This window comes from Callorhinus ursinus, unplaced genomic scaffold (assembly GCF_003265705.2).
Source record: "Callorhinus ursinus isolate GAN/ISIS: 27379988/994484 unplaced genomic scaffold, GSC_fseal_2.0 scaffold7, whole genome shotgun sequence".
NCBI lineage: Eukaryota > Metazoa > Chordata > Mammalia > Carnivora > Otariidae > Callorhinus > Callorhinus ursinus.
The window spans coordinates 8225553-8369731 of NW_027397069.1; the positions used below are offsets into that span (position 1 = coordinate 8225553).

Below are 144179 nucleotides of genomic sequence, written 5' to 3' on the forward strand. Positions count from 1 at the left end.
GGTGGATTGAAAAATAGATAACACATGGCCTCAGGGAGCTTAGATTTTAGTGATAGAGCCAGACATGTGAGGTCAATGGTACAATATACTGTAGTAAGAGCTATCCCGGGGCTGTGGGGACATGGGACAGACTTTGCCCCGAGCACCAAGAAATGTTTCATAAGTACTAAGACATTTAAGTTGGATCTTGAAGAATGAGCACAAGGAGGAGAGCATTCCAGGCAGAGAATAAAGCTTGTGCCGAGCTATGGGATCCTAAAGATCCTGACGTCCTCCAGGAATGAGACACTGCTCAGTGCGGTTGAGGAATAGGGTGCATGGGAAGAAGTAATGAGAAGACGGCATAGAGTGGGCCTGCAGAGAGCGTTGTGTGCACGTGGAGGAGCGTAGTCTGTTCTCTCCGCAATGAAAAGCTCTCGGAGGTTCTCCATGGGAGAGTGCAATGAGAAAATGTAGGTTTTGGAAAGCTTATTCTAAGCCTTCAGATAGAAAGAATTACAAATTTTGTAATAACTTGACATTTCCTATTAACTTTGAAATGCACATATCCCCTTAATCAGCACGTGTACAAAGATCTATAAAAATATATTTATGGTAGCATTATTTATAATAGTGAAACATAGAAAACAATCTATACGTCCACCAAGAGTGAACTGGTAAAAATAAAATACAGGTGATCGTTGAATAATGTAGAGATTAGGGACATCAACGCCCCCATACAGTCAAAAATCCACTGTAACTTTTGCTCCCCCAAAACTTTACTGATAGCTTACTGTTGACCAGAAGTCTTACTTGTAACATAAACCGGTGATCAACACGTATCTTGTATGTTACATGTTATATACTATATTCTGACAATAACACCTAACTTTTTCTTTTTTTCTTTTTTTTTTTTTTTTGTATTTCTAGGCTACGTGGTTTGTCTGCAAGTTTTTTTCAAATTGTCACAAATCTTCAGAAAGTTTTCCAATATATTTGTCGAAAAAAGTCTATGAGTAAGTGGACCCAAGCAGTTCAAACCCATGTTGTTCAAGGGTCAAATGTAAGGACACATGTCGACAATGGAATACTATGTGGCTCTTTTTTAATTTTTATTTTTTTAAGATTTTATTTTTAAGTAATCTCTACGCCCAGTGTGGGGCTCGAACTTAAACAACCCTGAGATCAGGAGTCACATGCCCTACTGACTGAGCCAGCCAGGTGCCCCACTCTGTGGCTTTTTAAAGGAAAAAATCTGGAAGGTTGGCCCAAATACGCTAAGATTTTTTTTTTAAGTTTTAGAATAGTATAAGTGGCATATTACCATTTCTGTAAAAATAAAAATATTAACCTTACACCTAAACTGTTGCATTTATGTATATGCACGTGGGTGCCTAAAACCTTAGTGGATCGATAGAAAGGAAACTGCTCTCAGTGCTACATTAATATTTTGCTTAGTATCTTTTTCTAATGTTGTCATTGTTTTTAACCAGGCCAAATATATCACATATGTAATATTTTAAAAAATAGCTTAACTTTAAAGGAACTTCCAACCTTTGAGTGGAACATGCTAGACACTAGCAGCCTTTGTAGGGATGGTATCATAGTCCTGGGACTCTGAGTGACCACACAGTAACAGGGCCGCATGGTGGTTTCGGTGGGGGCTCTGCAGGCCCACTGCCTGGCTTCCCATCCCCACCTCCACACCTTGCTGGAGCTGTCTGTCCTCAGGCCAATTACCTACTGACTTCATACTTGGGTTTACTCCCAGCGGCAAACAGAGCAGGCCATCCCTCCGGGGCGCTGAGATGATCCTGTGACAAAGCATCTGTAAAGTCTAAGAGGCGTGCCTGGCATACAGTAAATGCTCTGAACAATAGCTACTGCTTTTTGCAAATACAGCTAATTCTGTTTTTCCTTCTCAATATTTACGTCTCTTATTTTTTAGATTAATTTATTTATTTTGAGAGGGGGAGGGGGAGGGGCAGACGGCGAGGGAGAGAAAAACTTAAGCAGACTCCTCATTGAGCTTGGAGCCTGATGCGGGGCTTGATCTCAAGACCCTGAGATCGTGACCTGAGCTGAAACCCAGAGTTGGATGCTTAACCAACTGCGCCACCCAGGGCTCCCTATGTCTCTTATTTCTCTTTCTTTTCATATACTGCTCAGTGCTCCTGCTTCAGTTCCTTTTTCTTTGTTGGAAGAAACAGAGATTCACTTAAATGACTTTGATAAAAGTCGAGTTTATTATGAGGACACAGCTGAGTATCCAGTGTTTTACCTCCACAAGGGGGAAGGCTCTGCCTGAAAGGAGTTTCTGTGGCGCAGGCGGCTCCTGGTGACAGTGACACCAAGCCTCCTCAGGTAGGTGGATTCTCACTACACTTGGGCTGTGCCAATCAGAAAAAAGTTTTGGTTTTTAAGCCTGGGAGCTTGTAGGGAAGGCGGCTACTCAATGACGATGTGAAGCCATCTCTAACTTTACTTGGAATATTCAAGATTAGATGTTTGTCAAACTTTTCTGTGACATGTTTCTTTCGTTCCTTTTTTTTTTTTTTAAGATTTTATTTGTAAGTAATCTCTATACCTAACATGGGGCTTGAACTCACAACCCGAGATCAAGAGTCACATGCTCTACCAACTGAGCCAGCCGGACATCCCTGTGATGTGTTTCAGTATAAATATCTGTCTTCCTTGACTCAGGTGAAATAGTATTTATGACTGCTCAGATTCTTCCCATAGGAGTCAGAAGTTCCAGGTCCCCAGCGTTAGCGGAATGTTAGCCAAATGAAATCAAGTTGCTAGCAGATATCAAGAACTCTTGGCTGGGTTTCTGCTTCCAGGTAAGATGGTGCAAGCCCCACCATAGCCTCTCTCTGCCCTGATGAAAATGAAAGATTCTGGACAAAATGCAAAAAATAGCTACTGAGAATTATGATGGGTGACCAAATGCAGGCAGATTGGCAGGGGTGGGGGTGGCAGGGTGTCAAAACTTGGAGAAGTAGCCCACAAGGGAGTGCGTTTCTCAGATTTTTTTCCCTCCCTCTTTTCTCTTATGGCTTTGTCTTGAAGGTGGGCGCCGATCACAGAACTGCAAGGGCAAAACTCAAATGGAAACCCTTTATTTCTGGCCACAGAACTCAAGAAAAGGGGCCCCTGCGGTCTGAAGAGTGGGTAGGGGTGGAAGATGGGACCATAATTTTGTTTTTCTCTTTTCTCTCATGGCTTTGCCCCCAGGGCAGATATCAGCTGCAGAGCTGTGGGGCTGTGGTGGAACAGGCAGCTGAACCTCTGAGAGAAAACCCATGTTTCTGCCCAGAGGAATGGGGAAGGGGGTGCCTGTGAGCCCAAGAGTGTGGAAAAAACTTTGGGGAGAAGGGGGGGCAAAAGTGGTTCCCTAGGGGTTCCCTAGGGGTACCCTAGGGGTACCCAGCTAGCTCAGTCAGTAGAGCACGTGACTCTTGATCTCAGGGTGGTGAGTCTGAGCCCCATGGTGGGTGTAGAGATTTTTTTTTTTTTTAAAGATTTTATTTATTTATTTGAGAGAGAGAGAATGAGAGATAGAGAGCACGAGAGGGAAGAGGGTCAGAGGGAGAAGCAGACTCCCCGCTGAGCAGGGAGCCCGATGTGGGACTCGATCCCGGGACTCCAGGGTCATGACCTGAGCCGAAGGCAGTCGCTTAACCAACGGAGCCACCCAGGCACCCTGTAGAGATTATTTTTAAAAAAAGTGGTTCCTTAATCCTGTGTGAACCCACATAATTCTGGGGCTCACTTCTGACCTGTGCATGCATGAGACAGACCCAAAGCAGCATAATGAAGTCTTGGAAAATTAAATGGAGATTGGAACCACTATCCACAGAAAGCAAGATAGAACTTCTTTCTGAACCTAACTGGGTGGATTGCCTGCTAAAAAGGGAAAAGAAAAAAAACCCCAGCATTCTCAAGAAAATTTTAATTGAATTATATGAGGCCAGTATTACCTGATACCACAAGCAGGCAGACTTTACAAGGGAAGGAAAGAAAGGATTAACATCTTCATGAATATGAAGGCAAAAATCCTCAATAAAATGCTATCAGTCAGAATCCAGTGAAACAGACATGTGACTATGTGGGGTTTATCCTGAGAATGTAATGCCGTTTCAACATTTAAAAATAAATCTATGTAATTCACCAGATCAACAAATTAAAAAAAGGCCATATGATCATCTCAACAGTTGAAGAAAAAACTTTGGACAAAATTCAACACCATTCTCAGTTTTAAAAACTGAGAGAAATAGAAAGGGGCACTTTGTCAATCTGATAAAGAATATCTGCAAACACCTGCCCCTAACATCATACTTAACACAGATACTTTCCTCTCAGGACTAGGGACAGCAAGGATGTCTGCTCTCACTACTCCTATTGAACATTGTACTGGAGGTTCTAGCCAGTGCAATAAAGCAAGAAAAGGAAATAAAAAGAAAACAGTTTGGAAATGAATAATTCATTTTCTATTCACTGGTGATGTAAGTGTCTTTGTAGAAAATCTCAACAAATGTTAAAGGTCTACTAGAACCGTAAGTGAGTATGTCAGATTGCAGAACACACAATCAATACAGAAAAATTAATCGTATTTTTATGTACTAGTGTATTAGTTTTCTATTGTTATGTAACAAATGGCTACAAATTTAATGGGCTGACACAACAGCAACTTATCTCACAGTTTCCATGGGTTCGGAGTCTAAATACAGGTTAAATGCTCCACGCTCTGCTCCAAGCTCTGAACAGGCTGAAATGGAAGTTTTAGCTGGGGCTGCAATCTCATCTAAGGCTCAGGGTCCACTTCCAAGCTCCTTCAGGTTGGCACAGAATTTACTTCCTTGTGCAGAACCCTCAGCTCCTAGAGGCCTAGGCCCTTTCTGAGGCAGATCACCTCACTGCTTGTTTTCTCTTTCAGGGCTTGTAGGAAAGCATCTCTCTGACTTCTCCCATGCCTGGTCTGTAGACTCTCTTTGAAAGTGGCCACCTGATTAGATCAAGCTCACCCAGGATAATCTCCCTTTTGAGTAACTCAAAGTCAAGTGATCTTAATTAGGTCCACAAAAGGTCTTCACCTTTGCCTACTGATTGAAATGCTCTGCTAGCACTCAATAGGAGGGGATCACACAGAGGGTGGACGTCACAGGTTGGAATCCTGCCTCCAACAACTAGCAATAAACAACTGTAAATTGAACTAAAAAAAGCTCTACTTTCAAAATCACCAAAAACCATGAAATACTTAGATATAAATCTAACAATAAATGTGCAGGATTGCATGCCAAAAACTGCAAAACAATGAATATTGCTAAGATGGCACTTCTTTTCAAATTGATCTACAGATTCAATACAATGGAAAAAAAAAATCCCAGCAGGATTTTTTTGGTTTTGAAATTGACAAGATGGTTCTAAATTTTATATGGAAAAGCAAAGGAACAAGAATAAACAATTTTTAAAAAGAACAGATTTGGAAAACTCCCCTTACCTTATTTCAAGACTTGCTATATAGCTACCATTAACAAAACATTGTGGTATTGAGGAAAGCATAAATACATAGACCAATGGAACAGAGGGTTCAGAAACAAACTCACAGAAACATGGCAGATGGATTTTCAGCAAATGTGCAAAGGCAATCCAATGGAGAAAGGACAGTCTTTGCAGAATATAGTGCTGGAAAAATTGGACATCTCTACATAAAAAATAAACTTCAACCCATGCTTTGTACAATATATGAAAATTAACCCCAAACTGATCATAGATCTAAATATAAAACCTAAAATGGTAAAACTTCCAGAAGAAAACATAGGAAGAAATGTTTGTGACCTTGGGTTAGGCGATGATTTCTTTTCTATAACTCGAAAACAATTCTTTTTTAAAAATTGACAAGTTGGACTTCATTAAAATTAAGAATGTCTCCTTTTTGAAAGACACTGTTAAGCTAATGAAAAGACAAGACACAGACTGAGAGAAAGTACTTGCAAGTCACCTAATCAGCTTCACCAGTTATTGTATCCAGAATATATAAAGAGCCCTCAAAAAAACAACAACAACAACAACAACACACACACAGAACACTCAAAACTCAATAATAAGAAAAGAGTAACCCAATAACAAATTGGCAAAAAGATGTGAACAGACACTTCACCAAAGAAGATATACGGATGGAAAATATACAGATAAAAAGATGCTCAGTATCATTAAGCAATAGGGAGATGCAAATCAAAACCACAATGAGATGCCTCTACACCGTTGACATTAAACACAACAAAACAAAGCCTATAACACCAAGTGCTGATAAGGATGTGAAGCAATAAAACTCTCATAAGTTGCTGTGGGAATCCCAAACAGTAAGCCACTTTGGAAAAACAGTTTGGCAGTTTTGTTAAACATAGTCACGACCCAGCCATCACACTCCTCAGTATTTACCCAAGTGAAATGATAACTATGTTCACACATAGTTTTGTTCCTATGTTCACACATAGTTTTGTTCCTATGTTCACACATAGGTAAAAAAAATTTTACCCAAATCCTTAGTGGCTTTGTTTGTAATGGCTCCAAACTGATAACAGTCCAAAGGTCCATCCACGGTGAAATGGATAAATGAACTGTGGTACATCCATAAAACAGAATACTACTAAGCAATAAAAAAGAATAAGCTACTAATACATACAATCCCTTGAATGAACTGCAAAGGCATTATGCTGAACGAAAGAAGCCAGTCTCAAAAGGTTACATACCGCATGATTCCATTTGTATGTGACTCTTGAGAAGATAAAACCATAATGATGGAGAACATACCAGTGGTTGCCAAGGGTTAGATCTGGATGGGCAGCGTGACTATAAATGAACAGCATGATGGACGTGTGTGGTGATGGAACAGTTCTGTGCTCTTATTGTGGTGGCGGTTACCCAAATATGTGTCTGTGTTAAACACATGGAACTATACACTAAAAAAAGTCAAATGTACTGTGTAACCATTTAAATATTATCAAGAAAATTGTTGCTTCTGATGAGCAGGATTGATTGGAGGGGGGGGGCCAGGGCACTACTGATTTCATTACGGGACCATCTTTCCTCTAACCAGTAAGCTTGCATTACTTGATAAAAATAGAAAAGGGACCTAGGGGGAGCTATAGTTCCCGTGCTCAAGTCCCAGCTTCACCATGCCGTAGCTGTGTGACATTGGGTAAGTGTCTTAACTTCTCTGGGCTTCAATTTTCATCTCAAAAAGGGGGCAGTAAAAGTAACTCCTTTTTTTTTTTTTTTAAGATTTTTTATGTTTAGGTAATTTCTACACCCCACATGGGGCTCAAACTTACAACCCCAAGATCAAGAGTGGTGTGTTCTACCAACCGAGCCAGCCAGGGGCCCCAAAAGTAACTTTTCATGAGGATTAGATATGTTAAAACCCACACAGTGCTTAGAAAAGAACAGGCCACAAGTTAGCACTTAGTCTACTGGCTATTAGAAAATAATTAATTGTTACTATCCTAATTGTATTATTATAATAATTATAATTATAATTTGCTAAATATTAATGTATTAGCAAGCTGGCATCTTATTCTTTTAGGATAATTTCTTAATCTAACTGAAGTAGCACAATTCCCCTGATGCTTTGTAATGGTGCATTTTGGGATATATTTTTAGGTTTAGATCTATATTTCCCAATCCCAAAAGACATGAAATCGATCTTATAATCTGATGAATCACAGTCACAGTTGTTTGATAACAAACACTTAACACACTGGGCAGGTGTTCAGTAACAAGACTTACGAATGACTGTCCTTCCATAATTGCTTTCTATTTCTGATAATTTATTCTTAACAATTTTGTTTTTGAGAAAGAGAGAGAGCACATGTGAGGGCAGGGGTGGGAGAGGGAGAGAGAGAATCTCAAGGAGACTCCACACCCAGGTCGGGAGCCCCAAGTGAGGCTCCATCTCACCACCCTAAGACCATGACCTGAGCCGAAATGAAGAGTCAGATGCTTAACTGACTGAGCCACCCAGGCACTGCTATTCCTAATAATTTTCAACAGCAGTGTTCTCAGGGAAAAATCCATAAGACTACAGATCTTTATTTATTGTTACAGTTACCCATGACATTGACTTACTCTTTAGAATAGCCTATTTTTTTCCAGAAAACAGAAAAAAATAGATTTCTTTTTCTACTGGTGAGATATTTCCTAGCCTCTTAAGAATTGCATTTTCTGGGCGCCTGGGTGGCTCAGTCGGTTAAGCGTCTGTCTTCAGCTCAGGTCAGGATCCCAGGCTTCTAGGATCGAATCCCGCATCGGGTTCCCTGCTCCTCGGGGTGTCTGCTTCTCCCTCTACCCCTCCTCCCTGCTTGTGCTATCTCTCTTTCTCTCAAATAAATAAATAAAATCTTAAAAAAAAAAAAAAGAATTGCATTCTCCTACTTACAAGGATGATAACCATGCTGTCAAAGGGTCCAGCACTTCTCTCTGTGGCGTGCTCCTCCCCCTTCTCTTCACGTCCCACCCCGTGGTGGATGCCCAAAGCAGCACCGCTGACAACCAGCTCAAGCCACGGGCGGTTCTTGCTCATGGAGCTGAGGAGTCCTCCTCAAACCCACATGGGACCATGGCAGGCTAGATTGTAATTTGTGTCTGTCTCTTGCGGCGGTGAATACTTTTTCTCCTCTCTGTTCCAAGGAAGCAGGAGTCTGCCTCTCATTGCTTCAGGGGTTCATGAATGGTTTGGGGGGATGCTGAGGTAAAAGCAGAAATGCCAGGCATCCAGCAGAGAGTCGTCACCCCATTTTTGGGGGTGAATGCCCTAGGCTTTAAGAGGTGAGGAGCTGGACTGAGAAAGGCTTGAGAGGGGCAGAAGGAAGAGAGAGGGGCTTCGAGCTTCCCCTGAAACAGGCCAGGGTGGTGGGTGGTTTGGGGATTTGTGTATTTGGCAGACACCCCAGTAGCACCAGCACCTTGCAAGGGGTAGGGGTGTGTGAGTGGAGGTCGAGTGCGAATATGCAGAATGGGCGCAGAGCCCACCCTGCAGGGGAGCGGCAGTGAGAGCCCTTGGGGACGGCGCTGGGCGGAGAGTTGTGGTAAAAGCCACTAACCTAACTGCTGGCTCATCTCAGAGGACCCTGTGGATGCTCCGGCACCAGGGTGTGACCCCTTGTGGAGTGGGTTCCATCCTCTGAGATTTGAGTATTCTGATTTGTAACTCCTGGCAGGTTTCTTTAACAGGGCACTTGAAAACAAAAACAAAAACAAAAAAAAAAACCCCAGAGGAATTAGCTGGTAGGAGGCAAAGATACAGTGTAGCTTAACCATACACAGATTTATTAAATGTGTAATTTAAGCCTAGAAGCACAGCTAATCCGTGACTTTATATTACACAGGTGTGGTCCTATTTTTACTGCCAAGTCCCTCTCCTTGTGGAATTAATAGCTTTCTCACTTTCTTAATTCTTTTTCGTGTTTTTTTTTTAAAGTTTAATTCAATGGTTTATTGTTTTGGTTAACCCTTTGAAGAACTTATCATTGGTTTGACTTTTCTATTATTTTAAGTCTCCAGTTTGTTATGTGCTATTCCATTGAACGCTTGATTGCTTTGTTCCTTTTCTAACTCCTTCAGCTGAGATCATTTTATGTCTTCCTTTTGCCTTATTTTTATTTCATTTTTATTTTTTAATTTTTTATTCTAGAGAGAGAGAGCTCGAGCAGGGGTGGGAGGGGGGTGAGGAGCAGAAGGAGAAGGAGAGAGAATCTTAAGCAGGCTCCATGCCCAGTGCGGAGCCCCACATGGGACTCCATCCCACGACCCTGAGATCAGGACCTGAGCCGAAATCAAGAGTCGGACACTTAACTGACTGAGCCACCCAGTTGCCTTCCTTTTGCCTTCTTCTTAATATACTTATTCAGAGAAATCTATTTTCTTCTTTTTTTTATTTTAAAGATTTTTATTTATTTATCTGAGAGAGTGAGAATGAGAGAGAGAGAGAGCACATGAGAGGGGGGAGGGTCGGAGGGAGAAGCAGACTCCCCACCGAGCAGGGAGCCCGACGTGGGACTCGATCCCGGGACTCGATCCCGGGACTCCAGGATCATGACCTGAGCCGAAGGCAGTCGCTTAACCGACTGAGCCACCCAGGCGCCCGAAATCTATTTTCTTCTAAATAACATTTTGCATTGATGAATTTTGGTGCATGGAGTTTGTTTTTAAAATAAGATGTCAGCAATTTTTGTGGACTTTCTCTGTAACTCGACTGTTATGGTGGGGAGTGTTTTAAATTCTGTTGGGGGTATTAGTTAAGGCTCCTCTGGGTCCTGGGTAACTTAGGCAAAAGTGTAAAGTATTGGAAGGGTCCTGGGGCAGCTCTTAATAGTAAAGGAAGAGATGGGCACCTGGCCGGCTCAGTAGGTGGGGTATGAGACTCTTGATCTCAGGGTTGTGAGTTCGAGCCCCACATCGGGTGCAGAGATTATTTAAATAAATAAATATACTTAAAAAAAAAAAAAGGAATTGCTGATGAGCCAGCTCTGGGATGCAGATGCCTGGTAGCCCAGCCGGGGCTGAGTCCTCCAGAGTCCCCTTGCGTCAAGGGGACCGAGCTAGGAAATCAAGTCAAGCCTCTGGATCTCTCTTGGCAGGTTTCAGCTTCTGGGAGAGAAAATCTGTTGACCTGGCTGGGTCCAGGTGTCCAATTCCGGGTCCAGTGGGACGATACAAGACAGACATGACCCCTGAGGAGCCATGTCTGAGTGTCACTGGGGCTCCCAGGATGGGGAAGTGGGACCTGGACAGCTACCCCTGTGGCAGTGGGGTGGCTCTCACTTCCTAGCGAGGAAGTTGGCCAGTAACTTCTCTCTGTTCAGTTTTCTCATTTGTAAAATGAGGATCCTAATAATACTGACTTCATCAGGTTATGGTGAAAATTAAATAAGTTAATATTTGTAAACACACACACAACAGTGCCTGTCACGTAACAAACACCGTCCACGTTTGCTATTGTATTTCTAATTTTATCAACGTATGGCCTGTCTATTCTATTTACTTGAAACTTCTTCACCCAATATACGCTTATTTGGATTGTGAGATTCATATACATTTTTATTTTATTTATTTAATATTTTATTTATTTATTTGAGAGGGAGAGCGAGAAAGAGAGAGAGCATGAGAAGGGGGGCAGAGGGAGAGGGACAAGCAGAGCCCCCTGCTGAACTGGACACGGGGCTTGATCCCAGGACCCTGAGATCGTGACCTGAGCCGAAGGCAGACGCCCAACTGACTGAGCCACCCAGGCGCCCCTATATACATTTTTAAAAGGTAGATTCTCTAATTTTGCTTCTAGTTCTCTGAAAGCCTTTGTTAATTCTGCCTGACTGGTGATGCTGTTCAGCTCTGTGATGTTTTTTACCATCTTTTTGTTTATTTGATCTGCCATATTCTGAAAACAGGGTACTAAGGAATCCCGAGTTTTATTTGTTTATTTCTTGGATAACTGTCACCTTTTCATATATATATTTTGTTGTTACGAAACTGTGTGGTATTGCCATGTTTTCATTATTCATTCTTCACTGTGCCTTTTATCATTCTAATGTGCCAACGCTGATGTTTCCTTGGGCTTTTGTTTAAATTCTGTTTTGTCAGAGATCATGATTAAAACTCTTGCCTCTCGTCCATTTACACGGGCATTAATTTTAGTTTACCTTTTCTCTTTACTTTCAGTGCATCTTTGGACATAATCCAAAAGCCATCAAATCCTTGGTTTGGGTTTTCTTTTTTTCTCTTAAGATTTATTTATTTATTAGAGGCAGGGGAGGGGCAGAGGTAGAGAAAGAATCCGGAAGCAGATTCCCTGCTGAGCGGGGAGCCTGATGCAGGCTCCATCCCAGGACCCTGAGATCAGGACCTGAGCCGAAATCAAGAGTTGGATGCCTAACTGACTGAGCCACCCAGGTTGGGTTTGGTTTTTAAATTTTTAAATTCACTCAGTGACTCTTTTTAGAGAATTGGTCCACACTGTAAATGTCACATGGCACTATCTTTCCTCTTGGTGTAAGTTTTGCTTTGTTGAGATGGTCTTTCTGTAGCTCGGAGGTCAGCTGGCCCTTCGTCCACTTCGTCCTCGTTGCTGGCTCTGAGTTTGGCCAGCACCATCTGCATGCAGAACGCACCTTGCCTCTGATACACACCCCCACACACGTGTGCACACTCCCTAAGCTCCAGGCACACTGCCTCCCTTTCTACATCCCCGAATGCAGATTCTCTCCCCTCTGCCTGGAATACCTTTCCGCTTCTTCTCTGCCTGGCTAACTCTTCTGTATCCTTGAAATTTAGGGCGAGACGTCCCCCGAGAAGCCTTCTCTTTCTTAGTCTGGGGTAGATGTCCCTTCCTTGCTTCCCTTTATAGTTTGAATAGAGCCCCTTGACACCTGGTATAACTTTATTTGCTGATCCATCTTCCTTGCAAGCCTGTGAGCAACTTGAGGGCCAGGATGGTAAACCTGACCTCTGAAGGCCAACTCCTAGAATGTATCCTGGGTCACAGTAGGCACTCAATAAATGGTTGTTGAATAAATAAATGAATGAGACATTAATCTTGCTATTTATGGATTTTAAAACGGTTTGTGGGCACCTGGCTGGCTAGAGCATTATCTCCGGGTCATGAGTTCGAGTCCCACATTGAGCACAGAGATTACTTTAAAATAAAATAAAATAAAATAAAATAAAATGGTTTGGAGTTCTTTTTTTGGTGTCATTGTCTTCCTTATCTTTGTTAAATCCTTAATATTGTTGCTTTGAAATCTTTTTAGTTTCTTTTTAAGTACCTTGTTATTATATACTGTATTTTCCTTAAGACAAAAGATAATACTTTATGCCATCAAACTTTCCCATTAGTCATACTACCAAATTAATCTTTTCTGAGTCTATCTTTGAAATGCAAATTAAATTGTCCATTTTTAATGATCCTTGAAATGAATGCTTTTTAATGGTAGTCTTTTCTGTTCTTGTGGATTTACAAATGTTGCTCTTTTACTGTCAAAGCAGAATAAATTGACAGGGTAACTGACCTGGGATGGTAACGCTTGGTCCTAAATTGCTCCGTAAATGTCCTCCCTGATTTTTCACTTGTAAAATTGAGGCTTTCTTGTCTTCATATCTCTGAACAGCAGCTGCCTTACTCTGGTGCTTGTGGCAATTTAAAACAAATATTGTTTAGTTACAGAATGTAATGGAAGAGAAGACCCCACTTACAATAGAAACAAATAAGAGAAACTATTCAGGAATAAATTTAGGAAGATATTGCATCGCAAAGCGTGAAATTCTATGTGCTGCCTCGATAGCTTTGAGCCTCTTGGGGCCCCAAAGCCTTGGTGGTAAGTTCTGCTCTTGCTGGGTAAGCCCCCCACCCAGTGGGAAAGGCTCCCCATGTTTATTCAGACCAGCCAGTCATGTCCTCCCATGGAAACCATCATCACCCTCCTGTCACTACAAAGCCTGCCTCCCATCGCACCTGCTGGGTCACTCTGCTCCCAGGTGCAGCCCCTGTGTGACCCTGCATGGCTCGGGTGTCCTCCTGCCCTGGACTGTAAATGCATGGGACTAATGAACCTCTGTCCCTCTCATCATTTAGTGCTGGTGTTGTGTGGTCAGCGATCAAACACTATGTAGGGCGTAGAATCCTTCCTTCACCAGGGGGGTGAATAGGACATGATCAGAACTGACAACATGCAGAGATGGTATGAGAAAAGTTTTAGAATACTCCTGAAAGACACAAAAAATGGATTTCAGCAAAAAGGAAAATGTCCCCTATTCTTGGATAGGATGACTCAACATTTTAAAGATGTCTCTTCTCCTAAGCTAATTTACCAATTCAATGCAACCTTACCCAATAAGAATACAAACAAGCTATTTTATAGTTAGACAGTGTGACTATAGAGTTCTTATGGAATACAGCAGAAGATAAATACTATGAGGGCAGATTAGCCCCGGCAGACATGAAAATGCAGGATAAAGCCTCTATAATTAACAATGTGGTGCTGGCAGATGAATGGAGAAATGGACCATGGGAATAGAATGGAAAGACCAGATTAGACTCAAATATATGGGAAATTTAGTAGATGTCAAACGTGGCATCTCAGATCAGTGGATCAAAATGGACTTTTTAAATATATGGTGTTGGGAGCACGGTACAGACATTTGGGAAAAGATAAAATTAGATTCATATTTCACTCCACACACAAAGCAAATTCCAAATGGATCAGAACTCTGAAGGTAAAAAAAAAAACAACAAAAAAAATCCAAGTACTAGCAAATAAAATGGGAGTGAATTCCCCTTTAAACTTGGGGTAGGAAAGGCCTTTCTCAACTACGACAAGGTCCAGCGGCAATAAGGTTGATAAATTTGACTGCATAAAAAAATAAACAAAGTCAAAAGACGACTGACAGGGGCACCTGGGTGGCTCAGTCGTTAAGCGTCTGCCTTCAGCTTGGGTCATGATCCCAGGGTCCTGGGATCGAGCCCTGCATCGGGCTCCCTGCTCAGTGGGGAGCCTGCTTCTTCCTCTGCGCCTCCCCCTCAGCTCCTGCTCTCTATCGCTCTCTCTTTCTCTCCCTCTTGCAAAAATAAATAAAATTTATTTTTATTTATTTATTTATTATTTTTTATTTATTTTATTTTACTATTTTATTTATTTTTTTTAAAAAAAGACGACTGATGAACTAGGAGAAAATATTCACAACAGATTATACTGCAAAGGGCTTCTATCCCTAATGCACAGGGAATCTCTTAAAAATTGAGGGACAAAGGACTAAAAATACAGTAGAAAAATGGGAAAAAGGTATGTACAAACATTTCACAAAAAAAAACATAAAATTGCCCTCAAATGAATGAAATAATGTCCAAGCTCACTCAAAATATAAATCACACTAAGAAACCATTTCTCACTTCTCTGACTGGTATAAATGTTTAAATATGACAGTATATTCTGTCGTCGGGGTTGTGGGGAAACAAACTCTCATATGCTGCCGGTGGGCACGCGCCCTGCCACAATCTTTCCGCAGAAAAACTGGGCGGTGTCTAACAGTACTGTATATGCACTTTTCCTTTTCCTTTTTTTTTTAATAGGCTCGGTGCCCAGCGTGGAGCCCAGTGCGACGTTTGAACTCACAACCCTGAGATCAAGACCTGAGCTGAGATCAAGAGTCAGACGCTTAGCTGACTGAGCCATCCAGGCGCCCCTGCACTTTTACTTTTTGACCCAGCAAGTAGGCTTCTAGGACTCTGTGGCGTAGATATGCCTCCAACAATATGAAAATATACATATATGAGGGCTCCTGGGTGGCTCAGTTGGTTAAGCGACTGCCTTTGGCTCAGGTCATGATCCTGGAGTCCCAGGATCGAGTCCCACATCCGGCTCCCCGCTCAGCGGGGAGTCTGCTTCTCCCTCTGACCCTCCCCACCTCATGCTCTCTCTCTCTCTCATTCTCTCTCTCTAATAAATAAATAAATAAAATCTTTATAAAAAAAGAAAATATACATACATGAGATCGTTCATTGCACCATTGTTCGTATTGTGAAACCTTGGAAACACGTAACGTAAGTGCCTTTATTCAGGAGACTGGCTGAACCAACTCCGCTAAGTCCGTATCATGGAGTCCTGTACAGATGTAAGAAAGGATGAGGAAGAGCTCTATGAACGGGTATGGAGTGACTGCCGGGGCATATTATGAGGGGAGAAAAGCAAAGAACAAGAACTTATATGTAGGATGCTAAATTTCACGTGAGGAAGAAAAGAGCAGAAAAAAACCGTGAGGGCGCCGGGGTGGCTCAGTCAGTGAAACGTCCGACTCGATTTCGGCTCAGGCCATGATCTCAGGGTGGTGAAATCGAACCCCGTGTTGGGCTCCATGCTCAGTGGGGAGTCTGCTTGAGATTCTTTCCCTCTGCCCCTCCCCCCATTCTCTCTCTCTCAAATAAATAAATAAATCTTTAAAAAAATGCCCATGTATCTGCTCATTTGTCCAAAAGAAATAGAGCCAGGGTAAATCAGGAACTAAAGACACCAATTACTTATGGGGGAGAGGGATGGGAAGGAGGGAGAAAGAACGGTGAATGAAATCGGGGTATCAGGGACATGGAGAGAGTGACATTTCTCTGAGTATATCTTCTGTGTAGCTCTGACTCTTAGAATGACAGTAGTGTTTTACGTACCCTTCAAATACCTAAAATGAAACACAAACTCCGACAAATCAACCTTAGCTGTATCACACACGAATCACTCACAGCACCGAAGTGGGTAGGCAAGAAAAGAACTAACCTGGGTAGCTTTGGTAACCAATGTCTTTCCTGGATACCAACAGAATGGTAAATGCTATTGTCTTGTTAGTAAATATATGTCTGACAGGTGTATGGGTTAGCAATTCTGAAATTACTATGGCTGTATAAGAATTGAACAAATAAGTAAGGGTACTGTAGATAACGAAAGGTTTCTCCCCATAGGAGAAAGAAGTTCCAAATAAAGGCTAGAATGAACCCCAGAGCAGTGGATTCGAATCAGAGATATCAGTATAAATTCATGGTTTTAAATATATACACAGATAGGTAGATATAGAAATACACATGTGGGTGTGCCTGCGTGAATGTGCGGGTAAGTATGTACACATACATATGTTTCCTGGTTCTGTCTATTTAGAAGGCTGAGAAGCAATGGCACCTCCATAAAAATGGGAACACCTAGCACCCCAATCTTGGTTTCTAAATACCATCTTCCAATAAAAGGAACCAGGTTCCTTTTGGTTAGTTCTAGGGCCGGGTAGGGAAAACACAAGATGATCTTGGAACATCTTGCAGTGCCAGGAGTAAGGGAGCACTCACAAAAGAATGGGGGCTTGTTGAAAGATCACAGGACTCGGTCTGAAGGGGATCCTAATAGCCAAAGCTGCAACAATTTAATGTGGGAAGGAAGAGAGAGAGAGAGAGAGAGACAGAAGCAAGAAACAAAGAAAGAAAAAATTGGATCTCAGCCCATAGAATAAAATAATATCCACTCTTCCATATTGATAGAAGGAATCAAACAAATACATGAAGGGACAGCGCTTCCCTACGGAAGAATTCCAACTAATAAATGTAGAAGAAAAGAGAGAAGTAGAAAATCACCACTTGGCTAACACACAGTTGTTGTGGAAGAGATCCATTGAACAAAGGAACGCCAAGATTGGTGGGAGAAAGTGTGAGGGGGAACAGGGCATTGGTTTAGTCTGAAAGTCTCTCCCTGGGAAAAAGATAGTAACTTTGCAGTAAAGAAACCTGGCAGACATCACCTGAACCAAACAATCAAGGGTAACATCACCAATAAGAAGGTGTTCTGACATCACACATCTTTGTGTCTGCCACACCGAGGACACAAGAGTGGTAACATCATTCTAGTCACGAGAAAACATTAGACAAACCCAAACTGAGAGATAGTCCACCAAATAATTGGTCAGAACTCTTCAAACGTGTCAAGGTCATGAAAGACAAGGGAACAACAAGGAAGTGTCACAGCCCAAAGGAGACCAAGAAGAAACAACCACTAGTGAGCTCAGGTTGTGATCTCAGGGTCGTGAGATCGAGCCCTGTGTCAGGCTTTGGGCTCAGTGGGGAGTCTATTCCAGATTCTCTTACTCTGTTCCTACCACCACTCATGCTCTTTCTCTCTCAAATAAATAAATAAATCTTAAAAAAAATTAAAAGAAACAACCACTAAATGTGCCATGTGGAGTCCTGTGTAGGATGCTGGAATGGAAAAAGGTTGTTCATGGAAAAGCTAGGGACATTTGTTCTAGTTGAGTTAATAGTATTGTTCTAGTGTAAAATGTCTGGTTTTGATTATTGCACTATGGTTATGTAAAGATTATGTGAGGCTCACGGTACGGAAAGTTGGGGGAGGGCTTTATAGGAACTCTGAACTGTTTTTCCAACCTTTCTGCAAGCCTAAAATCAGTTCCGGGGGGACGGGTTAAACAGGTGATGGGGATTCAGGAGGGCACTTCTTGCGACCAGCACTGCGTTGGATGTAAGTGACGAATCTCTAAATTTTCCACATGAAACTCATTTTATGTTGCATATTAACTACTGGAATTTAACTTAAAACTTGGGGAAAAAAAGAAAAGGAGGGTTGTGCTTTGGGTAAAAGAAGGTATGAGGAAAGAAAATACATTTTTTTGAGGATAAAAAAGTCCTTTTGTCTTAAATTGAGGCTCGTTATTTAAAGAGGAAAAACTTAGGACAAAATCCGGGAAAACATGTGATATAGATTTATGAATCAAGACATCTTTAAAAGGATGTGGGCTCAGTTGGTTGAGTGACTGCCTTCGGCTCAGGGCATGATCCTGGAGTCCCGGGATCGAGTCCCGCGTCGGGCTCCCTGCTTGGCGGGGAGTCTGCTTCTCCCTCTGACCCTCCCCCCATCTCATGTGCTTTCTCTCTCTCTCATTCTTTCTCTCTCAAATAAATAAAATCTTTAAAAAAAAAAGGATGTGGTCAAACTGGCTTAGATTACAATAAATATATTTAATGAGTTTTAATATCAAAAGTAAGCTGATGCAAAATTAGAATTTGGTTTTCCTCTCTGTTAAAAAGAAAACATTATTGGTCTGCTTTTTACAAGGAATTGTAAACACAAGTTTTTCTTTACCTTTCACATCATCTACCTACAAAAACAAAGACTTTACATTTTGTCATTATCAGGTTTTTGATTACTGAGGGGGGAAAAACTGAGTCTACTCAATATTAAAAGAGCTAAGCCTTTTTAATACCTAGTTAACTTTCTGTATTTGCCTCTGGTGCCTTTAACAGCCACTTTGGTTAAATGGATAACTAAGTATTGTTTCATAATGATCAGTGATCCTATTTAGTAAAAAGTCCAGACCGTCCCAAAATCAAATTCTAAATAAAGTCTGGGGCGCCTGGGTGGCTCAGTTGGTTAAGCGTCTGCCTTGGGCTCAGGTCACGATCCCAGGGTCCTGGGATGGAGCCCCACATCGGGCTCCCTGCTCGGCGGGGAGCCTGCTTCTCCCTCTGCCCTTCCCTCCGCTCATGCTTGCACGCACTCTCCCTCTCTCTCTGAAATAAATAAATGAAATCTTAAAAAAAAAAGAAAAGAAAAGAAAAGAAAGTCTTGTGACTTCAAAAAGCCTCCGTTGAACAAGTCAAAGATTTGTTCCCCTCATAGAAGAGAGATAGTAAATAGATTTATTTGGTATGTTAAATCACATGGAAGCATTGTCAAATAAGGGATGCTAAACCTCCTGAAATTATATTTTTTACAAATAGACATTATTAAAAAAAGTGTTCTAGAAATTATATGAAATAAAATTAGTTCAAAATTAAAAGCTAAAAAACCTATGTAGGAACTAGACAGATAGATAGATGAACCATTTGGGGTTTTAAACAGTAACAATGGAAAACTATATGTTCAGGGATCCTTTATATAGTTGGCTACTAGAGAAGTTTCTCTGAACCTTTGGAACATTATAAAAACCACAACAACCCAAAAGTCACAATGGAGAAATCTCAAAGGGTCAGGTCTGCAGGGCCCCCTGAGGAGGGGACAGAATATCTTTCAGAAGGTCCCACCTGAGTGCGGGGAAGCTGAGCATTTGGCCATCGCTTTTTGTCCCCCACGGAGATCAAGGGGGGAATTCAGTCCCTCTGATGCCAGCTGTCCCATGCTCCAGTGGGGCGCTTCTCCACCCTTCACCTCCCCCACAGTGAGAAAGACCCGGGGCAGAACGTAGACTCAGCCACACAAAGAGACACCAGCACATTTCAAAACACCTCAGAGGTGTTGAGGGCCGCCATGCCAGCTCTCCAGGCCTCAGCAGAAAGAGATGGAAATCTCAGCGAGCAGAGTCACCGTGGAAGGCAGAAATGACCCACCGGCAAGGAGCCACTCTCGGCCACCAACCCCATGAGCTTGGAAGAGGCCCCTGAGTCTTCCATGAGACCCCCGGACTGCAGCCTCGTAAGACCCAGAGCCGAGGACCTAGCCACGCTGTGCCCGGACTCCTGTCCCCAAGAAACTGTGGGATAACAAATGGGTATGGTTTTCAGCCTCTAAGTTTGTGCTCATTTGTTATAGGACAGCAGAAATGAAGACAACCACCTCACAGGAATGTGACTGGTCCTTCACAACTTAAAACCAGGTCCAAGTAGCCACTGAAGTTAAACACACACCTACGCTGTGATTCCACAATTTCAGGAAAAATGAGTATGGCCACTAGCAGCCATGAATAAGGATGGGTGAAGCACCAGACCTGTCAGAATGGCGAATGTCAGAAAGATGAGAGACAACAGTGTTGGCAAACGTGTGGGGAAAAGGGAGCCTCACGCACTGTTGGGGCAAACGCAAATGGGTGCAGCCGCCATGGAAAACAGTATGGAGGTTCCTCCAAAAATTAAAAATAGAACTACCATGGAACCCAGCAATCCCACTTCTGGGTATATATTTGAAGGAAAGGAAATGGCCTTGAAGAGACATCTTCAAGAACATGCCCGCATGTTCACGGCAGCATTATTCACGATCGCTAAGACATGGAAACAACCTGAGTGTCCATCTACTGATAAATGGATGAAGCAAATGTGGTATGCATACATACCCACAATGGAATATTACCCAGCCAGAAAAAAAGAAGGAAATCCTGCTATTTAAGGTAACATGGATGAATGGCTCTTGAGGGCATTGTGCCAAGTAAAATAAGCCAGACAGAGAAAGACATACACTGTACGATCTCACTTATGTGTGGAATTTAAATAAATCCAAACTCACAGAAACAGAGAGTAGAATGGTGGTTGCCAGGGGCTGGGGGGTGGGGAAATGGGGAGATGTTGTTCAAGGAGGACAAACTTCCTGTCATAAAATGGTTTAAGTTCTGGGGATGTAACGCACAGCATGATGACTATGGTTAACAGTACTCTATTGTGTACTTGAAAGTTGCCAAGAGAGTAAATCTTAAATGTTCTCACCACGCATACACAAAAATTGTGATTATGTGAGGTGATGGATATACAGATGTTAACTAAACTTGTGGTAATCAGTTTGCAATCAATACTTATATCGAGCCATCATGTTGTACGTATTAAACTTACGCCATGTTGTATGTCAGTTGTATCTCAATAAAACTGAGAGGAAAAAAGAAAGCAAAAAAAAAAAAAAAAGAATGTGCAATGCAGTGTTCTTCTTTTTTCTCTTTTAAAAGTTGCAGCAAGGGGCACCTGGCTGGCTCGGTCGTTGGGCGTCTGCCTTTGGCTCAGGTCATGGTCCCGGGGTCCTGGGATCGGGCCCCAAGTCGGGCTCCCTGCTCGGCGGGAAGCCTGCTTCTCCCTCTGCCACTCCCCCTGCTTGTGTTCCCTCTCTCGCTGTGTCTCTCTCTGTCAAATAAATAAATAAAATCTTAAAAATAAAAGATTTTTACAAATAAAATGCGCTCAAACAGGTAGTTTCTCTCAATTCCCTCCTGTATTCACAAACTGTTTAAGAAGTCTATTATCTTCCAGGCTACATTAAATGGAGCCCTTCCCCATGACTGATGTAAAGTTTTCTAAGAGAAAAATGATGACCTTTGTGTTGGTAAAAACATATGATTTTTACGACGGGAGAAGCAAATATTTTGCAGAATGAAGCATGTAGTGTCTGGGATACTCTTTTAGCCCCCACCCCCCAAATTCTTAGTTCAATAGAAGTGTATTCTTAAGAACTAAAAGCCTTAAGATGTGAATGGCCTCATTCAATCCCCTTAGAGACTGAGAAATTCCTTCCATCATAGCACTTCATCAGCCTTAGGTTGGACATTAATAGTGATGACAATTCAGTTCTTCACAAGGTACCCATTCCTCTGTGGATCCCTTCTCTTTACTGGTAACTTCTTCCTTCTCTAGACACCAACTGGACTCAGAGCTTTCACCGACTGCTCTAGGCCCTGCGATCAAGAACCAGGCAGAGCGCTCTCAGTCCCTATTGTAGACAGCGAGGATCCCCTCCCTCCCAGGATCTTGAACTTACCACAGCTTTCCTCTGTGTGGCACAACCAGATTTTATGGCTCTGGTGGAAGTGGGGCTCTCTTTTCCCCAGAACTCAGTTCTTTAAGAGCTGACTACATCCTCAGAACACCACCTTCTCCCAAAACTGCTCTTAAGAATCAGCGGCAGTAAGGGGTGGGTGGGGCATTTGTGTCAAAATCCCAGAGGAAATGCAAAGCCTTAATTCCAACTATGAGACAAAATGTTACCTCTTATTAAGGAACTATCAAGCTTCAACAGGCACAAGAACATGGCTTATTTTTGTAGGGATGATGACGGGGAAGGAGAGGAGATTGATAATTTGGGCAGAAAGAGCCTTCCTAATTTTTCTGAAATCATGGTCTTTTATATAGACCCATTATCTATGAGGTGGTTTCCTGCTCCCCTAGCTTGGCATTGAGCCTTTTAGAGACAACTTGGGTGTATGGAGAATGCAGCCTGCTAAGCAGGATCCACCTGTGTGGATAGATAATGAATATTGCTGAGGACCTACTGAGTGCCCGGTTTCCAGCCCCATGCTGGTAAAATAGCACTAAACCCTATGCACAAAAGTTGTTTGTGGGCATGTTTCTTTCTTTCTTGAACTTTTCCAAAATGAAAATGACTTCACTGTTCCTTATGATAATACAGAAAATACATATCATATAGAAAATCAAAAACTACAAAGAAGGAGAAAAAGTGGTTACTTTTCTTAGCATCTTGAAAAAATGGAGGTAAGAACAACCACCTCACAATGAGAGACCACATGTGAAAATGTCTAGCACATAGTAGGTCCTCAAAAGCAGGGGTGGAGGGGTACCTGGGTAGCTCAGTTGGTTGAGTCGCCAACTCCTGATTTTGGCTCAGATCATGATCTTGAGGACGTGAGATCGAGCCCCACGTCAGGCTCTGCGCTCAGTGGGGAGTCTGCTTGAGATTCTCTCTCTCCCTCTCCCACTGCCCCCTCCCCCTGCTTGCTGTCTTTCTCTCTCTCTCTCTCTCTCTAAAACAAATAAGTCTTTAAAAGAAAAAGGCAGGGGTGGCGTTATACTACAGGAAATGGAGTTTTTTTTTTAAATGTTTTATTTATTTATTCATGAGAGTCAGAGAGAGAGAGAGAGAGAGAGAGGCAGAGGGAGAAGCAGGCTCCCCGCCTAGCAGGGAGCCCGATGCGGGACTGATCCCAGGACCCTGGGATCATGACCTGAGCCGAAGGCAGACGCTTAACCATCTGAGCCACCCAGGCGCCCCAGGAAATGGAGTTCAAGCTTCAGGTTTCTGTAGTAGCATGAGCGCCTTTCAAGGTCCCTAGAGATTTGTTCCCTTCGTCATCAATTTTTGTGAAAATTGTAAAAGTGATTTATTTTTGTATTCTTTTTTCAAGTGCCACAAAATCTGGAAGGTCTCCTGCTAAAAAACATTGTAGTTACTTTCCTTGCCTTGATCAATAGCGGAAGCACGTTTTCCATCCACCAGGAAAGAAAGGCCTGTGGGAGCATCTGAGGTCACCATGACTTGGCACCATTGCTCAGCCCCAGCACTATAGCTCATTTTACCTTTCCCTTGAGGATTAGAGACTCGTGCATCTCCATCTTCATTAGTGAATACCACTCATTCATTCTTCAGAGCAATCAAAATGGCTGGCACCTTCCTGGGACGCAGAACATCGCGTGGGCAGCCTGCTAAGCCGTGTGCTTCCTAAATTTAAGAAGAAAGTGTTTCCTGCCTTCTCCCTTGCCTGCAGACAACAATTGAAAACAGCCTCGGCTGTCAGTAAGTTGAATAAACAAAGTAAGGGATTATTTCTGCCTTTTTACTACCTGTGTGACTAACCTCTGAAACCAACAACTCTTATTACTAAATCTTATTTTGGAGGAAGCTGAGGGAAAATGATTGCATTTCAGTGCAGAAAAACAATCTCAGCTTGTTTTGTTATCTTCAAAAGATAGTTTTGGTCATTAAGGACCCATGAGAGGAGAGAGTCTGACTGCACAGCTAATTATCTTCAGCCCCTGGCTGCCTCTGTGGCTCAAGCCTGGCAGTAATGAGGCCTAGGTCCTGGGTTCGGGTCCCCAGCGCACAAATTAACTTGGCTCCTAACACAATTACAAAATGCATCTTGACTTCGGCCCTCTTAAAAATGCATGTCGCTCGTCCAAGAGGGCCCGAGAGAGACAGTATTCTCATCACACAATTGGAAGAACACTGTAAAAGTACACAACTCACTGATCTTGGGGTTTCTGTGCCTTCTTAGGGATGAAGAAGAGACTTAGAGGACTCTTAAGGAACTGACTGAAGAATAAGAACGCAGAGTAAGTATTGTAGGTTGAATGTAGGTCTTCTTTCAGCTTTAGTTAGAAGAGCAATATATGTCCATTAAAAATAATTAGTGACAGGGCGCCTGGGTGGCTCGGTTGGTTAAGCGACTGCCTTCGGCTCAGGTCATGATCCTAGAGTCCCGGGATCGAGTCCCGCATCGGGCTCCCTGCTCAGCAGGGAGTCTGCTTCTCCCTCTGACCCTCTTCCCTCTCGTGCTCTCTATCTCTCATTCTCTCTCTCTCAAATAAATAAATAAAATCTTTATAAAAAAATAATTAGTGATATACCAGTGCTTGGATCTATTTCTGTAGGAATTTCTGGAGACAACAAAGCAAGATGTAGAAGGAACATATAGTATAGTATAATCCCATTTTATAAGATAACTAAAAACCCTTGTATGCATCTATGTATATATGCATGAATGGCTTATCACTTCTAGAGAAACGCAGTGTTAACATTAGCTACTCTGGGGAGGACCCTGATAGGAAGATGTAGGGAGGAGGGGAAGAAAAGAAGTCAAGCCGAAACAGAAACACAGACTACGCCAAAAAACACAACCAACCAATGGAACAAAAAAAACAAAGAAAAAGAATATGTATGTGTATCAGGCTGGGTTCTTTCAAGAAACAGTATATATACATATAAACATATGTACATGTATAATAGGATGTATATATACATGTGTATATTCATACATTAATCAATATAAGTATATATATAGAGAGAGAGAGAGAGAGGGAGAGAGAGATTATGGGAGTTGACTCACAGGATTATGGAGTTCAAGGCCGCAATCTGTCATATGCACGCTAGAGAATCAAAGAGCTGGTGGTGGGGGACGTCTGGGTGGCTCAGTGAGCTAAGCATCTAATTCTTGGTTTTGGCTCAGGTTGTGATCTCAGGGTAGTGAGATTGAGACCTGTGTCTGGCTTCATGCTCAGTGCAGTCTGCTTAAAAACCTCTCTCCCTCTCTCTCTGTCCCTTCCCCTTTCGTGCATGCTCTCTTTCTCTCAAATAAATAAATAAATCTTAAAAAAAAGAAGAAGAAAAGAAGAAAAGGAAGAGGAAGAAGAAGAAAGAAGAAGAAGAAGAAGAAGAAGAAGAAGAAGAAGAAGAAGAAGAAGAAGAAGAAGAAGAAGAAGAAGAAGAGCTCGTGGTTTAATTCAGTTCACGTCCAAAGGTCTGAGAACCAGAAGCGCCAACGTTGGAGACTGCAGGAAAGGGTGGGCATCCCAGCTCAGGCAGAGAGCAAATTCACCCTTCTTTTGCCTTTCTGTTCTATTCAGGCCCTCAGCGAAGGGAATGATGCCCACCTGCATTGGTGAGGGCGGATCTTTTTTACTCAGTCTACCAATTCAAATGCTTCTCTCTCCTAGAGACACCCTCCCAAGGCACACCCAGAAATCATGTTCTACCTGCTGTCTGGGCGTCCCGAGCCCAGGCAAACTGACACATACAATTAACCATCACAGTATAGCATGATGACGTTTATGCATTTCATGCACTTTGGTGTAATGGCATGTATTGTGTAAGAGAACTTTAAAAATTGGATTCAAGTAAAATTCCCATAACATAAACTTAGACATTCTAAAGTGAAAAGTTCAGCAGCATTTAGTATATTCACAACATTGTGCAACCACACCTCTGTCTAGTTCCCAAACATTTCCATCCCTCCAAAATAAAATTCTGTATCCATTAAGCAGTGTCTTCCTATTCCTCCCTCCCCCCAGTTGCTAGCAACCACCAATCTGCATTCTGTCTCTATGGTTTTACCTATTCTAGACATTGCATAGAAATGGAATCATACAATATGTGGACTTTTGTGTCTGGCTTCGTTCGGTCAGCATGTTTTTGAAATTCATTCATGTTGTAGCATGTATCAATACTTTGTTCCTTAATAATATTCCATTATTTAGGGGTATGAATTATTAGGGTATGAATATACACCAATTGATGTATCCATTCATTCACTGATGGACATTTGGGATGTTTCCACCTTTTGGCAGTGAAAAGTGCTGCTTTGAACACGTATGTACATGTATTTGTTTGAGTACTTGCTTTCAATTCTTTGGGGTACGTACTTAGGAGTGGAATTGCTGGATCATATGGTAATTTTTTTTTTTTTAGTTTTAGTTTAATTTTGTTTTATTTAAATTCAATTAATTAACATATAATGTATTATTGGTTGCAGAGGTAGAGGTCAGTGATTCATCAGTCTTATACAATACCTGGTGCTCATTACATCATGCGCCCTCCTTAATGTCCAGGACCCAGTACCCCATCCCCCCACCCCCCCCTCCAGCAACCCTCAGTTTGTTTCCTATGATTAAGAGCCTTATGGTTTGTCTTCCTCTCCGATTTCATCTTGTTTTATTTTTTCCTCTCTTTCGATCATATGGCAATTCTACGTTTAATTTTTAAGGAACTATCCAACTGTTTTCCACAGTGGTTGAACCATTTTGCATTCCCATCAGGAATATAGGATGGCTCAACAGGATTTTTTTAATTAAAAAAAAAAAAGGAAAGGCACTAGAGAGGTCATAAACTCTCAGAGCTCATTAAGGGCAGTGTTCAGAGGGGGCACAGCAATATCAATGGGATGAAAATTACCTTTGGCCTTGGGCCAATTCCTTACTTCCATGGAGCCTCAGTTTCCTCATTGGTGAAACACAGAGACCATGGCATCACAGAATACTTGGGTATTAAATGAAAAAAACACGAGAAAGCATCCTTGCTGGCACAGTGTAGAAAAGAGTTAGCTGAATCTCAACGTCCTTTATGAATAGGAGCGTTCAGTGTAGCTGAAAAGATAGTGGAAACCATAATGGACATACAAATGATGATTCCCCTCCAAAAGGGAGAGTTTCCAAAGAAAACGTGTCTCTGCGAAGTATAATTTCAACAAGAAGAGGGCTCCCGTGGTGGGGGCAGTATGCCGCACGGTGGTAAAAAGCACAGCCTTTGAAAGCAGACAGTCCTAGGTTTTCAAACTAGCTTTGCTTCGAGGGAGTCAGAATTCCTTCCATTGCAAGTGACAAGAACCCAACTCAAACAGCCCATGCAAACAAAAGGAGACTTGCTGACGATGGCAAAACCTCCCGAACAGGGTGTTGTGCATGGGTTATAGGTGGGCGGTGGTAATCCTCCCCTCAGCCCTGGGGAGGTAGTGGGGTCTTCCAGGGCTGATGCCTTGACATAAGAACATGTGAAACTGGTCACTCTGCTTTCCCACTACACACCTGCTATCTCATGTGACCAGGGACCCTCATGGGCTCCTATCCTCACAGCCCAGGGCCGGAGAAGAAAGGAGGCTTACTCCCCCAGGCCACAGGTAGAAAAATCCCAGGGATAGTCTGATTAGCCAGGTTTGCAGCACGTGTTCATTTTTCCCACCAATTCGCATGACCAAGAGACTGGTATATCAACCAGCCCCGCTTGGGTCAGATATTCTATCCCTTGTAGCCATAAAGATGGGATCATTTAAGAAAATGGCAGCCCCCATATCTAGGGAAGGAGGGAGAAAGAATGTCTCCTCAAAAGGAGATGGACACACAAATTTTAATGAGATCTAATTTATTAAAAAATTTTTTTATGGTTTGCGCTTTTGGTGTCATGTCTAAGAACTGTTTGGCTAGCTCTAGGATCCAAAGATTTTTTTTTCCCTAAATTTTCTTCTGCAATTGTTAGAGATTTACATTTTGCATTTAAACTCATGATCCATTTTTGAATTAATTTTTGTATTCAGTGTGACTTTTAGGTTGAACTTCATTTTTTTTGTCTCTGGATGTTCAATTTTCTAGCATCGTTTGTTGAAACCACTGTCCTTCCTCCACTGAATTGATTTGTACCCTTCCTAAGAATTCAGTGGACATATTGCATTGATCTGTTTTGGGGTTCTCTTTCCTCTTCCACCAATCTATGTGTCTCTTCCTCTTCCAGTACTATGCAGTCTTGGTTACTAAGACTGTATACTAAGTCTTAACATCAGGTAGAGTATTTCCTCAAACTGAATTCTACTTTTTCAAAGTGATGTTGGCTATTCTAGCGCTTCTGTCATTCCATATAAATTTTAGAATTGGATTGTCTATATCTGCAAAAAAAATCTTGCTGAGATTTTTATAGGAACTATGTTGAATGTATAGACCATTTTGGGGCGAATTGATATCTTCCCTAAAGTGAGTCTTCCAATTCATTAGTACCTAATACCTCTCCATTTATTTAGATCTTCTTTTATTTATTTCGACCACGTGTTGTGATTCTCAGCATACAGATCCTATCCTGTTTTGCGCTGCAAACGACCCTGTTAAGAGGGTGAAAGATAAGCTCTTGGCAGGGAAAAGTATTTGCAAATCACATGTCTCACAAAGATCTTACGCCTGCAATATATAAAGAGCTCTCAAAACTTGACAGTAAAAGAAACCAGACAAATTAACGATCTAATTGTAAAATAGGCAAAACATATAAATGGATGTTTCACCAAATAGGAGTATGAATGGCAAATAAGCACATGAAAAAGATGTTCAACGTCATTAGCCACGTCTTAATTTAGTACACACAAGCTTTGATCACGCACAGACATTAATAAATTGAGCATTCATGTTGACGGCTTAGTGTGGGAGAATTAGATGCATTCATATTGGCCACTGATGACAAAGGACAGAATCAAAGAAATCCAGTATTATGTCAAAATGGTGTGTTTTTACCACATAGAAATGCCTTTGTTTTCTCTAGAGCCATATGCCAAATTTATAACAATGTAAAGGGTATTCGCCATATGGTACCTATATTCCTTTTCAAAAATGTGTTAAGTACATAGAGCTAGCTTAACCTGTATTTTAGGGTTAGCAGATGCTAGTTTTCAGATTTTCTAATATTTCTCCTCAATGATCCCCTTAATCCTACTATGCTGTTATTTTGATTGTAAAACTCTCATGGTTTCTCCAACTTCTTACTTACTTGTTTAACCGTATTGTACCAGGCCATAATTCTGATGGGAATGGGCAGAACCTGTGATTTAAACCTTACTTTAAAGGGCACCTGGTTGGCTCGGTCAGTTAAGCATCTGCCTTCAGCTCAGGTCGTGGTCCTGTGGTACAGGGTCCCAGGGTCCTGAGTCCACATCCGGCTTCCTGCTCAGCAGGGAGACTGCTTTCCCTCTCCCCCTCCCCCACTGCTCGTGCTGTCTCTCTCTCAAATAAATAAAATCTTTAAAAAAAACCACATTGCTTTAAAGAATGATGTCAGTACATTTTCCAAATCCCCCCACTTAATAAAGTGTGTGCACAATTCAAACGCAATGAATTACTTGCCATATATTTATTGAGGATCAAATAATTAGTTGGCATTTATCATGCCCTGACTATATGGAAAGGGTTTCTAAGAAATCCTCCACTGTGGAAGATTTTCAAAATAACTTTACATAAGGAACAGCTCAGGCCTCAAGCTTTACCAGATTTATGTTGTTAATCAGATTATTTGTCCCAACATGAAGGAGGATCCGAAAAGATGATACAATCGAAACACATTGACAATTAACTCAGGAGAGGATTATTCCACTTGAGAATCATCTGCCATCCTTTTTGCCCCACGGGCTCTAATTATTCACCATAGCTTGTATTTCTTGCCTATTTATGCTCTGAAAGTTGGCCATGGAAGGATGAAAGCAGAATTCTGACCAGGAACAGGAAATGGCAGCCACCTCAAACATATGATGACTGAAGAGAAGGCCTTGTGTTCAGGTATTTCAAATACAATTGGTATATTCTTTTTTTTCCAAAGATTTTATTCATTTATTTTATTTTAGAGAGAGAGAGAAAGGGAGAATGAGGGGAAGAAGCAGAGGGAGAAATGGACTTCCCACCAAGCAAGGAGCCCAACACGGGGTTCGATCCCAGGACCCTGAGATCACCACCTGAGCTCAAGGCAGACGCTTCGCCGACTGAGCTACTCAGGTGCCCCTAGAATTGGTAATTTCTTTAGAAACAGCTTCAAATATGTTAGTATTTCTTCCCCAAAATGATGCAACTCAGAAATCACTGTTCTTTAACTTTTGAAGTCATGATGTTCCTCTGCTGCCCCCTCAGGGTTCTCAGATTTTTCTCTAGAAAGACAAGTTTTTAAATAACCCAAAACACCACACAAAATAGAATATGAAAATCACCCATAAGCTGCTCATAAGGCAAACTGATAGTCTCAATTATTAAAAAACAGTAATATTATCTTCCACATACTTCGTGGGGTGGCTATTTACTTCCTACTAGCGTCTTTCAGGATGATGAATCTTTAAGATATATAATTAAAAGCTATATTTTGCATACATTTTAAGGTAAAAGAGCAAAACCTTTTTTCGGAATCTAATATTCTTAGGTTTGAGGATACCCACAGTATAAATGAGTCACAAATTCCATCCTGATTGTTGTTTCACTGTGTCTACCACCAACCTATCAACTCTGTTTTTGTTCTGAGATAAAAGAATTTTCCAGAATTGTACTAGGCATGAAGGGCCTGGGGGCGGGCAGGGCCCACTGTGCACCTATGACTTCCCAGCCCCCTGCACTCCTGACCTCACTTAGCTCTCACGGCAAGCCTGCCGTTGCCCAGTAAGCAAACTTGGCATCCACAAGCCAAGTACATTTTGCAAATCCCCCTGCTTAATAAACAGCGTATGTGCAATTCAGATGCCTTCAAAGTGCCCGCACTTTCCCACACGGCACACTAGTCTTTCTTACGAGAAAACACGCATTCGTTCCCTCTTTCACTCAGGCTCCGGCTTTCCATTCACCCCTCCATTCAAGCAGTTCATGGAGCACCTGCCCTTCCTGGGCCGCGAAGGTAAGAGTTGAAATCCCTCCGGTTTGGAAGGCAGATCCAATACCCAGACCAATGCTGCCCAACAATGTAAATGTACTTCACACTACTCGACTGCACCCTTAAAAATGGCTAAGACGGTACCTTTTACCTTACCTGTATTTACCACAATTTTAAAAATTCAATTAGAAAAAAATGAGACGGAGCAAATAAAAATCGGTTATGTAGAGATGTTGGAAGGCTGAAGCAGGAAGAAAGGGGATGCTTACATGCCGCTACGTTCAGAAATGAGCCATGATGCCTGGGGCGGAGGTAAGCGCGACGTCACTGCTCTGGGAAGCAGGAAGCAGCGGAGGGCCGGCCAGAACCGGAGCACAGAGGGGCTGGGGCCCGACTCCCGAGGCTGGGGCGGGAGCCTCTGCTGCTCAGGGGCGCTGCCCGGAGCTGGAAACGGGAGGATGCCTCTTCTCCTCTCCCTGTCACGTCTCCCACCAGGGCCTCCCATCCGTAGGATCCGAACAGAGGCCAGCGGGCCAGGGAGTCCTGCAAATGCCCTGGGCGAAGTCCCAGCCCCAGTGTGGGAGAACAGAGTGAGGTAAGCTTGGAGCCAAGGGACCGCACGTGAGTGACTAGCACAACTGGTGAATTTGCAGCCTGGATGTTCTATCAGGTAATCGGGTAGTAATGGGAAGTTTCCCGACAGTGCGCATACTGTGGTATTTAGGGATTTTTATTCTTTATTCTTAGGTGATGCATGCTGGAGTATTAAGGAACAAGGGGTTAGGATTCTGTAACTTTTGCTAAAGAAAAGATTGTTGATGACACTTGCTAAGGAAGGCAAGGCAGACTGTATTCAGGGTGACCATTGCGATAGGTGTAGGGCCCAGTGCAATGGGGCTCTGCAGGGTCAGAGACGGGGCTCAACTCTCACCCCAATAAGGATAAGTGGGGATTTCTAGCCCAGGGGCAGGGTGGAGCTTGGCGCATGGGAAACTGGGAAGAGGTGACGTCGGGGGTACTGGGGTTCTGGCTGAACTAACCTGGCAGGACCCTTGCTGCCTCACCAGGGGAATGGGGTGGTGCACGGGGAACCCGACTGGACTTGGAGGGCGCTCCCCTGACAGCATGATTCTTGCCACATTGGACAAGGCAGGGAGGACCACGGAAGTCCGAGAGCTCAGAGGAGCCGATCAGAGCTTGGTCAAGGAGGCAATCTTCCTCTCCCTCAAGGGATTCTGGAGGTAACTGTTGAAGGTGGCGAATCTGGAGAAAGGCTTTATGGGAGTTCTTTTGTGCTATTTCTTACACTTACCTATGAATTTGAAATTGTTTTGAAATAAAAAATAAAACCCCCCAAACCTGTACAGTTCTTTAGTTTTTGTTTCATGCATCCGAGTGTCTGTTGGCCAAGCCATAATCTTGCCAAGTTTTGTTCGTCTAACCTGACAGAATTATCGGTGCACCGCACTTCTCATCACTAAGAACAAAACTTGTTGATCTTGTAGGACTGCATTGCGAAACTTGGTCAAGAAAAAGTATCTCATAGACTAGACTTCAAACATGAGTACCATCTGCATGATTTTTGCTGTACCCTCACAGCAACTGTGCCTCTGTTTACATTATAATTCTTAAAAATCAACTCACTGGGGCGCCTGGGTGGCTCAGTCGGTTAAGTGTCTGCCTTCGGCTCAGGTCATGATCCTGGGGTCCTGGGATAGAGCCCTGTATCAGCTGGGAGTCTGCTTTCTCTCTCCCTTTGCCTCTCCCCCAGCTTGTGCTCTCTCTTTCTCGCTCACTCTCTCTCTCAAAATAATCTTAAAAAAAAATCACTTTTTTTAAAGCACTTTAAAATTTTAAATGGTTACCCCAAATGAAAAACTGGTATCATTTGCTTTAAATAGCAGGCAACCACAAAAATAAACACATCAAAAACAGAACTCTGATATTAAATTTTTAAAAATAAAATGAAATGCTAGTAAAGATAATTATTTTATGAAAATGCATACTTGAAAATATGCTCCCTAATGAGAGTGAGACTTTCTCTGCTGATTTAGTTATAAAAGGATATTTAGCCTGATGCCACTTGGTTTAAAACGAAAAAAGGTTCTAAATCAATATGATGATCTAGTTTTAACATTTTGATAACTGGTACTGAGCATATCAATTTAAAAGGCAAAAGATGTTTAACCTCTATCTTTAATAGAGCTGGTTATTAATAATTCCTAGCCAAAATGATGTTAATTTTTATTCCCAAAATCCATTTGAATATTTATCACCCTGGAAGGATACATACAAATAGATCATTTTCCTTCTGTGGAAGATGTTTAAAAAATCCTTTCAGACAATTTAGTATGTTGGAAATTTTAGTATAAATTTATTGCAGGAACACAGACCTTGAGCAGGCCAATTTCAAAGATTTCTTTCATAGCAGAGGTATTTAGAGACAAAAAAATTAGGTTAGAAGGTTGATCACTGTTGGCTTATTAAAAACAAACACCCTCCCCCCAATATCTGGTTAGGGTTTAGGTTGGGTTAACTAGGCAGGTGGGTAGTTTCTCAGAACAGTTATATTTTTTTAGAAATACATTTAAAAAACTTTTTTTTGGTACTCTCTACAGCCAGTGTGGAACTCAAACTCAACCCTGAGATGAAGAGTTGCACGCTCTACTCACTGAGCCAGCCCGTCCCCCCTCTTAGAACAGTTTTTACCCCAACTCCTGTCCATCAGAAAGACACAGAGGCTTTTCATCAGGAATGCTAACTTCCTTCCAGAAGGTTATGAATTACACAGAGCAAGAATGTTCTGTTGGGACCAAGTCTATGAGTTTTTCTTTCACAAGGAGAGCTGAGAGGGGCTAGCCAAGGCACGAGAGTGAAGAGAGACTTTTCCCTGAATGTTTTATAAATCTTGAATTTTGAACCAGGTAGAGGTGGCCCTTTGTGTAAAAAGTTAATTAAAAAAGAATTAAGACCCGGCAGAATGTGAGCCTCTTCTCAAAAATACTCATATACGAACTGAAGAAGAGAGCGTTCCTTACTTATCCATTGCCATCTGTTGCAGAAAATATGTCAAGGATCTTTTCATAAATAAAGTATTTACAGTGAAATGTTCGGATGAGTTCCGGAGCAGAAAGCTCAGATTATCAGGAGGTTTTCAATCTTGGTTTGGGAATGTTTGACTGACTGGGGGCTGTTCCCCGGGGGCCCGGGCAGAGAGGTCCCAGTGAGGCCGCTACCCTGAACCCCCTGGGCACTTTGATTACATCATTCCACCAAACTGTCACCAGCACTCTCCACCACAAATCAGAGGAAGCCTTTGGAGCATCCAAGAGAAACTACTTGGAAATAATGTCATCTATTCTAGTTAGCTCAGATAAAGGCCAGGATGGGATGTTTGCAAAGAAAACAGGCCCAGGCAAGAAACAAATGGTCTGGCACAACAAAGCGGAGTGGGGATGAAGGGAAACAGCCCCTGACCTGCACGTCTAAGCAGTTTTCAAAACAGCAGGAAGCCTGTGGGGCCAGGGCTCCCTCCCAGGAGGGAAGGGAGTTGGGGCTGCTGGGGACTTGGGGAGGCAGGGCTGTGGACCAGAGTCATGTGGCAGGGTGGAACCAGGCCCACTGGCCAGCCCCCAGCCTCTCAGGCCTCTGGGAATGACTTCTGGGAACGGGCCTCTGCACTGGGAAAGCAAGCTGTTTTGGGGTGAGTGGAATCTTTGAAGGCAGGTACGGGGCCTCACACTGTCTCTGGTGACAGACCTGGAGGCTTCCATCTCAGAAGGCGAGCAAGGGGTGATCTCCATTGCGATTCAGAAAGGCCCCTTAGTGTCTCCAAACGCAATCTTCATTGACCTCAGAATCCTTCCTACTGCTATCCAGGAGTCATTGCTCTTCAAAGAAACGGTTTCAAGTTCAATCCATTGTAATGTCTCCACATTAGTGTTGCTATTTTATATTCTTACTCTCTATTCATTATTTAAGATTTTATTTGACAGAGTACAAGCAGGGGGAGCAGCAGAGGGAGAGGGAGAAGCAGGCAGCCTGATGTGGGACTCGATCCCAGGACCCTGGGATCATGACCTGAGCCGAAGGCTGATGCTTAACTGAGCCACCCAGGTGCCCCTTTACTCTTCTTTATAAACACCAGCCACAATGTAAGCTTCTGGTTATGGCTTATTGACCATTTATAGTAGTGGTAACCCTTTTTCTTTTGAGACCCAATTCAAGAACACTAAAAATTATGTTTTCTTAAAGTATCTTTTAGGACCCTTAAATAGTAAACTTGAAGTATATTTTTTAAGATTTTTAAAAAAATTTATTGAGGGAGCGTGTGTGAGAGCACAAGCTGGGGGAAGGTCAGAGGGAGAGCGGGGAGTCTCCTCCCCCCCTCCGCTTGCTTGTCCTCTCACTGGCACTAATGAAATCTTTAAAAAAATTTTTGTGTTATGCATAAAAACCATACTACTGCACTGCTTTCGGATTCATTTTTTATAAAGTTAACAATTGAGCTATAATTTATCTTCAGTGTTCTTTTCAAATAAATAGAATATGTAGAACAAGGTCAAATACTGTCAATGGCTGGCAGGATTATAGAGCTGTATATATAAAAAAAAAAAAGGTGGGGGGCAGTCTAGTCCAGGATGGTCTTAGAGTTACCCCTGCCCCTGTGCTTCAGAAGTTCAAGTGTTGGAAATAAAAAGCTAAGCCTACTCCTTGCAGGTAATTCACTCTCTTCTTCAACAGTGGTACTCATAACGTTTGCAGTGAAGGAAATGAAAGATGGAGATTTTGGCCATCACTCCTTTGAGGCAAAGAGGGATGCGAGGTGGCGAAGTGATTTCTATGGGGCAAGATGAGAGCCAAAAAACTGATACGACATTCATAGGCAGAATGAGGCCATACTACGTAAAATATTTAGCTACCCCCTTAGTTTTTCAAACTGCTTAAAATCCCAAATAGGCAATCATTCAAGATTAGATCATAAAACTATAATGCTCACACCACTATAAATATGCACCCCCCTTATTTATTATGAGACCAGGTGCATCAAGAATGTTTATTTGCTTATGTATTTAGTGATGGTTCTGTTAGTCAAACTACAACGCCAGAGTCATGATGAAGTTGCCTTCCCATTACAGAAGTGTCAAATTAGCTTTAAGACAATTTACTTTTCTTTAAATTTACAGCATTAAAAAAATACTCCAAATGAGTTCTGCTACAAATTTCTAACACTTGTGCACGTAACTTAATCCTTTGTTACAAAATACCCAGAAAATGTAAGAGCCACACACATTATTTCCTCCCAGAAATAGCTTGGATTCATAAATATATCATTACTGGCTGACACACAAGGCCACTAGGCAACTAAATTTGATACAAAAGGAAAAAACATGAATTTTCATCTTGTGTAGACAAAATGAGGTATTAAAAATGTTTCCCCAGATAATCCAAAGAATTGTTAGTTCAGGAACATATTACAATGAGCTCTGAGTCCTGGATTTCAGGATCACGTCACATTAACAGCCTTTAATACCAACATTCCCCGATGAATTCAATTTCAATGACATGTCTGTTTCTCTACATCTACCCAGAGGATGGATTTGCACCCTTTTACTTCCTTCAGGGATCTTACCGACTCTTCACTCGTCCATTAATGTTTAAACCAGAAGCTATGAGCGTCGTACCTGAAAGTGCTTACAACAAAGCCCCGCAGACACTAGATTCTCCAAAAACATGCAGCCATCCTCCGACCACACGTCCACCTCAACTTAGGCAATGTGTGCCACATTTTTAACATGTTTTCTTTCAAGTGTAGTAATAATTTAAAAACAAAAGTGAAATCTTTCAAGTGTAGTAATAATTTAAAAACAAAAGTGAAATCTGCGGGTGGCATCAGTACACGAACTGGCTTTTCAAACTCTATTCTACGTAAGAAAGCACAAAGGAGTTGTCTTGACACATTTTACTCCAACTGGAATGCAGGGTATAAAGGAGCTCCAGACACTGCCCCCCCCCATTACAAAACAGTCCCCACGTCGGTACCCACTGAAAGCAATTGCCTGTGCTGGTGAAGTCATTCAGTGCTGTTCTGCCAGAGACTGAAGCTGCTGGGCTAACAATGTTGTGCTGAAAGCGGAAAATATATTTGAAGGGTATCCGCTACCAACTGAACCATCTTAAGATAATTCGTTCTTTCTATTCCATTTCAGATTTAATTTTAATAAAGTAATGCAAATCACTTAAAGAAAAAATCTTTAATTTTAAATTCTGATCTATGCATAAAATTCATTTTTTTCATCACGGTTAAATTTAGTACAAACTATAAAAATGTTAACACTGAAGCTTCAACAGAAATCTATTAAGATCCCTTAGAAGAATTATGTAAAGAAACAACAGCAAGTCGTTTACTGGTATGAGGTTAACACACAAAGGAAAAAAATTCACACATTTTACTGAATTTACCAGTAAATAATTTTAGGCATAATATTTATCATAAAATTAAAAGTTTGAAAGTTGTGTGTGGCTCCGTGTCAATTACAATTTGCAGTGAAAATTCTAAGCCAAATCTTTTTTTATCTACCAGAACACTCCTAATTTAAAAAAACTATTGGTTGAAATTTGCAAACCTTAAAAGGATACCAGTTGTGAAGGACTAGGTATATAACTTAGCTTAAATTAAAGTGGAAGATGGTAAAAACTAGATGCTTTAATGTTCAAACTGCACAAGGAAAATATTAGGGGAAAAAGAAAACATTCAAAGCCACAGTTACTAACGCTAAAAAAATATTAGCTTATTCTTATATTAAAAACATTAAATGAATCAAAGCCAGACGGTACTGAATTTTTACACGAACTTTTGTATTTCAATGTTGTTTATTGAGGAGTGAATGAGAGACTACTGCCAGACATGCCAACGACACTTCACATTCAAGGGCTGGAAGCTGAAAAGCTTTCCAAATTGAGTCACTGCATAAGCCTTTTGGGAAAAAACCGGAAGTGACATCAAATATGACATCTTCATGCTTGTTTTTGTCTTCAGCTTTTTTTTTCTTTTTTCAAATTTTAGATCTACTAGTTTGTTGGGCAGAAGGTTTCTCTCTACCCTACAAAAAGACTCACACTCCAATTAATAAAATTAACACTAGGTGTATAGCAAATTGTTTTAACACACATCTATGCTGAATAACTGATCTTAAAGCTGTTTTGTCATAAATTTCCTTATCTCTAATGAGAAAACTTAATTTCACTTCCCTTTCACTTTCACGTGGGTGGCTTATACCAATAGAAAAATACTCTTCAGTGCTACTGTAGGGCTTACGGGGAACCTCTTCTGTGGTGCGAGGGAATCCTTTCAAACACCACTCTGAAACCCAGTGCTTCTCTTCCCGCTGCTGTGGCTTTGCAGGAGAATGGCCTACACGACACAACTCTACCGTTTTCTTGTACTCAAAAACAAAACAGAGAAACCTAAACAAAAGGGTAAACGTTTATTTGGAGTTAGCTTTCTGGTGGAGATATTAAGGCCCTTCAAGCAGAGTTCAGGAGCTCCTGTACGGCCGCCTGCTGCTCGGGACTCAGCTGTGCCATGCACTCGGCCCACAGTCCTCCAGAAGTCTAGGAAGAAACAGTTTCAGGCATTTAGATTCAGTGCAGCGGTCATTTAGAGGCACTGTACTAATCATTCGGTAGACTATAAGAATGCCCAATTCTTTCTTTTGAGGTAGTTTCATGAGTATCATTATAAAAGCAAGAAAACTGTTCATATCTTTAAAGTTCATTTCATTTACACTAAGTTTTCTTCATTCAGTCTGACCTGATAAAACTATACCAGGTAGAGGACATAGTCAAGGAAACACCACATAAGAATTCAGGGAGCCTAAGTCACTTAAAAAACTTCGGCAGCTGACAGCTTATTTACTATTAAAATCTCATCTTTATTTTTCTTCAGACAATGTAAAAAAAAAAAAAACCTACACAAGTATATGCTAAGCACCAACTGGAAGGTTCAAAATGCCTCAAGTTTAGGACAAATGTTTTAGCGCTAATAAAAAAAAAAAAAAAAGACCATATAGACAGATTATATGTTAAGTAATTTGAGCCTTGGAGACAAGAGAATATAAAAATGAAATTGGGTATCTTTTTCTTTTTTCTATGGGGCGCCTGGGTGGCTCAGTTTGTTAAGCGTCTGCCTTTGGCTCAGGTCATGATCTCAGGGTCCTGGGATCGAGCCCCACATTGGGCTCCCTGCTCAGTGGGGAGCCTGCTTCTCCCTCTGCCGCTCCCCCTGCTTGGGCTCTCTTTCTCTCTGACAAATAAATAAATAAAAATCTTAAAAAAAAAAAAAAAAAAAGTGTGGCTTTCTTTCTTCTAATGTAGAAGAAAAAAAAAAAACCCCAAAACAAAACCAAAACACCTCCCAAAAAACTACTTTATTTCCCCTGTCCCAATTTAAGAACAGCTTACCTGTACTTGACGAACTACATTAGCCAGACGTTTGGCACAAGGATCTTCATGTTTAATTGCCTCGTGCATTTCTCCTTCTGCAATTATACTGAATATTTTGGGCAGATTGGTATTGTTTGGGCCAAGAACGATGGGGTGATTACTGACCAAAAAGAAGAAAGCCATTATAAATGAAAATTGTAAGGAGAAATCACTCAAGCACTCATACTTTCCTACATCCTTCCTCCAACATAGAATTTTGTTATGATTATGCATTCACTAAAATCAAATTCAGTGGAAGGAAAACCAGCTAATTGTATTTATTAGCTCTTCAGGGTCTTCCCATGTAAATTAGGATAAATACTTGGCTAATCTCTCAGGTTTAAGGGCCAAGGAAAGAATATTCTAAGTGCTTTATAATTTGTGACTTATTTAAAGAAAAAAAAAGAGCTATTACTAAGAATTTATATATGGCAAAATGGTTTCCAAATAAATTTGAAGTTCAAAAGGATTTAGGGGCATTTCAAGAGTAAGCTGGGAAATAAACTTTAGGCAAGTTTAATGGAAAGAAACGTAACAGTGAATTTAACTAGAATTCTAGTCTTTCATTAAGAGACTTTTGGAATAGTTATTTCCAAGGAAGATGATCAAACAGCATGATGGAGAAGTGGTGCCTTCAGAGGCAGGAGCAGATAAAGAGTGTATAGTCTCCAGGATGGCTATCACATCCCTAAATGATAGTTCTCTGTGGGAATACTCAAACACAACATTTGTGTGAACCTGAACTTAAACAGGCATGAAGGAATATGCCCACTGGCCTATTTCTACAAATTCCAGGAAAGGAGTGGTTGTAGCCCTTAGAGTACTCATGAATAAAAGCAGTAATTAACAGCGACAGAGCCTAGATCTGATTAATATTTAGAAGAACTTGGACTTAGAAAAACAGACACCAAAGAACACGCCTTGGGATTTGGGATTTGATAGCTTCTATAGCCTCCCGGTTGTTTCAATTCTTAGATATACTCATGGACACAAAATAGCATGAATAATGCCAGGGCCCAGAGCCAGATCTTGATTACCTGTCCGGAATACTTTCCTTATACCACTGATTCTTGAATCCAAAGAAAAATACCAGAATTCTAGAGGGTCAAATAATGGCACTACCAACATTCTTCAATCTCATTCTACTAGTAAGTGATAGATGTCAATTACACCTCAGTAAAGCTGAAATTAAAAAAAAAAAATCTAAAGTGGGGCACCTGGGTGGCATCTGCCTCCAACTCAGGTCATGATCCCAGGGTCCTGGGATCGAGCCCCGCATTGGGCTCCTTGCTCAGCGGGGAGCCTGCTTCTCCCTCTGCTTGTGCTCTTTCTGTCAAATAAATATCTTAAAAAAAAAAAAAAAAAAACTAAAGCCAAATAAACGAAAAACAGATAAATGGGGTGGGTGACAATATTAAAAGGGAACCTTCTTAAAACATGTTCTACAATCCCTCAACTGTTGAATCTAATTCCATAAAGAGTAAGTCAAAATTAGATCCAACTGTAAGGCTGCGTTAACTGTGATATGATTTAGCATGATTTCTAAAGACAACATTATTAGAAACCTATACATCTGAGGGCTGTGCACAGGAAACACTGTTTTACAGAAAGAGGAAGAAATAAGGTCTATTTGTCCTTTTTTTTTTTTTTTTACCTTTCAATCAAGTCACACAGATAATTGAAAGTCTGAACAGCTTCTTCTTTATCTTCATGCAGTGGAAGCCAAGACAACCAGTGTGGCAGGACTTCTTCAACGTTCACACAGTCAGGCTTGAACTTCATAATTTTCCCTACTGCTGAGATGCAGTTCTCTGTAGCATTGACATTTTCTTTGGTCTTAGAATCGGCTGACTGAATAACTCTTACCAGCAGTGGAAGTGCTTCTAAAATAGGCAATTGCAAGAAGGTCAGTTAAAACCTCACATTTTCATTGCAATATTCCTTTTTTTATCTTTGGCCCAGTTATTGATTATAGTGAAGAATGAGTAAAGTCTAAGGCATGTTTTGTCTTCTTGGCTGCAGAACCAGAAGTAAGAAAGGCAGGCTGCCCCAACATGGCCAGGAGCACCAGCACTCACTCTACCGAGATCCCATGAGGTCAAGGTCGGGAGCCTCCAGATTTATACTCCTGACCACCTCAGGGTATTTCAGCTTTTCAAAGCCTACACCAGCTATATTCCTGTGCTAATCCTACAGGGACCCCAGTATGTTTGAAAAGTTCTATGCTAGGGGCGCCTGGGTGGCTCAGTCAGTTAAGTGTCTGACTTCGGCTCAGATCATGATCTCAGGGTCCTGGGATCGAGCCCCCTCATGGGCTCTACGCTCAGTGGCTCTGCTTCTCCCTCTCCCCCTGCCCCTCCCCCTGCTCGTGTGTGCTCTCACTCCCTCACTCTCTCAAAAAAAAAGGTCCTTTGCTATAGCCAGGGTGTAACCCCCAAACCCGAAAGAACTGTACTCTGGAGGACAGGGTGGGGAGGCTCAGATTCCACTCAGACTTCATTTCCATTTCTAGGACAGTAAAGAGGTCAATACGTAGGCACTATAGGTGAGATGTTTGAGAAAGGGAAGGTGAATATAGCAAAAATAGCTATATAATGTTTGGGGGTGTGGAAAAGATAACAAGGAAGCGATAAAAGGAATGCCTGGAACCAAACAAACTGAGGTACCTGTACAAAAAGGACGATAGTTATCTCCACCATACTGTGCCATGACTCCCAAGCCATACGCAGCTGCTTGCCTGACTTCTGGGCTGTTGTCACATACATACTGGAGCATTGGCCTTAAGAAATATTCTGCGTATTTAAATGAGGCTGGACTACAGTGTTCTATGACATCATCAAAGATGCACAATCCCCATTGTCTGTCTGGCCATGGTCTATGTGGACACTATAAAAGAGAGAATCTTTTAAGCTTTGAATACTGGAGTACATAAAGAATGTAAAAAAAAAAAAAATTTCACTATAAACTATCAGCTTACATGGATATTCCTGAAACAAGCAATGAAAAACAACACAGTAATAATCACTTCCTGTGAATAACAATCTTCAACTTACAACAGAGATTTAATAAACTACAAGTTCAAAAGACTCTGCATGATTTTCTATAGAATCCCACAATCTGACTTTACCATATACCAGGAAGAACCAGCTGCAGCAGCAACATATGTACATTTGCTTCAAAAAAAGGTAATAATGCCATCTTTAAGAAACGACAAGAAAAGCTGTGAACAGGTTTTAGCTTTATATATCCACTCAACAGGCTAAGTCACATGGGCCTAAACGTTTTAAAAAATGTGCTGCACTATTAAACACAATGCAAAATTAAAAGCCAAAGCAAGACAAACTTCTATTGATTGCTTTTCATGCGTATTTTAAAAAACTGAATACATGGGGCGCCTGGGTGGCTCAGCTGGTTAAGCGACTGCCTTCGGCTCAGGTCATGATCCTGGAGTCCCGGGATCGAGTCCCACATCGGGCTCCCTGCTCAGCAGGGAGTCTGCTTCTCCCTCTGACCCTCTTCCCTCTCGTGCTCTCTATCTCTCATTCTCTCTCAAATAAATAAATAAAATCTTTAAAAAAAAAAAAAAAAACTGAATACATAAGGCCATCATCCACAATGTATGATTGCTGGTTGTATGTAACAAGGATTTTAACTGAATCCTCTAGGGTCCACCAAAAAAAGTAATCATTTTGTTAATTTAGCAGGGCACACATAAACTCAAATAATGAAAAGTCATTTGTAGGTCTCTGGAATGCATTGTAATTTAATTGAACTATGGAAAACCTAATTAGCAAACCTTAAATGAGAAAATATCAAGGGCAATGCAATAAACCTGATAAAATTAAAGATGTACTCTGGAAGGTCTTTATGATTTCTAAGGTCCATTTTAACCTGAAAGTGTGTTTTCAAGTGCTGCACTGAAAACATTCCAGGCAACTCTCTAAAATAACTGTCAAAGAGAGGCAACACTTACAATTAGGTTGACAATTAACGGAAGCAGCTGTTCAAACCATGGTAACACCTTTTCCTTGTAGCTACTGAATATTGAGTGTAAAATGTCTGACACTTTGGTCAGAATATAAACATCATTATCATCCTAAAAACAAAAACAAAAAAACACACAACACCCGTATGTATTAAAAAGTATCTCCACTATGACGAACAGTTACATTTACTTAAAAAAATCTTAAGATTTTCTTAAGGGCATAGCAAGCATCTGGAGACTGTGGTTACCTCGATGATTGGGGGTGGCATCTCCTACCTGCCTACAGACAGATAAAGGTGTGGGCAAGTATTGTACTTATTCCAAAGAGTTTTCTTGAAAGTTTCGAAGTTCTGAGACAGAAGTGTTTTTACTTTAGTACTACTTTTTTGTTTTTTGCAAGAATGTTTCTAATCTTGGAGCAGACTGGTGGACAGCAGAGGGGCGGAGAATCTGCTCCTGTCAGCATGTGAGCAACCTGTGCAGAAATGAGCTGACCTGGGTCCACCAGGATGGCTACATGCCACACTTTGGGCCCTGAACACACAGCAGAAATAGAATTCATGGCGTCAAGTGATTCGATGAGGAGAGAACTGAGTAACAAGGTAAAGAAGACTTATATCAGCCACTCTATGTGTATTATTTATAAGGAAATCTGTATTATATTCTGTGGTCTGGGAGAAAAACAGCTGATGTTACAAAAAGATCTGGCCTTAAGCCCCAGATTGTCAACAGTGTGTGGCGTTAGACAGTCACTCAACATCTGAATTTGAGTTCACTTATTTTTAAAATGCTGAAAGTACCACCAAATAAAAAGTTGTTCAGGAGTATGTAAAAAAAATACTAGGTGAACCTACAAGCGCTGTTATGTGTGAGGTACTGCAACAAGAACTCACACACAGCATCCAAACCACAAATCAGCTAATTTCAATTACTTATTCTCTAAATTTGTAAATGCAACACATGTCAGATTCTTCTGCTAAAAATTACTGATCATTACCATCAGAATGACAAGTCAGATGAATTAGAAACTTAAGCATTTAAAAATCTTCCAGATGCAAATGATCATATAAATTAAGTTCTGAAGGGAATAATTTACCTCATCTTGTAGTGACTCTTCCACCTGCTCATCATAGTCTTCATCTTGTCTTTTAACTAAAACACACCCAAATAAATTTCTTTTTAAATGTCGCCAAAATGGTCAAGGATTACTTTCAGAAAGAGAAGCGTGGAAAACTTACCTTGCCGCAATTCTTGATTTTTAAAATGTTCTTCGAGTTTAGCTTTCAATATTCCTCCCAATTCTTCAAAATGTTCATTATTAAGGCATCCATCTCCCATAACTTCAATGCACTGCAATGAAATTGAGGAAAGCAAGCAAGCCATGGGATTTAAGGGTTTTAGAGTCCAAAAGTTAAATTCCATTAAGAATCACATGGAAGCATGAGAAAAATTCACTAAGCTGGTATCCTGGAAGACTAATGACTGAATGGGTAGATAATGCTTGGTGTGTTACAATGACAGTACTTCAAAGAAAAAAATTTAAGCGGTATTTTTATATGAAACAGATCCTGAGCATATCTTAAATGCCAGGCATTACTGGTAGGTGCTGAAGTCTTGAAGATGGAGCAGAGCACCCAGGTTCTAGGGAGCTCAATCACCACACAGATTTCTACACGGACCCAGCTGGAGAAAGGGCAAGTGTGTGCTGGGAGGGCATTGCAGCTGGGGGAGATGATATGTGCAAAGGCCCAGCAGCAGGCATTCTTTGGAAAAATAGAAGAAAATTCAAACTGCAGGAGTGTAAATTGGGACAAATAATTAGGTGATGAAGAACTTTTAAAATGAACTATGGGGCACGCCATGGAGCTGAACAAGAATATGGGAAGAGGAGTGGCAAGTAACAAGCAAGTTCATGCCTGAGAAAAGGAGAATGAACTGAGAGGGAGAGAAAGGACAGAGAGTTCTGGAACAGACCAAGGAAGGCTAGCTCAGCACAAAGACATAGGCAATGTGAAGAGCAGAGGGATACAGGAGAGAGTAGGACAAACTAGGTGTGGGCTGGAAATGAGCCAAGATTCTGCAGCTGGATTATTAGGGAAATGATGGTGGAAACTAATCAAGACTGGACTATAAGAGCAGCAACTCTGGAAAAAAAACAAACACAAAACAAAAAAAAAATGACAACACCAAAACGTTAAACTAAAAAAAAATTAAACAATTCCAGTAAGAAAATTATGTTATAGCACAAAAAGATTCAATTTATTTAGCAAGACTAATAAAATGAACACATACCTTATACATATTTTTAAGAGAAAAATATTTACCTTCGCAAAAGAATGCATTATTTCTGAAAGGACATCTGAATCTGGTTCTGTGCCAATGGCCTTGATTAGAGCATCACACATAAAATGCCACATCTGTGTGAGATACTCAGGACCACGAACTCTCGCACATTCCAGGAGAAGAGGCATGGATTCTGCAGCTGCCACTCGAACACGTTTTATTGTTAAGGAAACAATCACTATTCTTAGATACACTTAGTGTAATCACTATCCTCAAAAGATCATTCTATCACTTTCTTTGCTTATGTAAACATTAAAGTGCTCACTGAGCACCAGGAACCTCTGTTTATCCGAGATTGCTACCCAGGAGCTTGTGGTAAGTAGAATATGGGTACAAAGACATCTCCCTACCCATGTGCCTGATTTCCTGTCTTTTCTGTCACCTGTAATACAACAGCAATGAGTCTCAAATGTGAAAGGATCTGGGATCCTCAGAGCACATCTCAAGATGTTCCTATCCCAAAACTTTAGGCAATATATTAATAAATGCAACCAAAGCTATGATTCTCCTGGGAAAACTAATGAGGATCTCCTCCTGTCAGAGCCTTTTCAGTTTTCAATGAAGATCAAGTTGTCCCTCCCTATCTAGTATCATTTGTAAAATAAGGTCCTGTGGCATCATGTTAAGTTTCTGTTGGGCAAAAGCTGTCTTCTGTTAAGGATGCCATTACAGAATACTGCATGAAGAACTACAACAAAGGGGCTCTGGAGTCAGGCAGATCTCGGTTTGGGTCTGGACTCCAACACTGTTGCGCTGTCCTTTTTTCAAAATCCATCTATGAAATAGCACGTGTGTGTGTGTGTGTGGGAAGGCATAAAAATGTTTCTGTATGTATTAATTACTATCATCACGTTAAGAAGAAAACCTTTAACACGCAGATTTATCAAGAAATGTTTCTCCCCAATGTAGAACCACAGAAAATTATCAGTGGGTCTCTAACCCATTAAGAAAGATCTTAGTTTCCTAACATCACCAAAAGATCCTTGAGAAAAATAGCTATTATATGTAACTGCAAACATTTGCTAATAAAATATCAATCCTTAAAATCCTTCAGAGGTTCACAGAAAAAGCTGTCAACTAGTAGTTAGGTAACATTTTCTTTTTCATATTTTTGGCACAAGCAAAAACCATAAAACTAAAACACATGCAAAAAATGAAGCTTAGTGCAAACAGTAACAGTGATTTAGGCTTCAGTTAACACGAAGTCTAATACTTGAACAAGCTATAATTTAACTAATTCTAGAAATGTTTTGCGTTCAAAAGTTGTAGGATATCATCGTGGAAATAAAATTTCAGTAGAGGGACCATCAGTTTGACAACCTGCTCGGTATATTCCACAAAGCCTTCCTTCAACTCTTTAGCATAGCAAACCTGAAAACAAAATATTAGAAAAGACATCAAGATCCACATTAGTTTTTAGGTATTAATATTTACCAACAAATAGCAGAATCGTAAGGACCACATAACGCTGCATCCTGACTAGAAATACATTTAAAGCTGCATGCAGGGGGGCATGTGGGTGGCTCAGTTCATTAAGCATCCCACCCATGATTTTGGCTCTGGTCATGATCTCAGGGTCGTGAAAACAGGCCCTGTGTCGGGCTCTGTGTTCAGCACGGAGTCTCCTTGAGAGTCCCTCTGCCCCTCCCCCTGCTTGCACACACTCTGTCTCTGTGTCTCAAATAAAATCTTAAGAAAAAAAAAAAGCTGCATGCAGTACTGTGAAAGGTGTTTGGGAAACACAAATATAAATGTAAAAAGAACTGTAAAATGGGAAACGGCCATGGCGTTGACTGCAATATACACTGTCCTTTAAAGGCTCACACACCACACATCTTAATTCTTGTGCATGGGAGAATTTTGCAAGTTTTAGCACTCTTGAGAAACCTTAAACAAAATATATCGATTAAGGAAAATAATTTAAAAAGACAAGGGGCACCTAGGTGGCTCAGTTGGTTAAGCAGCTGCTTTCAGCTTAGGTCATGATCTCAGGGGCCTAAGATCGAGCCCCACATTGGGCAACCTACTTGGTGGGGAGTCTGCTTCTCCCTCTCCCACTGCCCCTCCCCCTGGCTTGTGCACACGCTCTCTCTTTCAACTAAAATCTTAAAGAAAAAAAAAGATATAGGGGTTCCTGGGTGGCTCAGTTGGTTAAGTGTCCAACTCTTGATTTTGGCTCACATCATGATCTCAGGGTCGTGAGATCGATCCCTGTGTCAGGCTATGCTCTGAGCATGGAGCCTCTCCCTCCATGCTCATCCTCTTGCTTTCAAAAAAAAAAAAAATTTAAATATGTAATTGTAGCATATCACTTAGACTCTGTAAATCTGCAAATAGGCTTATGTTATCTTGTATTTTTTTTTTTTTAAATCATTTCAGGGGTGACTGGGTGACTCATTCAGTTGAGCTTCCAGCTCTTGGTTTCAGCTCAGGTCATGATCTCAGGATCCTGGGATCTAGCCCCACTTCGGGCTCCGTGCTCAGTGGGGATCTGCTTGAGGATTCTCTCTCCCCCTCAAATAAGTCTTTTTTTTTTGTTTTTAAAGATTTTATTTATTTATTTGACAGAGAGACACAGGAAGAGAGGGAACACAAGCAGGGAGAGGGGGAGAGGGAGAAGCAGGCTTCCCGCTGAGCAGGGAGCCCGAAGCAGGGCTGGATCCCAGGACCCTGGGACCATGACTTGAGTCGAAGGCAGAAGCTTAATGACTGAGCCACCCAGGTGCCCCTCAAATAAATCTTAAAAAAGAAATAATTTTGCCAGTGAACAGAAAAAAACAGTGCTGTTTGTTTAGTTACTTATTTTGGGAGAGAGAGCACCTGTGAACAGGGGCTGCAGGCTCCATGCTCAGTGCAGAGTCTGCTGCAGCTCAATCTCACGACCCCCAGACCATGACCTGAGCTGAAACCAAGAGCTGGATGGCCAAATGACCAAGCCACCCAGGTGCTCTAAACAGTGCGGTTTTAAAAATAATTGTTTCTTTTCTTTCTTCCACTACATTAAAAGATTTGATAGTTTTGTTTAGACATGTGACATTTATAATTGCTCTCTAGTTGAGATACCACAAAAATCCAAAATGTTTATAAGTTATAGACATAAATATTCATAAAATATAGCAAGTACTGATGATAAGCATAAGTTTAAGAAAAAAGGTTAAAGGAATTAGAGAACACAACAGTGCTTTATTAATACAAGATAAAATGTAAGCAATTAACTTTTATTTAGGCTTACTTAACTGCTAAATTTGTAAGCCAAAGCCGTAATTTTTAAATTCTTTTAAAAAATACATTGTCCCTGTCTATAACAATATGCTCATAAAGGAGAAAAAAACAACTCAAAGAGAACTTACACACAAGACCCCATAATACCGTAAGAGATAATCAATGCAAACATTTTGATGTCCCTACCACGTTTATATATTTTTTTTAACAAGTGAAACCATACAGTTTTATTTTCAGTATCACGAGCACATTTCTGTTCATTCATTCAAAAAAATATTTCTTGGTCATCTTATCTACTATACACTAAGCACAAAACAGACAAAAGTCCTTGCCCCAACGTAGCTTTGTATCAGCTGTGTAAGAGTCTAGGGCACGTTATTATTATCATCTTCCTAGTAATAGGCATTCAAGCTGCTTGTTTTTTGTCGTTCTTGTTAGAAACAGCGCTGATAATGAAGCTTACCTACATGATTCCCTTTTTTTTTTAAAGATTTATATATTTTAGAAAGAGAGAGAGGGTGAACAAGGAGAGGGGCAGAGGGAGAGAATCCTCAAGCAGACTCCCCGCTGAGCGTGGAGGAGCCCTATGTGGGGCTTAATCCCAGGACCCCGAGATCATGACCTGAGCCAAAATCAAGAGTAGGCTGTTTAGCTGACTGAGCCACCCAGATGCTCCACCTACATGATTTCTTTCTTTATCCAGAAGTAGAAATGTTGGGTCAGAAGGTTTTTACATTTTAAAGAATATATTCCTGCTCTTTAAAATAATTTCTTTAGCATCTATGAAAAGAACGCCTCTGAAACGTGTACGTACGTGTTATGGGAGGTTGTCAACTGACGTTTGGTAAACATTGTACACACTCACCAGCATCTGACAAGCAGTAGACTTTTCCTCCAATCCTGCAGTTTTAATACCAAAACTTTGCTGATCCCCAAGGTTCACAAACTCCCAACCATCATCATCACTCATATTCTCCATGTCTTGGGCTATTAACAGGTAAAGAAAACAAATTAATGTTAAAAAATAATTACAGAGAAGAACTTTACAACTGCTATGTCTTTATGAAGATACCTACTATCTAAAAGGGCTACTTCGGGCTTAATCGAAGCAGTCTTCATTAAAGGCCCCATAACAACTGGAAGGTACTGCTGAAATTCTTTTCCAAGAATTTTGCACATTCTGGCCCATGCTGAGATCATGTAAGAGATCTGGGGGGAAAAATTACAATTGATTTTAAAACAATGGGTAAGAAGAGATCACAAAGAATGCCATTTCCCTATTTCATAAAAACAATGTTTTATTTTACAGTCACCCTCTTTAAGAGGTAAGTACATTTTCTAAGGTCATATACTTAAAACATTCAGAAATAACAACAAAATTATTATGAATCTTTACCTTCCAATACGGTCAGCAGGTGAGACAAAAGAGAAAGACCAGGACTATGTCTTATTGTTTCTTACTTTCAAGAAGCAATATGTAGTTTTTCTCTACTAGCATCTGGACCACATAAATAAAACCCACTTAACCATAGCAACTTCTAGGCACTAATTTTTTTAAGGTAGGAACCTATTTTATCTGACCGTATCCCTACTGCCTAGCATTCCATTCATTAAACATTTACTAATACCCAAGAAACAAAACATCCCTTTCTCGTAGCTGTTTTCATTTTCTAAGGGGCTGGGTATGCTGAAGACACCTCTTCTACTGTGTTTACGTAGTCTTAGTCACCTGCAAATTCCCACAGAGAATCTAGTTTTTAATTCATCATCCCGGTAACCCAGAAAGTGATTTTTTACTACTCCCCAATATATCTATCTCGCATATACTGACGTAAATGACCCACTCCTACTCTAAAACAAAACAAAACCAATTTTAAGTTTATGGGAAACAATTATAGCGTGGCTGTATAAAGTCAAAATGTAATTTAACAATTACAGAGTGCCTGTTATACGTTAGGCATAGTGACTACTATTAGGATTATGACACACACTTACAATTTACAACACAGTGCCATAAGGACCCACTTTCGAGACTTACATCAGACACGAAATATGAGCAGGAATTAGGCTGAGTGGGGGGCAGGTCCTAAGTGAAATGAATATTTGTTGGCAGGCAGAAAGAGAAAAACAGAGCATGTTCTAAGATTGTTAGGTTTCTGTATTTCTTTTTTGACGGGGAAGGAAATCATGTGGCACTGAGAAGGCTGGGAGACATCCAAATGGAGATGTTTAGTAAGTTGTTGGATAAATGAGCCTTTAATTCAGAGAAAGACCTGAAGTCACAGCATACAAAGGGAAACTGAAGCCGCGGTGTAGATGACACTGCTCAGGAGGTAAGAGGGCGTAGGACAGAACCCTAAGAGCACCAAAAATAAATTCAGAGTCAGGGCAGAGGGGGCAGACTGAGAAAAAGGTGGCAGGAGAAGTGAAGGAAAACCAGTGAAGACGGCCTCTGAAACCAGGGGTTATCTCAAGAAGCCTATTACTCAGTTTCTTTTGTGAGTACATTAACCCTGCACGAGCCACAACTCCTAAATGGATCAAGGTGAATGTATGCAAGCTGCTTTACCTGAGGATCATCATCTTCCATATCGCTGAAGTCTGTCTGGGTCTTCAATAAGAGCTGCATCACATCTGATGCATCTTGCATGAACTAGAAGAAAATATTTGGGAAAAATCAACACCAGTGTTACTTGTGGCTACCAGATCAGAGAGGTGCTTATTGCTACCCAATTTTGTTTCTTGTATAGTAACAAAACTTTCCAAAAGAAAATCTATTACATTTCCCACATGGGTCATAAACCCCTCAGACAAAAGTTACACTGAGAAATTTTCATCTGTATATAGCACAGACTTAGTGCTCTTTCTAGAAAAATATATTCTCCAGTAAAGGTCAGGGTGAACTGCAGAATAGAGGTATTTCTAATAACATCAAGTTCTGGTCTATGGTTTATGTATTTCCAGCAGTAAAAAGATAATCCGAATCCAGAAATAAAATTTTGGATTGCTCCCTAGAACCACATGATTTTCATTTAACCCTGTGTAGTTCTGGCAATCTCCATTGTGTAAACAGGCAGTGTTTCAAAGACAGTTTGAAGGCCAGATACAGAGAGTATGGAACATAAATTATTGGTTAGGTTCTCAGTATCCCACAGAAAACAATTTAAAAGATAAGTTAATACTGATGCTGGTTTCAGAGAAACCCACCAGAGAGGTTCTAATGTTGGTAGCTCTGAGAATTGGAACCTGAGGGGTCAGTGACAGAGGAACTTCTTTGGATCAGCTTTGACAACTCTGGGATGCTGGCAGGGGAAGAAAAATACATCGGTGAGTGGTCCTTGCTAATTATTTTCTGAAGAGCTACATGCAGGTAGGATTTCTCCTTTGGGACACCTGATGCTTTTGGATTAACAAGAAAGCAAGTGGAATGTACATGTTGAAACGGGTGAAACTAAACACATGGATCTTGAACTCCATATGCCTCCCAGGAGACAGACTGTACGTGGGGTAGGAAAAGGGGGAGGTTTCAAGAGCATAATTAAGAAAAAGCCTTAATATTAACACTGATAAAATGTATTTATATACAAAGTAGGAGTGAAAGGAGAGTAAGATGATGGAAAAAAAAAATCAAGCATCCAGAAAACCGTTTATGGGAAAAAGACCTCTAGTACCCTCAATGCCTCCACAGCCAAATTACATATATTGAATTCAACCTTCGAAAAATCACTTACTTTTTCCTTCCCAACGGCCAGACCAATGAGGCTGATGCACTCAATAGTTTTTCCTCTGAGAAGTCTGAGTTCCTTTTGAACTGCATTCTCGACAATGTGCTTTAGTGACGGCATAAATAAATCATAGTAGGGGACAAACTTTTCCTCTGCAGTATCTGCAACTGATGCGATAGATGTCACAACTTGTTCCAACACTAACTTGGTGCCTTTCTGAATCAACTAGGAGAAGGAAGACACACAAATTAAGTAGTGGAAATGAGAAACTGGAAGAAACACCCCCCGCACGTTCTCAAACGCTTCTCCACAACAGCAAGCTGAGACCACCGTCTAGCAGCCAGAGTACAGAGCGCAGGTTCCAGAGCAGACAAAAGGACCCCTGGGCAACTACTGAGGGTCTCCTTGCTCGGGAGAAAGCACTCCTTTCTCACGTCTGCTTCATCTCCGAGCAGCTCGTGCTCAAGCACGAATCTGATTCCTCTTCCAATTTTTGTATCCCCAGCTTAGTGCCTGTCTTCGTCCTCGCACTACTTACTGTACACTTGGTGCTACGCTGGCACGTGTGGGGAGAATTCCCTTTGTCTTCTAACCTGCCTCTCCCTGGAAGGTCCCACCAGCAGCACCACCGGCGCCAGAGCCCTCTCACAAATGGTCCCACTGTCTGGTGAGACTGATGAGCTCACACTGCTCCTGCACCAAAGACCTGTGGTGTTCTCTGACCTGGCCGGTAACAAGCAGTGGGTACTTGCAGCCAGGCTCATGTCCTCACCTGGTAGTACTATTTTATAATCCCTGTGGCTTCATATGAATACTTGGCCCAGTAAGTACTCCAGATTTCTTTCATTCCCCTCATCAACTCCAGCCACTCTCCACAGAGCTCTTTAACTTGGACTATCACTTCCTCCGCCCCTCTCAGAGGGTACCCTACTACCTTCTGCATCTGCTCCACATTTCAGGTCTCGAGCCTACCTCTGATCTCAGAGAAATGCCGTTCTTTTTTTTTTTTTTTTAAGATTTTGTTTGCGAGAAAGAGAGCACATGAGAGGGGGGCGGGCCAGAGGGAGAAGCAGACTCCCCGCCGAGCAGGGAGCCCGATGCGGGACTCGATCCCGGGACTCCAGGATCATGACCTGAGCCGAAGGCCGTCGCTTAACCGACTGAGCCACCCAGGCGCCCAGAAATGCCGTTCTTCCTTGGCTACCCTCTCTCTGCACTGCTCCTGAGGACCGCATACCTTACCCTCTTCCCCAGCCCATCTCAGCAATTCCTTCTTTTAGTCTTTAAAAATCTGACATGTTGCCCATCTGGGGTGAGGGGATGCAACAGAAACTTTCTTTACACTTCAACCCTCTACCCAAACCCACTTGTGAAGTCACATTTGATCCATCTATTCCTGAATAACCGACTCATCTGCCTTCAACTTGGGTCTACTTCTTGTCTTCAGATTAACTCAAGTTCCTTTTTCAGGTTCTTAGTCTGCTGTCAACTGACACCGAACACCCATCCTGTTTCAAACCCCTTTCTTTGCCTCCTGAGACACTGTACCTTATCTTCCACCCTGTTCTCCTTTAGAACAGGGCTAGGCAAACTGTCACTGGTTCACAATGAATTAATGTACAAGAACTGAGATTCTAGGGGTGCCTGGGTGGCTCAGTTGATTGAGTGTCTGACTCCTGGTTCTGGCTCAGGTCACGATCTCAGGGTCCTGGGATGGAGCCCAGCGTTGGGCTCTGCACTGAGTGGAGGGTCGGCTTGAGATTTTCTCTCCTTCTGCCCCTCCCCCATCTCAAATAAATAAATCTTAAAAAAAAAAAAAAAGAAAAAGAACCAAGTTTCTAATATTAGGCTTTACTTTTACAGCAATTGACAGTAACTTTATGACTGTTAAATATAATCGCTAAAAAAAGGCTTTTATTTGTCCTTTTTATAGCATTTTCATTGTATCTGACAACAAACTAAGCCTGAATCTTTACCTTTCTCACCTGCAACCTCTTTCTCACACACTGCTGTACTAAACATTGTTCAGCAAAATGTTTTTAGGCCGCACTTCTTATTTAAGCTATAACTGTAAACTTTCTTCTGTCTGGATAGCCAGGCCTTGTTTGAAATCCAACATATTTAAAGCAAAAAGGGTATTTTTTTCTCATCTCTCTACTTCTGTCATCCAGGTGAGAAGAATAGTCAACATTTTTTACTACTTCTTTTTAAATTCAAACCAGCAGAAAGGAGAAATGACTTTTAGAATCATCTTCCCCAATTTCCACCCAAGCTCTCTGAGCAATAATCTTCTGAGTCTTGACTTAAATCTTCTCCCTTTTTGTTTACGCCTCACAATGCCACCACGCTAATTTCCTGCAATCACATTATCATGATTTCTTGCAGCAGTTAAGAACAAAATAGTTCTTCCAATTTACATAAATCAGAATTCAAAATAATTGCCTTGTTTTCAAGGCACTTCAAATACTGATTTTACCTAACCTTTAGGCTCTATCTTCTTCCCCAATTCCAATATTGGCCTATTCTCTCGTCAAGACTGAATTACTTCAAATAGCTGAACCTAACTTTCTATTCTTTATGGCCATACCGAAAAGTTTCTCTTTTTCCAGGTCTTACCCAACAAATTAACCTATGTTAATCTCTAGATAAGGAGCTGGAAGACCTAGAAACTTACCTCTTGAAGTTTAAGTACCATGATGGAATGCAGATGTTTCACCAGATTGTCTAAATATGGGATAAGTAGTGACTTGGGACAGTCCTCAGTGAAGTTAATAAGAGCGGCAGCGGCGTGGGCCTGCACTCGCTGATTGCCTTGGTCTTCCATGGTCTGCAGCAGGGCTGCAATCACCTGTGAAATGAAACAGATAAGCACACATTTTGAAATGCCACATTTCAAAGTATACACATAAAATGCCACCCCTCTTCTTAAAAGTCGGATTTGAGTGTTTGGGGCCTTGTTACTTACCTTCTCATGAAATTTCTTTTGGAAACCAGGTGCAAAATCTGTAGCCATCTGTCCCACGGCATTACAGGCTGCATACCTTACTCTTGGATGCTGGAATAGGTTACTTTGTATAAGTAAAGGCAGTGGGTTCCCATGTGAAACTATGGTAATAACTATGAGTCAGATATTTACTGGTACTTACAGGATCCTGAAGAAAAAGCAAAACAAAATTTACTATCTCATTTAAAATTCCTTCCATCTGCTGGTGGCATCCTTCACCAATGGCAGATAAGGCCATTAATCCTGCATGCCGGTATTTCCAGTCAGCTAGAAAAAATAATTACACATGAAAGGAGCAATTAACCAGTACAAACATGCACTCTGGTAGTCAGAAGCATAAAACAAAGTTTTCTTTATTTGGAAAAGACTATCAAAATATTTTTATACACTAATTAGAAAAATGAACAGAAAAAAGTGCCTGACTGGGACTATTTCATTAAGTGACGGTTATATCACATGAGCATTTCTATTCTAAAAGTAGTTAAAAGGCAATATGGAAGCAAAGAGCTTATTAGTATTTATACCAACTACTGAAAATAAGGCTTTCCCCCTAAGATTTACTGTAAGCAACAAATATCTGGATTTTGTGTCACACACTGCTATTTATTGAATAAAGATTCACTGATCTCGGGAGCCTGGGTGGCTCAGTTGGTTGAGCGACTGCCTTCGGCTCAGGTCATGATCCTGGAGTCCCGGGATCGAGTCCCACATGGGGCTCCCTGCTCAGCGAGGAGCCTGCTTCTCCCTCTAACCCTCCCCCCTCTCATGTACTCTCTCTCTCTTGCTCTCTCAAATAAATAATCTTTAAAAAAAAAAAAAAAGATTCACTGATCTCCATCCACGGCCACATTTTATCATTTTATTTATTTAAAGCAATCTCCACACCCAACATGGGGCTTGAACTCATAACCCCAAGACCAAGAGTCACATGCTCTACTGGTTGAGCCAGCCAGGTGCCCCAGTCACATTTCTTTAAAGAGAAAAAAAAAAGCCATGGAGGAAAGATGCTGCTTTTAAAGAATTTTTATTTAACAATATGGTAAATGAAGATAGTTGAACTTTATTTGTATTCTATTACTAAAGGCTATGTGATTTTAGACTAATATTAGCTAAGCAGTATTTATTTTACTGAACCTTCCCATATTCTACTATATAATTCCCTCTCATTTCTAAATATTTATATTTACTACATTATTGTTCCCTCTAAGGTGTTTCACCTAACTTGTGGCACAAAACAAGAGATACATAAATATAAGAAGCTAGGATCTGTGTAAAGCAACAGTTCTCAAAGTGGGGCCCAAGAACCCTGGGATTCTCTGAATCAAAATTATTCGCCTGATAATATTCTTTCACTCTCATTCTGAGGCTCCAGTGGAGTACTCCAAGGATTACAACACGTGTAAAATCCCATGAGACTGAATGAAGAAGCAGAAATAGGAACTCAGCTAAGATATCTAAAAAAATGCGTAAGACATTCTTCTCACGTTTTTGTTTTGGAGTCATTCTTCATGAAAAATATTATTTTTTGTTAATGTGTAATGAATGTGTAATGGGTTTATTATTATCTTTAAGAGCATATTTTAAATGTTTATTTTCATTTCTAATAGTATAAACATTAATATAACCCACATAAACAAAAGCACTCTGGGGTCTTCAGTAGTTTTAAGACTGTAAAGGGGTCTTGAGAACAGAATGTTTGAGAACCGCTGGCAAAAGGGTTAAGTAAAGTTGTAGGAAAGGCTGAACTTAACTGTTCACTTTGGGGGAGTCCAAAACCCACATAAAGATGAACTCTGTTGTGACTAATTCTACTTTAAAGAATTTCTGAAAAATTCCTAATTTTGCTGTTAATTATTAAAACCTTACTAAAATATTCACTTTTAATGTGTTTCAATTAATAGACCAGGAAACCAAAAATTTTCAACTGAGGAATCATCATCCTAGGAAACCGGTAAATAAGATGCTAATTTCTGCACACTGAATTTACTAACTTAAAGAAGAGATGCAATAAATACTAAAGATGTTCATATTTGGTTCCGGGAATAAAAAAAAGATATGCCTACACATCTCCAACAGGCAGAGTTCCTGAAAAGTATGTTCAGCAGAATGTGATGCTCTGGTATGGGGATTTGGAAATGGTTTTTCTCCTTTAAAATTTGCTTTTTATTATTTAAAGCAAAATCAGTAAAACTATCTTTAAAAATAAAGTGGGGTGCATGTTAAGTTACTAGGAGATACACCGTGTTTGTTGTTGCTGAAGCACTTTTGCACACATGAAATACATCTCTGCATCATTTTTTCCTCTTTTACAGATGAGGAAATTAAGGTGCAAAACACTTGCTCAAAGCCATACAGTTAACAGTCACAAATCTTATTAAGAGTTCATTGCCATATATATAAAGCCTTCGGCATCCAGCTAGTAGGTTGTAGCAGAAATTTAAAATCCAAATTCTTGAACTACAAATCACAATCACATCCACACTGATTTGAAGAATAGTGTGAGCCAAGGGTGAAACAGCGGCAGCTGGGTGACCTTGTGCGATCTTTTATGGCCTCTGGGCTACTTTCTTCATTTTAAAAAATGGAAAAGCTAAATACGTTCTAGCAGCTCTTATAACTTAAGCAATCTTTGATGCTGTCTCCATCCCTTTGAGGGGAAAAAAAAAGTCAAGAAATTTAGGAGGGGAAAAAAAGGGGAAGACAATTATTCAAGACCCAGATATACAATCACATCATTAAAAAGGGATAATGGTTTTGGGCCATGCCTCTTCAGAAGAATCTTATATAGGGTAAGAAAGAATTAGGTAAATTGCATAAGGCCTCCAGTTCTCAATGGTTCACTTTATTTGCAGCTGGTATTTTGTTACAACTCTGTTTTACTACTTAAAGATGCTGAATCAATGGTCTGACCCTCAAGTGTGTCTCTTGTATGTAATGTACCCTACAGATATAAACATCCATACAAGTAGGCCAGGATTTCTGTAGAAGAGTGTATGCATTAACATTAGTTGTAATCAACAAAAACTATTAACATTTAATGGGGTATTGTAGAAGGCTACGTGGTTGTTAAAAAAAATGAGGGGGAGCTATTATATAGTGATACGATACATCCTGGGGTAAAAGCTTAAAGTAAGTATGGTGTGTCCATATGGTATGTTCACATTTTTTTTTTTTTAAACTGCATGTATGCACAAAGGAGGTCAGAGAAAAGTCTCAGAGACCTATTAACAGTGGCCATCTCTAAATCTAAGTTAAGGGACTTTTAGTTTTTACATTTCTGTATTTGAATTTTTTAAAAAAGTTAAGCACCTTAACTCTGTAATTAAAAAGACAAAAATAAGGGGCTCCACTCAGTTGGTGGAGCATGTGACTCTTGATCTTGAGATTGTGAGTTGGCACTCCACACTGGGTATAGAGATTATGTAAAAATAACATCTTAAAAAAAAAGGCAAAAATATAACATCTATACAATTTTTGATATTGATATAAATTACAGGTACAGAGGCTGACAGATGACCAAATATTTGCTATGGAAACAATAGCAGAAATAGAGAAGTGGCTTTTCTTCTGATTATACATTTTTAAAAACAAAAGGTAGTAGATAAAGGAAGATGATATGACTCAAATATGCTAATATTTTATAAACATTAAATAATGATGTCTTATTTAAAAATTAAAACCTAGATATTTCTGGCTAGGGAGAAAATCTATAGTTTTTCCTTGGAATTACAATTTTTTCCTATGCATCGAAGCCAATTCCAGAGAGGGAATCGAACATTTGCAGTAGTGAGGAAAAACATTCTTTAGCTTAAGACTGAATGGTTCCAAAGAGGACTCAATAGGATTTCATCAGTATAATATAAAAATTGGGCTAAACACAGGATAAAAAAGGCGAAGAAAGAATCAATCTAAGCGCCTGTCAGAGTTTAGGATTTAGAAAGCCACACCACACTACTCTAGCATTTGAAGGAGATCTGGCTTACGATTTTGGAGCATCTGCATGATGTGTTCCTTGATCATTGGCAGCACCAGCTTCCCACCAAGTCCACATGCCATTCGGTCCAGGGCGCTCTCCCCAGCAACCGCATTGCTGCACACAGACCAGAGAATGGTTTCACTTCTTTCAACAGACACAAGAACAGTTCATTGTACACATGTACATCTAAACACATTATCACATTAAACTAAGGTTGAGAAAGACCAATTCAAGCAATCTTCCGAATGTATGCAGTTATGGGTTAAAAATCCAGAGTTAAAGAAAAAGTACATAACATTTTCATAATTCATTCACCATGGTGTAAAAAGTCCTATGTCTCAATCTTAATTTTCAAGACTTTGCTCTTTCTCTCCCTCTCCCTGCATACACCCCTCACTGGCTCACACTCAAGCTTTGATGCTTTCAAGACTCAGAGGTAGAAGGAGAGTGTTTAGGAGAGCTGTGTTATCTCATTTCCTGGACACACACCCTTCAAACTCCTCAATGGACAAAACACAGAAAATTGAAAGCCATGCTGAGACTCTGGAGGATGTCTTCCTTGCTGTGAGCTTATTTACTTTTAGAGGGGTGCAAACTGCATTGCCACAAATTGTGTACAGGTGAAACTCGATTCTAGTGTTTTCACTGAAAACGGAAGAAACCTGGCCATAAGAGCCTTTTGCACTGTCTTTGAACTGCAACATTAGTAGTGACTGTCTCATGTGCATGTGCATCATCTCAAACTGTCAGGAGGAGACTATAAAGAGGAAGCTGTAAATCATCTTTAAAATATATTCAAACTCATCTTGAAAACATACTTAAGACCTATTTACTCACAGATTAGAAAATGTCATTCATCTAGCCCAGAGAAAAATAGCTTCCTAAGTCATATAAATTAAGTGCCTTGTACAGGGAAAATTAAAAGTCAGGGAGCAGCACATTATAGTAAATGAACCAGGGAAAGGAAACCCAATCTGTGCGTGGTCTTCCCTTCAGCCCTATTAAGTAATTTCCAGTGAAGGATTACTTTCATATACGGCATTTAAGCCAGAGTAGTCACTTTTAATAATGGGACTAAGCTGCAAAACACACTGTATATTCTGTAAGTCAAAATGTCTTTAATTTTACCTAATACCTGTTATAGTAGCTTATACTGACTACCAGTCTTTCAGGGGAATACTTTTGGTTCTCTTTAAGAAAGGGAGTAGTGTAATGCACTGGGAAGAGTAAGAGAAATGGCATTAAACCTCAGTCTATGAAACCTGGACAAATCAATCAAACCCCCCTCTCCATTCCTGAATCTACCTAAGAATATACCTTTAGGACCACTGAAAGAATCCATGAAGATAACAGAGCTCTGAAGTGCTGCGTCTCATATGCATGTAAGAAGAGGCCATCAACACCACCGAACAGAGATTTAGATTCTGGTGGAGTCGGCAATAGGAATCTCTGTACATGAGGGTGTCCCGAGTCTAAGTTAAAAAGTAGCTCCAGTGTCACTCTACCCTAGAGTACAAATCTCGCCACCACCGTCTCCTCTCTAGTCTAAGGTTAACTTGTGTGAAATTGGGAAAACAGGGCATTTTGCAGGGAACTGTGTGGAAACAACTATTTTAAGTGAGGTCTATGCATATAAAGGAATTTTTCACAATAAAGTTTTATACATATTTTAAAATACTCATACTAAAAAAATCTTGAAAATTTAGAGTAAAATGGAGTAGAAAAGATATCTATTAAAAATAAATTATTTAAAAAAATTTGACACAGAAAGCCAGTGTCAGGTGCCTGGGTGGCTCAGTCGGTTAAGCGTCCGCTTTCAGCTCAGGTCGTGATCCCGGAGTCCCAGGATAGAGTCCTGCATCAGGCTCCCTGCTCACTGGAGAGTATGCTTCTCCCTCTGACTCTCCCCGCTCTTATACTTTCTCTCAAATAAATAAAATCTTAAAAAAAAAAACACAAAAAAACGAAAGAAAGCCAAGGTGTCCCAGTTTCCAAACTTAGAAGTTTAACTTTAGATTACATAATACAGTGGAGAGAGACAGGCCCTAGAATCCCAAACTCTCGCTGCCACCCGAGCTCATGCCATTCTGCCAGGGAAGCCTCCAACAAACTGTCCGGCATGCGTGATTACCTGTCAAAGTCATCATCTTCCAGCTCATCTGCGTTTGCCCAGTCCTCATCCTCTTCAAGGTCAACCATCATTGCTAACATCTGAGGAACTAAAGCAAATCATCACTTCATACCTGCATACTGGGGCTTTTTATCAATATTACCATTTATTAACAACAATTTTAAGAAGTAAAAAACAAAGGATTTACTTTGCCTCTAAGACAGAAAAATTATTTGCCTGTGCCCCCAACATCTGGTTTGTTAAAATTTTAACCTTTTTGCCATATTCGCTTTAGATCTTGTTCTGTGTAAGTAACATTAAAGATAAAAGTCAAACTTCCCAGATCCTATTATGTGCTCTCCTTTACTCATCAGAGGTGAGCACTGCATAAAATCGATGCTTTTTATTCCCAAGTGTTTTATTTATACTTTATACAGATTTCTCTGTATACAAAATACAGTACTATATTAAGATTTTAATTTTTACACAATAAATGGTACCATACTACACATGTATCCTTTGGCAATTTGCTTTCTTCTCAACACACATGAATTTCAACTTAATTACTCCACAGCATTCTATTACGTAAACACACTATTCTATTGATGGGACATTTAGTTGTTTCTAATTTTCTCCCTATTACAAAATTTCCTTTGATGAGATTCCTACCCACATATCCTTGACAGGTTTGAGTTCAGGGCATGAAATTGTTACAAGCATCTTCAATATTACTAAGAAAGACTAACTGTTCTGCATAGTGGATGCATAAACGTGCACTGCTCCAGGAAGTTTGAAGACAGACCTGTCTTACTTCTCGACCATGTGTGAAATGCCCTGAAGCTGTATGAGTCCTCTGCTTCACACCTTTCACCAAAACCTGGTAACTGTTGAACTTTATGGCAACTCTATTCCGCAACTGCACTGGTGTTTACTGACGTTGAGCAGCCCTCATCAGCTCCTTCCGATTCCTCCCTTGTGAATTTCCAGCTCCTAGCTGTTGCCTGTTTCCTCTACAGACCTGAGCTTGCTGATTGTGCGCACTGTAGCTGTTTTCTCCCAGCCTGCAGCTTATCTTTTAATTTCACTTATGGTATATTTGGTCAAAAAATTGTCTTAGTATTTGCAAATTTAGCAATGTTTGCATCTATGGTTTGTGAGTCAGTCGTAAAAAAAAATCTTTCTCTACTCTCAGGCTTCACTTTTAAAAATTAGGTGTTTAATCAACCCCAAATTGGTTTTTATAGGGTATCTGAGGTTGGGACAGATTTTTGCCACGGAAATGAACTTTGGACGATCATGTGTGTTTTAAAGTCAGCTTTGTTTCCGTGTGAGTGGATCTGCTCATAGATCCCTCTGTTTCCTACGATCCATTTGTCCACACCTTTACCACCAACAATTTCTAAATCTTCACAGCTGAGAAGGCCAGATCTCCACTTTGCTTGTCAAAATTGTCTTTGCTACTTTGGGTCCTATGTTATTTTACATGAATTTTAGGATCAACCTTATGACCAACTCTATTGGGATTTTGACTGAAATTGTATTAGTTTATAGATTGAGGAGAACTGATATTTAGTTCTTCTATCAGTCTTTCAACATGTTACCCGATTTCCCCCATAAAAGTCTTCTGCATCTTTTGATTTATTTCCAGGTATCACAAGTCATGCCTACAACTGTGGGATTTCAGAATATCTGCGGCATAGCTACCATGTTGGGTCATGCACATAAATACGTACGGAGATACATTTCTCCACATTCATCTGCCTGTAAAAGAACATTCATTATATTCTCAACAAATCTGAGCTTACGCAATTCTCAGCAAGTTCATCCAACAATTTTTCCACTTCTAACACAAATTATTTAAAGACCTTTGACTTACTAGTCTGTGCAACGATGTTGGTATGTTTTCGTAACATGGCAGCCGCGGTCTCAGAGAGGGTCACGATGACTTCAAGGGCAAGCTGGCGCTGCATATTGTTGAGGCTGGTGTCTCCACACAACTACAGAGAAGATGTATTTGTACATAGTTAGTAGTGTAGATTATTCACTGAAAAGAATAAACAGGACATTTACCGAAATGCCGAATTTACCTTTAGACTTAGCTGTAAAGTAGCTTCTAAGTGAGGACGCAAATACTTTGGAACTGTATCCGCAATCTCAACAAGGGATTTTAGGACTGAATCGTCATTCTGGTAGCACGAGTCATTCACAGCCTGGAAAAAATGAGAGAGAAAAGAAAAAAGGTCTATGTTCAAGAGTCACTTTATAGATGTGATGCCTCACTGTCAAAACATTAAGAGGCAGACAACAGAATAATATTATCGAAGAGTATTTTTTACTAAATAACTTATCAATCTACAGAACAGAAAATCTCATAGCCACATGTATACCTTCCTTTTGACTAATATTCACTAGAAACATACAAAGATTTAAATCTAAGTCAGAATTACAGTAACCAGCACAACAAACTTAAGGCTGTCAAGGAATTCTTTTCATAACCAGAAGAAATCCCTTTCCTCTGTCCTTCCAATATCCATATCCTTGTCTTTTTCAGACATGCAGTAAATACTAGACCCTATGATACATTTAAAGTGTCCAGGGACACCTGGGTGGCTCAGTCATTAAGCATCTCTGCCTTCAGCTCAGGTCATGATCCAGGGTCCTGAGATTGAGTCCCACGTCGGGCTCCCTGCTCAGCGGGGAGCCCGCTTCTCCCTCTGCCTGCCGCTCACCCTGCTTGTGCTCTCTCTGACAAATAAGTAAAATTAAAAAAAAAAAAGTGTCCATTATTACTCAATTTATTTCTCTTTGACATCAAGTTAGCTCACTGTGGTATTTAAGTGTACATTTTGCATCTACCATTGCCTATTTCAGAGTGACAACTCCTAGAAGTTTTGACTAACATTTTAACTTACTTTAAATTCAGGGGAAGAAAAATCTGTCACACTTAAGCAGTGAGTACCTCACAAAATTTTTAGGTAATAACCTACTAAAATGATAGAATGGAAAAGTTCGTGTTTGTCACTGACCTAAACCATCTTTTCAGCTTGACAGCATAGGGAGAAAAGTTTCTACTAAATCCTACAAAATTAACCTGAAACACGCAGAATTCACATAGGACTTTTCAGTTTTAGCTCTTCCAAATCCTCTCTAACCCAGTGGTTCTCAACGGGGACACTATTTCTCCCAGAAGATTTTTTGGTTGTCACAATGACCGAGGAAGGGCAAAAGTCAGGGTTCCTACATGTCCCGCATCTGTGACGCAAATGCTTCTGAGGAACTCCTATGACCTTATCATGCATCTCACATGATCGTAAAAGTCAGATACTTCTAAAAATGAAAAACTCATTTATAATGATCTGAACCTAAAACCTAACTCATAAATTATTTTTTGTCTGGTTTTAATGTACTAGGACTCCCCCTGCCCCCAAATGTATATACTGTATATGTTAAAAAAAAAAAAAAAGATAGTAGGAAGAGAAAAATGAAGGGGGGGATTCGGAGGGGGAGACAAACCATGAGAGACTATGGACTCTGAGAAACAAACTGAGGGTTCTAGAGGGGAGGATGGTGGGGGCATGGGTTAGCCTGGTGATGGGTATTAAAGAGGGCACGTATTGAATGGAGCTCTGGGTGTTATACACAAACAATGAATCATGGAACACCGCATCAAAAACTGATGTATGTATGGCGATTAACATAATAAAATAAGATTTTTTAAAAAACTGCACAAAGCATGCACACACACGCACACACACACACACACACACACACACACATTTGGGGGGTGGGGAAAGAATGAATACATACTTTGTTTTGTCCAGATCTTTACCATTTCTGGAAATCAAATCATCAATACTAACAGCATTCCTGGTGTTTGCCTTGCCAATGATATCAGTCCACACGTTTAGCTACCGTGTTTGTATAAGTCACTTAAAAATCACCTAGTCTATGTCTTTCGTTGCAGTCATGCCCTACCATTTATAAATTGAAAAGCATGCCATTTTACAGTTTAGTTTTCTTTTTATTTCTTCTTTGTGTTAACTTAGGGCAATATATTTTTATTTGTAAAACTTGTATGTGTCCATAAGCATGTTACCCATGCACTTCAAAATAGAATATGCAGTTATTACAAAATGTGGGTCTAACAAGTTGCTCTAACTTACCCAATCTTATTTTACTTTCTGAATGAGGCAGAAGGTAACCTTAAAATAATAACACCCTTAGGGTTCAATAGTGACAATTAACCATAAACTAGTCACTTCATAGTATAAACCATTACAAGCCCTGGGCTTAAGAATAAGGACTACTGGCCCAATCTGAGTTTGAATCATGTTTCCATCTCTCACCAACACTGTGCTCTTGGCCAAGTTTCTTATCCCACCCTCTTTAATTTCTCCTTATGTAAAATGGGCATTACACTTCATAGGTTATTTGGTTGATTGTATGGCAATAACCTATGTGATAACATATTCAATAATAGCCATAAAATGCTTTCATCATTTACGTTATAGAAAAATTTTGAAACCCTAAATATTTTAAGAGACTAAGAGTCTATGAAGGGCAAGGCAAGAGATCTAAGTTCAATGGGGACAGAGATTTGCATGTTTTGTGCACTGCTGAATCCCTGGCATCTAAAGCCAGCACAGAGTAGGCAACAGATATGCTATTTCTGTTGCCACTAGAAAACTCAAATGAGATTTTAAACTACAGAAAACCAATAAAGATATAATTATCACTTATTTTATACTGTTTTCTTACCTGTAAGAATCCGGGTAACAAGTCTGCAAAATGTTTGAATAGAGCAACGTTATGCTCATTTGCAAGTATAAATGCAGCTGTCGCTCTAGCAGATAATGTCCTGATCTAAAATGAAGACAGTAAAATATGTCAAACATGAGAAATTTCTCCCATCCAAGTACTAACCAGGCCCGATTTCTGATGGATGCAGGTTCAAGATTTAAGATGAAAATTTTCTTCATCAGCAAAACTAGTATTTAAAGTATTAAAACTAAAGACAAGCTCCAAAATACATAAATTTCTTTCACAAGTTAAATGTTATATTAAATTAGGTGTTAATATTAATGGCACTGAAATTATTTACCGATGGATGTTCCTGATCTTGCATACACTGAACTAACATCCGTTTGATAACATCTAAATAGTGCTGCTGTTGGTTCCCAAAAATTCCAGGAAAATTCCTAAAAAAGATTCAAAATGACATATTTTAGTAAAGCGGCAGCTAGAACATCTAGCGCTCTAATCTAACCTTAAACATCAGCCTGACCCAAGTGTGCATTAACCTTGAAGGCTGAACATCATCTACCCATCCTCCAAGCAATCCTCTTTTGGGGTTCGGCGAATGCAACAAACAGAGCAGAGAGGATTAGGCTGGGAGCAGGGGCAATCCAGGTGCGCACACACATTACTCAGCAGCCAATCCCAGCCCTATGCTTTATCCTTATCACTCTGTCTCCTTAGGAAGGTGACCTGGAGTGCAGGACGGGACAAAAGCAAGTACAAGGTTTCAGATGGTAGCTGCAGCAACAGTACTGCCTAACGATCTGCTCCTAGGCTCGGTCAGTGATCTAGGTAGTCCAAATTCTGCTCTACTTTAAATGTGGTTAACAGTTACACTGAATACTTTCAATTAATTCATTCTCTACTCTGGATTACCAATATAGGTAAGATACATCTGACAACTGAAGTAGAAAATGGTGTAATATCTACCCTTATCCTCTTCTGATACTCAAGGTAGATCTCATTTTTAAAAGTATACAATCTTGAAAAGTTATAAATCCAATTATATTTTTACTGTAGAACTGTGTAACATGGACAAAATTTTTCTTAATGCAGATAATTTTAATTCTAAACTTAGACCATTTGCTTATAAATATACAGGAGTTTATTAATATACTGTGTTTTTATAAAGTTTAGTTACAGAAGACCCAGAAAACAATGGGGATTCACCAGCCTTTTCTCTCCTCAAGATTTCATCATTCAAGTGGCTTTTTAAAAGATATATTTATATTTACTACTGTGTCAATCTCCAAATAAAGGAGAAGAAACTGTCTTTCATGGAATCATAAAAGACCAAGGAAAGAAAAAAATTGCAGAGGACCCTTGTATACAAAAAAGGATTATAAAGTAAAATTAAAAGCTTTGTTTTTCAATTTTACTTCCAACACAAATACAAAGCCCATCTAAAGGCTTTATTTAAGTCTAAAAAGTCAGACTAAAACAAATCAATTAAAATGTGCTTTGCACATTCATGACATTCAATTTTTCAGGAAAATAAGATCAATGAATGTACCAGAAAATGTGAAGGGCAGCTTCCCGCAGTCCCATATTTTGAGAGCTCACTGAATCAAAAAGGAACTTCAAACCTTCAGGCCACTGGTTGTTGCCATCCTCATCTAAAAGTAAAGAAATCCAGGCACAAAGTGTGTAAATCAAAACTTCAAAAAAAAAAAAAAAAAAATGAAGGGTGAATCTTTTCATTTCATAAGCCTCAAAGTATGTAGTAGTAGAAAATGTCACATGCTCTATATTTTTAAAAAATCCTAATAAAATTAGATTCTTTACCCATAAACATGGCAATCTAATCTTGTAAAAAGCAACTGTGCTTTTGGGTTACATAAGCACAGGTTATCGGCAGTGGTTATTTCTAAGGAATAGCATTTGGAGAAAAGGCAGCACTATGACTATTTGATTGGTTAAATCTTTTATTTATACTATTGCTATTAAAGAGTTTTTTAAGATTTTACTTATTTTTGCGAGAGAGAGAGTGGGGGGGGCAGAGGGAGAAGCAAACACCCTGCTGAGCAGGGAGTCCGATGTGGGACTCGATCCCAGGATCCTCACGACCTGAGCCTCAGGCAGACGCTTAACCGACTGAGCCACCCAGGCACCCTTGTGGGTTTTTTTAAGATTTTATTTATTTATATATACTATTGCTATTAAAGAGTTTAAAAAGTAGGCAAAGTTAATATTTGGTATCAAGGTCTTGAAGCCAAAACACTAAATATGCCTTCAAACTGGAGAAGACTCAGGAGTGGGAATCTCAGGACCCAGAGCAGTACTCATGCTACTAAGGTGTTTATTTTTAAACAGATTTTAAAATAAAGAATTTTTGCGGTACTTTGTAATAAAAATGAGCAACCACACAAATCTGTACCAATTAAAAGACTCAACAATCATACCGTCACAAAGAATTTTAAGAGTTGTAGAAATTACAGATGAGTTATGTATCCACTTTTTCTTTTAAAAAAATTTCCCTCCATATTTGCTGAACTTTTCTGAAATGACAAATGTGCTACTCAGCTGACATTATAAAAAAATACCCTAATCAGTCCCTTTAAACATAAAGATCTTGCTTGGGGGTCAGAGGGAATGAAAGCTCGATTAAAAAAAAAAAAATCTATGGAGAGAGCACTTTGAAACATTTTGGAAACCTTTCCATTATTGTGATTTTGAATTAGATAGGTCACCTATAAAAATCTTATCTGCACACCTAAAAATATGTGAAAACAGATTTTCTAGGCTACTTAAAAATTCAAATTTAAAGGCCTCAGTGGGTTTTGAACTTAAAGTAAAAAATTTAACGTATAGGAATATTTTTAAGAATTGGTTGGTATCAGTCAACTGACTTGAACAAGAATTTCGGCATTATTGGAAGTGGAAATTAAAAAATTAGTGTCATACCCTAATACCCAGCAATTACACTACTAGGTATTTATCCAAAGGATACAAAAAAGTGCATTCAAAGGGGCATGTGCACCCCAACGTTTACAGCAGCACTATCAACAGTAGCCAAATTATGGAAAGAGCCCAAATGTCCACCGACTGATGAATGGATAAAGATGTGGTACACACACACACTGTAATATTACTCAGCCATCAAAAAGAACAGTATCTTGCCACTTGCAATGAAATGGATGGAGCTACAGTGTATTAACGCTAAGTGAAGTAAGTCAGAGAGAGACAAATACCCTATGATTTCACTCATATGTGTAATTTAAGAAATAAAACAGATAAACACAAGAGAAAGGAAGGAAAAATAAGATAAAAACAGAAGGAGGCAAACCACAGAGACTCTTAGCTATAGAGAACAAACCGAGGGTTGCTGGAGGGGAGGTGGGCTGGGTATAGGCTAGATGCGGGATGGGTATTAAGGAGAGCACTAGGTGTTGTATTTAAGTGATGAATCACTAAATTTACTCCTGAAACCAACACTACATTATATGTTAACTAAGCACTAGGTGTTGTATTTAAGTGATGAATCACTAAATTTACTCCTGAAACCAATACTACATTATATGTTAACTAAGTATTAAATTAAAAAAAAATTAGTGTCATGATTTACTAATAAGCACACCAACAATATTCTCCCATTTAGCCCTTATCTTAGTGAGGCATCCTTTTCAACCTTTAAAAATGCTGCCTAATATGAACTCAGTTTAAAATCATATCTATGAATGGGATGGCTGGGTGGTGCAGTCGGTTAAGCAACTCTTGGTTTCAGCTCAGGTCGTGAAACTGAGCCCTGTGCTGGGCTCCATGCTCAGCGCAGAGTGTGCTTAAGATTCCCGCTCCCCTCTCCCTTTTCCCCTCCTCCCTGACTCTCTAATAAACAAAAATTTTTTTTAAAAGATTTTATTTATTTGACAGAGAGAGACAGAGCGAGAGAGGGAACACAAGCAGGGGGAGCGGAAGAGGAAGAAGCAGGCTTCCTGCGGAGTGGGGAGCCCAATGCGGGGCTCAATCCCAGGACCCTGGGATCATGACCTAAGCCGAAGGCAGACACTTAATGGCTGAGCCCCCAGGTGCCCCTAAATAAATCTTCTTAAAAAAAAATTATATCTGAATCTGTCAAAAAAAATAACAAAGGATATTCAATTACTTAGTATTTTTTAGTGTGACCAAAAAGGGTTTTGATTGTTGGCAAAATGCATTTTTAGAGATTTTCCTTTTATTTCATTGTTTAAAAATATTTTGGGGGTATTTCATAAAGTATATGGTATAGTGGTATAATAGCCTATGTCCATAATTTACTAATACACAAATGTAACAGCAAAAGCTCCTGGAGTCCACTGATTTTTACTTCTGCTGGCAAGTTTAATCTACAAAGTAGGCTGTAAATTACACTGTGCTTTCAAAGCTTTACAGATTAAGGAGGAAATAAAACTGACAATTTTTAAGTAAACTACAAAATTACTTCTCCAAACAGACATTCTGAAGATCAACAGGTAGGTATTATGACTATACTCCACAAACATCTGTAATTTTTGGCTCTAAATGCAGAATCCATAATCACTCTCAATTCGAACAGAATAAATGGTACTCAGGTACTTGCGAATCTTCCTTTGAGAAGACCCCACTTAAAAAAAGGATATACTCATTTTCTTCTATAACATAATAATGAATGTATCTGCATACACACCTATTAAATTCCTGGCCAGCTCTGCAGCAATATCACAAATTTTTTTCCTCATGCTAGACTGGGTTTCCATTTGAATAATCATCAGTAGTTCACTCTTGATGGCAGTCTGAACATCAGAAGGAAGAGCTGGATAGACTTCATCAAATGCAGAGGACAAAAGACGTCTTAGGAGAACAGCAGCCATTTGTCTAGCCTATAAATGGATAACGTGGTTAATAACTTGGTGTCTTACAAGAGAAAAAAATTTCCAACAAACTACATTCACTCTACCATTGATGTATTTTACTATTCTATTTTTACAATTCATTTCAAAAGCACTTAGATTTTTTTTAAATAGGTAAAATATAGAAAACTCTTATCACATTAGCCTACTGTATAGAAAATACTACCCAAAAGCTATTTTTCTGTTCATAGCTAAGGAAAAACCCCTGAACACATCAGATTACAAATAGGAAACATCTTAGCAATGATGAACCTGTCTTTAATTTCTATTTTTAATACATTCTTTTAAGAAAAAGAAATTAATATAAACTGCAAACCTTAGAACGCTCCTTTCCTACTCCTCCATCTGGCTCTCATTCTAGTGTACCTAATCTTACTCCCAGCCTGGCCTATCTCGCTGTATCACAGCCCTTTCATTAGCCTCTAAGATAACATGCTATCAAATCCATTTATCTTTATGCTTCATTCGAGCAAACAAACATTACAAGTTTCTAATGCCTAAAAGTGCTAATCAATCTCAATGTGTATACTTATCCCATTTAAAAATCTGTAAAATATATTTAAGTTTGGCATTTTCTGTTTAATATTCCCTTAGATTATCCAAAGACAAATACCGTTCTAAAATTTTATCATATTAAATCAATATGCCATTGAAACTATTAAACCCAATTTTTCATGTTTTCTTTCATTTCCGGGCTGCAGGGACTCATTATCACTATAATCAGTATGGGACTGTGACCAACAAAAAGGAGTTAAGCTACACAAATAAAACGTGCCAATTTTTTTCTCAAGTCACTTTTCAATGAATCTTTTTATCTGAATTACTTTTGGCAAAGAGCAAACTTTTAAAGAAATCTTTAATGCTCTAGAAAGGATTCAAAATGGTTAAAATCCCTGTAAAAGTACTTCAAGTTTATGCAGTTCTCACTTACACTGACAACTATGAAGCCACAATCAAGATCCTGAGGCTAGTTCACAATCATCTAATTCCTAAATCAAATCAAGATTTAAAAAGGGTTCAATATAGGTTTTTTTAAATAAAAGTTGATAGTTTTTAGTAGTATTTATTCTTGGCTTTAAAATTTGTTTCATAGTGGGTGTGCCTGGGTGGCTAAGTTGGTTAAGTGTCTGCCTTCGGCTCAGGTGTGATCCCAGGGTCCTGGGATCGAACCCCGTATTGGGCTCAGCGGGGAGTCTGCTTCTTCCTCTCCCTCTGCCCCTCTCCCCTGCTCATTCCCTCTCTCTTGTGAGTTCTCTCTCTCTCAAATAAATAATACCTTAAAAAAAAAAAATCTGTTTCATAACTAACTTGATTCAGTCTTCAATAATTAAAATAGCCAACTGTTTTTAGAGATTTGTTATGTAGTTCTTCATATTTGACTCATTTTGAATTAAAGAATACAAAGGTGAAGAAGCGCCTTCTGTCACCTATTTTTAAAAACTGAGGCACTTTTATACTGTTTTCTAAGCATTACCAAAGAATTTCAAATTGCCAATTTAAACTAATTGACCACAAAAAGTCAGGTGTAATACTATGTGGACGTGGAAGTTTAGTGTGACTCCATTTCCATCATGTTTTAATATTAGTAAGGAAGTCTCACTATACAAATTTCCCCCCCTTTTTAAAAAATAATCTTTATGCCCAATGTGGGGCTTGAACTCATGATCCCAAGATCAATAGCTGTATGCTCTATCAACTGAGCCGGCCAGGCTTCCCTCACTTTACAAATTCTCAATTCCATGTTTCATAGGTGGGATTGGTTTTCTAGACTTAGGATATTTTGACAAATTTTCCAAAATAAAGAAAACATTCACTTAACATTTAATATATGTAAGGATATTACTTTTGGGAAGAAAAAAAATCCACTGCTAAATGCATGGAAAAACAGTAAGAAACAATAAATTTCAATTTGGTATAGTAACTAGGTCATTTGCTAAAAACCATGATTTATAAAGGATTCAACAAAGTGTCTCTTTGTTCCTAAACATCTTCAGCATATATTCTTCACTACTTAGAGATGACTATAAGCATAAAAATTTCAAAGACAGAATACATATTTTCTCAGAAACATTTGGCAACACAGTAAAACACCGAATGAATTAATTTCCTCCCTTAGAATGAATTGTTTCAAGGAAGAAAATTTTTTTATAGCTACAGAAAATCACTTAAATTTAATAAAATTTTATGTAATTATTTGAAAACCATTAACTTAAACCTGGACACATCACCTGACATAAAAAAAGAAATTTCATTAATACAGGGTACTCAAAAAAACTGTAACTGCAAAATAGCTTTTAGCAAATACTAAGTTCAAAGTTCTGGTAACGTCTACGCAGTAAATAACAGTTCTCATTACCTACACGGACCACCATCTAATACCCAACTTGTTTTGTAATAATGTCATATTCTCAAATACTAAATTAGTACCTCCTCAGCAGCTGTTGTGTTTCTGATAGCTTGTAAGAGAAATGTGATCTTTGACTGGCCTGGGATATTCTCATAGGTTTCCTATAGGAGAAAGAAAAACGTTTAAGGTTAGAATATGTTAAAAAAATGTCGTGAGTGAAAAGAAATGAAATGAAGACTGGGCAAGGTCCATGCATGAGAAATCATGTAGTCTAGGTCTGTTGGTAAAATTTCCCCCTGTGACACAAAATACACTTCAGCTGGTTAGGAAAGAAAGGATGTCCAGAGAGTGACTTTCAAGCTCCCTTCCCACCTTTAGCTCTTAGATTTTTCTACTGTATGTGCACATTTTCCCAACTTTTGCTTCTTTTATGAACAAAACTCAAGGTGAAAGAGGGCCAAAAAATTCTTAAATGTGACCTGAGCTACCATGCTGTAAAGTTAAGTGCTCACCTAATATCCCTTTACATCATGGAAAACTACTTATCTTGTCAACATTTTCTAGATCAGATGATGTAGAATTGGTTCAAGTTACCACTACTTACAACCACCAGAGACGTACCTCAGATCAAGTAAATCCAAGAAAGGGAAAGAAAGTATTCAAATTCTTTATACTACTTTTTCTTTCAAGCAAGGATTATACTAAATTTATATACATAAATAAATGAATATGGTCAGGCGACTTAAATCTAGGTTTTGTGAGTCAGGGCACTTCTTTCCTTCTCCATGAATAATGTAAAATGAAAATAAATTGGCTAACAATAAAAAGCTGACACTATCAAAAGATGGATTGTCAGAGTGAATCAAAATACAAGATCTAAATATACACTGTCTACAAAAGTAAGTTAAAGAGAAGTATAGATTCATGTGCACGTATACCAATTCTAACAAGAGCAGTCTTTTACTGTGGAAAACACATCATTCTTTGAAATACACTTGGAATTGTTTTCCCCAAGAAGATGTTTACCTTGTCTGCTCTCTAAGAGCTACCACCGCTATAACTACTTGGTTTCCCTGGAAAGAAGTGACAAGGACAAGGGAGGGAACACAGGGTCTCCCTGAATCCACATCTACCTTATTATAACTTTTATTAAGTGCTCTGTGGCATCCCTGAAATATTGATAGATAAGGAAATAGAGGCTCAGAAGTGAAATGACCTGCCCAAGGTTACATACAATAAGCAGTAGAAAGAACTCTGGTTTTCTGAGGCCAGCTGTACTCAAAATCTCCTTAGCACTGAACACTCTTTCCGGGTTTCACTCCTGGGGTCTGTCTGACTCCACCAACCAACCAGTTCTATTTATACACCGCTACACAGTTCTCAAACTTCCCAAACATATCTCAATCCAAAGAATACATGTGGGGGAAAGGAGAATTCAAAATCTTCTGATAACCTCAAGTTCTTCTCAAGTACATAAGCACACAGGAACACAACGATGCTGAAAACTGTGACAAGCATTTACAGCTGAGGAGAGAAGATGGTCTGGATTCATGTAGACAGAAATGAGGTAATTTATGTAGAGATATTCATAAGATGATTGCAAAAATGGATATGTACCTTGAGGTTTCTCACTTAATCTTTATGAATGCAACTGAAAGACGGGTTATAGCATTTTCATTTAAACACAGTCTCTCATAGTACATAAAAATGCCTTTTTATTCTTTGTACCTACCTTCGATGCTATAAATGTTTAACACTTTCATTTCCAGTGGTCTAAATCAAGTTTCAGAAAAAAAATTCCTTACTAGGATATCACTCTCAGAAAACCTTGCCCAGCTGGGACTATTAGTCTGACAGTTCTACTATGCTAATTCTAGTAGACACTTACAAACATTAAGTCAAATACTGAACTCTATTCCATAAGGAATTAGAAGTCAATAGAGAAAGAGTTTATATGAGTGACATCTGATTCCTGAGAGAGGGTTCTCCCCATTTGTTATGTTCCGCTGTGGCAATCCAGATATTGTATTACATTTATACCGTAACACTGGTCAAGGATAATAGTTTGGCAAAAAGAACACAGATTTAAAATCAAGTTATTAGCCTAAATAGACTGAGTTCCACCAAAACAGGGATGCTATCTTTCTCCTCATATTCCCAGCACATTGGAGTGCAGCAAATACAAAGAACACATATATAGACTATATAAAAATATAAAGACTCTTTCTAAGAATATTCCTAGCACTAGGCCAGGCAGGTTCAGTGAATGTTGCCAGCGTCACAGCAAACAGAATTTCAACTCCATTTGATTTTACCATGCACAATCCCACAACGTAAAGCAGATTTCACCTCCCCCTTTCCTGCCCACAAAGAAGAAATGCTAATAAGTACTTACTTCACTCATTCCATAAATATTTATCATGAGCCTACCTTGCATATGAAGAGGGGACAAGTTTTACCTAGTAAACACCCTGGTTCCTCAAAAATCAAGCACATTTTTCAATGTTACCTTCCTCCAATTAAAATCTCATTAATGAAGTTCTATATTAGAATCAATGAAAAACAAAGTCAATGGAAAAAATAAGAATGTAAAATCCATGCATATGATTAACAAAATACTTAAGCTTATGTCATAAAAATGTCTAGTCATGAATGCCATGGACATTCAACTTTGTATTACCTGTCAACTACTTATTCAATTGTTTATTCATGTTACTGTATTTTGAGACTTAGGGGCATTGAAATCATTTCTTCAAGCATCAGAAACATTTTTTGTAAAGTTAAAGAGAAAAAATCCTTGAAGATTTAACAGAAATATAAAGTGCACCAAATGGTTTATACAATGGAAGTTTTAAAAAACTTTTAAGTTTTGAAGACTTTTAATGTTTTCAATATATTACAATGAAAGTCTTCTACTGTACTTGATTTCACATTTGAATATAAAACAAGTCACCTTACTCGACAGTTTGGTATTTGTGTCAATTAAGTATTTTTTTTAAAGATTTTTAAAAAAATTTATCTGACAGAGAGAGACACAGCGAGAGAGGGAACACAAGCAGGGGGAGTGGGAGAGGGAGCAGCAGGCTCCCCGCCGAGCAGGGAGCCCGATGCAGGGCTCGATCCCAGGACCCTGGCATCATGACCTGAGCCGAAGGCAGCCGCTTAATGACTGAGCCACCCAGGCGCCCTCAATTAAGTATTTTTATTTTGACGGAGTAAATTACAAAGATATTTACTGACCTTTTGCCAGTTCTTTAGTTAAAAAAAATTTATTTGCTACTTCAGACAGTAATACTCCATTTAATTTAGTTTGATTACTTATAAACAGCTCATTTCATAAGGCAAAAAAAGGGGTATTAAAATATCATATGCAGCTATTTATTTTTCAAATAATATTTTGCTTTCTTAAGAAGCTCTATTTACAGTCCAACTTTGTGTTATATGAGACCAGGAAACTTCCCCTCTAACATTTACTTTTGGTGTCAAATTAAGAATATTCTATTTTATAATACCTAATTTACATATTAATATGTTTCTGAAAGTAAAAATGTACTACCTGAATGACAGGAATAGAGACTAACAGTACAGTTGATCCTTGAGCAACATGGGTTTGAATTGTGCGGGTCCACTTATACATGGATTTTTTATGACTACAGTACAGTACTGGACTGTCTCTTCTCCGCTTATGATTTTCTTAGTAACATTTTTTCTCTAGCTTAGTTTGTTGTAAAAATATAGTATATAATATGCATAACATACGATATATGTTAATTGGCTGTTGATGTTATTGGTAAGACTTCCAGTCAACAGGAGGTTATTAGTTAAGTTTTGGGGAGTTGGGGGTGTGGGGGCTGTTGTCCCTGACCTCTGAGTTGTTCAAGGGTCAACTGTACTTTTCAATTGTTCTTTATGAGAAAATGTGCTGAATGCTCCTAACTATCCCCAAAGTGATGGAAGTGATAAAAGATTTACAACAGGCACCAATTGGAATTCAAGCTGAACCAGACACTGGTATTTAGTTCAATAGAAGAGAGATTCCCCACTAGGCTTGACAATAGAGACTTAAGCAACTGGAGGGAAGAGGGAGAATTAAACTCGCTTACTAATTACAATGCTGTTCTACTTTGTAATACATGGCAATTTCTATTATGGGTTGGGATTAAGAACTTATTTTGGTGAAAAATTACCTCCAGAGTTAGCAAAATGCATTAAAATGTTTTTATAGGCATCATCACATCCCTCTGACAGGAGTGCAAACTGATGCAACTAATCAATGCACATTACTTCCAAGGACAAATGCTTTTAAGTATTCCACAAGTAAACCTGGCAAAGTCTGAAAAGATAGGTATGCATGTATTCCCATTTTTAAGAGGACAATGGAAACCTAATGTCCATTCATAGGAGGGTTGGCTGAATAAATAATACAACCACATGATGGAATACTACATAGCTGCTTTAACAAAATCTCTTATGTGGCAATGTGAAATACGCTGAGTGAAAAATCCAAGTTGCACAACAGTATGCATATAAAAGGCCCATTCATGTAAAAATGAATGTATACATTTGCACTAGTAAAGATATTTTCAGGGACTACTCACAAGACACTTAAAAGTAGTTACCTTTGGGGAATGGGAAAAAAACGATCTGCGCTGTTTAAATTTTTACCCTGAACACATATCACATGTATAATACATGAATTAAAAATCATTAGACTAAAGTTAATAATTGTTTAAAGTGCTTTTTCATACAGAACTGAACTTCCAGTGTATTTACTTTACATATTATAAAACCACTAAGCGTAGCCAGCATATCTTAATCTAGTCAAAGTAAATATTAACATTGTGATTCTAAAGACATGCATAAAATTCATGACAAGAGGACTTGTCCCCCAATTTCATCAGCCACATGTAAAATAAATTTCTGCTCTGTAAAAATATCTGGCTGAACATCCTTCACTGAATCTTATAAAAATCTTCAATCTTGTGGTGGCAGAGAACTCTACATATAATCAAGTATGAAGACATACTTATAATGCACTTAAAAGAATCTAGAAAGTTTCTGCCCTTCCCTTTTAGTGTCTCCCGTATATACCGTGGTCTCAACACTGACAGCATTAACATCAGTCTGATACTGAACTACGTGTCTTGCTGCTACTTGGTAAAGGAACTTGCAGATACGTCTGAAATACTACTGTCTCTGGAAAATATATCCACAGCTCCACAATTTGGAGTCCAGAAGCCAAAGGTGGCTTAAAAAAATAAATAAATAAATAAATAAATAAATAAATAAATAGAGAGAGAGAGAGAGAGAGAGAGAGAGAGATTCAGGTTAGATTTAATGAAATTAAAGACTTAAACATATGGTGGCACTGGCCCACTTAAACAACGGAAGTCCCAGGACATCGCAGCTATGTTATGAGACCACAAATCTCTAGAGATCAAAGAAAAATTTGTCTTGAGGAAGAATAAAGGTGGATGGTGCTTGGAAAGAAACCCTAAAGGCAACTCACAAAACCGTGGGCGGGTGGAGGGGAGAGGGAAATCCAGCTTCCGATGTTGGGAACTAGACAAGAAAAAGAGGACTAAATGGAAGTAAGTGGAAAGGCAAGAGAAGACACACATTTCAAAAAGAGGGGATGGGGGAGGGAGGGAAAGGCGAAGACAGGAGAGAAACAGAGCTGATGGGTCAGGGAGCAGCCGGGGTTTGGGGCACCAGGAGGGCTAGGCTGGGTGGAGACCGAGGTTGGAAGGGTGGGGGAGGCTCCCACCGGGAGAAAGCGGGAAAGGGGCGAGGGGAACCCCGGGCCCGCCCCACACCCCACATCCCTCCCCGCCGCCCGACTTCCCCATCTGGGCGGGGGCAGCGTGTCAGGAGTGGCTGCACGTGTGCGCGAGGGGTGGCGGGGTAGTAACTGGCTCCGGGCGCCGCGGGGACAAGGGCCGGAAGGGCCCGGGGGCACGGCCAGGAGCCGCGGGCCGCCTCACACGTGGGCTGCGCGGCCGCCGCCCGGCCCGGCCTGCGCGGCCACGGCTGAGCGGCCGAGGCCCGGCGGGGCGGTGTCGGGGGAAGGGCGGCGCGCCGGCCCGGGCGCGGGGTCGGGGGTGGCGAGCTCGGTTACCTCTGCCTGTTTCCGGACCACATTGTCGGGGCTGAGCAGGTTTCCCAGGAGCAGGTAGAACCGTTGCTGCTCCGCCGCGGCCGCCGCCATTGCGCTAGGCGTGTGAGAGAGAAGGAGGGAGGGGAGACAGGAGCCGTGAGGCGCGCTGGCGGGCCGGCGGGAGGGGTGGGGGCGGGCCCAGCGCGGGGACCTGCACCAGCGGCGGCGCGGGGCTGGGGGGGGGGAAGGGGGGCGGGCGGGAAAGGGCGGGGCAAAGGGGAAAGGGGAGGATGGGGCGGGGCCTCGCGACCCCTCACCCCGCCGCGGCCCCCAGCGCCAGCTTCTCATTGGCTCTGGGCGCGGGAGGCGGGGCCGAGGCCGCCTCCTCCGGGGCCGCGCCGATTGGCCACGCACCCTGCAGTGCCGTCACTGGCGACTCGCGGCGGGCAGCCCGGCTTGTCGCGGGCGAGGTGGGGCGGGGACTTTGCCGGCCAGCTGGGGCCTGGGGTGACGTCGGGAAGGTGGCGGGAGGGGCTGGCTGGCGGGCCGCGCCGCGCCGCGGGGCGTGAGGTCCGGCTGGGGAGGTGGGGCTAGCTTCAGAGCGCGGGAGATTTCGGCGCCGAGGGCTGGCTGGCGTCCTCCTCTGCCGCCTGCTAGCCCCTCCCCGCGGCGCGACGAGTGCCCCCCAGCCCCAGTTCCCTAGGTCTCTAGAACCCTAAACCCCCACTCCCCTGGGAGGAGCTCCTTTGAAGCCCACTTCCCACTTAAATTCCACTCCCGGCTTCACAGGCTTCTTCATGTGTCAGACCCTCCGACCTCCCCCAGGACTATGACTCAAGCCGCCCCTTCCTCCCGCGGTGCTCACCAGTGACTCACACCTTCGGCTTGTCCGGCAAAGGTGTTACTCAGCCCTGGGCTTTCCAGCCAGGCCTCCCCTCCCCTCCCCAGCCCAGGGTCGTCCGGAGTTGTCCACGTAGCGCATGTGCCTCCAGCCCCTCCCCACCCAGGATCCGAGATTATTCCCTGAATTCCTTGTTTTGGGGTCCCGTTCTTTCAATGATTGGGAGAAATTGGGAGAGAGAATCCCTCCCTAAAGCAACACTGGTCTGCAGAGCTGATCTAAATGTTTATGGATTCCTACCGGTACTAAGGGGCCCAGAGACCTGATTTCAATGGCATAAACAATACACCCAATCTTCCTTTACTACTGGAGCTGCCCAAATCGGAGAAATCAGTGTTTAAGTCAAAGGGCACTTCTCGTGAGCCCCTACCGAGTCCAGTGTTTTGAGCTAAGGGTGATAGTGGAGAAAAGAATTCATTTTTGCCTCTAAAGGACCGTGGTAGGGAGGAGGTTCACATTAGGTGAGAGAGTACTACACTTCGGGCAGCTCGTAGGGAATTTAATTTCCTATTGGCTATCCTGAAGTTCTGCTCTCTGGAAATTTACTTAAAACATTTGCTTTTAAGTGAGTGATTTTAAGCCTTAGCTGTATGTTAGAATCCAGGCCAGTGGGTCCAGAATCTCTGGGCAGAGACCCCGGGATCGTTATGCAATTGTGATTGCCAGATAAGATCTTTTAAAGGATTCTAACGAATTGGTGGAGAAAACTCCTTTAGAAAGTTTTAGCTGTGTCAGTGATGCGTTCTCCACAAGAGGTCTGCAGACCTATCTTTGTAGAATTGATGTTTCTTAGATGTGACGATTTGTTGTTCTTATGACGCATTATTTCTTTAAAGATAGACCGTTATGTAGATTAATTTGGGGTAGTTTTTTTTTTTTTTTTTTTGCTTGGTATTTATTTAGGTCAGCGGTGGTCATGTCTGGATTCTGAGGAGTCTTTTTCGTCACTCAAGATTATTAAGATTTTGGGAATTACTTACCCAAACCATTTTATGACTAGGTTACCAGGGAAATAAGATGACCTGTCTAGAGGCTTGCTTAGGGTATGGCCTGATCTCCAGTTACTTTTTAAAAATCTGTGGTATGTGTTTTATTGGCAGTGACTCTGTAGATTACATATATTTGTTTAATAATTATTAAATAATAGAAATTCCAACGTAAGTCTACAGATATGTCAAGGTAGGGAGCTTGTTTTCTTGGTGAGGCAAAGCATAAACTTATTTCAGGTTATAAATAAAACAAGTTAATGGTGACATCAACTGCTGGAATATGAAATGTCAGCCTACCCTTATTGTAATATTGTAAGTTTCCAGTCAAAACGGAAGGAGATTTTTAAGGGTAAGGAATAAAGAGATCCCCAAATGGGAGAAATTCCTGTAAACTTGGGGTGGATATCAGCCATCCTGACAAGTGAGACCAGTTCTGGTGTCCAGGAAGCCTCCGAAGTGGGAACTGCATTTTCAACAGCAGACCTGCCAGTTTGGAGAGTTCTTAATGCTCAGCCTTTTGGGAATTTATGGCACTTAGAAACCCATTTCCCATGGAGAGAGTCCTGTTTGTTTTATGAGTATTATCTCCCCATAAGAAAATAGCTCAGATAATTGTATAATGGCAGCCCACAAGAATAGAGGTTTATTTCCCAAGGAGATTAGATGGTGGAAGGTAAAGAACCTTGAACTTGAGTGAATTTGGGTACTTGGTCTCTTACTACTTATGTGCATTTGAGTGAGCACTTAATGTCTCTAAGCCTCGATTTCTTATCTATAAAATGGAATAATAATGGCTGTTAAGGTATGATATTAATCACAACAGTTCTGACATTAAATTATAATTGGAAATGAAATGGAGGGGTGGAACACCTTAAGTATTGTTCACTCCCGATTAGCTGTCATTGCTTTGGCCCAGTTAACTGTGAACAGCCAGCTCCTGATACCTTCCACTTCAGCTTATTAGACCTGACCCTACCTCTATTAAATTCTGGGGGCATATTTGCTCAGAGCGTTTACAACCCCTTGTGAAAAAGGGTGAGGTTGGGAAAATGGAAGACTTGAAGTTTCTCTCAACTAGGACATGAAATCTGGGTAATTTAGTTTTTTTTTTTAAGATTTATTTATTTTAGAGATAGAGTGGGGAGAGGGTCAGATGGAGAGAATCTTCAAGCAGACTCCTCGCTGAGCGCAGAGCCCCACATGGGGCTTGAGGCTCTATCTCACAAACCCTGAGGTCATGACCTGAGCCAAAATCAAGAGTTGGTGCTTAATTGACTGAGCCACCAAGGTGCTCTGGTAATTTGGGATTTTTGATGTTCGTCAGAAGGTACTGCACAGCCTGGTCATGACCTATTTATCATAATACAGGAGGCAAGACTCCTTAAGGAGAGAGCATCAGAATCTTCTTCAGGTACTGCTCTTGGTTTTATGGGTTTTCACGTTAATGGGAGTGGCTGGAGAAGTTAGGCTTTTAAAAACCCTGTGAAAGCTTCTCTCAGCTGGAGTAGAATTTGGTCTTGTCTGTCATTTCTGGTTTATTGGATGCTGAGTGTAAATAAAATAAGATTCTCCCAAATGAGCAATCTGTAAATTTTTAAAAGTTGCCCCGGGACTCCAAAAGAACCTCAACTACTTGTCCTGGTAGTTGTAAGCACATGTGCTCTCTGTATCACAACTTATTATGAGGGTCAGTTTAAATAATACAAATGAAGATATTATAATCTCTAACTGTATACAGGTAAGAGGTGATGATATTCTTTACAGGTGTTTGTATTAATAGTTAACTTGGTACAATAAAAAAAGTTGGCTTTGTTTTCTCATTTGTAAAAGGGGAATAACACTTCTTCATAGGGGTATTGTAAAAGTTAGGATAATATTTGTAAATTTTCATGGCATGGTGTCTGCATAGTACTCAATAATTATCAGCTATTATTAATTAGACGGATTTTAGGATTAAATAAGAAATAGACCTCAGACAGCTACATGTGATATGGATGTATGCATCACACTTGTGTGTGTAGAAAGTGTATTTGTATATTTTCTGTTAGTCTCCCTCCCGATTATGCAGAATAAAATAGTACATTGATGGATTAAGGATTAGTTAATAGGCATTGGACTGATAAATAAGATTTCTAACTCTTTCTAATATTGATGCTCTTTGTTGCTTAGATAAGAGCCAGCAAAAGAGATGAGAACTGTTGAGAAAAGTTGTTTGCTGAAAATAAAATGCTGAACTGTTTACATTTCTTCAGCTGCTTTTTATCAAGACTTTCAAACCCCTGTCTGAAGCTGTCTGTTACAGTCAGAGCATGCCAAGCAGGGGCAAGTGAAACCTTCACATTCCCAAAGGGCAGTGCACACAATAGTCAGCAAATTGTTACATTGAACACAAGCAGGGGATATTTGGATTCCATTAGTTTCTTTTGCTCTTTCTCTGTTTCTCTCTCTCATAGTTTTATATATGAAATTTACTGAATTCTGCAGGTGTTTGGATACATTTTAGGGAGGTGTAGAGTTTGGAGGCTAGGATCACAGGCTCCAAGAGCCAGCCAGAATGAGAATTCAAATAATGACTTTACAACTTGCATGCGGTGATCTTGCCCAAGTTAATTAAACTTCTAAACTTCTAAACTTCTATCTAAGCCCCAGTTCCCTCTTCTATGAAATGGAGATAACAGAAGTACCTTCCACCATGTGTTAAAATACTTGGCCTAGTGCCTAGCACAGAGTAAATGCTTAATAAATGTTAGCTATCATTACTGATGCAGATTGAAACCTCCAAGATTTGTAAATTTAATTCTGACTGTACATCTACTTGTTAGGTTATTATGTTTTTATACTCATTATATAAGCAGTCATGTTATAGCAATGTATAATAAATTGTGGTTAAGAAAAAATTATTTAAGTTTGATGTGATCAAAATGGAGCATTTTAAGGCCATTTTCAGTTTTAAATGCTATACTTCTTTGTCTAGAATGGTAGCCACTAGCCATTGTGGTTATTGATCACTTGAAATGTAGCTAGTTTGAAAATAAGTGTGCTTTAAGAGTAAGGTGCAGACTAAATTTCAGAGACTTAGTAGAAAATTAGGAATAACAATTTTGGGGTGCCTGGCTGGGTCAGTCGGTTAAGTGTCCAACTCTTGATTTCGGCTCAGGTCATGATCTCAGGGTTGTAAGATGGAGCCCCGAGTCTGGGTCCATGCTCAGAGGGGAGTCAGCTTGAGATTCTCTCTCTCCCTCTCCCTCTGCCTCTCCCACTCCTGCTCTCATTTATTTGAGAGAGAGAAAGAGAGCGCGCATGAAGGGGGAGGGACAGAGGGAGAGGGAGAAGCAGACTCTCTGCTGAGCAGGGAGCCCGACATGGGGCTGGATCCCAGGTCCCTGGGATCATGACCTGAGCCAAAGACGGATGCTTAACCGACTGAGCCACCCAGGTGCCCTAAATAAATAAATCTTAAAAAAAGGAATAATTAACAATTTTATGTTGATCACATGCAGAAATGATGACATATTGAGTTAAATAAAATATGTAAATTATACTTATTAATAAGTGATAATTATTAACTACATTAACAATTTTTCCTGTTTTTACTTTTAAAAATATGACTATTAGAAACTTTAAAATTACATGTGTGACTTGCATTTGTGGTTCACATGTTATTTCTATTCAACAGTACTTTGCTAGAGAGTCGTAAAATAACCAACTAGCTATACACAAGTGTCCTACGTACTTTGTTAATTTAGATTTAGGAAGTGACTTGTCAACAAAGTGAAATTAAGTTACCTTATAGTGCTTTCTGTTGCTTCCAGTTTTCTGACTTGATTCTCAGGGATTTGGAGACATGGTACAGTACTTCCTGAGCAGTGTTCCTTGCTTAGGAATTTCCTTTCCCTGCTGGTTGGACATTAAAGAGATTTGTGAACCTCTAGAAAGTAAGACTCCAAATTTGATTCTCTAGAATAAATCCTTAAAGTTAAGTCAAGAACTAGTTAAGAGCTGGGGGAAAGAAGAACTCTTTATTTTTTTTATGTTGATTTTCATTTAAATGTGGTGAATGGTTTAAAAACCATCATTCACTGTATTCACTATATGCACCTGAAATAAAAATATGCACAGCAGAAGAATTTAGTTTTAAGCGTTCTTCTGTAGAACACAAGTAGGTTGAAAGTAAAAGGACAGAAAAAGATATCCCAAGAAGCAGTATTCCAAAAGAGAGCCAAAACGGCTATCCTGTATCAGACAAAATAGATTTTAAGATAAAATTATCTAAGACAAAGCAGGATATTTTATCATAATCAAAGGGTCAATCAGCCAGGAAGACAAAGCAGTTACATATACATGTACCTATGAACAGAGCCGGGAAATACATGAAGCAAAACTTGACAGAACTGAAGGGAGAAATTCAATAAAATAGTTGGAGACTCCAATCTCCACTCTTTGTGTGTGTGTGTGTGTGTGTGGAAATTTATTTTATTTCCTCCAGATAAATTCTCCCTGATGACAAGGTATAGAATGACATACACGAATGATGAGCAATCCTAAATTTAGTTTATCCCATAAAACAAGAAATGGTTCGCTCTCATTAACCCCTTAGCTGAAGTTACAACACTTAACAGTCTGCAAATGGCAGTGACCATTTTATATTTAGGAAATCAGACATGGCAAAGTGATCATCTTTTTCCTTGGGTCACAAGCTGAGCAAGTAACAGCAAAAGACATAGCTCTCTTAAGCCCCACTGGGATGCAGTTACCCCAGCAGAACATCACTGCATCTGATTTATTATAGAGTACTCTGAGGATGACCTTGGCTCCCACTTTCGTCATCCCTTCAGACGACTTAAAGAAATAAGGCTTTTATTTAAATACCATGTACAAAATACCTGTACATGAATTTTTTAATGTTGTATTGTGCCATTTTCCTTAGTTCTATGAGGATGAAAGGTAACTCAGTAGTGGGTTGAGATTTGCTATGTATCTTCAATACTAAGATAAAATTATACCAGGCACATTTTGGCAGTTAGTGTAAACCCCACATTAATGAGATACATGCCAAAAGATGTTTCCTTCCAAGACAGTGAAAATGGGTGCATGGAGGCCTATATCCAAACTAATGCTTCAAACTTCCGTGTGATTTTGACAATTGTCATTATCAGTTTGGCATTTTGATTGCCTATGAATAGGAACTTCCTTGACACTGTTATTAGAGGCATCCGCTGTAGGGTCACCTCCTGCTCTGCCTTAGTATGAAGTTGGAGATGGCCTTTGGTCACCTCCCCTTTATCCACTGATCTCTTTTATGCCCCTCCAGGATACTGATCTAGGTGGCTCAATCTGAGCTAAGTGGGCAGGGTAGAGCAGGACGGCTTTTCCACCCACTCCTTAATCAGTTGGTGGGCAACGGCTAACTTAGGGGGCAACCAGAATGTCCCATACTGTTGCTGAGTATATGGATTGTTTTTCCTCAGGGCTGTGGTTACCTCATCATGACTGAACCAGCCAACTGCCTCTAGTTCTTTCAAGTTCACCTGGATCTCTGTCTGCCCTGGTTGCACAGTTGCATGACAAGCAATCGCGAGTGAGCTATTAGGAAAGGACCAGTGCTGGGATGTGGAGTACTGCGGTCTTTCCACCTCCAATCCCACCTCTTCTGCAACTTCTCTCCGGACAGCCTCTTCCAGACTTTCACCTATATCACAAAAACCTGCCCAGGCAGAATACATTCCCTTGGGAAAGGAACTCTGGCAGGCAAGCAGACATTGAGTCCCATCTGACACCAGAGTGATCACCCCAGGAGCCATCTGTGGATAATAGATAATCTTATTGGAAGGGCACACATGCTTGCTGCCAGCCATATTCTTCTTGGTGGGCTGCCCGCTTCTGCTACAGAACTGATGAGCATCATGCCAACGGAGAAGAGCCCAAGCTGTGGTCAACAAGGAGGCATCCTTTGTATTCAGCTGAAGGAGCCTTCCTCAGCTCAGTGAAAGAGCCCTTGAGCTCTGTCTCCATTTCTGGTTTCTGTAAGGAAGCATTTATGAAGAGGAGCTTTTTAGACCTAGATCCAGAGCAAACCATGCTTCATGCTGTTCAGAGCATCCAGTCAGCACAGTCTTCTATTCTTTGTGTGTCCTGTCCACAGCTTGCCAGGAGGCTTTCCAACTCTAGTAGGCTATGCCTGGGGGCCTGGTATTGGTGTCCCGATTTCTGAAGCAAAGGAGCCAGGCTATGAAAGAGATAAAATGCTCCTGTCTGCTGGGCTTTTTTACATGCATCATTATCTTCTTTCAGTTCAAATAAATACCGGGTCTTAGTGACGTAAGTTGACAGCAGCCTAAAGTACCAAAAAGATTTTCTCCTGCAAGCAATTCCACAATACAGGGACATTGTCAGGTCTCTGAATTCTGTTGGGGGAGGGTGCCTTCTTAGGCCTCAAGAATCAGCAGAAACCAGGGAACTCCTCTCAATCTCCACTCTTAATAATGGATAGGACCTCTAGGCAGAAGATGAACAACAAACAGAAGACATGAAGAACACTATACACCATCTAGACCTAACAAACATCTGTAGGACACTCCATCCAACAACAACAGGATACATATTCTTCTCAAGTGCACAGGGAACATTCTCCAGAAGAGATCACATGTTGGGCCATAAAACAAGTCTTGGTAGATTTAAAAAGACTCAAATCATACAAAGTATGTTCTCCGTCCTCAGCGAAATGAAATTCGAAATCAAGAACAAAAGGAAATCTGAGGAATTCACAAATAAGTGAGTCAGCATCCTTCTAAATAACAAATGGGTTGAAGAAGAAATCACAAGAGAAATTAGTAAATACTTTAAGATGAATGAAAACAAAACCACAGGAGCCCAAAACTTATGGGATACAGTGAAAACAGTGTTCTTGGGAAACTTCAGAGTTGCAAACATCTTTGGTAAAAAAGAAAAGAGAACTCAAATCAATAATGTCACCTAGTTTCTTCAAAACTAGAGAAAGGGCAAACTAAACCCAAGCAAGCAGAAGAGATAATATAACCAAGAAAGGAAATAAGTGAAATGAGAATTAAAAAACCAAGAGGAAAAAAAGCTGTTCCTTTGAAAAGATCAACAAAATTGACAAACCTTTAGCTAGACCAAGAAAAAAAGACTCAATTACTAAAATTAAAAATAAAAGGGGCTATTAATACCAAACTCTCAGGAATAAAAAAATTATAATCAAATGCTATGAACAATTGTATGCTAACAAATTAGATAACATGGATGAAATGGAAATCCCTAAAAAGTCACAACTACCAAAATGAAATCGAGAAGAAATAGAAAATCTGAATAGTGGGGTGCCTGGGGGGCTCAGTGGCTAAGTGTCCAACTCTTGATTTTGGCTCAGGTCATGATCTTAGGGTCCTGAGATGGAGTCCCACATCCAGCTCCATGCTCAGCGTGGAGTCTACCTGTCCCTCCCCCTCTGCTCCTCCCCCTGCTTGCTTGCTCCTGCTCTCTTTCTCAAATAAATAAATAGAATCTTAAAAAAAGTAAAGAAAATCTGAATAGACCCATAATAAGCAGAGAGACTGAATTAGTAATAAAATTTCCCACAAAATTCCAGGGCTAGATGACCTTATTGGGGAATTCTACCAAACATTTAAAGAGAATTAATACCAATCCTTTCTAAGCTCTTCCAAAAACTAGAAGCAGAGTGAATATTTATTCTATGAGGCCAGTTTTAACTTGATACCAAAACCAAAGACATCACAAGGAAACTGCATACCAACATAAATATCGATGCAAAAATTCTCAACCAAATCCTAGCAAACTGAATTCAGCAACATACAAAAAAAATCATATATCATGACTAGGTGGGATTTATCCTAGGAATGCGAAGTTGGTATAACATAAGAAAATCAATCAATGTAATATACCATATTAATGGAATAAAGTATAAAGACCACATGATCATCGAAATTGATGCAGAAAAAACCTTTGACAGAATCCAGCACTCTTTCATGATAAAAACACTCAACAGACTAGGAATAGAAGGCAATTTCCTTAAATTTCCATCTAAGAAAAACCCACAGCTAATATGATATTTCCTGGGGTAAAAAATGAATGCTTTCTTCCTGAGATCAAGAAAAAGACAAGAATGTCCATTCTCATCATTTCTATTCAACATTATACTGGAGAGTCACAGATGGTATGATCTTGTATAGAGAAAATCCTGATGAATCCACAAAAATGTTATTAAAACAAATAAATGAATTCAGCAAGGTTGCAGGATACAAGATTAATACACAGAAATCATGTATCATATACTAGCAATGAACAATCAAAAAATGAAATAAAAAAATCTCTATGATAGCATCAAAAAATAATAAAATGCTCAGAACAAGTCTAACAAACATATAAGACTTGTACACCAAAAATTATAAAACATGGCTAAAGAAATTTAGAAATATCTGAATAAATGGAAAGACATTCCATGTGCATGACTCGGAAGACTTAGTATTAAGATGGCAATACTCCCCAAATTGATCTACAGATTTAAGCTATACCTATCAAAATTTCAACTGCTTTTTTTCTTCAGAAAAAACATCCTAAAATTCATATGAATTGCAAGAGACTACACATAGCCAAAATAATCTCAAACCAAACAAAAGTTGAAAGACTCACACCTTGATTTTAAAGCTTATTATAAAGCTACACTGTGATACTGGCATAATGATAGACATAAAGATCAATGAACTTGAATGAGGACTTCAGAAATAAACCTTATATTTGTGGTCAATTGATTTTTGAGAAGGGTGCTATGATGGTTGATTTTAGGTTTCAGCTTGGGTAGACTATGGTGCCCAGTTGTTTGGTCAAACACTAGATGTTTCTGTGAAGATGTTTGTAGATGTGATTAACATTTACAATCAGTTGACTCTAAGTAGATTACCCTCCATAATGGGTGGGTCTCATCTAAACAGTGGAAGGCCTTTACAGCAAAGGCAGGTTTCCAGGGGAAGAAGCATTTCTGCTTCGGGACATAGAAACACCTTTTGGCTTGGTCTGCAAATTTCAGACTCCACACTGCAAAATCAACTCTTGCCTGAATTTACACTTGCTGTCCTGCCCTAAGGATTTCAGACATGCCAGTCCCCATAATCACATGAGCCAGTTCCTTAAAATAGATCTCTTTACATATATCCCATTGGTTCTTTTTCTCTGGAGAACCCTGACAAATACAGGTGCCAAGGCCATTCATGCGAAAGAACAGTCTTTTCAACAAATGTTGCTGGTACAACTGGATATCCACACGCAAAAGAATGAAGCTGAACTGCTACCTTGTACCATATGCAAATCTCAAAATGGGGCATAGACCTAAATAAAGGAGGTAAAACTGTAAGATTCTTAGAAGAAAGCATAAGGCCTTTGATTAGGCAATGGTTTCTTAGATATGGCACCAAAATTACAAAAGACAAAAAAAGAGGAAAGATAAATTGGACTTCATCAAAATTAAAAACTGCTGTGCTTCAAAGGAAACCATCAAGAGAGTGAAAAGACAACCCATAGAATGGGAGAGAATATTTGCTCATCCTATATCTGATAAGGGACTTGTATCCCGAATATATAATGAACTGTTACACTCAATAACAAAAAGACACCCGATTAAAAAGTAGGCAAAACAAACATTTGAATAGAACTTTCCCTACAGAAGATACATGAATGCAAATGGCTAGAGAATATGTTAAAAATGTTCAACGTCATTAGTCATTAGGGAAATACGAGTCAAAACCAAAAAAGGGTATACCACTAGGATAACTATAATAAAAAAGACAATAGCAAGTATTGATGAGGATGTGGAGAAATTGGGACCCCTCATCCTGGAACCCTGGCACATTGCTGATCGGACCATAAAATGGTGCAGTCAAGCTGACAAACAGTTTGGCAGTTCTTCAAAAGTTACACAGAAAGTTACCATATGACCCAGCAATTCTACTAAATACATGCTCAAGAGAAATGGAAACATATGTCTACACAAAAACTTTTACATGAATGTTCATAGCAACATTATTCATGATAGCCAAAACGTGGAAATAATCCAAAATATCCACAAACTGATGAATAGATAGACAAAGTGTGGCATATCTATTTGGCAATAAAAGAAATAAAGTACTGATAACATATTGCAACATGGATGAATCCTAAAAGTATTATGCCAAGTGAAAGAAGCCAGACACAAAAAGTCACATAGTTTTTGGTTCCATTTATGTGAAATGCCCAGAAGCAGCCAATCCATAGACACAGAAAGTAGATTCGTGTTTGCCAGGGGCCTGGAGGGGAAGGGAGGGAAGGTGGAGTGACTGCTAGTTTCTTTCTGGGGCGATGAAGATGTTCTGGAACGTGACAGGGGTGATGGATGCAAAACTCCATGAGTAAACTAAACAATTGTATATTTAAAAAGTGTGAACTTTATGGTACGTGAATGATAGCTCAAAAAAGCTGTTATTTTAAAAACTGTTTTTCCTTAGTGATCTGAAGGAAATTGATCCAGACCTCGATTACTATTTTTTTTCCTATTTTCACACTGTTTTTAATTCAATTCAGAATACACAGATGATAGCATTCCTAAGCCATTATTTTGGAGGAAAAGGACTAGAGGGATACTGATATGATTTAGTCTATCTATTTTCCTCTCCATGCATTTGCTATTTATAGCAAGCATCTCACAGTTTGGATACTATGATGTGCACATTTTACCTCATGCATTATGATGGCATTCACAGTGGAATATCAATTGTGACATCAATCTAGAACTCAAATTTTCACGTACTGGCAGGACAGAGTGTTAGCTGTCTGTAGTTAATGAAGTAGAAACAAAAGGAACCTCATAATATAGTTCATCCTCTTTAATTCCATCCACACTGTGTTGTACTGCTTTATGCCACACTTTACTGTGTTAGCATTTTTTTTTTAACATTTTACTTATTCACTTATTTAGCAAATATGTATTGGGCACTTTCTCGGCAGTGGACACTCCTTGTGAGGATTCAGTAGTGAGCAGGACTGGGTTCCCAACTTCGTGGAGCTTATCTTTTAGAAGAAGCCAGACAATAAAAAAGTCAACTGAGTAGATTAGATAACTCATACGGTGACCAGTGAAAGGAAGATAATGGGTCAAGAATGACTGGGTGGAGTTGGGTGCTACATTGGGGGAGATACTTGAGCAGAGACTTAAAAGATGAGACAAGTTAAAGAAATGGGGGAAATTCCTATTTCCAGCAGAGGACACAGCAAGTGTAAAAGTCCCAAGACAAAATGAAGTCTGGTGTATTCCAGGGAGGAAAGAAGGGTACAGCCAGAGAGGAGTAAGCCATGAGGGGAGGGCTGAGAGGCAAACAGGAGCCAGATCACCGGGGGCATTGTAATCCTTCAGTAGTATGACTTATTCTAGGTGGAATGGGTTAAGTAAGGGATATGACTGGTTTTAACAGATCATTTAACATTTTAACAGTTATAAAAGGTGATTTGGGAGTGATATAGAAACAGTAGGGGGGAGTGAGGAGGCTGGGGGAGCATGAGGAGGTCACTGTGGTACTCCGGGCCAGAGAATAAGGTGGCTTGGACTACAGCAATCAACGGTGTCCAGAGTGGTCTGATTGAGATAGTTTGCTCTCCGAAATAGAGCAGGATGTAGGGTGCAGAGGCAGATCCAAGTTTTGTGGGACCTGAAACCTAACACAATTTGAGACCCCTCTATAAGAAAAATGAAACACTGAACATACAACGAGGTCCTCTGGAGGGGCTCCGTGCAAGCAAAAGATCTGGAAGTTTAAGCTCCTCGAGCTCCATGGTGAATCCTCCTCTGAAAGAAGTAAGATAGAGAAGTCAAGGGTGCCTAGGATCTGGGTCTGAGCAATGCCAGTGCCACTAAAATGAGGATGTGTGTGGGGTAAGTTGTGGCGAGAAGAAATTGAGAGGCGAGTTTCATTCATGGTAAGTTTGAGATGCCTAGGAGACATCCAAGTGGGGGATGTCCAGGAAGCCATTGGACAGGGATGCCTGGAGCTCAGCAAGAGGGTGGGGCTGGAAATACCAATTGAGGCATCACATTCATGGCATTTAAGGCTGTGGAAGTGGATGGCATCACCTGGGGAAGAGACAAGAGGGTCAAGGACTCGGCCCTGAGACATCCCAACACTTAAGAGGCCAGGCAGAGGAGGTTTGTTTATTTAAAAAAATTTTTTTTATTATGTGATGTTAATCACCATACATTACATCATTAGTTTTTGATGTAGTGTTCCCCGATTCATTGTTTGCGGATGACACCCAGTGCTCCACGCAGTACCTGCCCTCCTTAATACCCATCACCAGGCTAACCCATCCCCCCCACCCCCTCCCCTCTAGAACCCTCAGTTTGTTTTTCAGAGTCCATCATCTCTCATGGTTCATCTGCAGAGGAGGTTTATAATTCACACATAATATAAATATAATCCTAAGGGGGAACGATGGTAGTGCATTGAACATGATTAGTCATCTTAAATTCTAATTCCCTTTTGATCTCAGGTTGGCAAGGGAATGACACCTAGGAATCCACCAGTTAATGTCAAGATAGTTGGAAGAACAAGCAGGCACAGATGTTAAAGAGAAAGTCAATCCTATAACATTTTATTTGAAAAGATTATTTTTTATCTGTATTTTTTTTGTACTTCAGGAGTAATGGTATTTATTTGGTGCTAAGGAAATACTATTTTCTCGAAATTTTCTTCAGCTACTCAGCTCTCTTACCATCTAATCTACCTCTCTACCTCTCTTAGAAATAAGGCTATAACAATATGGAATTAAAATAATTATTTAAAGACATTAGTTGAAACTAATATGGAGATGTCGGATGCTGTCCTCCCATCTCAATAGAAGTATCTAATTAGCTTTATGCTGATGTTTTTGCTCGATTATCAAAGAGATAATAGTTCTTGCCCTTTTAAAGAATGTGGGAAGGGAGTGGGGAAAAGCAGGAATGTGTTTTAAGCTCTCAGTGCCAAGTAAAATAAGAATGATACTGAAACCATGTTGTAAAAAGGCTTGTGTTACTTGGATTCAGCTGTATGTCAAGTCTTTTCTTTTAAAACAGAACTGCATATAGAAAATCTTGACAGAGGCACAGCTTAAAGCTGGAATATTGATTGGTGCTTGTGTCTAAATACCATCATTATAAAGGGATTCCATCATTTCTGATTCAGGTTGGACTCAGGCAGAATCAGTTGCAGGGACTTCTGTTCTTCTGGGGGCTCGGCCCACATGCATTGACTGTTTAGTGGTTCTGAGCTTCAGAATCAGGGCTAAATCTCTTCCAAGGAAAGGAAACTATTTATTCTATTTAAAAACTAGAAGAAAATGACAAGACTTAAGCTGTTAACTTGAAAAGAAGCCTTAGAGGAAAGCTATCTATAAGTGATAGGTTATAGAGTATATTAAGTCAAGGTAAGGAGATAGAAAGTGAAAGTGGTCCTATTTTTAACAGGGTGGTCAGGGGAGACCTTTCTGAAGAGCGGACATTTTAACTTCTGAGAAGGGACTGCTTCACGGAAATTAATGTTCTGAAAGAGCAAAGTTATTTCAAATATTAATATTAAAAATGCTCCACCGTTTTGTGTATCAGATTCACAATATCCTAGCCAAGAAGACTTCCCTCCCTTCTGTGTCTGAGTGCTACCCTTCTGTACATTATCTCATTCAATTGTCATGTTTAACCAATGAGGCTTCAACCATTTCTTCATAAAAAAAAAAAAAAAAGATGCACTAGGATCAGGGGATCCCGGTTCTAGTGGGAGTTCCACCACCAACCAGCTATGATCCTGAACTTGGCCCTGAAGGCTTCTCTAGGCCTCCGCTTGCTTGTCTGTAAATCGGGAGTGTTGGACTCGATCCCTAGGGTTATCTTCCCAGTCCCAGCATTTGAGGGTCATTAAGTCAATTATCACACTGTGTTCAAATAGGGTGATGAGTACAGAAGCCACTTAGGGTTGCTCATCCTGAAACGAAATTCCTCTGGCTCTCTGAGATTTGAGGTCTTATACCACTGCTTGCTTTTCTCGAAGTTGTTTTTTTTTTTTTATTTTCCTGTCAGTCATCTGCCACTTAATGTAGCTGCCAACATAAAATGATGGCTGTCTCTGCTTGTCACCTGCTCTCATCATCTGGTTTGCTGTGCTTTGGAAACCAGATAACCTTAAAAGGCTATGAAACAGGCACAGAGGACAGAGCAGAGCCTCTAGAGTACCACCCCACATGAGCTTTATGACAATTATTATTTGGCCGCCCAGGTATTTTTAATTTGAGGGTTCATAGCTGTGTTCTAGTTGCATAACTCTCCTAAGATGCTAACGCAATGCTGTCTCCCACGACTAGAGTTATGGATGTTCCAACACATATACATATAAGCAAGTGACAGAACAATAGAGCAAAACTGATCAGAAAAGTCTAAATTAATCTCTGTGCAATAAAGGCATTGACATTGACAAGTCCCCTGCATCTAATAGTTTTCTTTGTAATTTTGTCTTTTTTTTTTTAAGATTTTATTTATTTATTTATTTATTTTAGAGAGAGGGCATGTGTGAGTGGGGGAAGGGGCAGAAGGAGGAGGGGGAATCCCAGAGCCTAAAGCGGGGCTTGATTTCATGACCCTGAGATCATGACCCTAAGATCATGACCTGGGCTGAAACCAAGAGTCAGACACATAACCGACTGAGCCACCCAGGCACCCTGACTTTTTTATACGTAGTTAGGGGATTAAACTCTAGGAGAAAGAGTTAAGTAAGGTAATCCATTAGATTAGTAGTCTTTTTACTACTTAGTGGTTGATTTAGTTTTCCCACAATGAAAATGAATTATGTTTTCCCTCATTTACTTGACTAGTGAGGCGAAAATTAAGGTAAAATATACTCAGCCTCTGAGAGGACACAACCATAAGATATTTAAATATTTTTAATATTTTTAATATTTTTAGAGGCCTAAGGTAGGACCTCTAAAGATTTTAAGTAGAATTTATTTTTAGGCACTTGAGAAATTAAGGGTCTATAGGAAAGTAGGATAGAAAATCCTGGTGGATTGGATTTTGGTTAGTCGGTGAATAAATGGTGAAATGATCATGAATATCACGATTGTAGGAGAAAGTAGGACCTTTTTGTCATAAAGGAAGTAACACAATTAGCAGTGGCCAGAGACAGAACAAAGTCTGACAGTGATGGTCTTACTTGGGTACTGCAAGGATCCTGATCAGGGAGAACAGCTGTGTCCATACATGGGTCCTGGAAAGGTTTCTCCCCGGAACCACCTAAATGAAATAAAACCTCATTTCTTACTGTTTTGGGGTGGTTAGACACATAGTTAGGACAACAGTCTACATTCTTTTGGGCAACCCTAATCAAATGATGCTTTCTTAAGGACATGAAAGCAGTTGACAGCTAATCTAGGAAGACACGGTATCAAGGAACAATGAGCAGTCAGGGAATTCTCATTCCTTCATTCTTGGTTTCTGTCTAGTAAGTTCTCTGTCCTTTCTCTTCCTCGTCAATACTACCATGGGGACTCTGGAAAGGTAAGAGAGCTAACAGGGCTTCCTGGATCTCACACAGAGAGACTTCCCCATCCAAAACCACCCAAATCGGTCCCTTGGTATGGATTAAGTTCTTAAAATTTTTCATCTAAATTTGAGGTTTGGGGATTACTTACAGTAGTCAAAGCTGTTCTCAGCACTGTGGTTGCTCCGGTCGTGGGATGTCATTAATCCCACAGTTCCAGCCTCATGGCTCAGAGAGGTCACCATGGAGACATCTGACTGCAATTATGACCTGCTGTAGGCAAGCAGTGTCATGCTGTTGGCCTGTTTCAATTTGCCCACTGTACAAGCTTTATAGTCCATCCAGGCATTCAGATATTACAGGTTAACCAATCTGTTCCCAAAGCCCACAGAAGGCAAAGGGAGCTCAGACCTTCGAGAATACAAGACTCACGCTGTTGAGGGCTATTCAGATTGGGTACACATCTTGTCATCCACTTTAGCTTTGAAACTATAGGAGTGGTTTCCTTATCTATGTATTTCAATTCTATTCTAGTAATCAACACTAAAAAGAGAAAATGATTTCTAAAATAGATAAAGATAAATTTCTATGGAAACAAAAGAAATTCCATATTAAATGTGTTTTTGGCAGTTTGGTTTATAGTTCAAGTTCTTACATGATATATTCACTTACCAAGTTTGGCCTAGATTGTCCTGGTCCTCCATGACCTAGTTTTGCTACATCTAGCATTCCATCATTCTGTTTATTTATGTTTGTAATTAATTAAAGCTAAACTTTAATTAAAACTCAACTTTTTGGTTTTAAAATTGTTTCATAGGACATGTTAAGACCCTTCCGGCTGGGTCATATTTTTTATTGGTGACATGTGAGGTCCAAGCACTTTCAAAGTCTCTGCAAATCCTGAGAGTTCCTCGGCTCCATTCCTTGCGTCTTTGTCCTCATTTCCATCACACGTTCTGATGTTTTGGCTCATAGGCAGGGGTGATGGCAGTGAGGTGCTCTCGCGGCTTTTTGCTCAAGGATCCTACCAAGAATCCAAAACCAGAACTTTTGCAGCTTAAGAATCACTGATTGAATTATAAGGTGATTGTAAGTTGTATGAAGAACACATTAAAAGAAAGAATTCCAGTCTTTCCTTCAACCCCTATGATACCAACAGTTGTTTTATTTTTTAGAAGGTGCTGGCTGACCTTGGCTGCCATGGCTGAGCTTTGGGCATTACAAACCTAAACCAAAGACTGGATTCAGGGGAATGTCTATTGATTTGTTCATCAGCAGGCACGACAAGTGCAAGAATAGTTGAGTAGGAAGCATCACAGTAGATAAAGGTAGGCTAGAGAATCAGGTATGGGGAGGACTATGGTGGGTATTTTGCATTATGGCCCTGGTTCACCTTTTATGCCACTCAATATCTAGCCACAGGTGAGCCAGAAGAGTCTTGGGTAATCAGAAAGCTCTGTGACTTGTTTTTCTTCTCCTTTTTAAAATGTAGAATTTCTAATTATCATTTAGATATTTTGCCCTTCTTCAGTTAACAATAGTTCAGATCCTTCAAGCTGTTCATGTAACCTTCATAACATTTCCTTTAATACTACTATTTGGGATGGTGGTGTGCATGTCAGTGATGGATAATATAAGTGGCCTTTTGTCTTAAAAAAAAAAAAAGAAAAACTCCTATCTTCAATTCTTAAATATTCAATAACTCATATTGTGTTCAAGTGATCAACTGTCGTGCCTTCAGCTGCCCCAGAACCGGTCATGATTTTTTTACTCTTAACTCTTAAATCTTACATCTACCCACTCACAAGTGGGTACATCCTTATTTCCTTCCTACCATCATGAGCCTTATTTTTGGGACTATTGAGCCTACAGACTTAAAAAAAACTTTAAAAATATTTTTGAAGTGTTCACATTTAAACGAAGCAACATGATAAATTATTATAGAGATGAAGGGAAAGGCCTGGAAGCAGAGGGCTGGGTTTGCCCATCCATGGCTGTACCTTTCATGAACATGTTCGCACTGAGCCCCTGCTGAATTGCTTATCTTGATATGCACGTTTTCATGTTACATCATTCATTTAGGGAAACAGCTCAGCTATACTCTCAGCTGGGGTTGAAGATGGATCACCTCATAATGTAATTCAGACAAAAACCAGGTTTGTCTTTTCAGGCAATAATTTCAAAGTGTCATAGAAAATGAAGCATATTTGCCCACTGGCCCCTTCTGTGTCCGTTTTTGCGCCAATATACACAGCCAGTTTTGCAGGACTCACTGCTCAAAGGGTCTTCCTGAAATGTATCTCCATTATCCTCTACTTAAAAGTTCATCTCTGCAGGAAGTGGGGACCTTTTGAAGTATTTTATCTTCAGCTTCCATTCTATGAAAATCCGATGTGAGATAGGAAAATTCTTGCAAACCATAGATTCATAGAACTAGAAAGAACTGGAATAAATCAAACTCATTTGATTAGGACCCATATGGTTTATATAATGGAGGATTAGGTGTGAAGCAACCCAGAGATTAAGAATCTAGTATACTGGGGGCGCCTGGGTGGCTCAGTCGTTAAGCGTCTGCCTTCGGCTCGGGTCATGATCCCAGGGTCCTGGGATCGAGCCCCGCATCGGGCTCCCTGCTCGGCGGGAAGCCTGCTTCTCCCTCTCCCGCTCCCCCTGCTTGTGTTCCCCCTCACTGTCTCTTTCTCTCTGTCAAATAAATAAATAAAATCTTAAAAAAAAAAAAGGCGAGTATACACTTAACCTTTCAAAAAGAAACTTTTCTGGGCTTTTGGGTGGCTCAATTGGCTGAGCATCCAACTCTTGGTTTTGACTCAGGTTGTGATCTCATGGGTTGTGGGATTGAGCCCTGCATCAGGCTCCTTGCTCAGTGGGGAATCTGCTTGAGATTCTCTCCTCTGCCCCTCCCCACACATGCACACATGTGTGCACTCACTTTCTCTCTCAAAATAAATAAATAAATAAATCTTTAAAAAAAAAGAAATTTTTCATGGGACAAGGATCTGAATAGACATTTCTCCAAAGAAGATATATAAGTAACCATTAGCACATGGAAAGATGTTCAACATCATTAGTCATCAAAGAAATGCAAAGCAAAACCACAATGAGATACCACTTCACTCACTAAAATGGCTATTATAAAAAAAGTCATAATAACAGTGTTGGTGAGGATGTGGAGAAATTGGAACCCTTCTTCTCTGCTGGTGGGACTACAAAATGGTGCAGCCAATTTGGAAAGCAGTCTGGCAGTTCCTTAAAAACCTAAATAAAGAGTTACCATTTGACCCAGCTTTTCTACTTCTAGCTATATACCCAAGAGAAATAAAAGCATATGTCCACACAAGCACTTGCACATGAATATTCATAGCAGCATATTCATAAAAGCCAAAAGGTGGAAACAACCCAAATGTCTAACAACCAATGAATGGATAAGCAAAATGTGTTCTATCCATACAATGGAGTATTATTTGGCAATAAAAAGGAATAGAGTACTGATACATGGCACAAGAATGAACTTTGAAAACATTATGCTAAGGAGAGAAGACATCACAGAAGACTGCAAATTATATGATTCTATTTACATGTAATAGTCAGGATGGCCAATCCATAGAGACAAAGTAGATTAGTGGTTGCCTAGGGCTGGGGGAGATGGGGGTACAGAGGTTTTTTTGAGTTGATTAAAATATTCTAAAATGGGTTCCGTTTATTGTTGCACAACTATGAACATACTAAAAACCATTGAGTCATTCTATATCTGTCTCTATCTATCTATCTATCTATCTATCTATCTATCTATCTATCATCTATCTATCTTTTAAGCAGGCATGGAGCCCAATGCAGGGCTTGAACTCATGGCCCTGAAAGCAAGACCTGAGCTGAGATCAAGAGCCAGGAGTTGGACACTTTACCAACTGAACCACCCAGGTGCCCCCAGTGGTGTACTTTAAGTGGGTGAATTGTAGGTTATGTAAATTATATCTCCAGGTTTCCTAGCTCAGGTTTTGATTATATGGGTTGTCAGAAACTTCTTTTTTATATTCAGCCTCACTGTTTTTGCTCACTGTAATCAAAACTCATTCCTTCTTGTTTTGCTAATGACAGAGAGAAGTAAAAAAAAAAATTCCTTATGTTGAATCATAATTCTAATACAAAAAGGTCATTATTAAATTATCTGTTTAGGGGAACCAATTTCAGTGTCTTTAACCTTTTCTCGTAGAATCCATTTTTACACCATTGATCGCCTTTGTGATCTTGTTGCTCTTGTTGCTTCTTAACCTCTGGGCCTCAGGGCCTTCATCTGTAAAATGAGAACATTGGGCTAGATTTCAAAGACCCCTTCCAGCTCTGAAGTTGTGTGAATGCCAGTATCCTTTGAGAAATCATGGGCATATAAGATAAAGATATTTTCTTGAGCCATTGCAGGCATAACTAATCAGAAAAGAACCTGGAAATACATGGAAGTAGCAATGTTTTGAAGTAAGTAAACATAGGGTGAAGTGGGCACAGCAAAAGGCTAAAAGGTAGGACACTTGATAATCTGCTTTTATGACTCACGGGAAGATTCTGGAGAAGTCAAATGACCTTTCACGTACACTTTCTTTTATGTAAAGTGGGCATCACAAAATCTGCATGTCTCGCTCTAAGACATGTTCCCATTGAATGATTAAATGATCAAATATTGTAATGTAAAGATTTTAACAATGGTTTATATGGAGTTCAAAACAAAAACACTGTCATTGACAGGCTTCTTTCCTTCAAAAAAACTTACATCATCTAATTTTTTTTTTGGACCCATTTCACTTTGGTCTTCTCATCTCCCCGTAAACTTAGTGAATAAGGCATAGTAAAATTTAAAGCAAACATGAAAATGAAATGTGAATCAAGTGAAGAACCTAAAAAAATTAATAAAATATTTTCCTTTTGAATTTGGCCTTGTAAAAGTCTACGTGAGTTGTAAAAATTGTTAAGGATATTTCTAGTTGACCCTTCCTGCACAGCTCTATTGATTTCACTGTTAAGCTGACTTATGTTTTTGGTCAGATCGCAGACACAGGAGGTCAAGGGACCATGTCTGATTTCTCCTTTGTAACACCTCAGTGCCTATAACAAAGCTTGTATCTGGTATTTACTCACTAAGTCCTGATGTTGGTTGTTGCCTGGTAAGGGAAGAGATTCAACTGGTAAATGTAAACATAAAAACGAAAAATTTGCAGTCCGGGTAGTTTGGTTTTTTTTTTTTTTTTTTGTGGGCCTAATGATTTCTGAGGACCTTAAAAGCTAATTAAAAGCACCTTAGGCAATGACAAATAAGATATTCATGAGGCCAATTACATAATAACAAGACTTAGAAAACGGAATGACAGACACCAGAGTTTACACACCTAAATGAGGGCTGATCTTCAAAGTAGGGAGACTATGCTTTTTCCAGTGATCGCACCCTTGCTCAAAACAGTATGGAAATGTCCATGTTGGAAATTGTGTTCCATCAGATTGCCATGTTTAGGAGATGTTTAGGAGAATCCACCTCATCACTTACACTCACACAATGTGGTTAATTGTGTGTCTTTTTCCTTTCTTGTAAGCTTCTGAGTTATCAGAGAATAGGATGCTTTGTCCAGGTGACATTGGCACTCTGCCAATTAATGTATAATTGGGGTGAGAGATGGGCCTGCCTTAGAGGGAAGAAGATGGACACCCACAGCCCTGAGATTGACGTTGTTCTGGGTGCTTTCGGGGGGGTGTTCCTGCATCCTTAAAACAACCATTAGAGATAGGTGGTACTTTACTCAAGAGTCAGAGTGCCTTCAGGAACATACGCACACGTTGGTCCTGGACGAGTCCGGATGGGCTGTGCAAAGTCGGAAGCTGCTGGGGGTCACCTGGCACTTTGCTCAGTGTTGCCTGGGAGGCCCCCTGAGGACACAGCAACACCACCACAGCTTCTTAGAGCAGCAAGCAGTGCTGATGTCCCAGCCCACTTTCAGTGCCAGGACTAAACTCGTTCACCTGGATAGGGCCAGGCTGTCCTGAGGCTGCTCTGCTCCTCCAGGAGCTGGGGACCCACTCCCTCCCCTTCTCAATCCTTGCTGGTTTTCTCATGCTCCCCGAGGTGGTCTCAGCTCCTCCCCAGCTCTTGTTTAAGGATAAACTTCACAGGTTGCCTCTTCAGAGCTTTCCTTTCTGACCAAAAAAAAAGAAAAGAAAAGAAAGAAAGAAAAAGGAAGAAAACAGGTTTTGGCTGTTTTAAAAATTGTTTTAAAACAATTGTACAGGGGTGCCTGGGTGGCTCAGTCAGTGAAGCATAGGACTCTTGATTTTGGCTCAGGTCATGATCTCAGGGTCCTGAGATCGAGCCCTGAGTTGGGCTCCATGCTGGGTGTGGAGCCGGCTTAGGATTCCCTCTCTCCCTCTCCCCTCTGTCCCTCTGCTCACCCCTCTCTAAAAACAAACAATTGTATATGTGTAGGTCAATTGGAAAAAGTTTACTGTAGAAAGGTACAGATCATGTACTCATTAAAATGGATTATAAGACACTGTTACAGTATAAGGCCATTTTTTGGATCTAGAAGACCACACTAAGGGTCTCTGAATGGTGGAAATGTAAAAATTTTAGTTACTTTTACAGGTCTGTTTTTTCAATGCACATATATTCTTTCTACATGAATAAAACATTCTTTTAAAAAAATGATTCCAGTAATACCGTTTTTATTGTGATAAAATACACATAAAGTTTACAGTTTTCATCATTTTTAAGTGTATTCTTCTGTGGCATGAAGCACATTCACATGATTGTATAACCATCACCACCATCCATCTCCAGAACTCTTTTCATCTTTCCAAACTGAAACTCCAGACCCATTAAACACTAACTCCTCCTTTGCCCCTGTCCCCAGCCCCTGGCAACCACAATTCTCTTTCCTGCCTCTAGGTACCTCATATAAACAGAATCATAGAGTATTTGTCCTTTTGTGACTCGCTTATTTCACTGAGCACAACGTCTTCAAGGTGTCTCCTTATTGTAGCATGTGTCAGAATTTCCTTCCTTTTTACGGCTGAATTATATTCCACTGTATGTACGCACCACATTTTATTTATCCACTCATCAATCAGTAAACACTTGGGTTGTTTTGCACTCTTTGGCTGTTGATTCTATTACTGATCATCTTTTTACCTGAGGTAATGGATGCCTTTGACTGAAAAGGGGAGTGTCACCCACACTGATTCGGGGAAGGAAAACAGGAAAAAGAAAAGACGAGCCACAGACAAAATGTTAGTATTCAGAATTTGTAGAAATTCCTACAAATCTGTAAGGAAAAGATGCACAGTAGAAAACAGGCAAAAACTTGAGCAGACACTTCACAACAGACAAAATCCAAATGACCAATAAATGAAACAGTGCTCCAGGAAAGAATGTCCTGGAGATGCAAGTTTCAGCTAAAATGAGACACAATTATGCACCCACCAGAATGGCTAAAGCCTGTCTTTTAGTATGCCAAAAGAGCAACAAGAACTCATCCCACAGCTGATGGGAATGAAAAGTGGGACAACCCTTTGGGAAATAGTTGACCATTCTTTTGTAAAGTCAAAAATAAACATACCCCAGGGCCCAGCAGTTTCTTTCCTGGATATATTCTCTAGAAAAACACATACACTGTGCACCAGGGTATGAGTGTTCACGACAGCATTGCTCATAACAGCCCCAAACTAGAAAAACCCCCAAAAGCCAACTGCAATGAAATGGGCAAATAAATTGTGACATGTTCATTTGATGGAATACAGAGCCATAGCCACCCATGTTTTGGATGAAACCCACGAACATGACGTTTAGTGAAAAAAGCCAAGTTCAAAAGATTCCATATGATGGCTTCCAATGTCTCAAGTTTAAATTAGGCAAAAAATACACTGTATTTTTAGGGAAGCACGTAGAGATGGTAAGTATATCACACAAAGCAAGAACTGACTGGCTGGCACAGGGTCAACGTGGAGGGTTCTGGGTGGGTAGGAGTGTGTGGGGCAAGAGATTTCTGGAGTGAGGCTACTGTCCTATCTTCTGACTTTGGTGGTGGCTACTTCAGAGGTAAAAAAAATTATTCCAAATTATTACAAATTTACAGGAAGATGCAAAGTGAGTACAGAAGGTCCTGACAAGTTTCTTCTAATAGTTTATGACTTAAATAATTATAGCACAAATTGATGTTGGCACAACGTATGTATATAGTTCTGCCGCATTTTATCACAGAGTTTCCAGTATCCACCTCCGCCAACACCATCCAGAACTGATCTGTCACCACAAAGATCTCCCTTGTTCTGTCTCTTCCTAGTCACCACCCACATCCTGTCCCCGGCAACCACGCATCTATTTTCCTTCTCTACAATTTCATCATTTTGAGAGTGTTACATAGATGGAATTGTACAATACATGATTTTTTTGAGATTGGCTTTTTTCAATCAGCATAATGCTCTTGGGATCCACCCACATTGGTGTTCTTATTAGTAGCTTGTTCCTTTTTGTTGCTCAGTAGTATTTCACTTTATGGCTCTATCACTGCTTGGTCAGCCAGTCACCTGTTCAAGGACATTTTGGTTGTTTCCAATTTTTCGCCATTACGGAGAAAGCTGCCATATACATTTGTGTACAGGCTTTTGTGAGGACATGTTTTTCCCTTCTCTCAGATAATGCTCAAGAGTGCAATTGCTGGCTTGTATGGTGATTGTGTGTTTAGTTTTATAAGGAACTACCAAAGTGTTTTCCAAAGTGGCTGTGCCGTTTTACATTCCCACAGCAACGTGAGCATCCAGTCTCTCTGCATCCTTGCCAGCCTTTGGTATTGCCGTTATTTTGAATTCGAGCTGTTTTTGATAGGGCGTGTAGTGACAGATCACGGTCCTAGTCTGCATTCCCTTGGTGGCTGGTGATGTTGAACATCACTGAAGCAGGGCAATGCTCTTTCTTCTGACTTGGGTCATGGTTACTTTAGAATGGCATATATCCTGGACACACCTCTGTGATGGCTTCATATTTCACAATATAATAATTAAGAAGAAAGGAAGAGCACGGAGTTTCATATTTTGAGATATCAGTCCCCTACATCCAGGTTTAAAATAGGGCACCCACGAATCAGGCATGGAAGCAGCCTGGCTAGTGGCACATAGGTTAGGGAGTCGGGAGTGCTTGAGTGTGAAGGCGGTGCTATTTTCACTTGGCTATAGCACCTTCTGCGTGAAATAGGCTTCCAAAAAAACAAATCTCTTTCCAAAGGGGACTGACTTGGAGTAGTTCAAACACAGAAAAAAACGTCCATGACGCATAGGCATGGCATAGGAGTTTCATGTGCTGCAAAGGGGATTGTTCATATCAGAATAATTTGAGCAAAAATGAAAAACCCGGCTGCTCGTTTCCAGGAAGTTGGGAAGGTCTTTGAAGAAGTGGCGATGTAAGAGTCCTTTAAAAGGCTCTCCTAAGGGCGCTGGGATGGCTCAGTTGGTTGGGCGTCTGCCTTTGGCTCGAGTCGTGATCCCAGGGTCCTGAGATTGAGCCCCGCGTGGGGCTCCCTGCTCAGTGGCGAGTCGGCTTCTCCCTCTTCCTCTGCCCCTCCCCCCACTCGTGCTCTCACTCTATCTCAAATAAATAAATAAAATCTTTGAATAAATAAATAAATAAATGGCTATTCCAGGTGCAACAGAAAGGAGGGATGGGGCAGGAAAGTGTTACTTGTCATTATAAGCACTTCAGTACTATGTCTTACTTTGTTTAGAAGAGAAAAAGACAGAAAAGAAAACATTTGGCCTAGTATCCCATACTTATTTTCTAGAACTGCCGTCACAGAGTACCACTGGCAGTACAGACGGGGCGGGTCAAGCGACAGAAACATATTGTCTCATAGTTCCGGAAGCTAGAAATCCAAGACCAAAAAAGTAAAATTCCTCGTTGTTAGAAAGCTGATGGAGCAAAAGAAAAGGAAAGAAAGGTTTCTGGAGTTAGTTTCTTAGTTATCAGGAAATTCAGGCATTCAGGTATGTTAGCTCTTCATCCCGGTTTCTTGGAATTTGCAGTGTACCACGAATGGTCGTTCTTGCTCCTGCACATTATAACATCTTTCTCTCGACCTCTTCACCTGCCTACTAGCTTTGACGTAGATACTATTTATTGAAATGAAATAGCACTGTTACAAGCACTTTACGTGTGCTAAACCTTTGAACTCAAATAACAAAAAACCCAGTGAAATAGGAGCCAATATTCCCATTTTACAGAGGAGGAGACAAGGCATAGAGAAGGTGACTTACACCTCGTTTCAGAGCTAATTACCTGCAAGCTCAGCTGTGAACACAGGTGGTCTCTTTCCAGAGCCTCTGTTCCTAGGCACTCAGCTGTAGTATTTCTTAGAAAATGAATACCGCAACAGTTATAACAAGGTTTCACCGAAAACGTCAGCAAGTTACTTTTTGCAGCTTCTTGGCAGATGGTATGAATCTTTTTTCCAGCTTTATTGAGATATAATTGGCATATGATGCTGTTTAAGCTTAAGGTGTGCGGCGTGATTTGATATACATATGTATTGTGAAGTGATTACCACAGTAAGGTCAGTTAACACATCCATCAGCTCACATAGTTCACATTTTATTTCTTGTGTAAAAACATTTAAGATCTGCTCTTGGCAACCTTCAAGTATTCAGTACGGTATCGTTCACTGTAGTCACCATGCTGTACATTACATCCCTAGAACTTACTCATCTTGTAACTGGAATTTCATATCCTTTGACTAATGTCTCCCCATTTCCTCTACCCCTGTACCGCTGTCTCCCCATTTCCTCTACCCCCGTACCCCTGGCACCACCAATGAACTTTCTGTTTCTGTGAATTCAATTGTTAAAAATTCCACATGTGAGATCGTGCAGTATTTGTCTTTCTTGTATGAGTGTTATTTATCCTTTCTTCCCCTTTTAATATCCCTGTTCTTCCTTTGACTTATTAGTTTGCGAGACAGACATATTTGGGAACCACAGAGTTAAAAATTACAATGTTGGTCTAGAAATTGTGTAAACCAGTGAAGTTGGCCAGTTGTTGGCATTTTTCTGTTGCTAGATTGATACATGGCCCCAGAGATAAAATTTTCTTGACTAGATAGACAATTTTCTTAAAAAAATTTTTTAAAGATTTTATTTATTTGAGAGAGAGAGTGCGTGAGAGTGAGCATGACCTGGGGGCAGAGGCGGAGGGAGAGGGAGAAGCAGGCTCCCCAGTGATTGAGGAGCCCGATGCGGGGCTCGATCCCAGGACCCTGAGATCATGACCTGAGCCGAAGGCAGATGCTTAACCGACTGAGCTACCCAGGCGCCCCTCTTTTTAAAAATTTTTAAAAATTTTTAAAATTTATTTTTATTTTAAGTAGGCTCCACACCCAGCTTGGAGCCCAAGGCAGGGCTTGAACTCACGGCCGTGAGATCAAGACCTGAGCTGAGATCAGGAGTCGGAGGCTTAACTAACTGAGCCACCCAGACGCCCCAGGACTACACAGTTTTCAACAATGCTGCAATATTTCACTTGATCTGAGCCCAGGCCAGCTCTGGAGACACACAGTAACATGAGCACAGAGTCATCAGTATGATTTGCTTCAATCGTTGAATTCTGACATAATCCTGAATTTTGAAAAAGAATTGCTGCCTCCAGTTTTGTCTTTGGAAAGTGAGATTTTTTTGCAGGTCATGGCCAGACTTTGGTAGTGTTGAATCAAGACGTATTGAAAGTTAAACTGAGAAGGCCTTCTGGAGATGACGACTGTAAGGTCTGGGACTCGATCCTTCCCTCCTTACAAGCCAGTAAGTGAGCTTGTTGCTGTTTCGCGAGTGCTGGCAGTACACACAGATTGCTGGGGCTGAGATGGAACGCTTTCTATTCGTGGCAGAGCAAGCAGCTCGAGCATCAGCACATTTGCTTTGGTTCTCCTTGCGTGTAAGTCCTGGGGTCAGTGTGGTATGGCCCAGATGAATGCTCTCCATGCGGTGGGTTTCAGATGCACCTGAGAAACACAGAGCTTGGGGGACTCACCACTTTTATTATTTTTTTAAAAGATTTTATTTATTTGTTTGAGAGAGAGAGAGAGAGCATGTGAGGGGGCAGGGGCAGGAGAATGAGGAGAGCGAGGGAGAGAACCTCAAGCACACTTCCTGCTGAGTGCGGAGTGGACCCGGTGCTCGATCCCACGACCCTGAGATCATGACCTGACCCAGAATCAAGGGTTGGATGCTTAACCAACTGAGCCACTCAGGCACCCTCTCCTCCCCCCTTTAAAATATTTTATTTATGAAAAGGAAAAAAAAATAAAATATTTTATTTATGAACCTGCCACTTTTAGAGCAAGCAGCAACCAAGCCTGCTCCTTGTCCCCAGGGAGACATGACCTCATCTCTCAGGGTTACTAGCTGAATAGACAACTCTGCCCCAGAGGAAGATCAGACAGTGGGGAAAAACTTTCGGTAAACGCTGGATGTGTGCAAAGCAACTGTTTGTGGAGACTGGAAAAGCCAGGAGGAAACCCCTCTGGCAATCTGGGTGAATGGGAGGTGGCATTATGTAGTGTGCCGCAGTTTGCAAAACTGTTGTCTGTAATAACTGGGAAGATGGGACATGCTGCTAATAAACTTTTGGATTTGCCTGAAGAAATCACCCGGCAGAACGTTGAATGTCAGTTTGTTGGTCCAAAATGCATATGATAAGGTAGAGGAAGACACAGATGAGGTCAAAATGCAAACTTTTTAACTCGGAAGCAAAATTTAGAGACAATATAAAGGATCCAAGAGTTGCTGGGCTGGAAAATAAAATTGCTTATTTCCCCCAGTGTCCATAGACAATAAAAGATTCTCAAAACGAAATGAGGCCTGGGGCCAAGGTTCAAATTAAGTGTGTGACTGTAATGTCATACTCAAGATCACTGGAAGATTGAAGGCAGCTCCAGCTAGACTCTCTCAGTAGACAAAAGAGCATTGTCCCACTACTGCCTGACTTAGGACCCCAAATAGAAAGAGACTTGTCTCACAAAGAATTGTAAATGTGACTTTTGCCCCCATGAGTAGACCTGTATCAGAGTCACGGGAAACCCACAAAATTTTAAAAAGAATGTTGGCAGCAGGAGCATTGCCAGGTTAGTCTAAACGGGACAGAGACGTTCAAAACGGGCTCCCAACTCTCCGCAGGTAGGCGGCAGACTGAAAGCTACTCAGCTGCAAAATGAGCCATTTCTGATGGAAAAGAGAAGTTGTTTCAAATGGCCAAGCCAAGACCCCAGGGTGTAGAGCTAAGAGTCTCCGAGAGAAAGGGACTGGATGCTTCTATACCCAGGGAGCAGCAATGGACCCCAGTCAAGAAATAGTCCCTCCTTCTGGTGTCTGCATTTCAGAATTGCCATGCAACAGTGACTTCTATGCCTCTCCCAATGTCCCCTCTTGATTAGGAGTATCTACTGTGGTTATCCTGCTTTACTAATATTTTGGGTGCATCTGGGGGCAGAAAATTTGCCTTTTTAATTGATGTAGTTATCCAGACTGAGAGAAGCTGCACCTGAGGATAGGTACCCAGGGAGCCTCATTTGGGACCTGAGGCAGATGGTGAGATCTTAAACTTTGAGGATGATGCCCCAATTGGATGAGACATGTGGAGTTCCTGGGGTGGGGTGAGTGTGTTCTACCTGAGAGAGGAAAATAAATAATGCATTCAGGTGGAAGGTGATAGCTTGGAAAAAGAAAAGGGCATATTTTACTGGCTTTCCCATCAAGAAGGGGAGCTTATTGTTCTGCTGTTCAGTGTGGATTGGGCTTATCATGGGCTTTGATGTATGGGATGCAGCAGAAGTGAGGTCATATGGCTTCCTAGCATTGGACTTGGGAGGTATTACAGCTTTAGCTCTTGTCTTTTTGGAATGTTGCCCTATGTGAGAAGCCCAAGTGTGCCTGCTGAAGATTTATGGTCTGGCAAGACTTAAGTGAGGACATTTCATCCCATGTGACCTGAGTAGTGCCACCGAATAACTCTAGCCACAAGAATGACCTTCGCAGAAAACCTGATTGGCTTAGCCTTTGGAATGATAAGCCTATAGAATCATGAATCACAGCAAAATAGTTGTTTTAAGCCCCTGCATTCTGGTGTGGTTTGTTATGACCCTAAAGTAATTGATATAAAATCTCTTGACGCAAATTCACCCCGGGGAATAAAATCCTTCCAGAAGAGCCTTGCACTTGGTACAACATGGAAAACCGGAGTTGTGTCTACTAAAAGCTGGGCATATAGAGCCTATTATTCAGCAGCTCTGCTCTCAGGTATACACAACAGAAATGTGTGTGTATGTTCACCAAAAGACATGTGAAATAATGTATATTAGCAGCACCTATGTACTCCCGAACTGGTAACATCCAAGTTCACGTCAGTGGTAGAATGGATAAATCAGTTGTGATAGATTCACAGAACAGATCGCTATCTATACAGACAGAAAATGAAAAAACTACTTCTTTAAACAAATACATGGCTAAATCTCAAACATAATGCTAAGTAAAAGAGCCCAACCCAAAGCACATTGTATGATTAGCAGTTTAGAATATTGGAGACCTCTGTGGTGAAAGAGATAGTACTGGCTGGAAAGGGGCCCATGTAGGGCTTCTGGGGGCCCAGTCATGCTCTGTTTCTTGATATGGGTGGGGCTGACTCATTGAGCTGTAAACTTATGATTTACGTACTTACCTGTATGTATAATTCAATAAAAAGTTTCTTTTGTTAAAAAAAAAAAAGGATCTCAGATTGATAAAGGAATTGGAGCTAGGGGAATTTTTTTTTTTTAAGGGAGAAATTATTTTTTTTATGCAAGATCTAGGACTTCTTGATTCATACATTCCAATGTCTCAGAGGAGAACCTGGTTTTGTTTTGTCAAATATTCTCTCTGTGACAGTTCTGATCACCCTTTATTAAGTGTTTTCTCTCTAAATCTAAATCCTGCTTTTATCTTGATAATGTTTATCAAGTACGACTAATATCCCTTATTTAAAATCTGACTTAGAGTAATCAACAGCAGTACACATCTCGTAAGGTTACTGGTCTATAAAGACGAAGCAAGAATCTTTGGCTTTTTTGGGGGGGTGAAGGAGAGGAGGACTTGAGCCACCTATAAGGGGGAAAAGATCAGGCTGGCCTCTGATTGTTCTATATCCTCTATTTATAGAATTTATATATGTTATAAATTTCAAGAGAAAACATGTTTTCCATGGATGATGTATAAAATTGTCTTGTGACCCGTACAGAAATACTACAAGGAAGGAGCAAAGATGAGGTCCAGAAACAGGCTGTGGCCTGATTATGAAACACTGGGGATATGCAAGGTTTTGCACTTTATTTTTATGCAATAATAAAAAAAAAACAATCATTCTGTGTTTTATGAAGAAAATGAGATATCTGTGTTTAAAATGGCACAGTAGGAGAGTTTTTCTCCAGTCTCTTCTCTAAAAATATCTGAAAATTAAAATAAACAGAGAAGAAAACTCCATATTTGAACAGAGGAGGAGACAGCTGTAATGCTGGAGCACAAGATGTGAGGTAGGGTGGCCAGATTCAGGGAAGGTAAAACACAGGCTTGGGCATCCAGAGATAGGGCGCCTGGAGTGCAAAGCTCCCAGAATGTTCGCAGGGCGAAACCAGCCATGGCTAATTTGGAACAAAGGGAAACACACAGACCTGCTGTATTTGCCAGAAGCAGTTTACCCATAAAGAGGTGTAGAGAGACTCTGTTATGGGTAGCACAGAAGTTACCAGTCTGGATTGCCTGAGGATAAGTGGACACCAAAAAACCCGAACCCAAACAAAAAACGGACAACAACAAAACAACAAACAAGCAAAACACCTCGCTAGCACAAAATCCGGTGTCAGAGGAACCTAACTGTAAACCAGATGCTCCAGAAATTTCATCCCTCTCTTATGAAATTTCTGCAATTAGTTGGTGTAAAAAGAACTGATTATCCAACAATGACTAATACCAAGCATCAGTGATTTATAATTGGCAACCTATAACAAATTGTAACAAATTATAATTGTAATTATACAAGGAACCTGGAAGAAGAATGAAGAAAGAGGGAAAACAAATGGCGACAAAAAAAAAAAAATACTCATCAGAAAAGGATTACCTCAGAACAGTTGAAAATTGTGGCCAAACATGAGCACCATTATACAACTAAAAATCACAGCGAAGTAATGCTCCATTTGATGGTGTCTATAAAACAAGAGCTCAGAGAAGAAATATACAAAATTCGGGAAAAATATAGCAGGGCAACAGAAGGAGATGAAACATAAACTAACAGACTTCGGAGAAGAAGAAAATAAAATTTTACTATTATAGAAATAAAAGCTTCATTACAGTAGCTCAAAGTAGCATATGGATAACACCAAGAAAAGCAAACAAAATGTAATACAAATGAGCGCACTTAAGAAGGCTTAGAAAGAAATTGAGAGCAATGGAAGACAAAGGATAGCTAACACAACGCATAAGTGATCGTGTGAAAAAGAGAACTGAAATCAGGGGCCTGGAGAAATATTTAAAGGTATGCTTACGAAGCATTTCCAGGAGTAAAAGAGGATTTGAATGTTCAGTTGTCACAGAAAAGAAACAAAACATTCCAGATACTTATTTATTTAGTAGTAGTAGAAGACTCGAATCTGCGGTTTGAAAGGACCCATTTATCTAAGAAAAATTTGACACGGACTAATCAACAGCAGTACACACCCTGGTAGGGTTACTGGTCTACAAAGATGAAGCAAGATTCTTTGGCACGTTTGGGGGGAGGGAGGGTAGGACTTACGCCACCTGTAAGGAGGAAAAGATCAGCCTTGTTCTACAGAACATTCAGTGTTAGAAGACAATGGAGCTTTGTTCACAAAAGCCCTAGAGAAAGAAAAGTGTGACTCAAGCATTTTTTTTTTTTACCTAGTTGCAATTTGTAAATATACAAGCAACCTACAAATCTTTTGAATAACCAAGAAGGTAGGAACTTGAACTTCAATGCGCTTTTCTCTAAGAAACTACTCTAGAACAAACTTCAGCCCAGTGGAAGCTCAATGGAAAGGTAACAGCATGAACGTGAGTCCTACTCAGAGGATTATGACTAGTACAGATCTCGTGTAATGATTGCGGAGTGAAAAACACAAACTAGAAACTCGGACTATGTAGAAATGATGTAACGATGGAAATCTGCGATGGTGAGCTAGTAAGAGGGTAGGAGGTGATCTCAGTACTGGAATGGCAATGCTTGATGTTGAAGGCACAAGAAATCATTGAGCTCTGGCAGGTCAACGCATGGAAAATATATTTAAAGGATAAGGATAAACACTAAGAGAAAATTCCAATTAACAAAAATGAGGCGATGGTGGGGATGTAGAAGAAAAAAGAAGGCTATTAATTTTATTGTTGCTCGTAATGGGAGTAATTGACACTGTCTAAAAACAAATGATTGAGTAAACTGTGTGGGATTATAGCTTTAAAGAGTCCTGTAACAATAATCGCCTCTAGGATTTAAGAAATGGGTGCTGCGAAGACAGCAGAAGGACGCACTTTTTACTGTACACTCTTATATCTTTTGAATTTTGTGCTATGTTCATTGCTTAGCTACTATAAAAAGAAAGAATAAAAAAATTACAAAATAATGAAAAAAGCAAAATTATAGTTATGGATGTGCCCATTAGAACAAAAACATGAAGTTTTCCAACTATTAAGAAAACACATATACGAAAACTGAAGAAATTGCAGCCCATAGAATTTTTAAAGGCAATGAAAACATTAGTAATATACAAAATAGCTGGACAGAACCAAGACCACACATATGGCTCATATTCCTAAATGTCGGTGGGTTAGCCTCACCTAATAACAACAATAAAAAGACTGATTGAATGGCTATGCAAAATCCGACTACCTGCTGTCTGAAGGAAACTTATCTAAAACAAAGTGAAGCAGAAAATTGGGACTACAAAGATGGACAATTGCATCAGCCTAATATCAATTGATAAGAGACTACATCTGTGTAATAAAAAGCACGAGCTACTATTTGTATCAAAAGGTAAGAAAACAATATATATATATGTAAACAGTATAAAATATATATTGTTATATATAAAATATAAATACTTTATATGCATAGCTACCTGCTTTACATTTTGGGTTTTTGTACCAAATGCATATATTACCCATTGTAAAGAACAAGCAAATAACTTACTTTATTTAAAATTAAAAAAATATATATATTTATTTATTTATTTGGGGGGGAGGAGGAGAGGCGGAGAGAGAAGCTCAAGCAGATTCCACACTGAGTGCAACACCCGATGTGGGGCTCAGTATGCGGCTCGATCCCACAACCCTGAGATCATGACCTGGGCCAAAACCAAGAGTTGGCCGCTTAACTGACTGAGCCCCCCAGGTGCTCCTGCAAATAACTTATTTTAAAAAGAAGATAATGTTGGTAGCAGTGGGGACTATGGATTTGAGGATATAGCTGAAGCTTGAGATAGGAAGACCAGCTATACCTAGTTAGACCAGCTTAAATTTGAAAGGATTAAGGTAGAGGATTGGGGCAGTAGTAAGAATTGGACCTTGCCCTAATATACTGTAAGATGTAACTTAAAAAAAAAAAAAAAACATGGGGGCACCTGGGTGGCTCAGTTGTTAAGCGTTTGCCTTCGGCTCAGGTCGTGATCCCGCGGTCCTGGGATCGAGCCCCAGATCGAGCCCCAGATCGAGCCCCGGATCGGGCTCCCCGCTCAACGGGAAGCCTGCCTCTCCCTCTCCCACTCCCCGTGCTTGTGTTCTCTCTCTGTCAAATAAATAAATAAAATCTTTAAAAAAAAATATGGTGTTGCCTTATTTTAAACCTTATTTTATTTTGTGCTTTTGGATTAAGGTAAAGGAGAAATTGACAGAAGTCTTAAGAATCAGAAGATGCTTCTAAAAACAATTTTTTTCTGCATTTCCATTATTAGGAAGTAAATACAGCAGAAAACTTGAAAAACATGCAGAAAAAGTTAAAGAAGAAAAATTCCTTTAATTCTAATACTGTAGGATAGCCAGGTTACTATTTTGTGTATGTCCCACCGTTATGTTCTCCCCCTTACAAACACATGCATGTTTTTAGAAGGATCATAGTATACACAATTTTATGGCTTAAAAAAAACCCTTTGTTATATTGTATATATTTCTCAATGTTATTATAAAATACTCTTCTACAACATTTTTAATGACTACATATGATTAAAATTCTTTATTGTTAGACATTTGGATTGTCTATAATTTTTTTAATTTATATATAACATTGCAATGAATAACAGTGTACATGCAAATATACTTACGTCTCTGATTATTTCCTTATTAAATGGTTCTGGAAATGGAATTGCTGGGAGAAAGGGTATGCATATTTTAAATTTTGATACTTACTGCCAAATTCCCTTCCAAAAAGTTTGTCCCAGTGTTATAGCTCTAGCAAAATGCCGTAGTTGTGAAAGTAGAAAAATGCCAAGACCTACTTCTTCTATTTGAAAGTTCCCTCACGTAGCGTTACCATTCGTTTTCATCTTTGTAAATTTACTTGGGTGACAAAAGATGCTTCATTATTGTTTTAGTTTGGATTTCCTCAATCACGAGGGACCCGGGAATTTTTTACATGTTTATTGGTCATTTGCAACTCTTGCTTTGTTAGCTATTCATTCTCTTTAGGCTAATTTGCTTCAATCTATTATATTGTAAAGAAATATATCTAAGTACTGAAGATCAATGAACTTGGCAAGCATCAAAAAAAAAAAAAAAGCTAGATTCTGTTTAATTATAATCTCAACTTTGGAAGGGCATAGTGTCCTAAGGAAAACTGCAGAAGCTTGCCATTCATTCAGATTTTTTTTTTCCTAAAGAGATTCTGAAATTAGCAAAGAACAGATGTGATTCCTTTCAGTTTCCATGGACCTAATGGAGACATCCTAAGTCATCTAGGAAAGGGAGAGGGACTAAGGAGGGTGCTGGTCTGCTCTGCACACTGTTTGTATTATGAGCGTGGGGACCAGGTTGTCTGGATAACTAAATCCTGTCACACTGTGAAAGCAAGAAGAACAATTAAATAATGATAGGACAGTGTTTCATACTCCCCCCATAATGTATGTGTTGAGTGAGTGAAGGCATGAGGACATTGCCCCTTTCAGAGAAGTTAGATTGCTGGCTTTCAGTTTAGTATGAGTAGAATTGCCCAGCCAGAAATGACTCGCAGAGAACGATGTCAAAAGCAAGGAGCTTAGCAGCGGCTTATTGAATGGATTCATGTTCTTACCATCATTTATTCTTATTTTTTTATTATATTATTACGTTTTCTTGCAGGTGTTTAACAAATTCTTAATAAATACAGATTGAATGATAAAGAATATCATTTCACTACAATTCTCATAACAATATATTTGAAATTGCTCATTATTATTCTCACTTTACTGATAAGGAATTATGGCCCTGAGGTGTTAAGAGACCTAGCAGTCAAAGCTCATAGAGTTAACATGCAGCAGAACCAGGCTTAGAAACGATGACTTCAAATCCAATGCCCTTATTTCAATACTACAATCGTTATCTCCCCTAGGTCGCTTACTTGCTCCCTATTCATTATGTTAAACTCAAATTCCTCAGTCTGTGACTGTTCTTCACAATCTGGGCTTACCCTCACGCTCCAGTCTTGACCCTCCCATTACCCTAGTGGATATTAACGATTGCCTCTCCAAAAGCTGCTCTTAACCTTTGAGTAGCCACAGTGCATTTGGGGAGATTATTTTTAGTTCAGACGTGTGCCTGACTGCTACAAGAATAAGTGAATCCTCCCAACCAGGGAATGGGTTCATGAACAGACGAGTGACCCAACTCTGGCCAAAGAGATACAGAGAGAGTGTTGCTTCTCGGAAAGTTCTCTTTTTCTAAGACAGTTAAAGCAAGCCCCTCACTTTCTCTTATTGGATGGGAACAAGGAGGTGCATTGTCTGTCTTTTTTCACTAAGTACAATATTTTTGAAATCCATCCATGTTGTTGTGTGTATCCATAGTTCATTTCTTTTTATTGCTAACTAGTATGCCATTGCATGGATGCGCTATAATTCATTTTTCCATTTTGGTGTTGATGAGCATTTGGGAAGTTTCTAGTTTGAGGCTATTAAGAATAAGGCTATTATGAATTTTCTTGTATACATCTTTTTGTGGATATATTTTTCTTGGGAAAATTCACAGGAGTGAGACGTTGAGCCTTATACTCATTTTTAAGTTCCAGACTATTGGGGTAAGAAAAAGTGGTATAGCTACTTAGCTTAGAAACTTCACTAGATTATCCTGAACTCGTTTTAGTTTTTTTTTCTTGGAGAGGAAAATTAATCATTATCAAAATATCAGAGAATATCATTAATATGTACCTAATCTGCCCTCTAGGCAACTTACATCATATGTTATTGCCTAATGCTGTTATTTACTAGCTGTTTGACCTCGGATGAATTGCTTAGCCTCCCTGGTCTTCAGTTTCCTCATTTAGGGGTTAAAAATAGCACTTACTTCATAGGGTTTTTGTGAGAAGTAAATAACATATATAAAGTCATCACATTGCCTGACATAAAAAGGTGCTCAAAAATATTGACTATTATAATTATCATGATGTAGCATCTTACAACAACCCATGAAATAAGAATTCATACCCCATTTTTAGAGGCAGTAAGCAACTTGTCCTGGTTACAGAACCGGGAGTGGGATTCAAATTTGAGTCTACTTTGGCACCAGAGCCTGAGAACATTCCGTTACACTATTTCCCCCGGGGTATGTTTTTCACGAAGTATCTCATTGAAATCTTCACTGCAATCTTGTTAGATGACTTCTCTCCATATGAAAAGAACAAGAACCTGTAAAGGAAAGAAAATAATGAACTAGAAAAAAAGGGTCTGAGACAAAGTCTCAGAGAAACTTGGAATACAATCTGGTTTATGTTTTTCTTTTTTTTCATATAGTAAACTATAGTTACTCAGAGTACTTTTCAAGCTTTTTCGCTGCCATAAGAGTATTTGGCAAGTAAAGACAGGATTTAGGAGGTTTTTGTTTTGTTTTGTTTTTGTTTGTTTCTACTTTTCGAAAATGTAACCATATATTCCAGTTCTTTTTCTGTTTTTTTTTTTTCTCCCTCTTTAGTGTTTTTGTCTCCTATTATAATCAGGCAAGATTACAGGGGGCACACTCAAATGGGCTTATGGGAAATTTTAATAAAGGGATTATTTATAAAAGTGTGGGCAGAGTTGAGGAGACCCAACAAAGGAAAGTGAAGGGCTGTGAGGATGGAGAGAGTAGGAAACCAACATGGCCCCTGTATTGAAAGAGGCAAGGGAGGGTTGTGGTTACTAGACTAGGGAGTAAATGGCTCTATCTGAAGGAAGGGACTGCCCGACAGGAGTTTCGGCCTTTGATGGAGGGACCCAAGGCATTTTTGATAACCTGTCGGGGTAACAGGCAGGAGAAGAAATACCCTGACCTCTGTGTGGGGAGGTCTGATTGGTGAAGGGGATGGCAATGGTGGGGACACACTCTGAAAGCCACTATTTTTTTAAGATTTTATTTATTTGAGAGAGAGAACGTGCATGAGAGGGCATAGGGGCAGAGGGAGAGGGCAAGAGAGAATCTCAAGCAGACTCCCCACTGAGCTCAAAGCCTGACACAGGGCTCGATCTTGACCAGAGCTGAAATCTAGAGTCAGACCCTTAACCGACTGGAGACACTCAGGTGCCCCCTGAATGTCACTATTACAATTAGACATTTTCATCCACATCTTGCAGATGCGGTAATAGTGGGAACTCTAGTAACTTGCCTAGGGTCCTAGAGCTAGAAAGTGGAAGAGTTGAGATTTAAACCTCGGTTTAGGTCAGTGGTTCTTCATCACCGAGGGAAGGTTTTAGAAAATAGTGAAGTCTGTGCCCCATCCTCTGAGATCCTGATATAATTGGTCTGGCTTGGGGCCCAGGCAGCGTATTAAAAGCTCCCCAGGCGATTCTAATGTGGAGTGGGTGTTGGAAAACACTGATCTGGTTGAACTCCAATATGTTTTCACTGTAATATGAGCTGCTATGGGCACAGGGCTAATGACAAAGAAATCACTGAGTGGAGGGAACCCACTGCGTAATGCTAAGCAAACCATCACAGTACAGTGAGGCAAGGTGCTGGAGCCAGTTGAGGAGTGGGGGGGATGCCTCAGAGGAGATCAGGCTGGACAGGAGCCGTTACTATGGCAATCCCTAGTGCCCACCATTGCTTCAAGCACTTAATGCTTTTAGCTATCACCATCCTAGGACTACGTGCTGCTATTATTATTTTTAATCGATTAGTCATTGATTAAATTAACATTTTATTAACCCATCATTATTTCAGTTTTACAGATAAGGACAGTAAAACAAAGAGAGCTTAAGTGTCTTGCTCAAGGTCCAGCAGAGGTAGAAGGGGGCTCAAACCCAAGCAGTTTGACCTGGGAGCCCTGGTGAGCTAACACTACAGGAGTTAGCAACAGAGGCTGGGGTCCCGGAGAGGAGTGGGAAGACAGAAGGCGGAGGAGGTGGTATTTCAGGCAGAATCAATAGGATGGGGGAAATGGGGGGCTGTTAGACAGCAGAGGGCATTTAGAGGAATCTGTGCTGGTCGGAGCTTGGGGTGCGTGCGGTGGGCATGCACCCCATACCACGTTCCCGGGATGGGGCTGCATCGTGCTTGTTATTCTAAAGGCAGTCGGTAGCCACGAGAGAGTGACTTGGTCACACTGGCATTTCAGGGAGAGCCAGAGAAAGGATGGGACCCAAGCCCAGCAGGAAATGGAAGCCGGTGAGGGGCCATGGGGAAGGTGGAAGGAGAAACAGGCTTGAGGCTGGGCGTATAGGGTAGGGAAAGGTTGAAATAATATTGCAGCGGAGATGCGGTTGAATTGAGTTCTTTGTGGTGTCCATCAGACACGCCACAAATTATTTACGTTTATAATAAAGCACTGACATTTGATAATGAATTCTTTAAATAATTAATACAACCCAGTATACTCCAGCGTGGTCTCGTAACTGTGGCACTCTTATTTGTTTGGGGGAGACGGGTGTGGGATGATGGGCGTGGCTGGGAGTTGCAGTCATAAAAAGGAAGAAGGCCGGGATAGATATTAACATGTCAAAATCTGCAAAATATATCCTCTTATTTAAAAAATTAGATTTATTTATGCATACACTTTAATATTTTGTATCTGTTTCATTTATCACCATTGGTGTGGAAGTCTTGAAAAAAGAGAGAAGACACTTAAACATAAAAGTTCAATTTTGGGGTGTAATTTGGTCATGCACATTTATTTCATTTTCCCCTTAGTCTCAGAGAGGATGAGAGACAGAAGCTCTCCCCCTCGCCCTGGCAGGAATCCAAAGGTAGAAGACGAGGAGTTTGAATTTGGGTGGCAGCCTGGGCCTTGAGAAACACATCTCAGGATTCTTTCCTGGAGGAATGTACCTCTTGGCACATTTAAAAATGGTCCTCCCAGCGGATAGCTTGTGGATGGCCAAGGCCAGCAGTGGAGAGGGGTTCGGGGAGGGGGATCCTGGGTGCCACAGGGTGTGCTGCTGAGAGACCCTGGCTTCTGGGAGCCCAGAGGGAGCCCCAACAATGAAGCAAAAGCCCCGGACCAGCCGCTCTCCTGGTTTTCTGGCGTCGGGATTCTTACATAATCCTCTGAAAACTGGGAGACATCCTCTCCTAACCAGGCTTGCCAGGCTCACTTAGGGAGTGGGCTGGATGGGACTCCAAGTGATCCACTTGACTTAGAAGAAGAGAGAAATGTCAAGTTTCTCATTTTTGAGGGTTGACGAGTAAGTGTCTCATTTGCCACGGAAAAGAGGAGGCAAAAACTTTTTTGTTTGCTTGAGACTGAAAGATGGGTTTGAGGGGTGGGGGGTGGTGGATGGATGCGGGCTCAGGGGTTGAAATCTTAGCTTAAAGAAACTTAAGATCTGGGAGAAAGGCGCCTGGGGGGGAGCCAAAGGAACGTGAGGGCCCATTTGTAACATCAGTAGAAGGTGAAGTTGTGTCAGCTTTCAGGAGGCTCTGCAAAGCCCGGTGCCTGTTCCGAGGAAGGCAGGGATTCCCCCTCCTCCCCATGCCTCTCCCTCAGGCACCAGGAGGATGGACGCGCTGATTGCTTTGTGGTGAAAAGGTAATTAAGTTTCTTTCTTTCTTTCTAGTCTTCACCACCAATGAGATGAGACGAGTTTTGATGGGGGCCCCCTTGCTGAATGAAATCAGTGGATGAAAAGCTTAAATTTTTATTTTGGTTTAAACTTTCTCTCAGCCCACAGGATGTGTCAGTCCTTGGACCTCATCCCAGGGACAGGGAGGAGGGTTTTTTTTTTTTTTCTTTTAAATTAATTGATCGGATGTAGGTTTCAGGACTGTGTGAACAGACCTCTTCACATAAAGTGATTGAAAGCGCCTTTGACCCTGGGTCTGAGGCTCCTGGAAAGCCTTCACAGGAGGAAAGTGCAAAGACCCGAAGCCGCAGAAGCCGCGTGTGGGTTATAAGAGGCCTACTTTACCCACCCAAAGGCTGGAAAACATTTTATCTGCTTGAGTCCAAAAAAGGTATCCGATTTTATCTGCTCAAGGCAAAACAATCTCATATGGCCATAAGTACGCAAAATGACTTTCCTTTTGCTCCAACTACTTGTTACGGAATAGCTGAGCTATTTCTTACGTAGATAGAAAGGTAGAAAAAGGTAGTATAAGAAGCACACATTTCTTGCTACTTGGAGTTTAACATAGAATGTTTTTGTTACGTTTGTCTTTTTGTTTTTGCAAGAAAATGAAATATCGCAGATGAACCTTCAGTGACATTTGACCTCATGTCCCCGTCTTGTTCCCACCACCACTGTCATGAGTTTATGATAGGTAGCCATTCAGTGAATTCTTTATTTTCTTTTCATATATTTAAGTATCTACCACCAATATATAATACTGGTTTGTGAATGGGTTATTGCTTTCAATTTACATAAATGATGTTATTCATACTGATTTACATGTTCATTTTTCCACTTAACATTGTTTCTCAAGCATATCCATGTTCATGTAGCTAGATCTAGTTCATTCTTGTTAATAGCTCTAGAATGAATGCACCTTATTTTATACGTCAATTTTTCCCTGTTACTTCAACGGTCTTGCCATTATGGGCAATACTGCAATGAACATCCTTCTACGTGTTTCCTTGTGCAAATGTGTAGTGGCTTCTCCATGTTATATACTGGGAATAAATTTGCCCGGTTGTAGAGTACACACATTTTTTTAATAGCTTACCAAAGTCTATCAGTTTTCCCTCCTACCAGAGATATCTTAGACAGTTGGACACCTGTTTCTTCCATGTACAAAAGTTCGGTAATCTGGAATCATCTAAACTCAAACTCCTTACAGCCTTTCATCATGCTCAAAACCCAAACCCTTAACGATGGCCAGCGAAGCTCTACGATCAAGCCCTTCCCCATCTCTCCTACCTCACTCTTAAGCTTCACTGCTCATTCTGCTCTAGCTCTGCTGGTTTTCTTGGTATTTCTTTTTTTTTTTTTTTTTAAAGATTTCATCTATTTATTTGAGAGAGACAGAACGAGAGCTAGAGAGCACAAGAGGGAAGAGGGTCAGAGGGAGAAGCAGACTCCCCGCCGAGCAGGGAGCCCGATGTGGGACTCGATCCCGGGACTCCAGGATCATGACCTGAGCCGAAGGCAGTCGCCTAACCAACTGAGCCACCCAGGTGCCCCTTTCTTGGTATTTCTTGACGTTCCAAGTCTGTTCCTGCCTCAGACTTTCTGCACTTGCGTTTTCATCAGACCAGAATGTTCTTTGGTCAGATTTTCTCATGGTTTGCTTTGTGATTTCTCTGCTAAAATATTCCACTAGTAGAGATGCCTTCTTGGACCACCCACTCCTCCTCCCAAGGCCATTCTGCCCTTCACTACCTTCTTACTTCATTTTATTTTTATTCATAGCACGTCTCACCATCCGACGTTACAATATGTATTTTTGTTTGTTTGTTGTTTGTTTGTTTATTGCCCCGTCACTAAAATGTGACTTTTGCGAGGCTTTGTTTCTTTTGTTTCTTGCTATAATTCCATAACCACAATTGTGTCGGAATAGTATATGCTTCCTAAATGTTGAGTGAATAAGCATAATTCTGGAGAGTCAAGGCTGGAGGGATGATTGGTGGGTAGTGAGGGGGTGTTAAGCATCTTCTGCTCCCCTCTTCTTGCCCCACACCCTTGTTTTGGGATACGTTTCTGTAGATGATAGTGCAGACAACATGCAGAAAGGACTGGAGAGAAGATATTGGAATATTAGAATCTGATACTTGCATGAACACTCTCTTTTTTTGAGTTAGGTTTAAACCAGGATGTTGCCTGCCTAGCATGGTGGGGTAGCGGCTGTGTTTCCATAAACTATCCTAAATTTGTGTGAGTCACACTGGTCTCTGTTTTTATTTAAGTTATCCACAAAAGGCTTTCACCAGGGGCGCCTGGGTGGCTCAGTCGGTTAAGCATCTGTCTTGGGCTCAGGTCATGATCCCCGGGTTCCGGGATCCAGGCCCTGCTCAGCGGAGAGCCTGCTTCTCCCTCTCCCTCTGCCCCTCCCCTTTTTGTGCTCTCTCTCTCTCTCTCTCTCTCTCTCAGGCAGAGTAATAAAATCTTAAAAAAAAAAAGGTTTTGACTACTGATGAAAGAGCCAAGAAAGATATATTAGTTAATAATTGCTACATAACAAATTATCCCACAATGTGTGTTAAATAACACACATTTACTCTTCATAAAATCTGTGGCTCAGGAATCTTGGAAGCCTTAGTCAGCTCCTCTCCTTCAGGATCTCTTACAGGCTGCAGGCAAAGTATTGGTCGGGGCTGTCTGTCATTCTCTCAAGGCTCAAATGGGGAAGGATCCCCTTTCAAGCTCACTCATGCGGTTGCTGGCAGGATTCAGTTCCTCGTGGGCTGTTGGCAGGAAGCATCGGTTTCTTGCTAGCTGTTGGCCAGAGGCTACCGTCAGCTCCTTGCCACTCGGGCCTCTCTAACACAGCAACTTGCTTCATTGAAACAAACAAGCCAAGAAAGCAAGAAAGAATATAAGCAAGACGGTGGTCATAGGCTTTTATAATCTCACCTTGGAACTGATATCCCATCACTTTTGCCATGTTCTCCTTGCTAGGAGCAAGTCACTAGTCATACAAGGAGAAGGAACTGTACAAGGGAGTGAATACCAGGAAGTGGGGATCTTGGGGGCCATTTTAGAAGCTGCTTCCCACAGAAGGATCACAAGAGAAGGGAATATATGGAAAGAGTGAATGAAAGTGGCTGAGGCATAAATGTTCATTCCTCTTCCTAAAATCATCCATCAGATACTCTACTCCTATATCCTCGTACATACGTGAATAGTATATGAGAAAGACAAAAGAGGCCAGAGGTATTCTTCCCGTATTTTTTGCCTCCAGGTGAACGGAAAGGTGGGGAATCCTGCTCCTTGCTGTGCTGGAGGCTGCAGTATTTCTGGGGACTCGGCAACACCAGGACCCAAGGCTTCCGTGTACACTTAGGCCAACCCAAAGTCCAAAGGTATTTGAGTGTGGCAAGTAGGTACTGAGGAATGTGAAGTTCAAAGTGAAATGTGAGGCAGGTCATATTCTATAGTCACTTGCCCTTTGAATTGGACTCCGCCATTAATCTGCCATGTTTAGTGTCCTACTAAACAATAGACTTTAAAAATGATGCACACACAGCCCTAAATTTGCTGAGCTATTCTCATACTCAGCCGAGCTCATTTCAGAGCATTCAGACTGTACCACAATTAGCTGCTGACACTATCCTAAAATAATATAAAGCCAGGCCAGTAATTATACGCTGGAAGAAACTATGTATAGAAAAGCTCATTAACTTGTGGGGTGGTGCAAGTTTCCGAAGTGGGAACATTTCAAACAGGATATAGTGCTCATGTTGGGATGGGTGAAAATCCAATCGCAAGGCCTCAGCTTAATATTTAACAACATCCTGCTCAGAAAGCATCAAACAGGTCTTCAGGATTTGTGGGTCCATCAAAAGGGTCAGGTCTTTCTCAAGTTTCCCTGTGTGGCACCGTGAGAGTATTCGAGGGAACACCCACGCTGAACGAGGGGCCTTAAAAATTGACCATTCATGAGGGTCACCATCAGGGTCACCATCGCCGCCACCACCATCATTGTCATCTTATTGCAGTCATTATTAGCATTGTTCATTTATGAACGAATTGCATGAAGTGTAGTTTCTGATCACATTTTTCTCTGTTCCGTAACCACCAAGGTCGACTGCAAGGGGGGCTAATCTCACAGGTGCGTGAGCTTTGGAATTCCCACCTCTGGACTTTTGCTCCTGTGGCATCCCTTGGCTGGGCTGTCGTGCCACGCTCCTTCCTGCTTTGTTTTGAAGGGGTGTCCTGCCTGCGTCCCCACCACCCACTCAGCTTCCCGAGATATAGTTCAGGGAGGGCTTCTGTCAACCACGCAGTCTTGGCCTAAAGAAGTTTTGTCCTGCTTCCTTGCCACTTTCTCATCCTAGTAAAGGTTTTTGCTGCTCCCTTCTAATGTTGGAGTCTAAGTCTTAAGCAACTATCTCCTGGGCTTCCTTTTGTTTACAACCAATGCCCACCCAGCTCTCCAGAGTGGAAGGTAGCTCCCGACCACCTTTCTTTATTATCGGACTGCAAACACCTGCCCCTCCTCTTTGGGTCACTCTCTCAACATCACTTGTAGCTCCCAGAATTCAGGGACTGTGTCTGATTTTTTGTTATATTGCCAAAGTTGGACGCAAGTTCTCAACAAATAATTTGTTGACTGAATGAGTCAAGGAAGAAGATTACGTAAAAAGCCCCATAATACCCTCTCTTAAAGGTAGGGGTGCAGAGAGGAAGACCAATTTCCAATCTTCCTCTCACTGAAAAGTTTTACCTTGACTTTGGGGATCTCTCTCTCTCTCTTTCTCAGGGGAAGGAGGGAGAGGCTATGAGAAAGCCTATCTTTTGAGAAATGAGTGTTATATTATTCTCTCTTGAGATGAGCATGTTGGATGTTAACCCTCAGAAAATTTCACCCTTTATTGACAGAGCCCTGAGTTTATGGCTTCCCCCTCCACCCCAAGTCTTGGAGGACAACTGTGATGCTGATGAATTTAAGTGACAGTCTCAATTACATTGCTAGGGAATAGTTTAGGCCTGAATTCTGGCTGATGAGATCTGAGGGTATTTTTTTTGGGAGAGTTTAGTCTTCTCTAAAATAAAGAAAACTATGGAGGCAAAACCCTCTTATTCTTGACTATATGTTGTTGGGTTGGTGTGTGACACCTGGAACATCTGCAGCCATCTTGTGGCCCAGAAAGGAGACTTTGTTTTCATGCGAGTGACATGGAGAGCCCCTTGCTTTTAATGACATGGTGGAATCATGGATTTACCGAGCTTTGAAACTACCTCTCTTCTGGACTTTCTGTAAAATAATAAATCCCTTCTATAAATTTCTAGTATCTGGGTCTACTCTTTTTTATAGCCAAGAGTATCACAACTGACACACCTCACAATCTTCTGTGCTGTTTTCCTCGTGGAATGTGCTGGATAGCTTCCCTTTGCCCTTCTAGATCCACCTTCCACCTTTCCCGTCCTGCTCTCTGCTCTGAAAGGCTGACCTATATTGACTATCTCTGTCTTCTCATCTTACCAAGAAGGGTAATAACCAGTACCTTTTTGAATTTGCAAATTGTATGTCAACACATTATTTTCTCCAAGTCTTCTTAGCAAGTATCATGTGATCTGTGATTACGTTTTTAATTTTGTCCAAGGCTGACTCCAAATCTGGTGGCTTAGAATTTGATTCCAGGGCGCCTGGGTGGCTCAGTCGGTTAAGCCACTGCCTTCGGCTCAGGTCATGATCCTGGAGTCCCGGGATCGAGTCCCGCATCGGGCTCCCTGCTCGGCGGGGAGTCTGCCTCTCCCTCTGACCCTCCCCTCTCTCATATGCTCTCTCTCTCTCTTTCATGCTCTCTCAAATAAATAAATAAAATCTTTAAAAAAAAATAGAATTTGATTCCATGTGTCAAGTCAGGGCCCCAACAAGACACAGGTGGCTCAATCAAATTTGGGTAATTCAGGGAAGTTTACTTACAAACGTGGGGGCAGAGTGGTGGGCCACTGTCAGGTTAGTCAGAGTTAGTGAACCAGCTCTCTGCTTGAATCCAACTCAAGCAGATTCAAATCCAAAGTCCGTTAGAAGCCTAGTTCTTCCTAGAGTGTTGTTGGATCAAATGTCGCCCACACTTCCTCTCAGCCAAATTCTTGTCTTTCTTCTAGGACTTCGAGTTATGTTTTTTCTGGAAAGTTTCCCTGTTCTTCACTAACCACTTCCTGAGCCTTTACTTGGAGTTACACTACACTGTTATTAATGTTCAATATATATCAGAGTTTCTGGGGAATAGAGAACACACTTATTACTTATAAAACCCATCATTTCTGAGTAATATCACCACTATAACATATACCATACTTTATTGTTACTTTTATTGTGGTGAAATATAAAGTTTAGCATTTTAACCATTTTAAGAGTCATATTACTGTGCAACCATCACCACCATCCATCTCCAGAACCTCTTCATCCTCCTAAACTGAACCTCTGTACCACAAAACACTAACTTCTCGTTTCCACTCTCCCTCCGAGCCCCCAGGCTACTATTTTACTACTGTCTATTTTACTTTCTGCCTACTTTCTATGTTTCTGAATTTGACTCTTCTAAGTACCTCATATAAATGGAATCATACAACATTTGCCCTCTTGTATCTGGCTGATTTCACTGAGCATAATGTCCTCAAGTTTCACCTATGTTGTAGCACGTACCAGAGTTTCCGTCCTTTTTAAGGCTGAATGATATCCCATTATGTATGTGAACCATATTTTTGCTTACCCATTCATCCGCTGATGGACATTTTATTATGATTATTTTTTATTTTTTTTATTTTTTTTTTTAAGATTTTATTTATTTATTTGAGAGAGAGAGAATGAGAGATAGAGAGCACGAGAGGGAAGAGGGTCAGAGGGAGAAGCAGACTCCCCGCCGAGCAGGAAGCCCGATGCGGGACTCGATCCCGGGACTCTAGGATCATGACCTGAGCTGAAGGCAGTCGCTTAACCAACTGAGCCACCCAGGCGCCCCTATGATTATTTTTTAAAACAACTTTCCTTGTTGAAGTACAACAAACATACAGAAAAGTGACCCAATTTGGTAAATCTGGTAAATTTTCATAAAGTGAAAAATTCATGTCATCACTGCTCAGATTAAGAAAAAGAACATTATTGGGGTGCCTGGGTGGCTCCATCACCACCTGAATCTTGATTTTGGCTCAGGTCATGATCTCAGGGTTATGAAATTGAGTCCCACATAGGGTTCCACACTGATGGAGGAGCCTGCTTAAGATTCTCTCTTTTCCTCTCCCTCTGCCCCTCCCCACTCCCACGCACATGCTCTAAAAACAAACAAACAAAAACCAGAACATTATCATCAGCTTAGAAGCCCCCTTTGAGCCCCTCTCAGTCACTACTGAAATGTAGCCACTGTCCTTACCTCTGTCACCTTGGATTAGTTTTGCCTGTTTTGAATTACTGGAATTACAGTGTGAGGTGACTTCTGTTACTCAACATTACATTTATGAGAATCTTCCGTGTTGTGTGTGTAGCAGGAGTTTGTTCATTTTTATAGCTTCGTAGTACTTCATGGCCATATGCCCTTATTTGCACACCATACAATTTTATTCATCTATTCTACTGTTGATGTACTTTTGGGTAATTTCCACTTTTTTAGACTGAATATGTTTACAAACACTCTGTATCTACCTTGTGGTGCACACGTGTTTGTATTTTGCTGAGTATACACGTATAAGCAAATATACCCATGCACACACACAGGAGTGGAATTACAGGGTCATAGGGGAGGCGTAGGTTCAGCCTTCATAAATATTGACAGAGTTTTCCAAAGTGGTTGCACCATTTTGTCCTCTCATCAGCAGTGTATGAGAAATTCTAATTTCTCCATATCTTCGTCAACATTTGGAATTGACAGTCTTTTAAATTTTTACCATTTGGGTGGGTGATACTTTACTGTGGTTTATTTTGCACTTTCTGATGACTTACAGGATTGAATACATTTATATATGTATATTTTTAAAGATTTTTAAAATTTACTTGAGAGAGAGAGCATGAGCAGGGAGAGAGGGAGAGGGAGAAGCAGACTCCCAGGACCCTGGGATCATGAGCTGAGTAATATGAGCTGAGCTGAAGGCAGACACTTAACTGAGTGAGCCACCCAGGAGCCCCCATTTTTATATTTTTAATGGCTATTTTAGATATGTTCTTTTGTGATATGCCTCTTAAAGTTAATTTTTTAGCCATTTATTTAGTAGCAGGCACTTAAAAAAATGAAAAGACTTTACTTTTTAGAATGGTTTAGATTTACAGACAATTTGAGCAGATAGAGTTCCCATCTCCTTGTGCCCTATTAACACCTTAAATTTGTGCAGTTATATCTATTATAATTAATGAACTAATGTTGATAAATTAACTGAAGTCCATACTTTATTCAGATTTCCTCAGTTTTTATCTCATGATTTTTTTCCTGCTCTAGGATCACATGCAGGATACCACATTCCATTTATTTGTTTTGTCTCTTTAGGTGCCTCTTGATTGTGACCAAGATTTCTTTTATTTTTCACGACCTTGACAGTTTTGAAGAATACTGATATTTTGTAGGATGCCCCTTTATTAGAACGTGTCTACCATTTTTTTCGCATGACTAGAAATAATCTAAGGAAGGAGATCACCAACATAAAGCACAATTTTCATCACATCGTATTAAGGGTCCCCACTAATCAACATTATTTATGACCATCAATGTTGACCTTGATCATCGGGCTGGAGGGGTAGTGTTTGTTAGGTTTTTCTTTTGTCAAGTTACTCTTCTTTCTCTCCTTTTCCGTACTGTACTTTTGGGAAGAGAGTTAAGGAATGGGGAGTCACAGAGTTAATTTTTAAATTATTGCAGGAGACACTTTCTGTGGCATCTGCCCAGCTCATATGATTCCCCATTCCTTGGGAACTTCCCTCCCCTAAATCCTTAAAGGCAACCTTTCCCTCCCAACACCATTCCTTCAAACACTTTCTCTCGTAAGCAGCCAGATTCGTTCTGTGAAACCCTATCTTTTGGCTGCAGCTGTTTCGAAAATATTGAGTCAACAGGGTCCCTTCCACAGGTGCTTGGGATTCTAGGGCAAGTCAATCTCTCTGCTTGCCCAAGCTTAATACATAGCTACTAAATTAATGACTATTTAATAATACCCTTTCTTTGACATTTGATCATGCAAACAGTCTAGCTTACATGCTTCCAGCATTGTTGATCGCCTATCAAACATCCATCCCTCCTTCCCTCCTTGACCACATAAACCTAATTTTATTTCTCATAGACTATTTCTTCTGTGCAACCCATCTGTCCCAAGAGTGGAACCCCACCCCCAGCTCCTGGAGTAGGCTGAATTGCTTCAAGAGTAATCCCTTCTTCCTTGCCTGTGACAGGTTCAGGAACAGGAATGTGCCTCAGCTAAGGACAATGAAATGTGTGGAAAACTTCCCCAGGGGCTTCCTGGAAGAGTTCTTCTTTGTTTTTTTGGGCATACCTTGGAAGGGACCTGTCTCCCATAGACTGGAACCATGGCATACAGCTCCATACCTCCCAGCCCCCACAGGCAGCTGGAACACAGAGGAGGGCAGCCTAGAGAGTGTCACAAGATGGAGCATGAATCACTGATACCTATCCTATGTCTAGACCAGAGCTACTCAAAATGTAGGGTGAACTGTCATCACCTTTCTGTGCTGCTATGAGCATGGAAACGAAGAGTGGTTTTTTTTTTTTTTAAAGATTTTCTTTATTTATTTGACAGAGATAGAGAGAGAGCACAAGTAGGCAGAGAGGCAGGCAGAGGGAGAGGGAGAAGCAGGCTCTCCACCGAGCAGGGAGCCCGATGCGGGACTCGATCCAGGGACTCCAGGATCATGACCTGAGCCGAAGGCAGTTGCTTAACCAACTGAGCCACCCAGGCACCCGAAGAGTGGTCTTGAGAAGCTTTTGTAGTGATTTGACATGGTGGAGACGTGTAAGTGTGTGACCAGCGGACCTGTGTAGTTGAACAGGCTATAGGCCAGTTTGAGTGCTGTCCAACAAAGGGATGAGTTGCAAGTAGTGCAAACTGTGTACACATCTTGTGCATTAGAACCATGGAGCAATCTGCATTGGATCGAAATAATCAACAATTCTCCTGCACCACGGTTTGTGAAGCACTGCTCTAGATTTGAAATGGCACGAGTCAGTTAATTTCTCTGTGTAGGACAATACGGATCCTGTTTTCTTCAAATCACATGCAAAAGCATCTGAGCTGACATGGAGGGTGGATCCAGTAAAAAGACAAGAGTCCACATAGGCATTTTCTGTAGGGTATACCTGTTGTTAAGTGTGGTATGTGTGCGCGTGTGCGCGTGTGCGTGTGTTTACCTAGCTCTGATTCTGGGTAACCATTTCCCAATTTTAGTGATTGCAAAAACTGCAAGAAGAGGATAACTTCTTTCTGGTGTCTTTGCCAGCTGCTGGCATTTTTCAGCCCTCGCTCTTTGATTTGAATGTGATGCCATCACAAAACACCTGGAAGAGATTCTGGAAGAAAAATGACATTCATATCTCTAGGGGGAACTAAGAAGAGAAACCAGAGTTGACTGTGTGCCATTCTCTGATTATGTGTCTACCTTTGTATTTCAAAATTTTCTAATATTAGGAGAACATCAATGTGATTTTTATGACTTTTTTTTTTTTTGGTCACAGCCTTTAAGGAGTTAGCATTATAAGTTATAAAAACATTACTTATAAGTTACAAAAATAGAGCTTTGCCTTTCTTTTTTATTTTCTAGTGAAGTGAACGAAGGGTTATGAGGAAATGATTATTGTGTGCAGAGAAATGGAATAAATGCATTTGTTAATAGACATAAAACTTATTTTTGTGGCTCTTCTCTTTTGGTATTAGTTTGATCCCAAAGAGATGTTTTTAGAGAATGAGATTTTTTTTTTTTTGCCTGGAAAATAACAAAATTTCCACCTACCATCCCAACGATGGTCTTTCAGCGACTGATCGGAGGAAAATGGCTGTGTGAAATTAAAAAATTTAAGTATTCTTGCAACTGTGATGAAGTAGGCACATCTTTTTAGCCTCGATGGAATGAAACCACATGACAATTGATTTATAGTATTTGCTGCCACAGCCATTAAGAAGAGCTCTGGAAGTAGTCCTGGTGTTGAAGGATGAGGCAGATGGGGTGTTCTGAAGAACAACTAGAGAGTTTATTTTGGCTTCAAAGCTGGTTACTATTATAAGAGACAGAAAACTGGGCAATAGCAAGCTGCAGCAGAAGGGACGGCCTCAACAGATGAGCCTGATATATTATTTTAAGAACTTTTTTCCAAAGCCAAGTCATAATACCTCTTTGCTTTGCATGAAGTAGAAAGCACATTTTCTTTATAGGACGTGCTTTCCTTCAAAATGGAGACAATCAATTACATAAATATGGATCTTATTGTAATGTGAAAGTGGTGAAGCTCTTGACTCAGGGATACAGTAAAACATGACACCATTGTCATGGACCTTGTTGGCACAGCCAGCTCTCTATACAAGTGGCATTCCGTAACTCGTCCCCTGGTTCCATTTTGTAAAAAATTCAGTTGCATGGGAGAGATAGCAATACTCACCAAATATCCATGGACTCCTCTAGTTCTCAGCCTTCTTGTCCTTGAATGGGGGCCATGGGTCTACATTAGGCCAATGGACCATGAGCGAAAGGGATTTTTGTCACTCTTGCCTTAAGGCAGTTAAAAACAAGCATAGGTTTCATAATCTTCTTCCCTTTGGTGCTGACCGTTTCGACATGGAAGAGCCACAGATGGAAGCACCTCTATTATTAAGTCACCACACCAAGAACACCTATATTAGACATCTTATAAATAGGAAAGACACTCTTGTAAGGTGATGAAATTTTGGCTTCTGTTGTCATAGCATAGGCTAATGTATGCTGACTCTTATAAGTAGTCCTACAACCATGGTAGATTGAAACTACCAACCCATTCACCACTTGTAGGTAATTCCAGAAGCAGAGAGATTGATATCTGCTCTAGCTGTGGGTACATGGTGGAGTTCCTGGGGGCTGTAGTTTGGCATTGCTTGTTGCCTCTGAACTATTATTGTGTGAGCCGAATTGTCCTAGGAACTTAGGTACTATGAACAACAAAAAATTGATTTTAGCTCTAAATCAATTCAGGCCAAGGATGAGTAACAGCCACTTTTCCCCCTTAATAAACTTGCAATCTGGTTGGAGAGATAGGACAGCCATCATGTAACGAAAGTACAAGGTAGGGTGATGAAGAATGTTTCATAAACTTGGGGAGATTACAAGTTGTAGACTGTAACTTGGCTAGAGAAGACAGGTCACCCACATTAATCTAATTAACAAAACAACATGCAGCCATAAGTATTCACGCATGAGTTTGCATATTCTAGACATAGTACTGTGTGAATTTGGAGAGTGAAGAGATTGCTAGGAGATTGAAGTATTTTGAAGGATAATTTCTATTTTTATGTGCAGAATGGTTAACATTGTACTTTTATCCCAGTTTGGTGGGCAGAGATCTTTAGGCTTTGCATTTCCTGCTTGGCAAAGGCAGCCTTAGATCTTTCTGGAATTCTAATGTTCCCTCCCAGTGATGGTGGATCTTGTCATATCTGTCATCGTAATTGGCCCCGATGGCTTCTACACAGTTTAGCCAGCAGTCTTTCGTTTTCCAGGTTGACCTGTGGGAAGGCGACAGTGGTACAGGTTTCGCCAGGGACAAGACACATCCTAGTCTGTCCTTCACCCTTATAAATGAATGAGGGACCTCCCATTTTACAGCACAAGACAGGCAGGAGGACAGCTAGCTCAACGGGAGGGACACGTGTGCCGTCACCTTTTTGTGAGCCCTTTGGTTCTCTGCAAGGCGGTGATAGTATTGCTACCTGCTCAAAGGAGAGGTGGGGTCACTGGGGACGTTCTTTGGTGGCAGCTTTTCCTAGCCTGGGACAACAGCTTCTGCTTTTCTTGCTTTGTCTCTGGGCTGCACTGTGGACCAGCTGAAGCAGCTGAGCAGCTGTTTGACCTCTCCAAGGCCTGCGTGAACTGGTCAACAGAAGTGGGTTGCTTTCGGATGGTTACAGAGGAGAGCCTCTGCCACTGACAAAGCAGGTGACAGAGGTGGCTATGCATCCCGTTTTGCAGGCCTACCTGGAAATAACAATTTGCTTTTGAACATTTTTAAACATTTTGCTAGCATTTAAAGTTTTGGTCAAAATAATACAGGTACATACGTAAAATTAACAGGCTTGTGCCCGGCCTGTTGCCACCCCAGGTCCCGTGATAGGGGTTTTCCAGATTATTCTCACAGAAATAAATCTGACCACTCAAGGACCGTCTAAATCTGTACTTTCAGATTTCAACACACGTAAATATGACTATTTTGAGTTCTTTCCCCATTGTAGAGATTTGTTTTTTTTTAATTAAAAAGACTGTATCGAATCAATTTTTATCACTTTTCTGGTAAGAAAAAATGCATTTTTCATATAAAGATTATATTATCAGATCTTTTTGTCCCCTCTTGCATAAAGGCATGAAACTCATGATACTATGAAATTTATCCTCAGGGTTCTGCAAATAATTATACTAAAAGACATGTGGTTTTTGTCTGTTAGCTGTATTAGTCTCTCTTACTTGACATTTTATTAATCTACTAATAAAGAGATCAAAGAGAATAAAAATTGGGGTACTAGATTAATATCATTTATTTGCATATTTTTAGAAAAACTATTTATATATTTATATATAAATATATAAATATATTTAGAAGATATATTTAGAAGAAACTATTATTCTAGGATCATTTTAACTGTCCATTATATATCCTCTGAACCAAATTCTCTAGTTTTTATTACATTTTCTCCTGGGAAAGATAAATGAGGCACCCCACAGTGGAACAGAAAATAGATTTGGCTTTTGGGAGTTGGAAAGTTCTGGTCAAATGCCAAGTGCTGAGCTGCAGGTTTTCAAAATTGTTTATTTTCAAGCCTACAGATGTTGAAAAAAATATCACATCTGAGCTCATGTCCTTGTTTCCGACGGTGAAATAGGTCAGCTGCCCAAATGGTGTGTAAGGAAGAGCCCATTGAAAGAGGTGATGTATACATCTCTTTTTCAGCCCAGACCCTTTTAGCTATGTAAGAGGCTCTGCAGGGTTGAAAACTCATCAGTACCATTCTTTGATTAGTCTCTTAGTCTAGAGATCTGACTTTGATGGTTGTGGTCATAGTTATTGTAAGATTCGATTATTTTTTAACTTTGGAAAGTCTAAATTAATGCAGTACTAATACATTCATGGCAACCTATAAAAGCAATTCTTGTTCCCAAGGGGCATAGGCCTAGATCCTTTTTAACGGCAAATCGGTATGGAATTCTAAATACCATTACACGGACTCCAGTTCAATGGTGAAGTAACAGATGCACATAACGTGGGAAGCAGCAGCAGTGAGCACAGAGGGAGGGGCAGGGAGATTTCCAGACCTGACAGATGCCAGGTAAAAAAGTGTGGGAGGAAGGCTGGGAAGCATCAGCTCCCCAGAGGTAGAGGAAAAGCTTCCTTGGACTGCTTGTCCCAAAAGGGGAAAACATATTTCATTAGAAGAACTGGTTAGTAACTGCTCTGTGTTGGATGATGTGATATAAGTTGAATTTACCAAAGAAATGGGAATGACACCACTTTGGAACCATTCCAATTTGTCATAAACTGTAACGGGTGGTCACTGCAGTCCGGATGTGCCCCAACCATCAGACACCTGCCGAGGACAGCTTCCCTACTCTTCTTCTCCCTGGCGTGGAGGGGGTCAGGGAGGTGGTGGTGGCAGATTCTGAAGGAGATTCTTCGGGGTTGACCGCGAAAAGGCAAGTCCTAAGCACATAGAGAAGGGATTTCTGCAGACAAGCCTCTTGCCACATCTACCAAGCACCTTAAGCTGCCCAAATAAGCTACAGTTTGAGGTTCAATGTGTCTCTTTGGAACTCCATTCTACATAAATTTTACTCTTGGAGAGACAGAGCTCAAGAGACTACTAAAGATGTATCAGTGACTTGAACTAAATCGCCAGAAACTTGAATTTTAAGGATTTATACTCAAAAGATAGAAGTTAAATAAGGGGAAATGTTTGCAATGAAAAAGATCTCATTAACCATAAAAGCAGCTACAAACACATCTAGTGCATAGGGTAGCCTAGGCTGGAATACTATGTCAAACATTTTAAATATTCCTCAAAATACCCAAATGTTTTTGAATGCTAGCAGGATCTTGTTCACAAATTCTTACGGCCCAAATGAAGTACAGAAAATTCTCAACCTTCAAACTACAGCTCAGAAGTATCTGGAAAAGAAAAGATTGTCCAATGTTATAAAGTAAAATGGAAAAAAAAAAGATCAAAAATAGATTTAACTGCCTTATGCTTTGCATAATGGTTTTAAAATGGCCAACTGTTTTTGTTTCAGAAACGTAGTCCCACTGAGTACATCAGGTAATTCTCCAAACTAAAAAAAAAAAAAAAAGAAAGAAAAAGAAAAAAAGGGAAAAGAGATAAGATAAAACCTGCTTGACTTTTTCTCCTAAATTTTTATCTGATTGAAATTTTTAAATCATTTAATATTAATAATCTGTTTTTTATATTGAGGTGTAACTTATGTACATTGAGATTTTTTAGATGTCCTGGTGGGTGTATAATGGGATCTCTTTGTGCCTTTAATTTGTATTTCCCTAATAACTAATGATGTTGAGCACCATAATGGACTTACCAAAAAAATCCATAATTTTAGTACTCTATTTTTCTTTATTCCATGTGTCTTTTCTGTGCAGCCCATATATTTACATAATCAGAGTACATCTAGAATTTTGTGTTTTTAAACAAATCATTTTTAAGTTTTTTATGGACCTCATGCCTAACTTTGATTGTGGCTTCATATCCCACTGAGTTTGTGTAGTAGGATTGACTTCACCATTTCCTCTTGTTGAACATTAGGTTCCTCCCCATTTTCCCTCTGGCTCACTGTCGTCGGTTGTCCCGGAGAGGAAGAACACAGACGCGTTGCCCCGGGTCGTGTTTCAATAGAATGGAAACTATCATTTGTGGAGCAGGGTGTGCTGACTAGGTGTGCTAGCTAGGTGCTTCAAATACGGTTTTTATTTCGTTCTCAGTACAACCCACGTAAGTAAGTGTTATCTATTTTACAGATGGGGTATCTAATGCTAGGCTATATCATTTGCCATCATCATCATGCCCAGTAGGTGATAGAGCAGGATTTCCTGAGATTTATTTTTATTGTGGTGATAGTGGGGGAGTGAAGAAATTGTATCTATAGTCTATTTCTGTTATTTGGATGTGTCGTTTCCCTTGATTAACAGTGCCAATGATGCTGGTCAGAGGTATAATGAAACATACCGTGCTTTCCAGTATTGTGTTTGTGGTCCATGTTGATCAGGTCACATTAAAGTCTTTTTTGGTATCAGTCAGCTACTGCAGCATACCAACCTCAAAATCTCAGTGTCATATAGCGATAAACATCATGAATGTACGAATCAGCTGAGACAACTTTGTTTCCTATTGCAGGTTGACTGGGGTGGCTCTGCTCCGTAGGGTTCTCAGCCTTCTCCTGGTATCAGCAGGCTGGCGAGAGCCTGTTGTTTCCTGGTGATGGAAGAATCAAGAACCAGCTTCAATAGAGCCACATGCCAAGTTCCTGCTAACAGCTCTTTGGTCTAAGCAAGTCACATAGCCAAAGAGAATGGCGGGGGTGGGGGGCAGTGGGGAAGTCCACACAATCTTGTGTAGACGTTAACTGCGAAGTCACGTGACAAAGGGCACGGATACAGAGAAGAGTGAAGAGTTGGGATCAATAATTTAATCCTTTACGGTCTTGTATCTTGAAACTTTCAGATGAGATATATATGTGGTACATACCAAAATCCATTGTAGCTTGTGCCAAGTTCCAGAGAGAACTGCGGTGTAGGCTCTTTCAGTTGTTTCTTCAAAATAAACTGAAGAAGTATGTGTAAGAGGGTCACAGATTTTGCTCATGCTATCCTCAGATGTCAGAGCAAATGCTCTTCTTTAGCTATCTTCCTCTTCCTCCCAAACGTTGCCCAAGGAGAAGTGGGGAAAATTATTGTCTTACCTAGTAAATGAGTGTGTGAGTCTTTTATAAGGGTTGCTTGGTTTCTCTTGTATTTATTCTATTCTCTCTCACCTGCCTGAGATGGTTTCTGCATGCATGGAGTATGGGCTGACTTAGAGAACCTTGTTAGGAGCTGGTTTCCCTGGTAGCTCTGGTTACCACATTTGGATCTGTAATCTCGGTGGTTAATAATGTGTTCTGTTCTGGGGCGCCTGCGTGGTGCAGTCAGTTAAGCACCTGACTCGGTTTCGGCTCAGGTCATGATCTCAGGGTCGTGAGATCAAGCCCCGTGTTGGGCTCTGCACTGAGTCCGCTTTGAGATTCTCTCTCTCCCTCTCCTGCTGCCCCTCCCACTCATGCTCTCTCTCTAAAATAAATAAATAAATCTTTAAAAAAAATGTGTTCTCACAGCTGCCTAGAGACTAATAGCCCGCCCGGGTGACCTGGCCTTCCCTTGGTTCTTGCTGGCATTCTAGAGTTTCTACATTAGTCTCCACCTGACTCCTGGTCAGGGAGTCTACCCCAGGCTTCTGCTGCTGCTTGCTTCTCCCCTCACCACGGCAGGACCAATGCTTCCTCCAGCTTAGCTAGCTGCCTTCTGAGCCCTCAGTTAGGGGCTACGGTAACTTCTCAGTTCCACCTATGCCTTGTGAGTCATAAGCAGCCCGGGAACACAAAATACTAGGTGCTCTTCTGCTGAACCATTGTATTAGAATTCTGCCAAAAGGAAGATTCGGAGAAATTGGTTCACATGATTATGGAGGATGAGGAGGCCCACAGTCTGCCACCTGCAAGCTGGAGACCCAGGAAAGCCAATGGTATAATTTAGTCTAAGGCCAGAGGCACCTGGGTGGCTCAGTTGGTTAAGGGTCCGATTCTGGATTTCAGCTTGGGTCATAAGATTGAGTCCCGCATCAGGCTCCGAGCTGAGGGTGGAGCTTGCTTAAGATTCTTTCTCTCTCCCTCTGTACTCCACTCCCCTACCCCTGGGTTCATATGTACTCCCTCTCTCTCTCTCTCAAAAAAAAAAAAAAAAAAAAAAAAAAAAATCTGAGTCCAAAGGCCTGAAAACCAGGGGAGCCAATGGTGTAAATCTAAGTCCAAGGGCAGAAGATGAGATGAGATGTCCCAACCCAAGCAGTAAGGCAGAGAAAAAGGGGGATGTGCAAATTCCTATTTTCTCCAACTTTTATTACATGTGGGCTCTCAATGGATTGGATGATGCCCACCTACATTGGGGAGGGCAATTTACTTTACTGAGTCCGCCGATTCAAACGGAAACCTCCTCTGGAAACGGACACATCAGCAGGAATGCTTAATCTGGGTGCCCCACGGTGCAATCAAGTTGACATAGAATTAGCCATCACAACCATGTTGTGCTTTCAGATTTACTTTGTTGTGTTCACATCCCAGGCTAAGGCAGGGCAACCTGTGAGGGTGGCCTCTATCTAGGGTTTAAAATGAGGAAAAGGGACAACCCTCCTAGTTTCTGTCACCTCTGTGGGAGTCCCCCAGGCCACCGGCACACCTTGGTGAGCGGTGTCCTGATTTGGAGAGGACCTATACTTTGGAGGGAGGTGTATCACAGCCCTGGCCATCAATTCTAGGCAAAGACAACTGGAGACTCCACTTAGGTCTCAGTTATGCACTTCTTCTGGTCCAGTTTTTCCCCTGAGAGCCTTGTTTGGGGGATACTGTTAGGCATTTTTCCAAACCATTCACAAAATGGATACTTTGACTATCGGTCCTATAACCTTGGTTGAATTACATGAATGCCAACACTGAACCATTTTTAACTTAAGTACGACACCACTTTCCTGCAGTTCAATTCATATGTTAGCTGGTGGAACCCCATGAGGAGAGGGAGGGTGAGTCGAAGTCTCCCCTGTCATACCTCACATTTAGAAGATCTGGGAAACTGCTAGCCAAGAATGTTCTGCACAGGCCTGGAGGAAAACGGGCCCAGCCAGGGGCTGTCAGAATTGCTGATACACACTGGGCAGTAGCTGTAGAGTTTTTGTACCGATTAGGGTGTCCGTGAACTGCATGGCCTCTTCCTCCCCTGGGATTCCTGGGTGTGGGAGTCGGTGCTTGCAGGCCTGTGGGCACCCAGGTGGGAAAGAGGAGCTGCTGCTCTAGCTTCACCCCGCAATCCGGCTTCCGCTCCAGGTGAGGTGACACACTTGGGCTTTGCATGTTTGGAGGTCGCTGCAGACTGCACTGTGAAATGTGGCCCAGTGCGTGTGTGTGCGTGCGTGTGTGCATGTGTGTGCGTGTGGGGTGGATAGTGGTAGGCAAGCCTGAAAAGCACAAACCACACCCCTCGGTCCTTAGCGCCTGGTGGTTCGCTCCAGGCTTTTGAGGACACGCAGGCCCCGGTGTAGACCCAGTTTCAAAGATAGCTCAGGGAGGTCAGGGAGGGAAGGTAGGTCAGGGCACGTCTGTACTCACAAAAGGAGCTGAAATAGTTCTTGTCCCTGCAAAGGGATGATGGAGAGAGAGAGAAGCAGAGCAGACATACTAGCCTTTTTATTAATTTTTTATTTTTTTAGTATTTTCTCAAGTTTTCAGGTTTGGGAATTACGGTTTCTAAAAGCAACAGGACGGTGGCTCCTTGCCATCTAATAGCGCGACAGAGGAGTGTTTCTGTTTGGTCTCACCGCGTGCTTGATCCGTAGCTCATCATGGGACAGAACAGGCCAGCTGGGGAAGGGCCAGTTAGGTTTTGTGGAAATTCTGAACAACAGACAGTCTTAAAAGATGGGGCATTATGTTGTAGCTTATCTTTCAGGGAAAGGGAGAGATGGAAGCTGTTTACAGAGTTGTCCCTTGAGGGCCTGTCGTGCCTCCCCTCCCCCCCCCACCTCCCTGCTACTCAGCTGCCACAAAGCTACTCTTTACCCTTCCCTCCTGCCCTCTTCCCTGGCAGGCTGACCTTTGCAGATCGCATCACCTGGAGTCCCTTGACTTCTGGCTTCCGGTGGAAGGTAGCAGGGGAGGGGGGAGGGGAGGGGAGGGAAGATGGAGGGTGGGGCGGAGAGGCGGGGGCAGAGGGAAGGGAGGGGCAGGGAGAGCAGAGTGGGGAGATGGCAGATGGGGAGACCGGGGGTGGGGGGATAGGTAGGGAAGAAGGGAAGGTGGGGGAGATGAAGAGTAGTGGGGAGCGAACGGGGAGGTTAGGACGGGAAAGAGGAGAGCGAGTGAGCAGCACTGATTCCCCACCTGTCTCTGAAGGGCTGGGCTTGGCAGTGGCCGCCTCCTCTCCTGAGACGCCCCCCCCCCCCCCCCCCCCCCCCCCCCTTCTGCCCCCCCCCCCCCCCCCCCGCCCCCGGCTCCTGTTGGAAGGCCCCTCCTGCAGTTGCAGTTCCTACAGGGTCCTGGGGAACCTGTTCCGCGGTCGCTTTCAAGCCTACGGGTGGGCGTGGCTTCCTGCCATTTTTCGGCCCCGGGGCCCTTTACCGTAGCCGCTTCCCCAGGAGTCGGCCCACAGCCTTGGAAGTGGTCTCTCACTCGACCCTCAGGAACTGCCAATTGCTTTCCGCTGGAACCCTGACCACGTTCTCCAAGGACCCCCAGTCTCAGCTGGGCAAATTTCAGTTCTTATCTTCAGCACCTGACTGTGGACACTTCTGCATTTTTTATTTTTTAAAGGTTTTATTTATTTGACAGAGAGAGACACAGCGAGAGAGGGAACACAAGCAGGGGGAGCGGGAGAGGGAGAAGCAGGCTTCCCGCCGAGCGGGGAGCCCGATGCGGGGCTCGATCCCAGGTCCCTGGGACCATGACCTGAGCCGAAGGCAGGCATTTAACTGCCTGAGCCACCCAGGCGCCCTGACACGTCTGCGTTTCTAAATCTCTCTTCCCCTTGTCCTTCTCACGGGGCAGGGTGGGGAGGGCAGCCACCTCCTTGAAGTTCCTCCTGGGTCATTGTCCTGACCTTGCGCTTGCTGTCCAGTTCTAGGCCCTTCTCTTTTTTACTCTTTATTATTTCCCTTCATGATCTCAGGGACATCTAAGGCTTTAACTTAGAGAACCAACCCTCACTGAGTACTTCTGAGTGAATATCAGGTGCTCTGTCCCATTATTCATTTAAATATTCAATGTGGCAGGATTATTCTGAGGCTGGGGATTTATTATCTCTTGGGCTCTTCACAATGACGTAGGTAGTATTGTCCCTGTTTTACAGATGAA

At 40.8% G+C, this 144179-nt stretch overlaps 1 protein-coding gene and 1 pseudogene across 2 annotated transcripts; both read right to left on the reverse strand.

The window, feature by feature from the left end:
* Positions 1-38604: 38604 nt before the first annotated feature.
* IPO5 (importin 5) lies at positions 38605-97750 on the reverse strand. 2 transcript variants are annotated; one of them, XM_025874664.2, is made up of 29 exons: positions 97690-97750; positions 97212-97291; positions 85768-85878; positions 80113-80206; positions 74075-74155; positions 71425-71617; positions 68296-68398; positions 67087-67183; positions 66744-66848; positions 64073-64195; positions 63862-63982; positions 62007-62094; positions 59883-59989; positions 56042-56166; positions 55861-55950; positions 55570-55743; positions 52902-53120; positions 51740-51823; positions 50247-50379; positions 50036-50157; positions 47223-47319; positions 45930-46102; positions 44844-44955; positions 44702-44757; positions 43594-43716; positions 42287-42506; positions 41275-41503; positions 39600-39741; positions 38605-38750 (listed from the first exon to the last, which is right to left on the reverse strand). In XM_025874664.2, exons 4-29 carry the CDS (start codon positions 80200-80202, stop codon positions 38664-38666), a joined length of 3294 nt encoding a protein of 1097 aa, XP_025730449.1. In that variant the 5' UTR covers positions 80203-80206; positions 85768-85878; positions 97212-97291; positions 97690-97750; the 3' UTR covers positions 38605-38663. The 2 variants fall into 2 exon arrangements, with proteins under 2 accessions (XP_025730449.1, XP_025730450.1); XM_025874665.2 differs by lacking the exons at positions 85768-85878; positions 97212-97291; positions 97690-97750 and having other exon boundaries at positions 80113-80300.
* Positions 87384-88417, reverse strand: LOC112826614 (NAD(P)H pyrophosphatase NUDT13, mitochondrial-like; annotated as a pseudogene).
* Positions 97751-144179: the final 46429 nt, after the last annotated feature.

Bases quoted from the DNA above. Each gene is read 5' to 3' on its own strand.
- IPO5 (XM_025874664.2), bottom strand. From the start codon at position 80,202: ATGGCGGCGGCCGCGGCGGAGCAGCAACGGTTCTACCTGCTCCTGGGA. The intron at 56,167-59,882 runs GTAAGCCAGATC...TATTTTTTCTAG, and splicing joins CATGCAGATGCTCCAAAATC to CTGACTGGAAATACCGGCAT. The intron at 47,320-50,035 runs GTGAGTGTGTAC...TTTTGTTTTCAG, and splicing joins CTACTGCTTGTCAGATGCTG to GTTTGCTATGCTAAAGAGTT.